This window comes from Hibiscus syriacus, unplaced genomic scaffold (assembly GCF_006381635.1).
Source record: "Hibiscus syriacus cultivar Baekdansim isolate YM2019G1 unplaced genomic scaffold, ASM638163v2 tig00110503_pilon, whole genome shotgun sequence".
Classification (NCBI taxonomy): Eukaryota; Viridiplantae; Streptophyta; class Magnoliopsida; order Malvales; family Malvaceae; genus Hibiscus; species Hibiscus syriacus.
Genome location: NW_024062764.1, coordinates 4,364,408 through 4,508,586, shown reverse-complemented (window position 1 = coordinate 4,508,586; position 144,179 = coordinate 4,364,408). Strand labels below are relative to the sequence as shown.

At 34.5% G+C, this 144,179-nt stretch overlaps 5 protein-coding genes, 1 long non-coding RNA gene and 3 pseudogenes across 9 annotated transcripts; 3 read left to right on the top strand and 6 right to left on the bottom strand.

The window, feature by feature from the left end:
- The first annotated feature begins 36,552 nt into the window (after positions 1-36,552).
- LOC120129740 (zinc finger protein GIS2-like) lies at positions 36,553-37,139 on the top strand. Its single transcript, XM_039147171.1, has one exon. It carries the CDS (start codon positions 36,568-36,570, stop codon positions 37,093-37,095), a length of 528 nt encoding a protein of 175 aa, XP_039003102.1. The 5' UTR covers positions 36,553-36,567; the 3' UTR covers positions 37,096-37,139.
- A 5,603-nt stretch (positions 37,140-42,742) lies between these two features.
- On the bottom strand, positions 42,743-49,350 carry LOC120129571 (annotated as a pseudogene).
- Positions 44,186-47,590, top strand: LOC120129572. Its single transcript, XR_005516756.1, has 3 exons — positions 44,186-44,324; positions 45,437-45,448; positions 47,579-47,590. It is a non-coding gene; the product is annotated as an uncharacterized LOC120129572 (long non-coding RNA).
- Positions 49,351-67,621: 18,271 nt separating the features above from the next.
- LOC120129591 (probable protein disulfide-isomerase A6) lies at positions 67,622-70,552 on the bottom strand. Its single transcript, XM_039147057.1, has 11 exons — positions 70,377-70,552; positions 70,080-70,164; positions 69,455-69,552; positions 69,280-69,335; positions 69,013-69,130; positions 68,856-68,883; positions 68,668-68,759; positions 68,417-68,573; positions 68,220-68,344; positions 68,032-68,131; positions 67,622-67,827 (listed from the first exon to the last, which is right to left on the bottom strand). The coding sequence occupies exons 1-11, from the start codon at positions 70,529-70,531 to the stop codon at positions 67,762-67,764; spliced, it is 1,080 nt and encodes a 359-aa protein (XP_039002988.1). The 5' UTR covers positions 70,532-70,552; the 3' UTR covers positions 67,622-67,761.
- Positions 70,553-88,594: 18,042 nt separating this feature from the next.
- Positions 88,595-90,625, bottom strand: LOC120129655 (annotated as a pseudogene).
- A 2,025-nt stretch (positions 90,626-92,650) lies between these two features.
- On the top strand, positions 92,651-96,271 carry LOC120129658 (DEAD-box ATP-dependent RNA helicase 24-like). Of its 2 annotated transcripts, XM_039147110.1 has the most exons (5): positions 92,651-93,351; positions 93,853-95,078; positions 95,339-95,378; positions 95,600-95,984; positions 96,084-96,271. In XM_039147110.1, exons 1-5 carry the CDS (start codon positions 92,739-92,741, stop codon positions 96,133-96,135), a joined length of 2,316 nt encoding a protein of 771 aa, XP_039003041.1. In that variant the 5' UTR covers positions 92,651-92,738; the 3' UTR covers positions 96,136-96,271. The 2 variants fall into 2 exon arrangements, with proteins under 2 accessions (XP_039003041.1, XP_039003042.1); XM_039147111.1 differs by lacking the exons at positions 95,339-95,378; positions 96,084-96,271 and having other exon boundaries at positions 95,600-95,881.
- Positions 96,272-96,936: 665 nt separating this feature from the next.
- Positions 96,937-110,872, bottom strand: LOC120129727 (annotated as a pseudogene).
- Positions 110,873-113,121: 2,249 nt separating this feature from the next.
- On the bottom strand, positions 113,122-115,252 carry LOC120129558 (ADP-ribosylation factor). Of its 2 annotated transcripts, none has more exons than XM_039147027.1 (7): positions 115,112-115,252; positions 114,533-114,692; positions 114,368-114,438; positions 113,869-113,988; positions 113,677-113,795; positions 113,466-113,547; positions 113,122-113,367 (listed from the first exon to the last, which is right to left on the bottom strand). In XM_039147027.1, the coding sequence occupies exons 2-7, from the start codon at positions 114,678-114,680 to the stop codon at positions 113,362-113,364; spliced, it is 546 nt and encodes a 181-aa protein (XP_039002958.1). In that variant the 5' UTR covers positions 114,681-114,692; positions 115,112-115,252; the 3' UTR covers positions 113,122-113,361. The 2 variants fall into 2 exon arrangements, with proteins under 2 accessions (XP_039002958.1, XP_039002959.1); XM_039147028.1 differs by lacking the exon at positions 115,112-115,252 and adding an exon at positions 114,935-114,987.
- A 4,865-nt stretch (positions 115,253-120,117) lies between these two features.
- LOC120129559 (protein BREAST CANCER SUSCEPTIBILITY 2 homolog B-like) lies at positions 120,118-123,203 on the bottom strand. Of its 2 annotated transcripts, none has more exons than XM_039147030.1 (4): positions 122,792-123,203; positions 120,628-120,947; positions 120,397-120,552; positions 120,118-120,326 (listed from the first exon to the last, which is right to left on the bottom strand). In XM_039147030.1, exons 2-4 carry the CDS (start codon positions 120,767-120,769, stop codon positions 120,286-120,288), a joined length of 339 nt encoding a protein of 112 aa, XP_039002961.1. In that variant the 5' UTR covers positions 120,770-120,947; positions 122,792-123,203; the 3' UTR covers positions 120,118-120,285. The 2 variants fall into 2 exon arrangements, with proteins under 2 accessions (XP_039002961.1, XP_039002960.1); XM_039147029.1 differs by having other exon boundaries at positions 120,118-120,313.
- Positions 123,204-144,179: the final 20,976 nt, after the last annotated feature.

Sequence of the window (144,179 nt, the reverse complement as noted above, 5' to 3'; positions counted from 1 at the left end):
CACTAAATTATTAAATTAGAAAATAAAATATTTAATCCCTATAATGTCAATTAATTAGTAATTAGATTTAGTTTTATTTTTATTATAATTTAGTTATTTATATGTTTTCATTTTACTGCTTAAAATATATTGTTTTATTGATATTTTTATTTTATTATATTGTTAAATATTTTTATATATTCATAAATATACATATAATAAATAGTAATTTTTTTAAATATTTATTTTTAATATCGAATAAAAGGACAGTCTTAATACAACTGGATGTCGTATTCTGATATTTTAAAATTAAAAAGTAAAACAATATTATTTAAATTAATATTTATCAATATCAAAGAAAAGAGCTGTCTTAAGGCACCTAGAAGTTCTTTTCGGATATTTTTAAATAAATATAATTTTGAAAATAATAGGATTATAAATTAAATATATTTTTGAATTTTTAAATTTTGATAATAGAGACAATTTATAATTAAAAAGTACCAATTTTGGGCGTTGTAGGGGTGCTAATCCTTCCCTAAACGTAACCGACCACGAATCCCTTTTTATTATTAAAAAGAACGAATTTTTGGTTATAAACGCAGATCAGTTTAATTTTTTTTTAATTGATGTTTTCTTAAAACTCTTTTAAAAGATATTTTTTAGGTATTCGACCTACCTGACCCAAAAGGCCGATGGCGACTCCCAAATTATTTTCAAAACCATTTATTCACATCACTTTTCCCGCCAAATTTAATATTTCGTGCCCGGACGAAAACCGGTTACGACAACCTCGATGAAATTTCGGCCTTTTTTCTTATGATAATGTTCATATAGTTATTCACAGTCTTGTTGGTAGGGATGTATTTTTTTTGTATAACCACCGGTATCTGATCTATTAATCGACTAATTCAGATTAGGTACTGTAGAGGCAAGGGTGACCCTCCCAATCTAGTTTACTCCATTCACAATTGTCGGGATTTGAACCGGTTGTGATGTATTTGGACCCATGTAGGATGCTTGTTGCCTCTTAGCTCTTGATTCCTCTTCTTTATTCAATAAAGAAAATGAATGGCAAAGGGAAGGGCGAAATGACGGTATTAGTTGGGTTAGGCAGTTGTTTAGGCCTTTTTAGCGAAGTAAAACATTTGCACACATGGGGGAAATGACAAAAATGTCTCACTATAAATATATAATATAGAGTCATGTTGGAGAGTACTAGGAAAAAGATGTCATATATTAACTATTAAATTGATATCATGATTAATAATACTAGTAAGAGGAAGAAAAGTAATTGACGATAGACATGTATATTAATAATATAAAATTTATGTAAAATAAAAAAAAAATATCATTACGGATATAATTGATAAAATTGATAATTAACAAAAAAAAATCGGATTTCAGTGTGAATATATCTGAGCCATGAATGGATGGAGGAGCATGTGCATGAGTACAGCAGTGGGTACTGGGTACGGATAGGCATGGGACTCGAATTCGTTCCAACTCCACACTAGTTACTTTATTAGGTCGGGTTTTTTTTTCCTGGAAAATAACTATGGTTTGGGTCGGATTTTGTAGAAGATATGTTTGGATCAGGTCGAGTTCGATTTTATGATGAAAAATATCTGATCCGACCTAAGAAATAATATAATTATATCTTATATATTTAAAGATAATTGCAATAATACTCCTTTTTATATGTTTGGGTCGAGTTCAGATTTTATCTAGATGGGTCGAGTTCGGGTTGAGTAGAGTCACCCTAAACTCGGGTCAAGTCGGGTTTCGAGTGGAGAGTATATATTTTTCGAGTCAAATCGAATTGCTTAGAAACCCAACCCGACCAGTGGCAGAGCCACAACTTGGTGAGGGTGGGCACATACCCATCTTGAAATTCGAGTCTTCTTCAATTAGTTACTTATTTTAGTGGTGTTGTCCACCCTTAAATTCTTTTTATATCTAACCCGTTCAAAAATTTTATAATATTAACATATGAGTACATCCTTAAAAATATTTATAGATCCGCCTCAGCCGAATCACGTCCATCCCTGCTAGTGGGAGGCAACTAGTGTTATGGAGGAGCGAACTGAGTTTAGAAACGTGTCCGAGTACGAGAATCATGGTACGCTTTGCCAAGTACAACGAATCATTTATTTCCTCTTCATATATAACTTCACTTTCTAACATCAAAACGTCATCTGTCATGTCCTTCACCAATCTCACACTAACACCTCTCCTTCCCCCACCTTTAAAAAAATCACGTGGATTCGATCAAATTAATCAAAACTCAAATTTTGATACATTTAAAATAATTGGATCATCTGAGGATGGTTTTTTAACGTGTTTGGTGTTATACAGTTTACTTACTATTTCAATATGTACTTGATACTGGTTTAACCGGTTTGTAGGCTTGTTTGTCTTTTTAATCTATTTCCATGTCACTTTTTCTTTCTAATGTGAAACATATTCACTTCTACAGTTGATATTTTAAATATCAAATTCAAACTAGTATCGGTCTATCCTTCTAAGATAGGAAGATAGTCAAAGAAAATACAATCCATCATTTAAGATTTATTTTCATTTATTTTGGTAATATGGCAATTACCTTCTCAAAACCCCCATATTTTCAAGTGTTTGTATGACACATGTTTTCACCTTTTCACAACTCGTGTGGTGTCTTATCCTTTTTTCTTTTAATGGTGACCTTATCTAAAAGATAATTAGTTGACATAACAACTTCTCTCTCCCTCACATGTTCTGTGATAACTCAAAACTTCTTAGGATTGCTTTCATTGTTTAATTGTTCCGCTTTGCTACTCCATTTATTTTATGAGAATATAGTGATGTCACTTCATGAGTAATATCATGTTTGTGTTCAATCACTTCTTACCATCTTAATCTTTTAAGTCATCCATAATTATTTTATCCATCTTATGGATACTATACACTTTATATTGTGTATCTGAAAATCCATTCAGGATATATTTTCAATAGAGGAAGTTAGAATACTCCCAACCTTTAACATCAATAAATGTGGTAACAACGTTTACCTCATCCTCTCTAATAATAGAAGGATCATCCGATATTTGGTCTAATTTACCAAATAAAATAACATCTTATGTTATCATATCTTAAAATTCTATTCACCTACATGATTGGCTTCATCATTATCAATAAAAACCTGAACTATCAAAACTCAATGTGTGCCCCACAAAGTGCACAACCACAAAGACCTTGCAAAGATTTTGAAACTTAATTATTTAAATTCCTACACACTAATTGGTGGAAACATGTCCCACAAAGAAAATTAACACAATATTTTAGAATTCATAATTCAAAATTGAAGGAAACTTATCGTTTGCGTAAATTCCTCTTAATTTTAGCTCAATATTTGTTCTGTCGAATTTTTGGCTCTTCCCTTGTATACAACAATGATTAAACTGAAAAAAAAAGCTATATCATCTCGGAAAAAATAAGAAGAAAATCTATCTTAAGATTGTTGGAAAAACTCGTTAATCCGAGAATGATATAGAAAAATAATATAATGAAAATAATTATAAAATATCATTATACATAATTAATGATAAAAAAAGAGATTACTTGTCTTAGGATTGTAAGAATTATAACAATCCAAGACTATAATCACACCTGAGAAGATAAAACGAACCATATTAAACTTCTTAATAAATAAATAAATAATAACTTGAAAGAAAAATACTCTTTTCTTGATTGATCTTTTGATCGGAAACAGTTGAGGTCTGTCACTACATAGTTTCCTTAAGACAAATTTTCGACCACTCCTTTGGTGCTTGAGATCATTGGTCGTCTGTCTCTCAAGATACAACAACTAGATGATCTTCGAACAGTAGTACAACTTTCGAGATCACGAACTACTTATTGACTTTGTCTATCATCGGAAAACTAAGGAGAGAAAAAGAATTTTTTCAATATTTATGAAGTTCTTGAATTTTTAGATGTGTAAAACCTGGAAGATTAGCTCTCTATTTATAGGTGATTTTCAGGAGAGATATACTCCAATTTAATATCTTTTAATATTCAAATTTAAACAGATAATATTATCTTTTAGTTTGAAATATCCAAAAGATTTAAACTCATTTTATTATTTAAATTTAACTAGATATTATTTTAATTTGAAATATTCAAAGTATATAATTATCTTTTAATATTCAAAGTTAAATAGATAATAAATACCTATTAATTTGACATATTTCAAAGAATAATTATCTTACTAATATTCAAATAAAAGAATATCTCTTAATTTGTAATATTTAAAAGGAATACGAATTTAATTTAAATATTAAATCCATCAATAAATTCATTCTTTTCCCAACAATTTCAGCCTTTTTTCCTAGGATAATGTTCATGTACTTATTCATAATCTTGTTGGTAGGGATGTATTTTTTTGGGTATAACCATTGGTATTTGATCTATTAATCGACTAATTCGGATCGGGTACTGTATAGGTAAGGGTGACCCTCCCACTCCAGTTTATTATATTCGCAATCGTCGGGATTTGAACCGGTAGGGATGTAATTGGACCCATGTAGGATGCTTGTTGCGTCTTAGCTCTTGATTCCTCTTTGTTATTCAATAAAGAAAAGGAATGGCAAAGGGAAGGGCGAAATGACAGTATTAGTTGGGTTAGGCTACTGTTTAGGCCTTTTTAGCGAAGTCTTCTTTAATTAGTTACTTATTTTAGTGGTGTTGTCCACCCTTAAATTCTTTTTATATCTAACCCGTTTAAAAATTTTATGTTATTAATTTATGTGTATATCCTTAAAAATATTTATGGATCCGCCACAGTCGAATCACGTCCATCCCTGCTTGTGGGAGGCAACTAGCGTGATGGAGCAGCGAACTGAGTTTAGAAACGTGTCCGAGTACGAGAATCATGGTACGCTTTGCCAAGTACAACGAATCATTTAGTTCCTATTCATATATAACCTCACTTGCCAACATCAAAACCTCATCTGTCATGTCCACCAATCTCACACTAACACCTCTCCTTCCCCCACCTTCAAAAAAAAATCACGAGGATTCGGTCAAATTAATCAAAACTCAAATTTTGATACATTGAAAATAATTGGATCATCTGAGGATGGTTTTTTGACGTGTTTGGTGTTATACAGTTTACTTACTATTTCAATATGTAATTGATACTGGTTTAACCGGTTTGTAGGCTTGTTTGTCTTTTTAATCTTGATATAAACATTTTCCGAGCGAAAAACAAGTCCCCGTGATAGCTACCGCCCGGCATCAACCCATGGTGTCGGCTATTAAATTGCCTTTTCCGATAGATATGTACTACGTGAACTGCATCATGAGCCTTGAGTCCCGTACTGAGAATGGCTTGAATTGCCATCTTACTATCTATTTTCAATACGTGATTATAAACGTGATGTTGGATCATTCGTGTCGAAACGATTTTTGTAATCGGGGCGGGACTTTTGAAAACCGCATCATTTTTAATTATTATCTTTTCAATTGGATTTTTAATTAAAAACAGTGCGATTTTAGAAAACCTCTCGTTTCGAAAAATTGAAAATTCCTTTACGATAAAAATATAAGGTTCGAGGAGTCGCCACCAATCTTTGATTAGGGTGTGATTGGGCACCCAAAAACATTGTCATTTTAAATAAAAATTAATTTTAATTAAAACGACAAATTTACGGTCTACGTTACCAAAATCCAAGTTCGGGAGTCGGTTACGCGTGGGGAAGGATTAGCACCCCCACAACGCCCTAAATCGGTACCTAGTTGATTAATTAATTTCTTTGCAACGAATTTTACAAGTTCAAATTTAATTTGATTAATGATCCCTTTAAACAACAAACATGCAAATTTGCAACATTCAAAGCAACAAAATAGATTTAATTTAAAATTACCAAGTCATTAGAAAGATAAAGAATATTCGATTATTTAAAAATATCGAGACCAGATCTTTAGTTCAGTTCTAACAACCTTTTCTCGAAAAGTTTAAATAGTCGAATATTTCCTTTTCTTTCGCTCCCAAATTTTACAATGATATATCCAAATTTAATTAGGCGTTACTGACGGGATACCATTTTAATTTAAAATCGTCAAAACAACTTTCATGTAAGTTAAGAAAAGCCATTCTGATAATTTTAGATTAAAAGGGCATTACCCTTAATTCCGATTATGTGATTAGATCGAGTTATGCACACGAGATTAACATGCTTTTTTTTTAAAAAAAAACAACTAAACAAAAGTGTACTAACAACATACTCGGAATACTATACATGCATACATTTAAAATAAATATAAATTAAACTTACGAACATGGATAAAATATTAAACAAAGGGGCTAAAATGTAAAGAACACAAAAGACAGGCTCTTTTCATAACATTTTCATTTCTGGGCAGTCCAAACATGATACAACCAAAATACTACATAGGATCAAAATGCAAGTTTCTAAAACTATGCATCCAATGTAAAAACAACACAAAAATGGCCCCAACATGAATTTGGACTATCATGAAAAACGCTGAAAATCATGCAACAAAATCAAAAGATAATAAAGTTCAGTATATGGACCAAATCGAAATGAAACAAGGTTGGGATGGCCACGCCAGACATTAACCCCTTTTCCTAAAACGCACAGTTTTCCCCTCAGCTATCAAAACGCTACCGTTTTGGACCTAAACGAAACGACGCTGTTCTGGCGTTCTGTTATATAGGTTATTAGGGTAAAATCTGAAACCCTAAATCACTTCAACCCCTCATCCTCCAAACATACCCGCCGCTCTTCTCTGATTTCCTCTCAATCTCTCCTTCTTCAACCTTCAAACCCCAGACGAAGTATAGTCAACGCCGTGGCCACCGCCGTCTAATGGCTCTGATGAGGAGCCAAGACGTCCACTAAACTCCCTCCGATGACAACCCCTTCAAATACCAACCTAAACCGGCGACCTAAACCCAAACTAAACTTGAAAACCCAACCGGCTTCACCCTCTAGTAATCTCACAACACTACGGCCACCGTGACCTCTTACCTCCCCGGAGGACTCCGATGAGCAAGCTTGACCAGAAACCTACCTAGAACCTAACCCAAGAACGATGGCCTAACCCCAATCTACCCCTTCAGCTTCCAACTCCAGACCCAAAACGCACATGCACACTTAAACCAACCAGAAACCAACGAAGGGTGAAGGGTTTACCTTCGATTCGACGAGACACTGCCTCCTAATGAGGGCGACGAGGGTCTTTACAGACGAGAAAGGTATGGGTCGTTCTAATTTTTGTGTTTTCTTCTTGGATGGTTGCTTGGTCTCTATTCCGGTTTTTTTCCCTTGTTGATGGTTGGTAGTTTGCTTTTTAGTTCGTTTCTTCTTCCTTTGCTGATGACTCCCCCTTTTGATGATAACTGTTGATAAAAAGACCCTCTTTTCTTGTGTTTTGTTTTGTTTTTATCTTTGTGCTCTGTCTCTTGTTTGGTGTACTTGCAGGTCACGGGTGCGAGCTGGTCACGGGCTTCAGGGAGGACTCTGTGAGTCTGCGCAGTCGGTGGAAGCTGACTAGTGGAGACGAACGGTCGACAGAGGCTCATTCTGGACGTGGAAGGCGGCGTTGGGCATAGGGAAAAAACCCTAATGGTCCTTTAATCTGGACCGTTGGATTAGGAGCAGATCCAATAGTCCAGGGTGAGCGGCGGCTGGAACCAGAAGCTGGAAACCCTAACGGGTTTTAGGGTTCTCTTATACTTGGGCCTGTTTGGTCTGGCCCGTTTTAGTTGTAACTCTGGTGTAGGCCCTGTAATAGTAAAAATAAATATACTTAGTCCATGTTATAAATTATTATTATTTTTTATTGCAATTTTATGTCATATATTTTCATGTTAATAACTAACAAATACCAAACTTATGCTAATAACCCTAATAACGATAATAGTAAAACCCAATTAAAATTAAATAACGCCCCGGACAAATCGAGCATCTACAGCTGCCCCTCTTTGTTCTTTGTCGTGCAACGAGAATAGAGCAAAGATCACTAGATGTTCAAATTTGTCCGACCATGAGAACTTTGATAGACTCATCCGTTCTACTCTTCCTCTAGGGTGAGTGAGAGTTGAAAAAATCTTCTGAAAACGGGTTCGCTCCCTCTTTCTCCAGGAGAATAGAACTCGAACATTTTCAAAAACCTCCATAGTCCTTCAGAGAGTATAAGACTTGAACAATCTTTAACAATCGCGTCTGCCCCCTATTTCTTCAGAGAGTATAAGACTCGAATAATCTTCAATGATCACGTCTGCCCCCATTTCTTCAGAGAGTATAAGACTCACAATCTTCATCAATCGCGTCTGCCCCCTATTTCGTCAGAGAGTATAAGACTCGAACAATCTTCAACGATCGCGTCTGCCCCCTATTTCTTCAGAGAGTATAAGACCCACAATCTTCATCAATCGCGTCTTCCCCCTATTTCTTCAGAGAGTATAAGACCCGAACAATCTTCAACAATCGTGTCCGCCCCCTATTTCTTCAGAGAGTATAAGACTCGAACAATCTTCAACGATCGCGTCTGCCCTCTATTTCTTCAGAGAGTATAAGACCCGAACAATCTTCAGCAATCGTGTCCACCCCCTATTTCCTCAGAGAGTATAAGACTCGAACAATCTTCAACTATCGCGTCTCCCCCCTATTTCTTCAGAGAGTATAAGACTTGAACAATCTTCAACGATCGCGTCCGCCCCCTATTTCTTCAGAGAGTATGAGACTTAAACAATCTTCAACGATCGTGTTCGCCCCCTATTTCCTCAGAGAGTATAAGACTCGAACAATCTTCAACTATCGCGTCTCCCCCTATTTCTTCAGAGAGTATAAGACTTGAACAATCTTCAACGATCGCGTCCGCCCCCTATTCCTTCAGAGAGTATGAGACTTGAACAATCTTCGACGATCGTGGGGAACCTGTAGATATTTTAAATCATCATGCAATGCTATGTTCCTATTCATGCCTACGATGTATGCAATTATGCAATTTAATGCACTTTCTTCAAAGGAACACCATCTCTCGACGGATCTTGGTTTTGTCTTGGGCACAAAACATTTGACCAGTTCACCCCATCTGATAATCTCAAAACCATAACTTTCGGCTTGACATGACTTTGACTCCTTTCTTTCTTGAAACCCACTAGTACACATGACCAACTTCTTGATAAATGACAATTTCTTTGGGTCATCTATTAATGGCTGAGATTGTCTATGAATTCCAAAGTTTTAGCTTTTCGCAACCATACAAGCTTATGGGTAAAACCATTGTTAGCTTCAGAATACCTGCATTTCCAAAACCTTTTGCATAATAATACAAAATGATCTCATGTACCACAAGTTAAGCTATGCGTTTTAACTTTTTCAAAATTAGATACTTGTAAAAGGGAAATTGAGAAGGGAAAATGTCTCTTTACTTATATAAATGCAGAGAATTTTTAGGCAACTACATGACAAACTTTTAATCGGAAAAGAACAAAATGATAGGTGTCTTCAAATATCAATAACACAAATGCTTTTGAACTGGCACGCCGTCAAAATGACTCGAGTGTAGCTTCTGTCAAAAGGATCTCCAAAATGGTGATGACACCTAAGAGTGCGAAACTCTTTCTGAACCCCAAAATCTCCCATTATTGGATGCCATAAACCAATATTGAATCTCACGTGCATTCAATTTCTCCTCTGGTTGTCCCCATCGAGACTCATTAATCTTTGGTCTCAACCCCAATAGCCATTGTCGTTACCCATGTCAGGAGCTCTTCCTACTCCCCAAAACAATTCAGATCCTCCACCATACACGAACTATGAATTTAAAACTCAAGTCGCCCTTTGCGGGTTTTCGACTCGACCTCCTTTGGTTTCAAGACGCCCTTTTCGAGTTTTCATCTTGAACCCTCATTTTTTTCATTTTTTTCATTCATTTTTTATTTTTTTATTATTTTATTTTTTTCACTTATTTTTCTTCTTCTTTTTCTTCAAGCAAAATACTTCTTAACTACGTCAGAATTCACTGGATAAGGTAATTCAGACCCATCCATCTCAGTTAAGACTAGAGCTCCCCCAGAGAAGGCTTTCTTGACAACATAGGGTCCTTCCCACTTGGGCATCCATTTCCCTCGGAAATCTTTTTGAATGGGCAATATCCTCCTGAGCACCAAATCTCCTTTGTGGATTTCTCGAGGGTGAACTTTCTTATCATGTGCTCGTATCATCCGCTTCTGGTATATCTGACCGTGACAAATAGCCTTCAATCTCTTTTCTTCAATCAGATTCAATTGGTCATATCTGGCCTGTACCCATTCTGCCTCATTTAGCTTCACCTCCGATAAAACCCGGAGCGAGGGAATTTCCACTTCAATAGGGAGGACAGCTTTCATCCCATAAACTAGAGAAAACAGAGTTGCCCCAGTTGACGTCTGTACAGAAGTCCGATAGGCAAACAAAGCAAATGGCAACTTCTCATGCCAATCTTTATAAGTTTCAGTCATCTTCTCTATAAGCCTCTTAATGTTCTTATTAGCCGCCTCCGCTGCCCCATTCATCTTTGGGTGATAAACCGTGGAATTATGATGCTTTATTTTGAATTGCTCACATACAGATTTCATCATCTTGTTGTTTAAGTTCAATGCATTGTCAGAGATAATTCTCTCTGGTAAGCCATATCTGCAGATGATTTCCTTCTTCAAGAACCTACATATCGTTGACTGGGTAACACTTGCATAGGAAGCTGCTTCTACCCACTTGGTGAAGTAATCTATTGCTACCAGAATGAAGCGATGACCATTTAACGCTTTTGGAAAAATTTGCCCAATAACATCCATGCCCCACATAGAAAACGGCCACGGAGCTGTCATCACATGCAACGGATGAGGAGGGGTGTGCATTCTATCCCCATAAATCTGACACTTGTGACACTTTCGGGCATAATTGATGCAATCAGTTTCCATAGTTGACCAATAATACCCAAATCTCATAATCTGTCTGGCCATTACATGCCCATTAGCATGGGTGCCACATATTCCTTCATGTACTTCTTCAAGAATCATTTTCGCTTCTTTAGTGTCCACACACCTTAATAAGACATGATCCATGCTTTTCTTATATAAGATCTCACCATTAAGCACATACCCTGCTGCCATTCTTCTAATGGTCCTTTTGTCATTCTCAGTTGCCTGTTCGGGGTAACTTTGATATCTTATATACTGGAAGATATCATAGTACCAAGGTCCTTCATCATCTTCTTCTTCAATGTTAAAGCAGTGGGTTGGATACTCATAAGCCTTCATCTCAATAGGCATCATATTTGAATGCTCGTTCATCTTAAAGGCCGCTGCCAAAGTAGCCAAGGCGTCCGCCATTTGATTTTCTTCTCTGGGGAGGTAATTGAAAGTCACTTCTTCAAATTCTTCAATAAGTCCCAGAACTAATTTACGATATTCCATAAGTTTGGGATCTTTAGTTTCCCATTCTCCTCTGAGCTGGTAAATTACCAAAGCTTAATCCCCAGATACCCTCAGCATTTTTGCTTTGAGTTCAATAGCTGCTCTAAGACCCATAACACAAGCCTCATATTCAGCCATATTGTTTGTACAATCAAAATTGAGCCGACTGGTAAAAGGATAATGCTCTTCACTTGGTGAGACCAAGATTGCCCCAATCCCATGCCCCAAGGCGTTTGAAGCACCATCAAAGTTCATCTTCCAGTATTTACCGGTGAGAGCAATTGTTTCTTCCTCCGAGATAGCCATTAAATCCTCATCCGGAAAATCGAAGTTCAACTGTTCATATTCTTCTGAAGCCCTACTCGCAATGAATTCTGCTATGGCGCTCCCTTTAACTGCCTTCTGGCTTACATACTGGATATCAAATTCGGACAACAGGATTTGCCAACGGGCTAACCTTCCAGACTATGCAGGTACCCCCATTAGATACTTTAAAGGGTCCAGCTTAGATATGAGCCAGGTAGTATGATACAACATATACTGTCTAAGTCTTCTGGTAGCCCACACTAAAGCGCAACACAATTTTTCAATTGGTGAGTATATGGCCTCACACTCAGCGAACTTCTTACTGAGATAATAGATAGCCCTCTCCCTCTTCTCAGTTTGATCATGTTGCCCCAACACACATCCCATTGAATTGTCATAAACGGACAAGTAAAGAATTAAAGGCTTTCCTGGGATAGGTGGCGCTAGGGTCGGAGTATTCGAAAGATATCTCTTTACTGCCTCAAAAGCCTCTTGACAATCCTCACTCCATTCTCCTGAATCATTCTTACGAAGAAGGCGGAATATGGGATCACATTTTTCGGTTAGCTGCGAGATAAACCGAGCGATGTAATTTAATCTCCCCAAAAATCCTCGAACCTCTTTCTGTGTTCTTGGGGCTGGCAAATCTTGAATGGCTTTTACTTTATCGGGATCTATTTCAATTCCCTTTCGGCTCACTACGAATCCCAACAGTTTTCCCGATATCACCCCAAAAGTACACTTATTTGGGTTAAGTTTTAGTTGGCACTTCTTTAATCTTTGAAAGAGCTTCCTCAAATTCTTGATATGTTCCTCCTCCGTCTTGGCTTTGACAATCATATCATCGGCATAGACTTCAATTTCTTTATGCATCATGTCATGAAACAACGTCACCATGGCCCTCTGATAGGTTGCCCCTGCATTCTTTAATCCAAACGGCATGACTTTATAACAGAACGTCCCCCACATAGTGACAAACGTTGTTTTCTCCATATCTTCAGGGTACATTTTAATTTGATTATAGCCGGAGAAACCATCCATAAATGAGAATAAGGAATTTCCAGCAGTATTGTCCACTAATGTGTCTATATGTGGCAAAGGAAAATTATCCTTTGGACTAGCTCTATTCAGATCTCTATAGTCGACACACATTCGTACCTTCCCATCCTTCTTTGGTACTGGGACAATATTTGCTACCCACTTAGGATATTTGGCCACTGTGAGAAACCCAGCATCAAATTGTTTCTTCACTTCTTCTTTAATCTTGAGCAGCATCTCGGGTCTCATTCTTCTCAGTTTCTGTTGTACGGGCTTACAATCAGGCTTTATCGGTAATTTATGGACAACCAATTCTGTATCCAGCCCTGGCATGTCCTCGTACGACCAAGCAAATACATCCTTGAATTCTTGAAGTAATTCTATCAAGCTTTGCCTTCCTTCAGTAGACAGGGTGGTACCAATCTTTACTTCCCTTCTATCCTCATCTGTACCCAGGTTCAAGATCTCTGTAAGCTCTTCGTGAGGCAGAATCTGCTCATCTTCCTGTTCCACCACCTTTAGTAATTCTGAGGGTGGTTCACATCCCTCATCATCATCACAACCTTCGATTTCCCCTTGACATATGTGCATCTCGAAATCAATCTCCGGGTCAGAGTCATTAGCATTCGTATTATTGATATCTGAGTTCCTGAAAGGATAACGAAAAAGAAGATATATATACATATATACATATGGGAGAATCTTTTCCCATATAAACAAATAGAAAGAAATAATATATGCGTATATTCAAACAAAAATGCATGAGGAAATGTTTGTCATTTGGGAATTAACAAAACACATCTTTTATTGAAAGCAAGTAAAAACACACAACTTAACCCTTTACATCAAATCACCTATTGTCCCAGGGTATGAACAATAGGGAAGAGTTCTAGTGTATTACTCTGCAAAAGATTTGTAAACTACAGGCAATTCCTCCGCGGTCTAGTTGTTCAACACAAAGCCCAGTGGCGCAGGGTAAATGCCCGTAGCTCTCATTTCTTTGAACTCCTCATCGGTTATGACATTAATGCCCAAGTCCTCCAAGGCATTCTCAACTATCACTTTACTGCTTTCCAAAGTCCCTTGAAACATATATCCTCCTGATACGAAAATGCTGCTCAATGGCGGGAATGTCATGGGCTCCCAGCTTGGGTCCTCACCAGTCAATCTTGCTTTTCTCAATTCCTGAATCTTCTTGATGATTCTCAGTTTTTCTTTTAAAGTCGGCTGATACCCTAAACCGAACCTGTCTCTTTTAGTTACAGGGTAGATTGGGCCCACCAGTCCTTGCAACCGACGTCCAAACCCTTTGCCAGTTTTTGCTCCTATTCCAAGAGTCAGCTTAAGCCCCATTTTGGTGCAGTTTGACAATCTAGGCTTCGGGATCTTCTTTCCTTCAGCCACAAACATGGCATTGACATATTCCAACGATCTGAAAGAACATTCAACAGCTTGCTCTTCCACTTCAACGTATGGAGCAGTAGTAGAAACCGAAACAATAATGTCTTCTTCAGCATGAATGCATATAAGCCTCCCATCAATTGCAAATTTTATCCTTTGGTGCAACGTTGACGGAACCGCGTCGGCCTGATGAATCCAGGGCCTTCCCAATAAACAATTGTATGTAGGCATGATGTCCATCACAAGAAACTCCACTTCGTATATCGCCGGGCCAATAGTCAAAGGGATATAAATCTTGCCTAGAACTTCTCTCTTCGTTCCATCAAAAGCTCGAACCACACTTTGACAGCTTCTCATCAGGGTGTTGTCCACTGGTAGTTTTTTTAGGGTCACCAAGGGCATCACATTTAACGTCGAACCGTTATCTATCAGTACTCTGGATAGAACATGCCCTTTGCACCTAACTGTGATGTGTAGAGCCTTATGATTGCCAATCATCCCAAAAGGGATCTCGTCCTCAGAAAAAGATAAAAATTTATCGGCCTGGATGTTGGCAACTAGTCGGTCCAGCTTTTCTGTGGGTATCTCCTTCGGGACAAAGGTTTGGTTTAAAACTTTTAACAGGGCGTTGCGATGAGCCTCTGAACTCAGAAGAAGTGATAGGACAGAAATACGGGCAGGCAGCTTGTGCAGTTGCTCAACAATACTGTATTCACTATGTTTCAAAAATTTTAAAAATTCCATCGCTTCATTCTCCGTTACTGGCTCATTGACGATGGGTTCATCTTCTCTTATCTGTACATCGATACTTTTTCCTTTCTCGACAGCAATCTTTTTCTCAGGTTCTTTGTGATAACATCTACCACTCCTGGTCATGTGTCCCACTTCATCTACCTCTTCATGTTGCTTTGTAACCTCTCCTATTTGACAAGTATATCTCCAGGGTACCTGTTTATTGTCTTTGTACGGGAACGGAGAGGGGGGTGTAATAATCACCTTTAGAGCTACCTTCTCAGCCACTCGATTCTTGGGAGTAATGACGAGGGGACAACTAGCACTATAGACCCCTTTGGATGATCCCTCAGAGGCGTAAACTTCCGCTTCTTCTTTCTCAGCCACTTCTTTGAAGAACTCGATTTCCTTACTATCCATCATCTCTTGTACCAGCCCTAAGAAATCCGAACACTGTTGTATACTATATCTTGTGCAGTTATGGTAGTGGCACATCTCTTTATTGTTGAACTGTTCACATGGAAGATTAGTCTTTAATAGTCCTACCTTGACCATTTGGCACCACACCCAAGACATGGGTGACATCACCTCACTAATATTTTTTACAGTTATTCTTCCTTTCTCTTCAGCGACTGCATTAATCCCGGCTCCTGCATGGTTTGGCAATGGATTCTGGGCTATGTTTGGCTGTTCACTGTCACCAAAATTGATGACGTTTCTTCTCCTCAGAGCTTGGACGACCTTTTTGAAAGCGGGACAATTTTCAATAGAATGTCCGGAAACCCCTGCATGGTATTCGCACTTAGCACTAGCATCATACCACTTGGGATACAGGGGTTGTATAGGGTCCACATGATAAGGTGAGACTATATGTCGATCATATAATTCGTGGAATAACTCCTTATAAGTCATAGGAATCGGATCAAATTGAGGCCTCTCTCTCTTTGGATCTCTTGCCCCTTGTCTATTGTCAATTTGGGGTGATGCTACCATTCCCTGTGGTCTGGACACTGTGATATTATGGGAATCATACTGCCTTACGTTGCTGACTTCGTTTTCCTTCTTCCTCATCGGCTGTTTCTTACTGGAATCTCCTCCCTCAAGCTTCCCGCTTTTAATTGCCATTTCAATCATTTCTCCCGCCATAACTATATCAGCAAAACTTCGAGAAGGATTACCAACAAAATGTGAGAAAAATGGAGGCTTCAAGGTATTAACAAAAAGTAGGTTCGTTTCCTCCTCTACCAACGGTGGGTGGACTTGTACTGCTACCTCTCTCCACCTCTGAGCATATTGTCTGAAACTTTCATTATGCTTTTTCTCCATTGCTTGCAGCACCATTCTGTTAGGCCTGACGTCCTTCACATGCTTATACTGGTCAAGAAAAAATTTGGCCAGGTCTTTCCATGTCCTGACATCAACTCTCCTTAGTTGATTATACCATCGCAATGCTGAGCCTACTAAGCTTTCCTGGAAACAGTGGATCAACAGCTGGTCGTACCCTACGTAACCAGTCATTTTCCTGTAGAACATTGTGATATGGGCAGAAGGGCATTGGGTACCGTCGTATTTCTCGAAGTCAGGAGTTTTGAACTTGGGAGGTAGGACCAGATCAGGAACTAAACTCAGTTCCTTAGCGTCGAGACCATACAAGCTGGTATCTTCTTTCATAGCTTGTACTTCATTTGCTAGCTGCTTATATTGCTCCTGCAACAACTTGTTTTCTCTCTTCTTTGCTTCTTCATCAAGGTCCGGGACCTGGTGATATGGGCTTTCTTCGGGATGCGAACAAGATCCCGGTTGCGGATTAACTGCAATGCTGTCAGGATTTATGTGTACTTTGGTATGGATAGATGTTCCTTGGATATTCGGAGACTGTACCGGGGTAAACCCTGGAGGGTAAAGTGGTTCTTCACTTGTTTGCTCATGGGCCTTTCCGTGCTCTGGATTTCTCCCTACCAGCATATTTGCCAACTTAGACAACATATCCTCTTGAGCCTTAAGCATATCTTCTTGCATTTTCCTTAGATCATCTTGCAATTGCAGTTGAGTTCTTTCAATTTGAGCAATCTTATCATCCATGGCCTTCCTTGTGTTATAGTGATGCTTGAAATTTCCCAGTATTTTGTAATGTATCCCTTATTGTTAATTTTAATGCTTTGAGGATGAATGCAAATTATGTAAAGTGTGATAACAAATGCAACACAAAACTTAAATTGCAAATAAAATGCAAATGCATGCAGAAAGGCATTGATTCATAAGACGCGATCAGTCTTAGAACAACTTTCATTTAGGACAAAAGCATCATCTTTACAAGAAAAGTCCATTACAGAAAAGGCCTAGCTCTCATGTTCAGCTCTACTATCTGATTGACAAGCCAATCGACCCTCTTTCCTACATCTGATGCTGGATTGGTGTAGCTCTGGATGACTTTTGCTTGGAGGTCCATCTCTCCCAACTGCCTCGCAACGCCGCTTAACTGATTCATGGTCTCTCGGATCACGTGATTCACGTTTGTCTTCCAGTCTCTAAAGTGATCGTTTGAGTTTTGTCATTGCAGTCTGGTGCCTTGGACGGTGCACTCGAGACCAGCAATTTGTGTCTGGCAGCTTCGTAAGGCAGCCTCTAAATCATGAATCTTCTTTTGCAAAGCAGCGTTCTTCTCGAGGCTAACCCTTTGATCCACTGGGCAACGCTGACTGTTTTCTGCATATAAGGAACTTTCAAGCTGCATAACGTAGGCACTGTACTCTTCATTCTTTGCCTTGGCTCGAGCTAACTCTTCCTCATGCCTTGATTCCATTTCATGCATCTCTTGATTGAGTACCTCTATCCGTTCGTTCTTTGCTCCGCACCTCTGTATCCAGAGGAATACTTCATCCTGTTTGCCTTGGAGCACACTCTCCTGATGTTGCCTTTCTAATTTTAGCTCTTCTTTGCTTTGCCTCTTCTCAGTTTCGAGCTCGTCGATTCTTTGCTTTCTAACCTCAAGTTCAAGTTGCATGTTATTTGCCTTCATTCTGAGTTCTTCAATATTAGCATGCAATTCTTCTTCTCGCTTCTTGCTCAAGGTGTACCTTTGTCTTAACTCTTTAGCCTCTGTCCTTTCGCTCTTCAGTGCCCTAACCCAGGACCTTCTCTCGGACTCAAGTTCTTGATTTCTTTTCTTCTTCTCTGTCTCTACTTCTCTGACTCGGTGCTCTCTCTCGGCTCTGACGTCTCTAACTCGACTATCCCTCTCAGCCCGGAGCTCTAACCGCCACTGCTCTGAAGTTCTCCCGAGGCCAGCAATTTCCCGTGCTCGACTCATCTTTTGGTAATCGCTCTGTAAACTAGTGAGATTGGCCTCCACTTCATCCTTTCTCTTGCGCATAAGCTCAAACTGTGTATTATAGAACCCCCTATCGATGTCCAACATGAAATTCTTTTGTCTAAGAGCCTCACACTCTGCTTCATTCCTGGCGATTTCCGCTTCGAATTCACTCTTCAGTATCTCTAACTTAGACGGTACGTATTTAAACTGTGATTCAAAAGGAATTGTTTGGTCACGATCCGCCAACGGAAGGATATCATTCTTTCACATCCCTCTCCATGCCAAGTAATCTGGTGTCAGCATGACCTCAGCTGCTATGAAATCAGTTCTAAAGGTTGACTTCCACGCCTCTGACATTGCACGAGCAGTCTTCTTGTAGTGATCTCCACAGTACACAAATTCAGATGCCTTCAGACCGGATGTAGCTGGTACGAATTGGCGTGCCCCAAATTGCCTCAGTACCATCAGTGGCGCATAGCCTACTCTACCCCATAACCCTAATAGGGTTACCCAATCGGAATCCCCGCATTTGTACAACACATCCACAAAAGCTAACCAGGGGACACGCCACACTATATTATGCTCCAGTAAATTTCTGAAGAGTGAAACCCAATCCTTCCTGGTGAGATGCTCTGGCCACTCTTTAGTGAGGAAATCTTTTAAGGGTGAATAGGCCGTAGAAAACCGTCGACTATACTCTCGGTCAATTTTCCAGAAGTGACTGCGTATCCAAACAGTAAGCAACTGGACACACCCGGTGAAGCGGCTACTCTCAACTCTTCTACAACTGCTAAGTGCTCTGAATGTTTCGGCCAAAACCGCAGGAACAGGGTTTACCTTCCTTTCCAAACGCTCGAATAAATCGACCACTGCGGCTTTCACGTGATAAAGAACTTTCGGGAAAATCATCAAACCATAAATTCCCAAGGCGAACATCTCCATGCTCTTCTCGATATCGCTATGCTTGACGATAAGCTCCTTGAGGCATGACCAAGGGAAGCAATCGGACTCTCCCTTCTTTTGGATTCGATCAGCAACCCACTTCTCCCCCATCCCAGTAATCCTTGCGAGCTTGCTCTTAAAGGATTGTGTCCTTGAGGCTTTTGAGTAGATTCGGTCCAAGTGTATCATCTCGAAATGAAACAAGGAGGTGTATTCTTCTAACGTGGGAGTCATGTCTTCCTTGTTGAAAGTGAAGCAGCTATATGCGGGATTCCAAAACTGGATGAGAGCTTTGATTAGGGGTTCGTTTACTTTCACGTACAACAGAAGGGCGATGTCACCATACTTTTGCCAGAAAGAGTATTTCACATCAGAATTCCAACTTTCCCAAATTTCGCGTAACTCTTGCAAATCGTTTTGCTTTAGACTGACCGGAGCAACCTCTGGTAGTACTGATATGTAATCTTCAGTCAAACTGTCGCCTTTCTTCCTCTGAGTTTCTTCGGACTATGACCTCACTTCCGCGTTATCCATTTCCTTGTTATGAAAGCTCTTGTCCATTTTATGATCGCCTTCTACTTTTATGACCACCTTGTGAATCAACACCTTTCTTCATGAATGATGATGCAATGCAGCAATAATAAATAAAACATAAAACACAAACAAAAATAAAAATAAAACTGTGTTAGTATATACAATGAATAGTCAAAGAATAAACAAACAACATGACGATAGAAAATATATACATCCTAAACCTTATTCACATGGTATCTACCCGACATGGCATCTACCGAATCATGCTTTAATAGATCCAACCCAACATGATATTTACCCACATGCTTTGTTACTCATAAAAAATCCTAACCGCATGGTATCTAATTCACATGCATGTTCGAAAAATAAACCTAACCACATGATCTCTAGTTCGCATACTTTTTGCAAAAAATAAATTCGAGGGAAAAGTTAGAATGAGTTTCCCCTTTGTGTCTGCGGACAGAGATTCAACATAAGATGGGCAGAGTTTCAGTATTTCTAAAAGGGTCCTCGAATTGTCCTTTGCTGGTGCCCCCTTGGGCTTGCCAGACCCTCGATCCTCGCCCATTATAGGCTTAAAACGGATCAAGTTCAATTTCGAGAGGATACATTTCCCTATGTCCATGCGAGGAAACTCAATGTTTCACTCGTAAACATAAGGCATGTACCCCAGAGGTTACTAGCTAAAGCCCATGCGGAGAAAAGTAATTTTTCTCACGTAAGCGTAGCTTTCACCCCTACCTAACGGGATAGAGCACAGTTAGAGTGCTCTAAATATTAAAGGTTTACAGCAACAGTGGGGAAACTCATAATCCTTTGCCTCGATCCAAGAGAAACAATAGACTAAAGTGAAAGTCAGAAAACTGAAAACATGTAGATCACACATTAGTACAACTATTTACTCATTAACCCAAATTACAAATTAAGATGCACACAAAACAATTCAAACAAATAAGGGATCAAGAACCAAATCAAAGCGAACTTATAACTTTCGTTTGCAAAGACAATTAATTAATCGACTATAGGCCTGACTCTCTAAAAAGTCCCCAGTGGAGTCGCCAAGCTGTCGAAACGATTTTTGTAACCGGGGCGGGACTTTTGAAAACCGCGTCATTTTTAATTATTATCTTTTCAATTGGATTTTTAATTAAAAACAGTGCGATTTTAGAAAACCTCTCGTTTCGAAAAATTGGAAATTCCTTTACGATAAAAATATAAGGTTCGAGGAGTCGCCACCAATCTTTGATTAGGGTGTGATTGGGCACACAAAAACATTGTCATTTTAAATAAAAATTAATTTTAATTAAAACGACAAATTTACGGTCTACGTTACCAAAATCCAAGTTCGGGAGTCGGTTACGCGTGGGGAAGGATTAGCACCCCCACAACACCCTAAATCGGTACCTAGTTGATTAATTAATTTCTTTGCAACGAATTTCACAAGTTCAAATTTAATTTGATTAATGATCCCTTTAAACAACAAAAATGCAAATTTGCAACATTCAAAGCAACAAAATAGATTTAATTTAAAATTACCAAGTCATTAGAAAGATAAAGAATATTCGATTATTTAAAAATATCGAGACCAGATCTTTAGTTCAGTTCTAACAACCTTTTCTCGAAAAGTTTAAATAGTCGAATATTTCCTTTTCTTTCGCTCCCAAATTTTACAATGATATATCCAAATTTAATTAGGCGTTACTGACGGGATACCATTTTAATTTAAAATCGTCAAAACAACTTTCCTGTAAGTTAAGAAAAGCCATTCTGATAATTTTAGATTAAAAGGGCATTACCCTTAATTCCGATTATGTGATTAGATCGAGTTATGCACACGAGATTAACATGCTTTTTTTTATAAAAAAAACAACTAAACAAAAGTGTACTAACAACATACTCGGAATACTATACATGCATACATTTAAAATAAATATAAATTAAACTTACGAACATGAATAAAATATTAAACAAAGGGGCTAAAATGTAAAGAACACAAAAGACAGGCTCTTTTCATAACATTTTCATTTCTGGGCAGTCCAAACATGATACAACCAAAATACTACATAGGATCAAAATGCAAGTTTCTAAAACTATGCATCCAATGTAAAAACAACACAAAAATGGCCCCAACATGAATTTGGACTATCATGAAAAACGCTGAAAATCATGCAACAAAATCAAAAGATAATAAAGTTCAGTATAGGGACCAAATCGAAATGAAACAAGGTTGGGATGGCCACGCCAGACATTAACCCCTTTTCCTAAAACGCACAGTTTTCCCCTCAGCTATCAAAACGCTACCATTTTGGACCTAAACGAAACGACGCCGTTCTGGCGTTCTGTTATATAGGTTATTAGGGTAAAATTTGAAACCCTAAATCACTTCAACCCCTCATCCTCCAAACATACCCGCCGCTCTTCTCTGATTTCCACTCAATCTCTCCTTCTTCAACCTTCAAACCCCAGACGAAGCATAGCCAACGCCGTGGCCACCGCCGTCTAATGGCTCTGATGAGGAGCCAAGACGTCCACTAAACTCCCTCCGACGACAACCCCTTCAAATACCAACCTAAACCGGCGACCTAAACCCAAACTAAACTTGAAAACCCAACCGGCTTCACCCTCTAGTAACCTCACAACACTACGGCCACCGTGACCTCTTACCTCCCCGGAGGACTCCGATGAGCAACCTTGACCAGAAACCTACCTAGAACCTAACCCAAGAACGATGGCCTAACCCCAATCTACCCCTTCAGCTTCCAACTCCAGACCCAAAACGCACATGCACACTTAAACCAACCAGAAACCAACGAAGGGTGAAGGGTGAAGGGTTTACCTTCGATTCGACGAGACACTGCCTCCTAATGAGGGCGACGAGGGTCTTTACAGATGAGAAAGGTACGGGTCGTTCTAATTTTTGTGTTTTCTTCTTGGATGGTTGCTTGGTCTCTATTCCGGTTTTTTTCCCTTGTTGATGGCTGGTAGTTTGCTTTTTAGTTCGTTTCTTCTTCCTTTGCTGATGACTCCCCCTTTTGATGATAACTGTTGATAAAAAGACCCTCTTTTCTTGCGTTTTGTTTTGTTTTTGTCTTTGTGCTCTGTCTCATGTTTGGTGTGCTTGCAGGTCACGGGTGCGAGCTGGTCACGGGCTTCAAGGAGGACTCTGTGAGTCTGCGCAGTCGGTGGAAGCTGACTGGTGGAGACGAACGGTCGACAGAGGCTCATTCTGGACGTGGAAGGCGGCGCTGGGCATAGGGAAAAAACCCTAATGGTCCTTTAATCTGGACCGTTGGATTAGGAGCAGATCCAACAGTCCAGGGTGAGCGGCGGCTGGAACCAGAAGCTGGAAACCCTAATGGGTTTTAGGGTTCTCTTATACTTGGGCCTGTTTGGTCTGGCCCGTTTTAGTTGTAACTCTGGTGTAGGCCCTGTAATAGTAAAAATAAATATACTTAGTCCATGTTATAAATTATTATTATTTTTTATTGCAATTTTATGTCATATATTTTCATGTTAATAACTAACAAATACCAAACTTATGCGAATAACCCTAATAACGATAATAGTAAAACCCAATTAAAATTAAATAACGCCCCGGACAAATCGAGCATCTACAATTCGTCGCTTCCGATTTTAATGGAAAATCAAGACAAATGTTTTAAATGAGTTAAAGAAGATGTATGGTGTGGTGAGAGATATCTAGAGAGAGAATCTAAGTTTAGACTAGGGATGGGCATAGGTCGGGTCGGGTCAAGTTTTCAATCAACTCGACCCGATCAAAAATATATATCATTCACCTGAAATTCAATCCGACCCAAGTTTAAGAGTGACTTCACCCAATCCAAACTGACCCAATGTTTGAAATAAAATCCGAACTTGACCCAACTTGAAATAAATATATTTATAAAAAAATATTATTTTTATTCAATAAAAATAAGAATCTATTTGAAAAAATAATAAATATGGTTATTATTGTAATTATACATAAATATATAAGTTAAATTTATATTTTTTGGGTCAGGTCGGGTTGAGTATTTTTAATCCTAAACCTGAATCTGATTCGACCCGACTCAAACATATCTTCTAAAAAACCCAACCTGACTCGAACCCAAATTTTTCTATAAAACTTCTGACCCAATCGGGTCTAATCAGATTAGAACTCGTTGAATTCGAGTCTCGTGCATATCCCTAGTTCAGACCCTCTTCACTAATCATACGTGTTAACTTTTTTACTAATCCTTAGCATCAAGGACGAAGCTATGTTGGGCCCAAAGAGACCGACACCTGTAAAACTTTTATATATTTGATAAATTTTGATTTAATATTATTTTGATTCATATAAAAATAAATATTTAAATTAAAAATATAAAATATAAAATATATTAAATATTTAATTAAGTAGTGGTCAAACTAAAGAGGGATAATCCAATGTTCTCAAGTTTTTAGTTTAATAACAATTTAGGTAATTGTAAGTTTAAATAATAAACAAATTAATAATTGTGTTCTAAATTTTGAGTTTAAATACCTAATAAACCATTCTATTTTTCTTTAAAAATCTAATATTTTGGTCCCTGCTAATATTTGGTCTTGGCTCTGTCCTTACCTAGTATTAGTATCAAACTTAGGGTTATGCTAGCTACTTGTAGACTGACAAGGCAAATGAATAAGACTATCTGATAGTAGATTCAGTTATGATAGATCATGAGAGTTTACCCAAAAAAAAATCAAAATGAGGTGCTGTAAATTTATAAATTAAAAAATTATTTTATTAAAATAAAAACAAAAGATCAGAAAGAGCTTGCACCGGAAAAGGGTGGTGGAGGGGAAGACGTAGTGCTTTGATGCTACGGGGCCTAACCTATGTTCAGCGAGCTACCTTTAACTTTATACATGTATGTGTATACATATAAATAAAAATTAAACTAAGATTATAAATAATCTAATTTAAAAAATTAGATAATAATCAATAAAATTATTAGAAATAGATAAAAGAATCAAAGTTTAAAGCATGCACGATAAAACTGGATAATAAAATGACGAATAACGAACTGAGTTGGAGGAATGGACTCATTAGTTGAATCATTATGAACCCTAAGAAGAAAGGTGCATGCACGAATTTGGCATATAAAAGAGGGACAGATGCACTTAATTAACATCTTTGTCTATTTTGTCTTAGAGGTATCGATAGGTTAGGTTCCAATAATTGTGCTTCACTGAAATTTTATAATTTTTATTGGGTAAAGTACACAAATGGTCCCTGAATATAGGGTATTATTTTATTAAATCTCTCGACTATCAAAAGTTAAAAAATAGTAACACAACTATTAATTATGTTCCAAACCCGTTCTTTTCCATTAAAAAAAATGGTGGCTGTCTTAGTTGGACATTAACATGATGACTGAGATGTGATAGTCGTTTGAGATTTCGATATAAGATTTTATCTTATCACGTCAGCAAGTTAACATTCAACTCAGAATATCGTTAATATTTTAACAAAAAATAATGAATTTGAAATATAATAAATAGTAGGCCGACCATTTTATAACTTTTGATAGTTGAGAAACTCAACAAAGCAACACTCTATAGTCGAAGGATAAATTTGTAAGTTTTAATTACTTGAGAGACTTAATAAAGTAGTTCGCTATAGTCAGAGGACCACTTGAGTACTTTGCCCTTTTTTATTATACTTTGCCCTTTTTTATTATATTCATTCGTAATATTTTACGTACATGACGAAGTTTAAAATTTTTAAGGGATTAAAGTTAAATTATAAATTTTTGAATGATTAAACTATAACTTTTATCATTGTATGGTCGCTGAACTACTGAACTTTTAGGATACTTTTATTATGATCATTAAATCGAAATATGTTTATTGTAGTCATTTATGTTAAGAAAAATTTTCATTTTGATCATTATCGTTAATTATTTAATGACTCAATGACCGAATTGAAAGTTCTCCTTAACAAAATAGTTCTAGTAATTTTTTTTTTTTTGATGAATGAGCCTATAAAAAGTAATAATTATTAGGGTGTGATCGCCATTTTTACAATCAGGTCTCAAACCGAAACCCAAGCAACCCCAACCAGAAAATAAAACCCAAGACCCAACTCATACCCAACCAACCCAAACAGAACCCGACCCGGACTCAAACCAAACATGACTCGAACCCAAATTGGAGCCTAACCTAACCCTACTATAGTCGCCCCAAGCCCCCACAGTTGTCGACGATCTCTGCACCAACCAAAGGAAGGCCACTCCAGCACTCCACGCTACCTGTAGAACCAACAAACAAGCAAACAAGATTTTATCGTTTCATTTATTCTTTGTAAAAAGGTATAAACCCCGATCAAATACATTGTACATTGGTCCCCAATTCTTTTTCCATTCGAAAAATCAATAAAAAACAGGAAAAAAACGAAAGTTTCAAAGGTAATTTTTTACTGGTGTTTTTTATTTTATTTTTTAGCTTTCGAAAATATAACAAAGAAAAAGAAAAAGAGTGTTACCTACGGCCAGGCACGTCGCCAGCGTTCGAAGGTTCGATTCGTGGATCCGAACGATGAGAGGGAGCAGTATGTCTCTGAGACCAACATACATTGGTTTGGGCCAGATCCAACGGTGGACGGCGGAGATCCAATCGGTGGAAGTTGACAGGTTCTCGAATTATTTCGTAGCATTGGAGGCCGTTTTTCACAAAAACGAGCTCGGATCGGTGATCACCGTGTCGAGAGGAGCAGTCCCGTGAAATTTGGTCGCCAACGGCCATCGACGACAGTGTGGCGACCGGGACGACGGCGTGGCAACCGGGATGACAACGTGGCGACCGGGACGACGGTTGGCGATGAGTCAGTTTCTAAAGATATGGGAGATCATCTCTCTCTAAATTTTTTTAAAAAGAAAAAAATGAAAAAATATATATAAAAGAACGAAAAAATTGGTATTTATAAATCAAATTTTGAGGAAAATTTTTATTTAGTCCCCCGAGTTTTCGTTTGTTTTTATAAAATGATCGCTAAAAGGGACTTGTTTCATAATTTACCCATTTTTGTTTGTACTTTATAACTTTTGGTATAATTACTGTTTAATCCCCACTTTATGCGTGTTTTTGCATGTTAGTCACCTGTAAGGAATTTTTTGTGATTTACCCTTTTATGCATGTTATATATTTTTAGGAAAAATTACCTTTAGGTCCCTGTAGTGTCAATGTGTTTTTGCATTTTAATCCCTAAAATATTTTTATTTTGTTTCGATTTTTCCATTAAATTTTGACTTGTTTTAATTTAGCCCTTGTTACATTTAATTTATTTCCTTTAATCCTTGTAGTTTTGTAATTATGCGATTTAATCTTCATTTTTTTTATTCTTTTGATGTGTGCTTGTTTATTTAATATATTTAATTGTGTTAATTATAGCTAGTGGTTTCTAGTTTTTTGGTTAATTAGTTTTTTTTAGATTTAGTCCTTAAATCAGGAGAATTCTTAATTTAGTCCTCGCTTTTGCTCGAGGTTCCAATTTAATTATTCGAATCTTAAAATTAATTTAAATTAATATTAGAGCCTCCATTTTGGGTTAGATTTAAAATTAGTCTTTTAATTTAGGGAATAATACGAGTTGGCCCTCGCCTAAATACTCGAGGGACCATCTCAGTTATTCGATTCAATAACTTATTTAAAAATCAAATAGGGTAAATATTAGAGCTATTATTAAGGTTTAATCCCCTAGGTTCCTTAATTTTTGTAATTTGACACTTTAAGCTATAAAAAAACCTTAATATACCCTTAGCTTAATTAGAATAAATAAAAATTTGTTTGATTGCATTTTGTTTTAAACATAAGGCAATGATCACTTATTAGAGAATTAATGGTATATCTCCCGCAATTATGCTCAGGGAATGACTACTAGTAATTCTCGAAATAGGTCGACATCCTTTTCAAAACCGCATCATGATTTCTGAAATTTAGGCAATATTTGGTTATTAGGCACAATAGTTTATCTCCAGCATTAATGCTAGGAGGCGAATACTATTGACCTTGATAAACGTATACCCTTTTCAAACTTTGCATCCGTAATGATTTTCAATTTAAATAAAGATCGAACTCAAAATTTTTGATTTTAAATATAGGGTAATCAACTAGGTACCAATTTTTGGGCGTTTGAGGGGGTGCTAATCCTTCCCTACGTGTAACTGACTCTCAAACCTTATTTCTGGATTTTTTGCAGACCTCAAAACTTGGTATTTTGATAAAAATAAAACATTTTATTAAAATCGTCTGGGTTTTATGGTGTCACAATCGCACCTTAAATGATTAGTGGCGACTCCTCACATTTAAAAATTCTTTTCAAGAGAAAAGCCCCCCCGAGTTGGTATCGATCTTTTCCCCACCAGGGCGAAAAACAGTGTCGACAACTTGGCGACTTCACTAGAGACGTTTTGTTTTTAAAACAACTTGAGAGTCGAGCCACGAGTTGGTTACCCTATATTTAGGATTTTGGAAATTATGAGTTCGGTCTTATTTAATTTACAGTTCGTTATATTATTTCAAATAAAAAAAAGATTTTCTCTCCGGTTAATGCTTACACTTCCGTGAAATTATTTGAGATTATTGCATATCATAGCTCTAAACCCGAGCTCTAACTTGGTTTACCTAAGTAGAGAGAAACATCACACCTCACGAGGAGCATTGGGCTTCCTTGTGTGGGTTTTATAAAGTATCTCTGGAAAGCATCTTAAGTTTCATATTCGAGTATCATATATGAGGTACGCTTTTAGTGTTGTGATCCCCTGAGTTAAATCCGATTTGCAAGTCTGTTATGGGCCAGAATCGGAGTCAACCTTAGCAGGTGGTAAAGATAGCTTGGGAACCTTTGCTAAAGCCCAGCCATATGTAGACAATTTAGTAGACTTGCCCGCTAGAGCCATGTGGATAGCCTAAGAGAACTAGAATGCATGCGATCAGGGTTCTAATTTTATTTATATGCTTTATGTTCATTGTTTTTTACCGATTGAATTTAATCTTTTCATATTTTTTAGCATACATTTCTTTTATTTGATCATTATTTCACTAACTTGACTTCCTGTTGTATTGTTGTGTGCTTTGTTTTATTTTTTGGATCTATTTCATTTGCATGCATTCATTTTGCATGACAGTTGTACTGCTTAATACATTTTCAAATCATGCATTAAAACATTAATTCATTAAAATAAAATAATAAGGTAAGGTTTCCGATCGAAGTGATCATGTTTCATACTAGTAGCAAGAACGCTTAGCATCTGCACGACACAAGAAAAATTCCTAAATAAATAGAGGATAAGCTAGCCAGAATTGAGAGAGAATAGAAAGAGATGCAAGAAGAAATGAGGAGCAAGAAATGAGGAGCAAGTTGGCACAAATTGAATCTAGTATCGCAAACTCTCAACTCGATCTGCTGAACAAGGTGGAAGAAATATTTAGGAGACATTCGACCATTGGAAATACTATAATGGAAGACCACACGCATCCTCCGATTTTTACACCTATTCACATTTCTGAGCACACCTCTGCGCATCAAGAAATTCGATCACCAGTCTACCTCACTGTTGAGAACCCACTATATCAGGCTGGAGCTTCATTCCCCTCTGGTTATCCTACTGCTTCTGGGTTGAAGCCAGGAGAACTCTGTACTGATAATGAGGTCCCTGACCTAAATGAATTAGCTGAAAAGGAAAAGCTTATCCAAAGATTGAAAAATATATAAGATGTGATAAAATCTATGGAGATGGTCGAGTCATTCTATGGGTCTGACGCCAAAGAGCTAAGTTTGGTTCCCGATCTGGTTTTCCCACCAAAGTTCATGATTCCAGATTTTGATAAGTACAATGGGACCACATGTCCTTCATCTTACATCACCATGTACTATAGTCGGATGGTTGGCTATGTGGAGAATGAGAAGTTGTTAATCCATTGTTTTCAAGACAGTTTATCTGGACCTGCTTCCAAATGGTATAACCAACTAAAATGTACTCAAATTCGTTCTTGGAAAGACTTATCTCAAGCCTTTTTGGATCTATACAAGCACATGACTGTTTTGGCCCTTGATCGAACAACATTGCAAAGCATGGAGATGAAGCGCAACGAAAGCTTCCAACAATATTCACAAAGATTGAGGGACGTTATCTCTCAAGTGTATCCACCAGTGATCGAAAGGGAGTTCGCTACTATGTTTATCAATACATTAAAATATCCCTATATTAATTACATGATAGGGGCTTCCACCAAGAATTTCTCAGACATTGTCATGTGTGGAGAAATGATCAAAGCAGCTATCAGGAATGACAAGATAAGAGGCTCTGATGGTACTGATATCAAGAAAAGAGCTGAGGTCAATACAATGAGATCTTATTCATCTAATCCAAACCCTATAGAATGACCCGAGAGAAGACTCTTATTGGTGAAATTTCAGTGACATATGAAGAACTACTCACATTACTAGTTGAGAAGAATATCGTGACTCCAGTTCAGTCTAAACCGAAAGAACCCCCATTTCCTGAAGGGCATGATGCTAATACAATATGTAGCTACCACATGGGAAGCTCGGGGCATACTACTAAGAATTGTGTGGTATTGAAGCGCAAGGTTCAGAATTTAATTGATTCGGGGGTATGGACATTCGATGAATGATGGGGCATTATGATGCAAACTGAGAAAAATCATTGCAGCCATTAGGAACTTTTGATGCACTCGCATATTGTCTAGTTTTAATTTCTTTTCTTTCTATTTCGTTAAAAGGTTTGTAAGTCACTTGACAACCGAACATATTAAATAAAATGCTATCTTCTGAGACTATGAGCAATGAGTATTTTTCAGACTCGAAATTCTTTAAGTATCCACTGGATTAAAAGCTCTTTCAAAAAAACAGAGTTATAGATCTTTGACAAAATAATAAGATTGAAAACTGATAAAACAAGGACCCTTGACCTTACCCCAGATAATACATTCGAACACCATACCATTCTCTTGCAGGGACCAATATAGTCTTCTCCTCTAATGAGGAAATAATCAAGATGTTTGGCACTCAGGTATGAATAGGAGCGGACAACATGGGGCATCTCTTGTGTATGACATTGTAAAACTGCCTAGACTACACTTCTGTTGAAGACGTTCAGTGATGATACTAATCTTCGAAAATGAAATGGTGGATTAGACGAATTTAGTTTAGGACAGTTGTATGGGAACAGAACTCTAAATTTGGGATTTCCTTACCACCAAAGACACCTTGACTATAACAAGTTCTTCTCGATAAGCTTAAGAAATCCTAAATCTGAATACTCAAAAAGTTAATAATTATTATTATTACAAATTATACAATAAAGCTGATCTATTCCACTAAATTAATTGGTTATAGAGGCAACTCAAAAGCTTTGACTTTATGAATAGATTGCATTCAAACCATGACATTGATCGGATACCTAGCACTTCAGTGTTTGTTCCACTACGATTGTCAAGCTGAATACTTTGTGATGAGAAGAATCCTTCAGCTATGCTTGAACAAAGGCAAATTAAATAAATTACAATAAATAAAGGCTATAATGCATATGCTTGATCCAATAATGAGTTTCGATGAAAATGGACTAAGGGATTTGAGGAACACCTGTTATAGTCGATTTCACACAAGCACTCAAGAAATTTATACTTTAGACTAATGTCTTTGCACTACCTCTTCTAAAGGAAGTCTATGAAGCTTGAACAAATGAAAAATTTCAGAGAACCAAAATAGAAGTGTTCTAGAAGTCTAGTAATTGATTGTTCTAGTTGTGTCATTTTGTCCACATCTGATTAAAATGCCAAGCTGAAAAGAGGGGCATGTTGTAAGGTTCACAAGGACCAATAAAAAAGAAATGACATGGTTGATGACTGAAACATTAAAAACTTTAAGGAGCTAACCTAAAAACCAATCCATCAATTTTGACACTTGTCAAAGAGTATAACTTTGAAAGATTAAAAGAGATGTTGATTCTTTTGATATTTAGTGAACTCACGATCTATAATTTGCTTCAATTGTGGGCCTAAAAGAATGACATTTTTCTTAAACAAACTTTCCATATTTTGGAAATAAAAAGAAAGAAAATATTTTCAAATAGGACAATCCCTCTAGAGAGTTCAAATTGGAAATTGACAGAGGTCCCTCAAATTTAGAAATTCATAATCATAAATCGGACCAAAGAATTTGAATGTTAGAGAGCAAGAAAAGCATTTTTTTGCAAAGAAATGCAATGGTACACCTTGGTGTGGGAGGAGATTGAAGGCAAACAGATCAAGAAGAGAATCAAGATTTCTTGAGCACCTCTTCGCTGCTATTAATAAAGGAAAAAAATTCATTACACATACATGAATTTGCATCTTTGCATCAAACATCCATCATCATGTACAATAAAAACTTTAATTTTCCCTCTCACAAGGGTACCATTAAAATTTATCTTGAAATCCTGTCCTTTTCAAGGACATTTTCTATTCTCATGGGGACATTCGGGATAGTTGCATTAAAATACAAGTTTTTTACATATCTTTCAGGGAAAAATAAGATTAAAAGATAACAAGACGTCTTCAATGAGAAGGAGCAATCATCTTTAGATTCAACATTTTCAAACAAAAATTGTCTCGCCTGAGACATTCTCATTTAATACAGAAATTTTATCTCACTTGAGATTGTTTTTCTTAAAACAAGATTTATCTCGCTTGAGATAGTTTTACTTGAAACAGAAATTTTATCTCACTTGAAATTGTTTTTCTTAAAACAATATTCATCTCGCTTGAGATAGTTTCACTCGAAACAGAAGATTTATCTCACTTGAGATTGTTTTTCTTAAAACAAGATTCATCTCGCTTGAGATAGTTCCACTCGAAACAGGAGATCTATCTCACTTGAGATTGTTTTTCTTAAAACAAGATTCATCTCGCTTGAGATTGTTTCACTTGAAACAATAATTTTACGTCACTTAAGATTGTTTTTCTTAAAACAAACCTTGTCTCACTTGAGGGACCAACATTTCCTTTGCTTGATTCATAACATTTTGAATCAGTGACGCCTGATTTAAGGGATTAACATTTCCTATTGCTCGATCCATGGTATTTCGAATCAATAAAAGTCCTTCGGGCCATCAGTAAGTCTTTTGAGCATGATGCTTAAATCCTTCGGGTCATCTATAAGTCTTTTGAGAAAGATGATAAGTCCTTCGGGCCATCCAGAAGACCTTCGGGCAGGATGTTTTCACATTTCCTTTGCTCGATTCATGACATTTCGAATTAGAGACGCCTCACTCAAGGGACCAACATTTCAAGTAGAGAATTCATAATGAAGAAGAACTTGTTCAACCTTTGCTCAATTCATGACATTTCGAATCAGAAACGCCTCACTCGAGGGACCAACATTTCCAGTAGAAAGAACATGATGAGAAGAACCCAAGACCTAACTGATACCCAACCAACCCAAATAGAACCGGACCCAAACCAAACCCAACTCGAACCCAAATTAAAGCCTAACCTAAACCTAAACCTAACCCTACTATAACCGCCCCAAGCCCCCATCAACTATCGCCGATCTCTACACCAACCAGAGGAATACCACTCCAACACTCCACGCTACCTACAGAAACAACAAGCAAGCAAACAAGATTTTATCATTTCATTTATTCTATGTAAATGGGTATAAAACCCTAGCAAATACACTATAAACTGGTCCCCAATTCCTTTTCTATTCAAAAAATCAATAAAAAGCAAGAAAAAAAAATGAAAGTTTCAAAGTTAATTTTTTGCTGGTATTTTTTTATATTATTTTGTAGCTTTCGAAAATATAAAAAAGAAAAAGAAAATGAGAGTTACCTTTGACTAGGCACGTCACCGGCGTTTGGAGGGTTGGTTCACGGATCCAAATGGTGAGAGGGTGTGGTGTGTCCCCGGGACCAACATACTTTGGTTTGGGCCCGATCCAACAACAGACAGTGGAGATCCGGGCGGTGGAAGTCGAAAGGTTCTCGATTTATTTTGTGGCGTTAGGGGTCGTGTTTCACAAAATCGAGCCTGAATCAGTGACCATCACATTGAGAGAAGCAGGCTCGTGAACTTTGGTGGCCAACAACCACCAGTAACGGTCACCGACGGTCGACGGGGACTAAGATGGTAGCCGACGACGGGTCGATTTCTAGATAGATGTGAGAGCCTCTCTCTCTAAATTTTTTTTAAAAAAAAGAAAAAATGAAAACTATATAAAAAAAAGAAAAAGTTGGTATTTATAACAAATTTCAGGGAAAAGTTTTGTTTAGTCCCCCAAGTTTTCGCGTGTTTTATAAAATGGTCAATGAAATGGACATGTTTCATAATTTACCCATTTTTGTTTGTGCTTTGTAACTTTTGGTATAATTACTATTTAGTCCCCCACTTTACGTGTGTTTTTTCATGTTAGTCACTTGTAGGGACTTTTTTGTGATTTACCCTTTTTTATGCATGTTATACATTTTTAGGAAAAATTGCCTTTAGGTCCTTGTAGTTTTCACCTTTTTTGCATTTTAATCCCTAAAATTTTTTTTTATATTTTTTTAGATTTAACCATTAAATTTTGATTTGTTTTAATTTAGCCCTTGTTACGTTTAATTTATTTCCTTTAATCCTTGTAGTTTTGTAATTATGTGATTTAATCCTCATTTTTTTTATTTTTCTATTCATTTGATGTGTGCTTGTTTATTTGATATAGTTAATTGTGTTAATTATAGCTAGCGTTTCTTAGTTTTTTAGTTAATTAGTTTTTTATATTTAGTCCTTAAATTAGGATAATTTTTAATTTGGTCCTCGTTTTTGCTCGAGGTTCCAATTTAATTATTCGAATCTTAAAATTAATTTAAATTAATATTAGAGCCTCCATTTTAGGTTATATTTCAAATTAGTTTTTTTAACTTAGGGAATAATACGAGTTGGCCCTTGCCTAAATACTCGAGGGACCATCTCTGTTATTCGATTCAATAACTTATTTAAAAATCAAATAGGGTAAATATTAGAGCCTACATTTAGGTTTAATCCCCTAGGTTCCTTAATTTTCGTAATTTGACACTTTAAGCTAGAAAAAACCTTAATTTACCCTTAGCTTAATTAGGATGAATAAAAATTTGTTTGATTGCATTTTGTTTTAAACCTAAGGCAATGATCACTTATTAGGGAATTAATGGTATATCTCCCGCAAGTATGCTCAGGGGGTTGTTTACTAGTAATTCTCGAAATAGGTCGACATCCTTTTCAAAACTGCATCATGATTTCTAAAATTAAGGCAATATCCGGTTATTATGCACAATAGTTGATCTCCAGCATTAATGCTAGGGGGCGAATGCTATCGACCTTAATAAACGTATACCTTTTTTCAAACTTTGCATCCGTAATGATTTTCAAATTAAATAAAGATCGAACTCAAAATTTCCGATTTTAAATATTGGGTAATCAACTAGGTACCAATTTTTGGGCGCTTGTGGGGGGTGCTAATCCTTCCCCACTCGTAACTGACTCCCGAACCTGATTTCTGGAGTTTTATAGACCTCAAAACTTGGTATTTTGATAAAAATAAAATGTTTTATTAAAATCACCCTGTTTTTATGGTGTCCCAAACGCACCTTAAATGATTGGTGGTGATTCCTCATATTTCAAAATTCTTTTCAAGAGAAAAAACCCCCGAGTCGGTATCGGTCTTTTTCCCGCCCGGGAGAAAAATGGTGTCGACATAGGGTAACGAACATAAATGGTCCTCAGACTATATGATATTATTTTGTTAAGTCCTTTGACTATTAAAAGTTGTAAAATGATCCCTCGACTATATAGTATTATTTTATTGAGTCCTTTGACTATTGAAAGTTACGAAATGATCACCCGAGTATTTATATGTTCCAAACTCATCCTTTTCCGTTAAAAAATTGACGATCGTCTGAGTTGGATATTTACCTGCTGATTAGGATATAAGAAAGTCATATTTTAATGATGTACACTAGCAATGTAATTGCTTTTAAACATTGGCTCGACGGTATAATATTTCAAGCATTGACTAAACGATATAATGTAAACGAAAAATTGATCCACAAAATACAATTGAAACGGTTCTAAGATCAAATTTTATCATATCCTAATTAACATGTTAATGTCTAGTTTAGATGACCACTAGTTTTTATTTGAAAAATGATGAGTTTTGAACATATGAATAGTCAAGTGGCTATTTTGTAACTTTTAATAGTCGAGGACTCAATGAAACATCGCTTTGTAATCGAGAGACTATTTTATAATTTTTAATAGTTGAGGGACTCAACAAAATAACAGCCTATTATCAAGGATCATTTGTGCACTTCACCCTAACCATTAGTTAACATATTGATCGAAGTAAGAATTTAATATCAAAATGACAAATGCAAATTTGTTATTTAAGTCTAGGGTAAACTACACATTTAGTACCTAAACTATAAATTTTGGCCCGTTTAAATACTCAAACTTTTAATTGTTTTCAAAATCATACCTACATTTTATTTGTTTTATTTTAGTACCCCACTATTAGAAACTTAACGCATTTAATACTTAAACTATCAGTTTTGGTCTGTTTTAGTACTTAAAATTTAAAAACAAATACAAATTATAACGTTAAATTTTGAATGTGGTACTAAAATGAAACAAAATATAAACTTTTGGTATGATTTGAAAAAATTGAAAGTTTAGGTGCTAAAACAGACCAGAATTAATAGTTTAGATACTAAACACATAATTTACCCTTTATGAACCCCTCAAATACAACTATAAATATACATGCATCTTCGTCAAATTAACATACAAATTATCACACCATTTCTCTTCGATTCTTTCAATGACTGAGACCTCAAACTCCAGCAACTTATCATCTTCATCCGACAAGCAATCGGACCCCAAACCCACTTCGTCGGTAAAGCTATTCGGCTTTTCACTGACTGAGAAAGCTGAATACTTGGGAGAAAGCAGGAGATTCGAGTGCCCGTTTTGCTGCCGGGTATTCGCAAATTCACAAGCACTTGGTGGGCATCAAAATGCTCACAAAAGAGAGCGTCTAAGAGCAAGGCGAACCCTGCTTCACACCCATCATCATCAAAAACAACAACAACAACAACAACGATTCTTGGCGGTTGCGCCGCCCGTTTTAAGCGTCGTCCATGCTGTACGGTCGGTGCCGCAAGGGTTGACAACCAACGCCGCCGGTAAATTCGTGTCGCAACGGCCACTGCTGGTTCGTTCGACACCTTGTGATCAGTGCCCCTCTCGGATTTACATGGCGCGGTCATTGCATTTCGCTGCATCAGCACCTCCGGAAGCGGACGTTAGCGTTGATCTTCATCTTAAACTATCTCCTTCAGGTTGTTAGATATGATTGTAACAAGGATTTTATATAACCCCTTTTTTCTGTTTAAATCGCGTCATCGTACTGTTTTATTAAATATTTGCTCCATTATAAAATATTATTTTATTCAGTTTCTCAATTGTTAAAGGATAAAAAATAATCATATGATTATTTATTATGTTTTAAATTTATCTTTTTTCATTAAAAATTTTACGGTTATCTAAGTTAACGTTAACATGATGATTGAGATATGATAATTGATTGAGATTTTGAGATCATATTTTATACATCACAGTCAGTAGTTTAATGTTTGGCTTAGAGTTGCGTCAATTTTTAACAGAAAATGACGAGTTTATAATATAATGAATAGTTAAAAGATTATTTTATAACTTTAAATAATTAAAGTATTCAAAAAAAATAACATTTTAGTCAAAAAAATCATTTTATAAATTTTAATAATGGGAGAACTTAATATAAAAAATATCCCGTAATCGGAAAATGCTCAAAGAATTTGGTACTTAAACAAGTTATGTTCTTCTAAATTTTCTATTCTTAGGTTAATAATCGAATTTTAATTTCATTTATTATTTTCCTATCTTATTGCGGTGTTAATCTTTAATTATATAATGATATAAAGTTGTACTATATGTCATCGTTTATTTTATACAAAATCTTTAAATCTATTAAAAAGTTATAAAAACAATAAGATATTAAAAAAATATTAAAAAGGGTAAACTACTGGAATAATTATTACCTTTTATATTTATATATTTTTATTTACTAAATTCAAAATAGTTGATTTTTGATCAATTATATTATTATCACTAAATTCAAAAGTTAAGTATATTTTTGTATTTATTAAAAAAATAACATATGAAACTAAAATTTAACCATTAATAACACATACACACCTTGCAGATATAGATACTCAAACTCAAAACATCAAACTCTTTTTCAACTACTAAAATCACATAATAAAGTTATGTAATTTTTTTTAATTTGATCAATAATAATATACAAATATAAAAGATAAATTATTGTTCTTATCTACTAATGATAAAAGATAAGTTACTGTTCTTATATACTAAAAGATAAGTTTAATGATATTTAAAAAAACAGATAATAAAAATAGAACCGCGAGAATAATATAGTAATTAAATATATAATTAACTCTTGTATTTTTAACAATTTGAGATAAACAAGATAAGGTACAAAACATTTCCAAGAACACTTTCAGAGGCAAGTTGAGAAAAACAAGATAAGGTTCAAAACATTTTAAGAGATAATTCGGTACAAATAATATATTTTAAAGGTAATTAAACCAATTATTAACAAAACAAAATTTACAAATACCACGGTTAAAAATACATAAAAAAAACTTATTTATAGAAAAATTATCAATAATTTGAAGTAAAATTCTTTATTTTTTGTATAATTTCTTTTAGAACTGCCTTCATTTTTCTTTTAGAACTGCCTTCATTTTTCTTTTAGAACTGCCTTCATTTTTTAAAAAATATTTAAAATAACAATTTAATCAATGAAATGTACCTTATCAAAAAAACTTTAATTGAAATCTTCAATTTTACAATTCATGTCACACCCCAATTTAGGGTCAAATTATAAGTTTTTGAAATTATAGGCAATTTTAGAAAGTTGTAGGAAATTCGGGGACTAAAATGCTTAATTTTGAAATATGATGGCTATTGTGCAAATTTGACGATAATTGAGGGACCCAACCCTAAATTAACCCATTTTTATTTGGTTAGTTAAAACCCAAATAACCCAAAATCCCCAAATTAGAAAACCCCCAATTTCATACCCCAACCCTAGTCGCCTCCTCTCTACCGTGATTCGCTTCGGTCCGACCTCCCTTGTCATGTTTCATCACCACCAGTCGAACTATCGTCCTCCAGCGATCAGTCCCCAACCGTCAATGACCCCAATCGAGCGTCGAGCGTCGTTAATTGAAAAAAAGGAAATCCATTTCATCGTCGTCGCTTCTCTCCCCGATTTCGGTCGTTCCACCTGCCGGTGAACCTCACGCTAGCCAGTGTTGTGTTCCCCGGTCAATCCCGATTAAAACCTAACCAAAATCGTGGTCGCTTGTTGCGTCGTCGTTGACCTTCATTGGGGTAAGCTCGGGTCTATAGTTGGTTAATTTTATTTAGGTTTTGGCATGGTTTTGGACTGATGTTTGGCTAAATATTGCTTGTAATTGGTTAATTGAAGTTGTATGAGTAATCCACCGATCACCCCGGGTCTGTTGTCGCTGCCACGCACCGCCGCGTGCGAGTGGGGCTCCTCCCCAGCCATTGTTTCTTCTAGAAACGGTCCAGGTGGACCGAACCGCCCTGAACCAATCTAAATCGATTATGTTTGACCCGATCGAGTCAACTCGTCTAATTCAACTCGTCCGCGTTTGACCGTTGACTTTGACCAATAAGTCATATTTTATGTTTTTCAACGTCCTGAGTCCGAATCCGAAGTTTGTTTTGCCAAATTCGCACTCGGTAAGTCGTTTTTCAGTGTTTTATCTACGAATTCAATTTGGTTTTTCGATTAAGTTATGTTTCTAATGTAAATTTGTTTGTTATGTATCCAATAAATTATTGGAAGTTGAATTCAAGTTTGAGAGTGATCGAATGGAGTTTAAATGTTTGATCGGTGGAGAACGAAAATCGAGGTAATATTTTACTACCTCTTTACATATTTTATGGTACATGTTGATAATGGATAAACACATGGATGTATACGATTGGTTTATTATGCATGTTTGGTTATAGATGGAATCGAACCGAATACAACTTAAGTGATAAATTGGTTAAGACTCTATTGAATTACATAAAGGAATTGGAACACTGATAAGAAATGATTTCAAGTACAATGATTAGTCTGAAGAGCAAATAATGTCAGAATTATTAAATTCTAATTATTTTCGTTAAAAGGTTTAATATCGGAATCACCTGATTATAAAATTAAGAAATTGTCCCTATGGGGTAAAAGTGACCTGGACTGACCTGAGAGCGAAAGTACCTTGAGAATTTGTATTTTTAATTCGATAAATCAATATTTCATCTGTTAAATTCATGATCTGCTTCGATAATCACTGATAATTGGATCTTAACATTCGAGAAGGTACAAGACCTATAATTGTTAATTATTAGCAAGCACTGAAAGACTAAAATATTGGAAGTATTATTATTGTTTGAATTATTCAGAAAAATGGAATTAAATAGAAAGATTGGATGGAAGGAAAGGACTAGAATAACCTTGAATTATAATTTTACCAAAATACCCTTGCACTAAAAAAAGACCATGATTACCCTTAAGAGCGAAAAATAATGCTGAAAAATATATCTGACCAAATTACCAGTAAAGGTACATATGTTTGGATTGATTTGAATTACCGAAATATCCTCGAGCTATGAAATAACTAAAATAACTTCTAATGTTCAAATGACCAAAATACCCTAAACTCTAAAGGAACTAGAATACTTTGAAGCCTAATTTATCGGAAGTAATGTCACTGATAAAATTGAATGGAATGACAGTAATAGTGTAAAAAGAACTATGGATGATTATGATAATGGAGACAACCTGAGAACTCATATGTTGATTCACTTGAACCTTGGAATCATCGATTAAATTATTGATCTATTTAAAAACCCCAAAAATAAACTTCTACATTTGGAAATTATTAATACGTCGATCTCCTTGTTTTTGAATGATCATTTGAAGAGTAGATTATTAGAAGTGCGACACGTCACTGAAGTATTTAAATGATGGATTATCCTCAAGTTTTGAAATACCTAATGTGTATAGACCCCAAATGACTAAAATAACCTCAAATGTCGAGATGACCTAAATACCTTTATGACTTGGATTAAGTGAATGCCTTTGGATAGACTATAGGAACATTGACGAACCTAAATGATGTACTGCCTCTAAAGGTTATGGAGCATGACCCCAGCCGTCGGACATTTTGGATACTACTACAACGTGGAAATGAAATAAATACCAACGGAATACCTATTCGTCTCCTCAAGAACTGATCAATAATGATTATGATATTGATCAGACCAACTGGTGTTGTCAATAATAAGAAGTGAATAATAGTGAATTATCACGGCCCTAATGATTGCCAAATATTTCAGTATTAAGAACTGTAGTTTAATTGAACTCGAAATCCTGATAATTCAATATATAATCTTGAATACCACAAATCATCGCTCCATCATTTCACTGTCACTCTTACGAGATTTTACAGGATCATGATCTTAATATTACAGTTTACTGATAAATCTGATTTCTACTGGATAATGTATGGGTAAGATTCTGGAGTATAGAGGTTCAGCTCTGATAAAGCTGGTAAATCCTTACGGACCTAAGGAGATCATTGGGTAGGCCCATAGGCCTTAAGGTACTCCCTTAGGGTGGCTCCTTTGTTGTTTGCTTAAGGTAAGTCCTTATGGATGCAGTTCTGAGGAACTACAGACAGTGTTCGGTTGGCGGGTATTATTGTGTTTTTAATATATATTTTAAACTACAAATGTTTATAAAGGATTTATATACGTTACTCTATTTTGTTAGAACACACTAGACATACTATTTCGATCTCTTAAACTTGGTTCTCTGAATGTTTCCTCTGAACTGAAATCTTCATGTCTTTACTCGAAGAAATATCAGTGAAACCTCAGCTCATTCTGAAAACATGTAGACGTCTGAATCAACAAGGAAATTTTATTGCTTTCCATTTATATGCATATCCTTCAGCATCACTTGATAATTTTGTATTACTGAGCTTTCCAAAGCTCACTCTTTTACTCTTCATTTCAAGTTAAAAAAATCGTTTCAGCATAGTTATCAACTTCAGTATGGGAAATTCCATTGGCTTGGGTTGAAGAGTACAATACAAGAGAAAAATTAGGACATGTAGGTCACATTTGACTTATTTATTTATATCGAATCTGGAACTTGTATTTATTTATAAATTGTTTTATGATTGTACATGTTTTAATAAAAATTTAACTTTTTTTAAATTTTTATTGCGGGTTACTCTGATAACCCTAATGTGACACCTCGAATCAGATCTAGTCACCCGCATCAATCTGAGAGTGTTACAATTTAGATTTTTTTTAAAAATAAAGATACTAAAAATATTTAAATTTTGATTGATGCTTCCTCATCAACAAACTTTTACTGTAAACGGAATTGTCATTTTTACAATCAGAATTTTCCAAAAAGATGGTAGAATTCCTAAAATATAATCCTAATTACAAAAAAAAATAAAGATTATTTTGAAAAAAAAATACGACACAAACAAATTGAGTAAAAAAATAGATATATTCATATCCGACACTTACATTAGACACAATCTAATATTAGATTGGTTATAATTTCCAAACATATATGAAAAGAAAAACCTTGAACATAGTTTCGAAGACTCGCTTTCGTCAGAAATTATGGCCCAATATGTGTTTCCTCACTCGTAATCCCACGAGTTCCATCCAACAAAAAAAAACCTTGAACATTAGAAACGAAATCAATCAAGAATGTTGGCAACTTTCAAACGTAAAGCTACAAATTTCAAGAACAAGCTCTTGAAAACTTGGCCTCATATCACAGGTTATATCCCTACATCACGGGGCTGGGGTATATAAGAACATCACATCAAGTAAGAGAACTCAGACCTTAGTTCTATTGCAGTAAGGACTCGCAAGGACCTCTTTGCGTATATCTATACCATAAGACGTCGAATCTATCATTTTGTCCTACATTCAATGATCTTGGTATCAGTTAAAACGAAGCAAAATACGTCTAAGTTGTAATTTATTTGTGCTATCTGATGCTAGACCATGTCAACTTCTGTATGTATAGGAAAATGCCGTCACTAGTACCGATTGGATCACTAGACGAAATAATGTAACTAAGTAGAAGTCAAGAAACATGAGCAAACAATAGCCAAAAATGCAGCTGACCAAACCAGCCATGGATGCTGGCGTAGAATCGAGTCCCTAGAGCAGACACTATCAAGGTCAAATCATGCCCTCTAAACCAAGCACGTTACTAAGCCTACCTATGGGAAGTTTCGACAGATAAAACTTTCAGAGGGACGTTTACCTTGTAAAACCGATGCGGATGTATTGACATTAAACTGTAAATCAACTTCCATTTTGATGCCTTGTAAGATATGCTTCCAATTTCCCTCTTGCAGATAATATAAGACCTAAAATCGCACAGGCATCAATGTTATTATCGTTTCACATGCCAAATTCATGAGAAAACATGGAAACTTTATGACCAAGTATGTGGACTTTATTATATTCATCCATATTCATAACAGTATAGCACAGAGAAGCTCCATCTGGAAGGACGAAACGAATTTACATGGTTCAATCGAAATCCAGACAAATGACAGTTATTCTGTTTCTCTGTCAAATGCAATGAATATTCAACTGTCCCATATGAGACCATGACATTTTGCATGGATACAAGTCGATGGCCATTTTCACATAATTTTCATTTTATAGAGGAATCAATGACAAATTATGCACTCAAACATGCACAAAGCCTGTTGGGGGAGAAAAAAACCATGCACATGAGCTCTGGATTTGCATGTGAACAATATGTACCTAAAAATAGAGCCGAAGGCTTCCCTGGACGTGATTTAAATTCGGGATGAAACTGCACACCAACATAAAATGGATGACCTGGGAGCTCCAGAACCTGCAAAACACAAAAAAGAAGAAATGAACTTGTTCGTTTCTTGGCTATAAGGAAAAATTTGAAATCGCATTGAACTCAACAGATGGATACACACAACAAAATAAGTTCAACAAGAGGGAAAAATGCACATGTAAACCCACCTCCATTCTTTTCCCAGTTTCATCCTTCCCGACAAATTTTAGCCCAGCTTCTTCAAGAATACCGATGACATCTGGGTTTACCTGCAGCGGTGTCATATAAAAGGGCAAGAGATCATATTGTAAAAGATGAACTTATGCCAGTAAATCCAAGTTTTCTCTTCTTTCCAGTTGAATCAACTTGACTAACCTCATATCTATGTCGGTGTCGTTCATCTACATAATGTGGATTGCAGTACCTAGCCGGTATAAAAGATAATTTATCATGCATGGCAATCAAAACAGACGATTAGAAGCAGGAGCAACACTGGACAATAAAAAACTGGCTTTCGTTTTGGTGCATAAAAAGGGTTTATTTTACCGACCAACATCTTGATAAATAATTCAGAAGTAACAATTTCAGTCGCAGCGTTTGAAGAACTTTATAAATTAAACAAATCAACAGAATAACATACAATTTGGAAGTCACACAATCAGGGTTCTGAAATAGTGTTCTTCGAGATCCCAGTCTCATTGTGCTTCCCATATGCGTCCTGGAGCCCTGGCACAAAAAATAGAAACTAATCTCACGCTATATGCACTCGTGGAAGATGTATGAAAAAGTACAATGAGCAAGATGATATACTTCGGGCATAAAAATGACGACAGGATCAGGTGTATCCTCATCAAACTCATGACTGTTTGCCTTTTCTAGACCAAGAACCTGGATCAAATAATTCGAAAAGCTTTAATGTGTGATTTGGAAAGTAGAAAGCATGTATTTGAAAGAAAAAGTCACTTACAGATCTGGCATACTCAATGACAGATATCTGCATGCCCAAGCAAATACCAAGATAAGGAACATTATTCTCTCTAGCATATTTTGCTGCCAATATCATTCCACACACCACGATCCCCAAATCCACCAGGAACTAGGACACATTCAGCATTCTGCAAATAACGGTTTGAAAAAATAAATCATTTTCCGCAACACCAGCTCATCTCCAATTCTCTTTAGAGTACGCTGTGCTGCCTCAAAACAGCCCAGTGACCTAAATAGAAAGGGATAAATATTGAACCGGTAATGCATGAACCAATTTAACACAGAAACTTAAGTCTTAAGGACTACGTAAATAATCTATTTTTAACCTAACTTGCAAGAAACTAGACCAAAAAAGTGCTAAACCAAGATAGGTTGTTAAGTAATGAATCTGGCAGTGCAGGAAGTTGAGCATTTAAAACAATGGGTGCAAGTACAACTATAAAAAGGCTTACTCTTAAACTCTTCCATGCAGCAGCATGAGCTTCTGGTGCCTGGATGAGATAGAAAAATGTTTAGACCATCATTTTCGAAGAAATAAAAGAATGTAATAGCAAAAGTGCTACTGGATCAGTACCGATCGGGCAGTATCATCTTCAAGATCTGAAGCAGAGATCCAGTCAATAGATGGCTTCAAAGAGCATGCAATAGAAGCATGTAAAAGTGCCTATGTGCAAAGGAAAACCTTTATAGTGAGGGGTAGTATAAAATAACGGTGATTACCACCGGACATAAACCAGGAAGCCACAAAACTTCTGTATCCAGAAAACACGCAACTAATTAGAAGGCATATGACGATACACAAGGCAAAATTTGGCTTTTAACAAAATGATCTTAGCTTATAAAATATGAAGATGTAGATATGGTGTAAAACAAAGTTATGAAGTGATCCAGATGCTAGCCTCTCCAGCAAATGAAAATTTTGGATAATTGTTTATGAAAACCTTACCGGTTACCACGCCCCATAGTCTAAAAGCATGAAAAGATGGATAATTTAATAGCAATAATAGTATACCAGAAGGCCTTTTCGTTTAACATAATGTGTCCATTGAAGAACAGGATTTTTCTAAAAAGATGTAGTAATGGTAAAAGGATGTCTAAAAGGGCATAAAATTAAGCTAGTATTACACCTTGACGACAGATAGATATGAGTCTGTCAGACCAACATACTTCCCCACCATTGCAATCCTCACCTGCACACAATGATACATTTTTCTATCACAAACGACAGAATTTTTCTATTTCAAACTGGACACAATTAGAGCTAAATTAAGAGTACTAACTGAATCAGTGAGATTATCAAAAGTTTCTGCCCTCCTGTTCCAAGCTTTTAAATCTGGAGGCGCAGCAATGCTGAAACACTTTAAAACTACTTAGTATAACTGGTAAAAATTTCCAACAACTAGTCTGACATGCCAACCAGTAACAAATATAACCTTTTTCCTAGAGCTAAAATCACTGAGATAGAAATTGAAAAAAAAAATCAACTAGTGATGTTCCATACAAAATATTGATTGCCTAGGCCACCCTCATTGCGCAGCAGAGAGTTTAAGTCATAACCAATGAACTTAGTTGTACAACGATAAAAATTAAATTAAATTAAATTGAAAGGCTGGAGATGATGGAAATTTTCAACAAAAACTAACCTGAGCAAATTCAGCTGTTTCAGAATTGAATGATGGGCTTTTTGGTTCTGAAGCGATAGCCAATATGAAACATCATTAAAAAATGTGAATGAGAGACTAGGAATCCTTAAGTTCCATAGAAATGGAAGCTGTGACGGAACATACTCTAAGCAAGAGAGGAATATGCCAAATTTTGGGAACATCATGAATATTTAGAATGTTGGCAGCCTGTGGAGAACAACAAGGAAAAAAAACACAATTGATAGTTAAGATGACAAATCTAAATCAAAAGAATAAAAACCGAATTTGGCAAACAAATTTACCTCCACGTGACAAAATTGTGAAAGTTTCACCTTTGTATTATCCAATAAAGGCTGTAAGTCACCAACCAAAAGGGTATAATTACCATCAGTTTGGGACAAGGACAAATCAAGAAAAGTAGAAAACAAAGCAATCAAAAGGATATCCAGCAAGATAAGAACAGAGAACAAAAGTAAAACCAAGAGCGAAAGCAGAAAAAATGCAATTTAAAAAAAAATATTCATGTGATATGAATGCCAAGTTATATATGACAAGTTCAACAATATATTCTAAGCAAACTTGCATCAAACTGCTACAATGATTGCTAGTTTCATGCCAACCCATTTAAAAACTAATAAAAATGCCTAAAACTGCTACAATATTGAGCCAAGGCAGTAATACTGCAGAAAGAAAAAAAATGCAATGATGCAATTCTTTAAAAAGATTCTAATCACAAAATCCCCTACAGCATGAAAGTACATGCAAGGTATAGTACCTGAGCTGAGCGACATGCAAGCAGATGAGGAGTCAAACCTAATGCCCTAAGTTCTCGAACACTATGTTGTGTAGGCTTAGTTTTCTGCATCATAGAGAGAGGGAGGGAGAATTATTTTCACCACAATTAGTTGCAATGTCTAATAAGGAACTTAACTGACGTCAGTTAAAAAATAAAATCCAAACAATGACCTAAAAGATTCATGTATTATGTATAAGGAAAATTATGGTGTATTACTTGCTCTCCAACTACACCCAGCACAGGTATTAGGCTGACATGAATGAGGCAGAAATTATCCGGGCCTGAGGAAGAAAACGAAATGTATTACAACACATGAAGATTCATATCCAAAGATACTAAATAGACTGATATAAAGTCTCTTTGTGCCACACAATAGATGCATAATCAAATGTTTTAGATTGAGAGTTTAACGGGATGGGAATGGCTACCAATTGTTCAGAAACCTGAACAGTCAATACTTCTCATTTATCAACTTGTATCTGTTTGTACTTGACCACACTGCGAATACATGTCCAAAGTATTTAACCAACTGATCAGCATAGTGTTGTACACTCAAATAATGCATAAGTTGCACCGTTGGCAGCACTGCTTACTTAAGTTGTATTACCAAAGAAAAAAAAAGAATCTAGGCCGATACATTCCTTATTAATCCAGGTTCTCCTATAGGCACAACTTTCTGGCCTGTGACTGACTACATGTTGATCCGAAAGGTCATCACATCTGTGTTGACCAAAATAAGCACTGGGCACCACATGAAAACGCAAATGACCAAGTTGGAAGAAAACGTTTCACAGACAAATCGACGGACAAACAAAACTACAGGGTATTATAAACCTTTCTGGATAAACAGAAAACACTAGCTTACCAACTGAAAAGGACAACTGCCGCAAAGCCTCAATGAATGGCATTGATTCGATGTCACCTAAAGAAACACCCCCACCCCCAATAAAAAGGATCAACCATTTCTCAACCCTCCAAAAAAAGCAAGAAAAAGAAAGGAATAGAGTGAATTCTTGACACGTCTAATGTCTTTAAACAATGGTTCATACCAACAGTGCCTCCCAACTCTATCACACAGACATCTGCAGGACCCTCTTTCCCATCTACAAGAATGAGAGCAACCACCTCGATCCAATCCTTAATAGCATCTGTGATGTGTGGAACAACCTGGGATCATCAGAAAAGTGAAAAGAACATGACTTTATCCTTATCCATAGTCCTTACTGTCTTTAAGCATACAAAAGTAGCAACGTTTTTGGTAATAAGAAAAGTCACCTGAACAGTCTTTCCAAGATAATCACCTTTCCGTTCCTTATCGAGGACGGACTGGTACAAAAATACGATTAGTAATTTTCATCCACTAATTTAACTCAAGTGAACACTGAACAAACACATTAGCATCAACCCTGTAAAAACTAGAATACCTGATAGATCTTGCCAGTAGTAATGTTGTTGTCTTTAGTAAGAGTAACATCTAGGAAACGCTCATAATTACCCAAATCCAAATCAACCTTCAGAAGACCAAACATAAACAAAAAACCAAATTAATTCAATACTATACTGCAAAAGCATCCATTTTTTCGTTCTTTTTTTGGAAAATGCTGTAAGAACAAAATACTAAACGCTAGAGACAAAAGAAAGGGGATATAATAAAACCTCTCCACCATCATCAAGAACAAAAACTTCCCCATGTTCAAAAGGCGACATGGTTCCAGCATCCGTGTTCAGATAAGGATCTGCAATTATGAAAATGAAAATCTAAAATAAACCCAGAAAAGTTAAGAAGCAAAGGAACCAAAGAGCAACCAATAACAACAATAAACACTGAAAAGGGAGAACAGATTGTACAAATCTTCCCCCAAACAAATGCACCCAAAATGCATCATTGTTGGTCGAAAAGAACGAAACCCAGAGGCCTGAACTCAAACCCAAAATAAAACAGGAAAAGATTAAAGAAGAAGAAGAAGAAAGAAACCAATTTTAATGGAGGTGACACGAAGGCCACAAGCTTGAAGGACTACGCCTATGCTGCTGGCTGTGACGCCTTTCCCAAGTCCACTAACGACTCCTCCAGTAATCAAAACGTACTTCATTTATGATATCTTTGAAGAAGAGAAAAAAAAAGAAACAGTGGATTAAAGTTATGGTGATGCTGCTGCAGGCAAGGTGTTCGATTATTTGAAGAAGAAGATGAAGAAGAAAAAACGAAAATGAGGTTTACTGGAAGTCGCTTTCCAGGTTTATCAGCCCTTTTATAGTTTTATATAAACAAATCGGTCTTTGAAAGCATAATAACCGAAACCTTTTTAGGGTACAAAGTCAAGTTTGTAAAAATCCTATCTTTTTTCATTTTTTTCCGGGAAAACAAACACCAGAATTTGCACACACGTGTAATCTTTTTCTTCTTTTAGTTAATTTTTTAAGAGAAAATAACCTCAATCACCAAAAATACCTTATAATATACGATTTAATCAATTTTTTTTAGATTTGTCAAAATGACCAACTAAATCGCAATGCGATCGATAATTCGCAATGCGATCTCCGGTATCGCAAATCAGTTTCCAGATTCGCAACGCGATTCTGACTATCGCATTGCGATTTTCCAAATTCGTGTTGCGATTTTCCTAATTCGCAATGCGAATACGTAAATCGCAACGCGAATTTAGAAAATCGATACGTAAATCGCAATGCGAATACGTAAATCGCAATGCGAACATATAAATCGTTACGCGAATCTGACTATCGCAATGCGATTTACATAACGCCATTCGTATCCAACGCGTATTTTTTTTTCAAATTCCAAACACGAATATATTAATATATCAGAACACTGAACCGTCCATAGTATATCCCGTAATCGCAACTCATAACCTAAAACCCTAAATCACAACTCAGTCTCATCTCCATCTCTCACTCTCTAAGGCGACATCCGTCCCCATCTCCGACGAAATCAGTCCCCATCTCCGACGATATCAATCTCCATCTCCGGCGAAATCATTCACGGTCAGAAATGGAAAATCAACCAAATCAACCACCGAGGGTTAGTTTTTTTAATTATTTTTATTTTGAAATTTTTGCATTATTATTAGGTTTTTCATATTGAAATTGATGATAAGTTTACTGGTATTTTCAATAATAGATTAATCATTTTACTTAGATTGCTTATTATATTCATTCGATTGCTGCCAATACTGTTAAACTGTTTAGTCTTTAATCATGTGAAGTTAGTATTTGTCTTTGTTTTGTCTTTTGGTTGAAGTAATGCAATCCATTCAAGTTTCTTTCAATTTTAGTATTTGAAACCGAGAATGACTATCGCAATGCGATTCTGTCGTTGCGATTTTCATTTCGCGTTGCGATAGTCAAATTCGCGTTGCGATAGTCATTTTCGTGTTGCGATTTTCATTTTCGTGTTGCGATTTTAAGTTTCAGAAACTATTCTTCTTCTGCAAATTGAAACTTGAATGAATTGCATTACTTCAACCAAAAAACAAAGACAAATACTAAATTCACAGTGTTACAAATTTAAGTTTGAATAATAAACTACTACTCTTTATGTTTATTGTTCTTGTTATATCTTCACAGTGTAGTTTTGGTATATCTAACTTGATATGTTTATTGTTTTTCCAGAAACTTTATTCGGCTCAATTGACCTTAAGAAATAAATTAAGCCTGGCCAAAACAATTGCGTCGAAGCTTTCATCTGCACAAAGAAAAATATTTGAGGATACTTGCTTCGGGCCATGGCTAAAAGTACAACATCCGAGTGGAGATGTTATGTTGACCCATCTGTTTCTTCAAACCATGACTAGCGATCTACCAGAGACTATACAACATCGTGATGAAGAGATATGGTTTGATTTTCCACCGGCATATACGTGTTTTGGGCGGGAGGAGTTTTGCTTAATCACCGGTCTACGCTTCGGACACGATGATGTAGATCGGTACACTAGACATATTACCCGTCTATCATGGTTTTCCCGGGGTTTTCCTGAGCTGGCGAATTTACACGTGGAAGATTTGACGAGATTATTGAATAAGAAAGATGATTTTACTTGGATGGATGACGTCGATGTTGTCCGAGTATGCCTTCTAATACTTTTGCAAGCTGGCTTTTTAGGCAGAGAGGCCCGACAACCTATTCCTAATGATCTAATTAAATTGGTAGAGGACCTAAATGCATGGAACACGTGGGGTTCGTATCTATGGAGAGCTACATGGAATAAGTTGTCGTCTGCCTTTGATGATTGGAAAAGTTTGCGTGGCGATGGTTCCAAATACACTTTGTCAGGCTTTATTTGGGCCTTTAAGGTAATAATTTTTATATAATGTTTCCAAAATTATAATTAATTCTTTAACAATTACTAATGTTTGTTATTATATTGTTTGTAGATTTGGATATTTGAGGTCTTTCCCGCCATGCACACATATGCATTAAAAACTTCTAATGATATTCCTAGGGCTATTTCCTGGAAGAGGAAACGGTCCTTGCAGCAATGGGAAGATTTACTACCGTATACTACAATAAATAATGTAAGTTAACACAAATACTACCATATGTTTATAAACAAGTTATTACTAGTATACGTTTAACTTTTTTTGAGCTTTTATATTGTTAGGAGGCCAACACTCCATTATAGAGGCTGACACCCACGGAAGCTGAGCTTGCCACTGATTGGTGGAAAGCTAGTAAGCTTTTTTTTGATGGCACGGATGATGAGCAGCCACTACTTCGAGAGCCATCACCTCACCTAGAGCCATCACCTGATCGACCCGAATATACACCTCCACAACGAGAGTCATCACCTATTCTGTCACATCATCGAGCCTCTTTTCCACCATCACCTCATGATAGGAGACCGGCAAAGATGCCACGACGTTTATCTCCCTGTTCTCCACCTCCATCTCCACCTCCACGGGATGAGTTAGGGGAGTTACGTAATGAGGTCAATGCCTTGCGTGAGGAGGTCGGTACTTTACGCGATGACAATGGTGCATGGCGTGTTGAGGTGTCTACTTTACGTGGTGAGGTAGCAGCTCTACGTGAGATTGTAGCATCGTTGCAGAACGAGGTTCATACTCTACGCAACGAGGTAAGTTTAATATTTTTTATATTTAACTTGATGATAAATTTACTCGTAATTTCACTTAGATTGCTTAGTAAATTCATTCGGTTGCTGCCAATACTATTTAACTGTTTATTCTTTAACCCTATGAAGTTAGTATTTGTTTTTTGTTGTCTTTTGGTTGAAGTAATGCAATCCATTCAAGTTTCAATTTGCAGAAGAAGAATAGTTTACTATCGCAATACGAAAATGACTATCGCAACGCGAAAATGACTATCGCAACGAGAGAATCGCAATGCGAAATGAAAATCGCAACAACAAAATCGCAACGCGAAAATGACTATCGCAATGCGAAAATGACTATCGCAGTGCGAATTTGACTATCGCAACGAAAGAATCGCAATGCGAAATGAAAATCGCATTGCGATTCTCTCGTTGGGATAGTCAAATTCGCATTGCGATAGTCATTTTCACGTTGCGATAGTCATTTTCGCGTTGCGATTTTAAGTTTCAGATTCTATTCTTCTTCTGCAAATTGAAACTTGAATGAATTGCATTACTTCAACCAAAAGACAAATACTAACTTCACAGTGTTGAAAATTTAAGTTTCAAGAATAAACTACTACTCTTTATGTTGTCATTGAACCTGCACTAAACCTATATGTTGTCCTTTTAAATGTTTATATAAGTGCTTACTTCTGGAATGTTATCTGATGCATTTTGTGAACAATGATATAATAATGACTTGGGTGAATACCGTGCAAGTTTGAAATATATTTGTCTTTGCTTTCACTGTTTAATATCATGTCTGTTTATTTACTGATTTATGTATTAATTTATTTTTAGCGGCCCGCTAAGGTGGATGCTCTACGTCGGGTTTTTCTTGCAAGACGGAGTTCACGCATCAGACGGCGTGCACGTGCCATTACGTCTCCGTTCACCCCAATAGTGCGAAGAATCCGTAAGAAAAAGCCCGACTCACCTGTCATCGTTCAAGAGGCCTCCCCTATCGTTCAAGAGGCCCCTATCATCCCTCAAGAGTCCCCTCCCACCGTTCAAGAGGCCACTGTCATCGTTGAAGAGGTCCCTCCCAACATTCTAGAGCCTGATTCACACAGTGTAATATATCGAATTATTGAGAAGCCCCCTTACGTGCCAGACATGATGGATGACTGTTGGCTTTCGTATAAGTTACCGGCCAGTACCATTCCGGCAGATGAAGTGGAGAGGAAACAACTACCAGAAACAATTCTGGATAATACCCTTTGGGCTAAGACCGCAGTTGATTTTTATCTACATGAGCGGAGCCAAGGGTGTTACGCTGACATATACAAACTCAACGATGATATGCATTTGTTGATTGAACGGTCTTGGTGGGGTGTATTATTAGGGGTTGAAGACAACGGCTATTTCGATGGGGGGTAAGTCTTATATTTCTTCTTATATTTCAGTTTGATTAATTTTTTTTTAATTTATGTAATTCACTAATATATGTCTTTTTTAAACAGCATATTGATGCATGGGTGACACGTCTTCTAATTGTAAGGAAATTGAAGAAAAATATAAAAAAACGCGATATACAATTATGCCGACGTCTTTTTACGTAGTTCACTTGAAGAATCAACGACATGAATCATATGTGTTGGCTAATGGACAGGCTAAACTTTATCCTGCATGGTGGGAGGTCGATAAGGTTAGTATATTTGTTTAAATAATTTAAAGGTGTTCATAAATAAGTGCGCAATTTGAATTATTACATTTCGATGCAGGTGTTTATCCCTGTTTTAGAACGTACTCATTAGCTTCTCGTTGAGCTTCAGCTCCCATCCCTAAAGAAAATAGTATATGACAGCATGATAAATTACATATCATTGTCTGATTTGAGAGATATTATTAAGGGATGGAGCTCTCATTTGGCTAAATTCTTGGATGCAATTAATTATTGGACTAATTCTGGAAACAAGAAGCCAAAGAAGTTTAATGTTACAGATATCAGAGACGAGACTGCGCCACAACAAACGAAGAAAGCCAGAGGGGATTGTGGTCCTCTCGTATGCATGTGCTTGGAGCGTTTGACGACAGGAAGTACACAGTTTCTACCTCCCACCGATAGAGATAGAGGTGCAGTAGGCTTGTGGTTTCGGCATTTTATGGCTAGAGTGATATATGCGAGACGCTGCCTACCTGCATCCGCGTTATGAAAGTGTCCATAAACAATTTGTAAATCAAATGCAAGTGTTGTTAAACATATATACTCTTTTTGGTTTAAAAATGTTTGTTTAAGTAGCTAGAATTCAATAATTTGTTGTTTGTAGGTTTTAGATGTGTAGAAAGTGTTGTTGTTCAATGTTTGGTTTTTGCAGGTTAATCCTGAAGTGAGCTGCGTGAAATGGATGTATGGGTGCAAAAGTTGATTCAATAATAATTTATGAGGAAATAATTCTTATTATTATTTTTTGATTGTTTAATTGATTTGTAAAAGATGATTTGTAAATGTTGATTTGTTTAATTGATGTGTACATAATTATTATTTGTGCTTGTTTAATTGATTGAAATGTAATTGTTGATTTGTTGATTTCAATATGCATTATGTTGAATGCAAAACAAACTATCGCAACGCGGAAATGACTATCGCAACGAGAGAATCACAATGCGAAATGAAAATCGCAACGAGAGAATCGCAATGCGAAAATGAAAATCGCAACGCGAAACTAAATTCGCGTTGCGATTTTCATTTTCGCATTGCGATTCACTCGTTGCGATTTTCATTTCGCATTGCGATTCTCTCGTCGCGATAGTCATTTCCGCGTTGCGATAGTCAATTCCGCGTTGCGATAGTCATTTCCGTGTTGCGATAGTCATATTCGCGTTGCGATTTCCGCGTTGCGATAGTCAAATGAATGTTACATATCATAGCAATGTTCAAACTCAAGTTACTAATACATGCCTAACTGAAAATGTTAAAAGTTCACACATAATATACATATAATACAACGTTTTCATTTAAAAATAACCTAAGTTAACAGTCCTAAAAGGTGAAGCCGGTTGTGATTGGGATTTTGATGAGGATCCATATTTTGATAGAGGAAAAGATGATTGTGATGGCATTGGTGATCCACATGTCAACCTTATATGACCACTTTCCTTGCACCGATTACATGTCGATCTCTTCTTCTCTTCACCCTTAGATGGTATACGATCGTGATTTTTTGATCGGCCAGGTAGCCTTCTGTCCATGGCTGGTGGCAAAACTATTTGTAAGTCATCTGGTATGTCCCACTCAGAAGTATGTGGAATAGGGTAGACAATCTCAACATAAGTCTGTCGATATACTTCTGTAGTGTAGCAATCCATAGCGTATGCGCTTGAATCATCTTGGTTTAGATGAAGAGAAACTTTTATAACATGGCCACACGGATAACCAGATGTTTGTCATTTCATACAACTACACGTCTTTGCATTTAGATCGACAAGCCCATTTAAGTTATTATCCAGTACTTCAAACAAAGTGTTTGAACATGGTTCAACTCTCCATGACGTTGACTTCACAACACGTTTCGTTATCTTTTTTTCAGTCCATGGTGTAACACGATGTTCCAATGTTCCTGTAAATTTAAATAAATAATACTCAGTAAAATATATGATAAGTTACAAATTTAAAGAAATAATACCTGCATGGTTTCTTTTCTTGTAGTACCACTGTTGAATAGAGGCTCGAAAAAACTCCATTAACATAGTAATGGGTAATTTTCGGGAATGACGACTTAAAGCGTTGATTGATTCTGCACTATTAGACATCATGAAACCATATCTTTCTCCAAGTTGATGTACACTTGACCATCTTTCAAACCCGACATCTTATAGTGTTTGAGCACACTGAGGCAAAACATGTCTTAAACAGTTTATATGCTTATTAAAATCCACTTCCCGATAAGCTTTTACAACCTTCCAGTATGTCCATTTGTGATTTTTTATACCAGCAGACCTTGATTTTAGATTTCTATACAAATGAACACCACAAAGTCCATGAAAAGCATCTGGGAAACACCTTCTAACAGCGTTGTCAATTGAGTTTTCCCTATCGGATATGATTGTCAAATTGCTAATAGGACCTATGCAATCCCTAAGATGCCCCATAAACCATGTCCATGAATCAGAGGTTTCAGATTTGCCCCCGTAAGCTATTGGCAGTATCCCATTGTTAGCATCCATGGCTACTGCTAATAAGTTTAATCCAAGGTATCGACCTTTTAAATGTACTTCGTCAACTATAATAACTGGGCGCATGCAAGTAATAAACGAACGAATCTACAAAATCATATACACAAGAAATATAATCATTTAAATGTGAAATACATTTAACTAACAAAAATGAGTCAACAAAATTATATTGATTTACTAACCGCAGCACCAATGGCGATAAACAGCAACTCAAAGCGTCCATCTCTATCTGTTTTGATATGAGTTACCGACCCAGGATTTTTCAGCTTTAAATTATGACAATAAGCCGGCAGTTGGGCAAACGATGCTTCTGGCGACCCCCTCAACAATTCCAAGGCATAACATATGGCTCTCCAAGCTTGAGAATATGAGATACTAATCTTGAACCGAGCATTCATGTCAGTCATAATTTCATGTCCCCGATATACCCTGCCATTCAAAAACATTAACTCAGCCAGAAAACCACCCAACACCTTTTTGTTTGTCTGTCTATGGTGAGGAAAAACTTGGGTTCTTGAACATGTATGTTTATCAATAAAAGTCCTAACTTGAAACATTTCGCAATCTTTTATCCTCTTTGCAATCATACGCCACGTACAGTTTTTGTCAATCATACACCTTGTTTTGAAACGATCTTTGCTTGATTTGTTAACTTTTAGTTGATAGCCATCTTCCACACATTTCGTATACAAAGCTATCTTCAAGTCTTCCTTTGTATCAAAACAATCATATTTCTTGATACGAATAATTTTTGTGTAACAATCAACTGCTATCTTTACCAACTCTTCTTCCGGTATCTGAAGTAATTCTGGCATATTCCAGTTATACTCCCGTGGCATTTTCTTCGGGGACTTTTCTTTGGGGATTTCTTCTTCTTTTTCTTCTTCAGTGTTATATGAATTACAGAATGGATGTTCAACATGTTCATTCACAGTCGTAAATTCCTCCTCATTATCATCAACAACATCTTCCTCGGCAGCGGCTGTTTCATCATCAAAATTCGAGTATTGACCAATATTAAAATCATTACACTCAGGGTCTGTTTCTTCTTCTGAAATATCATCAAAATATGAGTATTGACCAAGATCAAAGTCTGGGTATTGACCAAGATCAAATTTCGAATACCGACTAGTACTCTTAATTTTTTCTGTTGGCTCATCATCGTCTAACTGGTTAATACGAAAACCGGAATTTGGTGCTGAAAGTTGATTGAGATTTGGATTAGGGAAAGGTTGTGGGTTTTGAGATTGTGTTTGGTATTGGAAATGTGGTGAAACAAAATTTTCTTGGTGATAAAATTGTGGTGGAACCATTAAATTTTGAGCACCATAAACTGGGGTTGAAAAACTTAGTTGATTACTACCCGCTACTGACCCAACTTCACTACTTCTAGGTTCAACAACATACAATGTAACATCATCTTGCGAAACACTAATGTAAGCAATGAATGGTTCAACATCTTCATTGTCGGTTAACAAATAAACTTTACCTTTTCTCTGATAAGATAGTCTAAATCCACTTAAGGGCTCTAAATTCAATTCATTTGCAACACGTAACATTAGAGTTTCATAAGTTAACTTTTTTAATGACAGTTTTAGTTGAAGATTCATGGGTAAAGGCATATATTGTAAAACACCATGAACATTCTCCCATGACCCTCCAAAACACAAATCTATCCAAACATTATCAACATTAGATGATTTCATTATTGTAAATTAATTTACTAAACAAACGAGCTGTGAAACTAAAACTTGTTGCCGGATGGGGAAGGATGTCGTTGGATATAGGAACGGATGTCGCCGGAGAGAGTGATAGATGGAGATGAAATGAGTTGCGATTTAGGGATTTAGGTTATGAGTTGCTGCTGCTGCGTAGTTATATACCCAAAACATTTGTGTTGCGAAACTAAAACCTGTTGCGAATTTAGAAATCGAGTTGCGAATTTGAAATTCAGTATTGCGATAGTCAGAATCTCGTTGCGATAGTCAGAATCTCGTTGCGATAGTCAGAATCTCGTTGTGATAGTCAGATTCGAGTTTCGATTTACAGATTCGCGTTGCGATTTACGTATTCGCATTGTGATTTACGTAATCGCATTGCGATTTTCCAAATTCGCATTGCGATTTACATATTTGAATTGCGAATTAGGAAAATCGCAACGCGAATTTGGAAAATCGCAATGCGATAGTCAGAATCGCGTTACGAATCTGGAAACTGATTTACGATACCGGAGATCGCGTTGCGAATTATCGATCTCATTGCGATTTAGTTGGTCATTTTGGCAAATCCAAAAAGAGTTGGTTAAAATCGTATATTATAAGACATTTTTTGTCACTGAGGTTATTTTCTCATTTTTTAAAGCCAAATACAAAGGGTTAGTGAGTTCTAATCTTAAATGATAAATTTTAAGTTAAAGTGTACTAGTAGTCATTGAATTTTTAAGAAGATGTCATTTTAGTCATCAAGATTGAAAAACTTTCAGCAGAGTCGTCATTATTAAGAAAAACTTTCGTTTCGGTTAATACATCATTAAAATATTAACAATTGTTAATATATCATATCATCACAATTAATTGTCATATTAATGATTAATAAAGGTTAAATGGTAAAATTGATGTAATTAAATGAGTTAAAGGATAAAATTGATGCATTTAAAAAGTAAATGTAGAATTACCCCTCAATCCTAAAACTTTGAGTTAGTTATATTATAAGTCATTTAATTTATTAGTAAGTTATAAATGGTTCATCCAACTTTAAAAATTTATAAATGAGTCACTCAATTAATTGATTATCATTAATAAGTCATTGAACGTTAAATGTTAAAAGGCTTTCTGATTATATTATTTTATTCATTAAAAAATTAAATTTTAAAAAGTTACAATCAAGTAACTCAATTAATTTATGTTAGCAATTAAGTCGATTAATTAATTGATTGGTGTAATTAGTTTACATAACATCGCGTCAACCATCGTTGACTATCAATGCGATGGTTGATGAACCCATTATCGAGACGGTATTTCGCCCGGCGAAAACAAGTGTCGTTGCTTTTTAAATCTCGTCTCAAAAAAGTGAGTGTTTTTCTTCTGGTATAAGATAAAACACAATTTGTAGAGTCGCCACCAATCATTTTATTAAGGTGTGATTGGTCACCAAAAATATTATGTTATTTTAATAAAATTTATAAAAATAATATTAAAATAACACAAAAGGGTCTGCTTACCAGAAAATGAGTTCGGGAGTCGGTTACGTGTGGGGAAGGATTAACACCCCCACAACGCCCAAAATTGGTACATTGTTTATTTATTAATGTCTTTGCAATAAATTAACAAATTTGTATTTAATTTCAATTTATGATCCCATAAAAATATTAAGGATATTATTTTCTACCAACAAATTATTTAAAATAAATTCCTAATAAGTTAAGAAAATATTTTATAATTTATTATATAAAATAAAATAACCCAAACACACATAATAAATTTAATGATTAAAAATAATAAAATTTTAGGTTACTATTAATAAATACTTAATATGCAAAGTACTATAATAGTAAATAATCCTAAAATATTATTTAAAATTAAAATATTAAACCTTAGTCTAAAAATGTAGTGCGAAAATATCGGTCTAAAAATAAAATTTCTGAGTGTTCGTGTGAGGTTGACTATAACAGGTGTTCCTTAATCCCCTTAGTCCATCTTTATTTAGTAACTTTTTGCCATTTTGGCTAGCTTAATTCAGCTTTATTGTATATAATAATATAATCACCTTTATCAGGCTAGTTGAAACTTATCCACAAAGCCGGGCCGATTAACCAATTTCTCTAGAGGAATAGTTTTATTGCATATAATAGTATAATAGGTTAGCTTAATATTATCCATAAAGCCGGGGCGATTAACCAATTGCTTTAGAGGGACAACTCGAGCATAACAAACTAACTGAATATTATCCATAAAGCCAGGGCTATTAACCAATTGCTTTAGGGGGATAACTCAAGTTTTATTGTATATAATAATATAACAAGAGTATATGGCTCCAATTTCTTAAGTTTGTTAAAAAGAACCTGTTATAGTCTAGGTGTTTTGGTGGAAATCAGAAAAAATCTCTTCGTTAAAGTTCAATTCCCAAGCAACTGACTTAAACTAGATTTACCTATTTGTAAAAACAACATGTTCATCATCAAATGCCATCAATAGAAAAATCCTCTAGTCGGTTTTACAATACACCAACGATGCCTCATGTTGTACGCTTCTATATATAAATACCAAGCCTTTTTGTAATTTCTTTCAATATGAGAAGGCTATCTCATATTTGTAATAGGATAGTGTTTGGGTATATTTTATCTAAAATAAGGTCAAGGGTCATTGTTTTTCCAGTTTTCAATCCTGATATTTTGTCAAAGTTTATAACTCTAATCATTTAAAGAGTTTTTTAATTCGGTTGATATTCAAAGAACTGTAAGATTGCAAAATTGACTCAATGCTTATAACCTTACAAGCAACACAAATTTATTTATTGCACAAAAGGCGTAGAAAGGAATAAAAAACAAGTTCAAACAAGATGCTGAAAATAGAAAGGTACTATAGTGGTAGATAACAATTTCCACTTATTTATTTAGCCTACCCCCTCATTCCAGTAATGTTGGGTATGTAATCGGCCCAAAATTTTTGTCCTCATTTGCCCCAATTTCTTGATCATCTTTTGTGTCAACTTCTTTGGATAAACCTTTAGATACACAAATCTCTTCTTTTTCCTGAGCAGTTTCTTGGTAGAATCTCATCATCATCTTTTTCTTCCCTGACTAGAATTTGGGCTCAATTTTAGATCCAGAACAAATTTATTTGGTGATGATAGTTTTGTCTTGGTTTTGAATCCTTATTGCATCTACGATTGGAGTAGTACTCACCAGATTCCTTAAATTGCCCCCTACCTCACTTGTTTTCAGAAAATCTGATATAGGTGTCTAAGGTGTCTTCTGGGTTGCATCTGCCCTATTCCTTTTTAAACCTATGGGCCATTCTCGGATTACTTCTCCTTTTACTTCTTTATCATTTATAATCAGAGAGGTATTGAGAGTTGAATGTTTTATCCTTGGCTTAAGTATTTCGTTTTCCTCGTCCTCTGCGGCATGTACTTCACTTGTTTTGATACTACCAACTCTATTTTAGGGTTTGATTCCCAATTGCTTGACCAAAATAGACTAATCATTAACATCCACTTCTATGATTCCCTGAACCAAAAGGTCTTGAACCCATCGTTTGAAGTTACCACAATTCTCAATGGAGTTCCCTCGGGCTCCAGCATGATAATCACAAGAGAGTTTCTTATTATACCAACTCGGGTATGGAAGCAACAAAGGCTTAGCTCGACATGGAGCAACTTGTAATATAACTTGTTGCATGAAACTGAAGGAAAACGGGGTAGATTCGCCCTTGACATCACTGTCTCTTTACAATTGTTTACTTTGCTTTCTTGAAAACCATGTGAATGATGACCAAAATGTTTGCTTTGAATGTTTGACTCTTGAACATCATGAGACAGACAGTAATTCAAAAATTTCTCTTTCTCGACCAGTTTTGAATTTTTGAGGAGCTTAGGTTTCCCGTCTTCAAAACATAGCAACCCTTATGTGATGAGGTTTTGGACCTTTAAATTCATAACCCTACAATTCTTCGTAGAGTGGCTAAACTCTCCAGAATGATAATTGCATGAATTCTTGACACCCTACCAATCTGGACGCAAATAAGTATTAGGCGTTGGAGGAATTGGTGTTATGAGGTCATTTTCAAAAAGAAATGGTAATAAATCTGAATATGAGATTGGAATTGGAAGGAGAGGTATTATTTTCTTTTTGCTTTTCCTAGCTTTCTTCAATAGCCTTTTAACCTCTTCTATACTTCGCTTCAACTTGATCTTTGTCGCCTTTTCTGGGATTATACCCGATTTTTGGAGACTTATTGGATTTCCACATTTCTTGACAAGTTCTTGGTCATTTGTTTCCAATGCATTGACTATACCAATAACATTCATAAACCCATTCAAATTTGTTACAACGGGATCCTCTAAGGGTTTCTCTCCATGGATCACAATATTCACCATATCCATTAGTTTTGTCATTTGCTCTTTTGAATCATCTTGGAATTTTTTTTCTTGATCCATTTGTTCATTTGAATCACCCTGGAACTTTTTTACTTGATCAATCATCTCTTGTTGAGTCTTGATAAGTTGCTCTTGCAGTTTCTCGATTCTACCGATCCTTGATAAAATCTCATTCATGGATATTATCCTTCTTTAGGAAGACCAAGTTAGCTCCAATTTGATTTCAAAATTCTGTCATGGAATTCTCCATGAATTATTCCTATATTTTCATGATTAAATGCATGTAAAATAGTTTGAAACAAAATGCAAATGCATGATGTAAGATTGAAACTATAAATATAACTATGCAAAGATGCAAATGTAAAAAATGAAAATGTAAATACAAACGTAAAGATGCAAATGCAAATGCAAAGATGTGAATGTAAAATGAAAATGTAAAAAATGCATAAATGCAAAAATAAGAATGCGAATTGTGCAATGCAAATGCATGCATGCAAAAAGGTGTTGATACTGAACTGATTCCTTAGAACAACTTTTATACTAAAACGAAGTTTTAAACGTATTACAGATACATCTGCATTATTTTCTACTTCATATAGGACTCTTCGTTCTATATTTCTAGCCTTCTATATGAACATCAATCATGAATCAACACCATGGTATGAAAAATGTAATGCATAATGAAAATGATTAAAAATAATAAAATTTTAGGTTACTATTAATAAATACTTAATATGCAAAGTACTATAATAGTAAATAATTCTAAAAATAATATTTAAATTTATTATTTTAAAACTAAAGGATTAAAATTGTAAAATATCAAAATTAAAAATCCTAATTCTAAATATCATTAAATCTAGGTATTATTAGTGTAAATAATCCTAAAATATTATTTAAAATTAAAATATTAAACCTCAGTGATTAAATTGTAAAAATATATAAATTAATGGTCTTAATTCAAAATATTATAAAATATAATTACTAATAGTGTAATTTAACCCTAAATGACTATTCGGGATTAAAATATAAATAATTAAAACATCAGAGACTAAATATGTTATTTACCCTAAATATATGTAAATATGTGATTAATGATTAAAATAAAATAAAATCTAAAAACCAAATTATAGTGCACAAAAATCAATTCCAGTGGCTAAATTGTAATGCATACAAAGTCTAGGGACCACAGACATGATTTGCGCATTTAAGAAATTACGCAGAAATCATTCCCCAAAACGACGTAGTTTTAAGGAGAATATAAATAGACCTTAAATGGTATAAAATCCTCATTTTCTCTCATTTCTTCATTTTATTTCTCTTTAAAGAGAGAGAAACTCTCCCTTCTCTCTAAACTCCCTCACCGGAGGGAGAGCCGGTCACCGGCCGGCCACCCACCTTCTGACCACCGTCGGGCACTATTTCGGTCACTATTTCGGTCACTGATCACTATTCACGGTGGCTGAAAAAAATAAAAATACCTCAAAACGTAGATTGACTTTCCCTCGACCCGAATCTAAGCTTCTTTTTCGCTAAAAGCTAGTCAATCGAACTAGATCTGAGATTTTACCTTCGGTGAAATCACTTTTTCGATGATGTTTGAGCTTCAACGGTGGTAAGATCTCTTCTCCTTTCTTTTGCTTCCTCTGTTCGTTTCTCTCAGTCGTCTGTTGCTTCTCTTCGCGTTCTTGTTGTTGTTGTTTTTTTGTAGGTTTTCAAGGTTTTTTATAGGCTTCAAAAAACTTCAAACAACCGTTCATTTTAGTGAGTCACCGGATCTACAATGGTGACTCACCATAGGGAGTGAGGTGTGCGGTTCTCCATGCTTCTTCTGGAGTCTTCTACTGAGGCGGCGACATGGGGAGTGGAACACTTGGACGGTTGGAGGAAAAGTGTGGGAAACCCTTGCTACTAGGTTCTGGATCGGGTCAAATGGGTTCCGGTTTGTAAATATCTATTGTAATAAAAATTATTATTTATTAATAATAATTATAATAATAATAATAATATAAAAAGGACGGGACAAAAATGACTGTCGACACCCATAAATTTATTATAAAATTCATCTCAATCTCCTGAAATCATCGAATTAAATTCTCAAAAATTTCTCTCTAAAGTTATGAAATCACTCGAAACTTATGAACTTGAACCTATATCTACGTTGTCCATCGTCTAATGAACTTTGTCTTGGGATATTTTTTCCTCTTATCAATAGTAGTCCCTTCATCTATGATCGTCGAATGGAATCCAAATCTTTGAGAATCTCAAAATCTAAAATGATTTTTCTTTTTTATTAATTGAGCGACCTTTTAAAATTGAGTAACATATTCGCAAACTTACTAAAAATTGGATGACATGTGGTGTAACTTATCCAATAAGAAAATTAATAGAAGGGTTTTCTAACAGCTCCTTCTAATGTTCATTCCATTTTTAATGGTCCAATGACGACATATTTGTCGTTTATAATTTTTGTTAAGAATTTGATGACCTATTTGTAATCTTATTAATAATGGAGGGACTTGTAATATAATTTTATTAGAAATATTTTTAAAGAATTCAACATAAATACAATATATCTAAATATAAAATATTAAAAACTATTAAAAACCTTAAAAAGTGTTTGTCTTAGTTTCCACTAATATTGACACAAGGAATGTGAAGCAAGGAGTGTGAAGAATAAAGGTAGAATACGACAAGAAACATAATCAATATAAAAACCATACAAAGTTATTCTTCTCATAAAGTCTTATAATCTCCACCATAGATATATAATTCATCCTGGCTTTCCCCAAAATTAAGAGAATTTTTTAACCGACTATATCTGATTTATTAATCAACTATTTTAGATAAAATTTTATAGATAATTATTACATGAGGCATTTTTAATCCAGTTTACTTCATTTGAAACACAAAAATTTAAACTCTTGACCTTATCTAAAAAATCTAATATCTCGTCTCACTAAACAGATAAATTATTAATAAAAAATGGCAAAAATGCATCAGAGGTCCATGTACATAAAAAAACAATGTGACCCTCATATTATATTTTCTCTCAATGTGATCATTCAACTTAGGAAATAAACCCAATATAACTCTTTGGCCAATACTTTTCGTCATTTACCATTATTGTATTGATGTGACAGTTTATTGTATTAATGTGACAGTCTACGATGTTGACATGAAAGTCCACGGTGGTTGATAACGTGAGGAATGGCATGTTAGATGGGCTAAATTGGTAACTCAAACATGACAGATGGACTATCACGCTAGCATTGTATATCGTCATGTCAGTACCATGAACTACCACACTAGCATCGTAACGGTTAACGACTGAACAACGTAGGTCAAAGGGTCACATTGAGTTTGTTTTCTAAGTTAAAGGGTTACATTGAGAGAAAAAATAATAAAAGAGTCATATTAGTTATTTTTCAAAAGTACAAGGACCTCTATTCTAAAAAAAATTAAAAGAAAGAAGAGATAATGGGTCTCGTCTTTTCTTGAAAATGAAAACATATTAAAGTTGTTTTATATTTCTTTAATTATTTTAAAAAATAATTTTCTATATTCTTTTATTCATCACCTTGTTTAAATGGTCCATGAGAGCTTTGCTCACAGCCACCTAACAAAATGTCCTCTTTTTTTTGTGGGGCTCATTGATTATTCGAACAAACATTATGTGCATGACCTCGTAGATTTTTTAATTATCCCTTGTATCTGATCAATTAACCGACTAATCCAGATCGAGTATTGCAGAGGCGAGGGCGACCCTTCCAACTCAATTTACTCCATTCGCAAATGCCAAGATTCGAATCTCTAACCTTGTTTAAGGGACTTAGTGTCTCATCCCACTAGACCAACTGGTTGTTGGTAGTATTATTTTTTAATTGTTTGATAGATATAATTGACTATTTGATATTAGTTCGATAAAATTTAATGACTATTTTACAACCATTTAATAAGTCTACTAATATTTTTATAATTTTTGAAATTTTAATGATTAAAATAAATTATTTCAACGTATCGTGATCATTTATGTACTTTTTCCGTATTAAAACTATACATGAACTACATTTTAACAAAAAATATAATGTAATGTCACATATTAACTTTGACTTTATGCAATTCTATACATATTTTTCATAAATCACTAAACATATTAACTTTGACTTTATGCAATTCTATACATAAAATTTTGATTTGATTCATTTTTCATAAATCACTAATATCATTATCAACATAACATTTAAAGTTTATGTATTGTATGCACAAACTATTATATTTTATCAAATATACATATATGTTTTAAATTGTGGTCAACCTGAATCAAAATTATAATTTTATATACATAATTACACCACATCAAAACTTATGTATCACATTATATAGTAGACCAAAGTTTATGTGCAATTTTGATATTTGTTCCTTAAATTTTTATTATACTTTATAAATTTAATTTTATTTAGTATATATATTTCTACAGACATAGATTGTTTTTTTAATTAACCATCAAAGTAAATATTCGAAAATTTTGGAGGATTTTTGTTATGTTTAAGGAACATTTTTAAAAAAATAACATTATAAAAATCAAAAGAAAAATATGATTTTTTTTAAAACGTCTCTAAAAAAATATTATACTTTCTGTCGTTGGTTCAATTTGAAAAAACAAATAGAATTTTAAAGGCAAAAAAAGATGAAAAGGTTTTCAGGATTGAAATGACCATTTTTAAAAGTTTGAGGGTCAAAAATGAAATTAGTCCTATAAAATTTGACAACGTATAACAATTTGTTAAATGTGTTATGCTTGTGCTATGCTTATATCGATCTTAAATTATCGAAATTGTGAATCAAAGAAGAGGAAGAAGCTGGTCTACTAGCATGGCCTTGACGTAGTTCTGTCTAGAACGAATGGTTTATTTAATGTTTCCAATTGGCTTCATCGTTCAAGACTCGAGCTAAAAACAAAAAATTATCTGATATAAAATCTTACGTCTGTCCGAACTAAGGAAAAAGAAACTCAAAAAGGGAAACTCCGAAGAAATGCCGAATCAAATCACTGTTCTGACTAGTTATAGTTCTCACATGAAAGTTCTTTACAATAACTGCACGCATGTAATCAAAGGCCTATACAATTTGCTGCCGGTAAAAACCGAGGCAATCGTTGGAAAACCGATCCTCGAAAACGCAGTCGAGAACTCATCGAATCAGTTCATGCAAATGTTGATAGGATGTTCTTCTTGAGAGTGAATTCATCAGCTTTTGCTGGGCTTATTGACTGCCACCAAAGAACGAAAAATACACGGTTAGATCGAATATGTGCGCAGGCCACGGGTTTCCGACATGGATGCTTCGAGAAAAATGAAGATTCGGAACAACGTTACGTAAAACATAGTAGCAATGGAAAAGTATGATGTCAAGTTGTGACAGCCAAATCACCAAAAAAACTAAAATTTATTAGGATTTCAAGCATAGCCCTTACCTTGTTAAGCATGCGTTGCAGGCGTTCAATCTCCTTCTTTGGATAATCAGCCCCTTTCTCCATGCAGTTTTTAGCAGCTTTCAAGTGTATCTTTCCATACCTGACAATTAGCAAAATAGATTACTAAGAATTGGCAACAAGTTTTCTGTTTTCTTATGGAGCTGAATATTGAGAAACCAATCGAATACCTCGACGCGGAGCCCTTAAGCTTCTCGACTTCCCCTTCGATCTTCAAAAAGGCTGTTTTCTTCTCATCGTGGCTAGCAGCCACAAACTCCTTAACCAATGGATCCAAACTTGACAAAATACCGGCCTGTGCAAAGATCATACAGAAGAATGGGTGATGACAAACATGATGTAACAACGAATACTACGAGCTACTAACCTTCGAAGTTAGCTGCCCGTTGGCGTCACGATTGGTGCCACACTTTTCATTGATGAAGGCAACGAAAGCATCCAAATCTCTGTCACCAGTGTAATCTTCACCAGCTTTGTTGCTCTTTGGAAAGAATTTCAATGTTGGAAATCCGCTTACACCATACCTGCACTCGTAATGCACAGGCCTTAACATGCATCAACAGAATCCCACACCCTTTATAAAGGAAACCCGAACTTATCGGCTAAAGTTACACTTACTTTTCGGATAAATCGCCATATTTATCAGCATCTATATTAGCTATTATTACATCTTCTTCCAATTTAAATGCCGTTGCTGCCTTTTCGTAGGTCTACGTAGACAAAAGAAAGCAGAGGGTTAGAATGGAGATTGATACTTGTACCGGAGTAATCACGCCTACTTATTGAGAAAAGATATAGATGCTTACAGGAGCAAGCTTTTTACAATGGCCACACCTAGCAGAAAATGCCAAAACACATTTAAGTAGAAAGAATCGAAGCAAGAGAACATCAACAGCAAAAATTGTTGCATACATGAGGTTCTTAGACATGTAAGATGCAGCTATCAATAAACCAAATGCTTACCAAGGAGCATAAAACTCAACCAACACGTGTTTGGCCTCATCAAGGGCAATCTCATCAAAATTATCAGCATTTAGCATTACAACATTGGATGGAGCGGCGGTTATTTTCACATTGGTCCCTGTAAAACGATACACGAGCTTAGCATAATCCTACTGGGTTTTTGCCTTTGTGCATTAATGTACATACAGCTAATCACCTCAGAAACAGAAGAAAGAAATCAAGACAGAATTCCATAGAGTAAGCAACCACATAAGAATTTTGTTGTACCTCCTTCGGTATTCACAAACTCAGTAAGGGCCTCAGCAGTGCGTTCTCCTTCATACCTAGAGAAAATAATTTTACTAAGAGCAATGTTTTAAACAAAATGTTGACAACAATTACAGAACACAAAACAAGATCAAAACTTCCCAATTTATGTTTCCATGAGTTAAACTTGACTGACTTTTTAGGTTTCAAAGAGCCTTTGGGAAACCATTGAATAGTTGGGTAGCCTTGAACACCAAATTTGCTGCAAATACTTTTATGCTCGTCACAGTCCACCTATACCACATCAAACAACAAGGGAAAAAATTCAATAAGGCCAATATAAATACCAAGGCAATCTTTCAAAACAGTGTAATTTTCACAGTTCATATTCAAAACGAAATACACTGATCAATACAAATTCATATGCAAACAAGAAAACCTGTTTAATTATTAATTGACAATTGCTAACCTTTCCAATCAATAAAAATAGCAACAAAAACTTCATCATAGTAAAATTCTCAGAATTCGTAGAGAATCGGTATACAAATAACAACCAAATTCGTATAATCATACATCAATAAGACCAATAGAAATATCAAGACAATTTTTCAAAACAGTGTAATTTTCACAATTCATATTCGAAACGAAATACACTGAACAATAATATGCAAACAAAGAAAACCTGTTTAGTTATTGATCGGCAATTGCTTACCTTTAGAATCAATAAAAGTAGCAATAAAAACCTCATCATATATGAATTCTCAGAATTCATACACTAATAAGTAATAACAACCAAAGTCGAATAATTATAGATCGTTAACCTTTCCGATCAAGACGGATTTAGCCTTCGAGAAACTCTCCGCAAGCTTCTCATACTCGGGAGATAGCTTCTGACAGTGTCCACACCTGTGATTTAAGAAAAAATCGATTATATCGTTCAAAATCCATATAGCCTGAAGTGAGATCACATACATTTAACGTCTTTCTAAAAACTGACTTACGGAAGATTCAAATTCAGAAAATCAAACACATTTTCATTTCAATTACTGGAAATAAGATCTAACGATCGATTAATGAGGGATCTAGCGGGAAAAACAACGAGATGGAGAAATCAATACCAAGGAGCATAGAACTCGACCAGAGCTCCTCTGTCTTGACCAACTTGCTCGTTGAAGTTTTCTTCTGTTAGTACGATGACACCGGCCGCCGTTGTTGACGCCGATAACAGGAATAACAAGGCTCCTAAGGCTAACGATATCAGAGATTCCTTCATTTTTCCTCCTCTCTTTTTGTATCTATGATGCTTCCTCTTCGATATTTATTCCTAGTCCATGTCTTGCCAAACGAGAATTACTATTTATAACCCGTGGACTTTTGAAGGTATTTCTTATATTTAAATAAAGGTTTTATTTACTATTTAACCACTAAACATCACATTCTTTTATTTTGATATCTAACTAGTTTTTGGCTAAACTATGCGTTTAGCATCCCAACTATCATTTTTATTTCATTTTGATCACTCAATTATTTTTTTCAAAATTATATTCCTAATGTTGCATTTTCGGTCGTGTTGAGTTTATTGCGATTGCGAATATAACAAACGTTATTGTGGTCATTACGAGTATCGCGATCGTGAATTTTTCTATATGAGTAGATTTTAAAAAAAGTTGTTTTTAAAAAAAATTAAAATAATAGAACAATATCATAATAATGGTATGCGATTGGAACTAATGGAACTAATGGCTAACATTTCTCTTGATTTTGATCTTAGTAGCTTAAGCTTTATCTAATTAAAATCAATTGGGAAAAACTTGTTTTCTAAAGTTTTTAAAGTCTTCTTTTTGATTTAACAAAAATGATGAGAAGTTAAAGTGTTTTAAAGGGGATAAATGTTAGAGTAAGGGGGAGTAATTTTCCAAATTTAATTTCAAAAATGATTTTCAAATTAGAAAATCTTAAAATTACTAAAATGTTTTGTTATATCAAAAAGGGAGAGATTGTTGAAAACATTTTGATGTTTCAATATAACAAATTAAGTGTTAATTAATTTTAAGATTTTATTGAATTATATATTCGATTAAATTATTCAAATTTGAAAATTATTACTTCAAGCTTTCAAAAGTCTATTTCAATCCTTACTCAAGTGTAAAATAAAGTTTCAATCTTAAAATATTTTTGAAACAATTTTTACAAACTATTTCGAGCCATATTCGAGCCAAAAATAAAAATTATTTAGTATGGTATCGATACCCCCTATAGGGTACCGATACCCCTGTGAACACTTTGGTTCCGAGAAATAACAGAATGCTCGAAAGGTACCGATACCCCACATAGGTATCGATACCCCCATGCAATGGTATCCATGTAATGGTATCGATACCCCTCAGATGGTACCGATACCCTAAGGCATATAACGGTCGAAATATTTGAATTTTACACCATAGGTACCGATACCCTATGAAGGGGTACCGATACCCCTCATGCTCCAAGTTGTTTTATTAATTGTTTTCACATTTAAACGGCTCCATTGACTCCACTAATCATTCCCAACGTTCAGAATCAATTGAGGGAGTATTTAAACAAGTTTTGAAGCCTTTGATCAACAAGAAATCATAGAGAAACAAGAGAGAAAGCATCAAACACCAAGTTTGTGCAATTAAAGCTAATTTTCCTTTCAATATTCATTTTGCTTTCAAGAACACCATTTGTGCTCATTTGTAATTATTTTTTAGTGTTCTTTTCTTGTTCTAGAATTGTGCAAACATCTTACCTTGTGAGGATTTCCTTGTAAGTTTGCAAATTTGTGTATTTCTCTTTGAAAAAGAGTGTGCTCAAGAATTGGGGTATAATTCTTGAGGGAATTGTAAGGTTACTCTTTGTCCTAAAAATAAAGAAAAAATTAGTGAATTTGTTGGAAAATCCTTAGTGTGGATAGCTAAGGTAGTGGACGTAGACTTTGGTTGAGAAAGTCGAATCACTCTAAATCAATGTGCAATTACTTTCAATTTTCTGTAAAAGCCTCCACCAAAATTTTTTGCCAATTCACTCCCTCTTGGCCGATTCCATCAATCGATTAACTCAACAATTGGTATCAGAGCCTTACTCATTTGAAGGTTTAATCGCCTCTTGAGTCGATTCGGGAAGAGTTACATCAATTTTCAAAGTCATCAATGGTCGATACTTCAAACTCCGACTTCGGTCTCGATTCATTGCCCGTTAACAAACCTCCTTTCTTCAATGGTGCTAATTATGCTTATTGGAAGAATAGGATGATGTATTTCATTCAAGCAAGCGACATGGGAGCATGGAATATCATAGAATATGGATACATCAAACCCTCCACTCACCCGAGGTTATGGAGTGAAAGAGAGACAAGAATGTTCCAGCTCAACTCCAAAGCTATCCATATTATCTTTTGTGCTCTTGGACCAGATGAATATGGGAGAGTTTCATCTTGCACAACCGCCAAGAAGATATGGGACAAACTACAAGTCACCCATGAAGGTACAAACGAGGTAAAATAATCTAAAATTAGTCTTCTAACTCATAGCTATGAAAATTTCAGGATGAAACCGGATGAAGATGTCAAAGCTATGACGAATAGATTCTCCACGATTGTCAATAGCCTCAAATCATATGGAGAAATCATTCCAAATGACAAGCTTGTAAGGAAGTTAGTTTACTCTCTTTCAAAAGCTTGGCAATCAAAGAAGACGGCGATCATCGAGGCTAAGAACTTGAAATTGTTGACCCTCGATGAACTTATTGGCTCTCTCCTCACGCATAAAATGATGCTTAAAGAAGAGGAAAACCTTGAGAAAAGAGAAGAGCCAAAGAAGGAGACGGAGAAGAAGAATAACATAGGAATTGCTCTCAAATCAACAAAAGATTAGAGTGATTCGGATGAAGATGATGATGACAAGGAAATGACATTGTTTGCCAAACGGTTCAGAAAAATGATGAGGCCTAACCGAGGAAGAAAATTCAAACGAAATGAAGGCTTCAAAAATGAACCAAAAGAGAAGGACTCGATCATTTGCTATGAATGCAAAAAATCGGGGCATGTCAAATATGATTGCCCACAATTTAAGAAGAAGGGTCAATCAAAGAGTAAGCACAAGGCTCACGTGGCTACATAGAGCGATGAAAAAGGTTCCGATGAAGAGGAACAAGAAGTAGCAAACTTGTGCTTGATGGCATTCGGGGAAGATTCTAAGGTAACCTTTAACTTATCTGTTTTAGATGATTTATCTTATGATAAGTTATTAGAGGAATATAATGGGTTGGCTTCGGATTATGAGAAATTATTTTTAAAATATAAAAATGATATTTCAAAATTGAAAAATGAAAATAAACTCATATCCAAAACCAACAACGATCTTGAAAGTAAAATCAAAGATTTGCAAATCAAACTAGAAGAGTTTGAAAAGAAAAATTCGGATTTGTAAAATTTACTTTCAAAGGTCAATGATGATCATCAAAAGAAAATTGATGATCATAAAGCTTTTTTTGATAAAGTTGGAACAAAACATTTTGCAAATGGAGAAAATTCAAAATCCAACTTTGTTAGAAAAAGTTTTAAAAACTGCAATCATAGAGGTCCCCCGAAGAACCTCAAATAGAAAAGTCATTAGAAGTATATGGGTTCCTAAAGAACTCATTACTACTAAAGATAAGGATATCCTACACAAATGGATACCTAAGGGGACTAGGATTTTGGAAACTAATGAATATGACCCAAAAGAATTTGGGTACCAAAAATTAGAAATTAATCTATGTTTGTAGGAAAAAGAGCATTGCTACAAGGCACGGAAAACAAATTCAAACTCATAGTACCTTGATAGTGGATGCTCAAGACACATGACCGGGGACAAAAGCCGGTTCATAGAGCTTAACGCCAAAAATAGAGGAGAGGTGACTTTTGGTGATAATTCAAAAGGTCACATTGAAGGTATAGGTACAATAGGTAATACCTCTTCCATACAAATTTAAAATGTTTTATATGTGAATGGATTAAAGTATAATCTTTTGAGTATTAGTCAATTTTGTGATAAGGGATTCAATGTCATGTTTGAAACTAATGGTTGTAAAGTTATTGACATTGCATCTAATCGGATTATGCTTGTTGGTCATAGCATAGGAAAGATTTACATGGTGCATTTAGATTCTATAGATATGACTAATTTATGCCTAGTTGCTAAGGATGAGCATGATAGTTGGTTATGGCTTAGGAGACTTGAACATGCTAGTATGAGTGTTTCGCAACGGCTAATTCAAGGTGATTTAGTTCGAGGGTTGCCTAAACTAAAGTTTGATAATGATAAAATCTGTGATGCTTGTGCTAAAGGAAAACAAAAGTGAATTTCTTTTAAATCCATTAATGACGTGTCCAATAGTAGAGTATTACAATTGATCCATTTAGATCTTTTTGGTCCATCTAAAACTATTAGCTTGGGTGGAAAACAATATGCATTTGTTTTGGTAGATGACTATTCTAGATATACTTGGGTTCTATTCCTAAGTACTAAAGATGAAGCATCAAAAAAATTCATCACGTTTTCAAAAGTAATCCAAAATGAAAAAGGTTACTCTATAACTAGTGTTAGGAGTGATCATGGAACTGAATTTGAAAACCTTGGATTTACTGATTTTTGTAATTCTAATGGTATTAGCCATAATTTTTCAGCACCTAGAACCCCTCAACAAAATGGAGTTGTTGAGAGGAAAAATCGAACTTTAGAAGAAATGGCTAGAACCATGCTTTGTGAAAACAATTTGCCAAAATATTTTTGGGCAAAAGCCACAAATACCACTTGTTATGTTATAAATCGAGTAATGATTAGGCCTATTTTGAAGAAAACTCCATATGAATTTTTTAAAAATAAAAAGCCTAACATTAGTTATTTTCATCCTTTTGGATGTAAATGTTTTGTTTTAAACAACGGTAAAGACAATCTTGGCAAATTTGATGCTAAAAGTAATGAAGGAATTTTTCTGGGTTATTCCTTGAATTCTAAAGCTTATCGAGTATTTAATAAAAGAACTTTAGTTGTAGAAGAGTCTATACATGTTGTTTTCTATGATAATATTCTTCCTAGGAAGGATTCTTGTGTGAATGATGATGTAGGCATTATAAATACAAATGACGTTAGACATGACGTTGGAGAACCATTATCATAGGAAGAAACGAAAGATGAGAAAACTCATGATTCTCTCGAGAATCCAACCATTGAAGAAATGGAAGTATCTTACCCAAGAGGGTACAACTATGTCAATGATGGTGAAATTATAGGTGATCCATCCAAAGGGGTAACAACTCGATCTTCTCTTAGAAATATTTGTAATTATGTTGCATTTATCTCATGCATAGAGCCTAAGAATATTAAAGAAGCATTAAAAGATGAACATTGGATTATGGCTATGCAAGAAGAGTTAAATCAATTTGAGAGAAGTAAAGTATAAACATTAGTTGAAAGGCCTAGTAATAAATCTATTGTAGGTACTAGATGGGTATTTAGGAATAAGCTTGATAAAAGTGGTAATATAGTGAGAAACAAGGCTAGACTTGTTGCTCAAGGGTATACTCAAGAAGAGGGCATAGACTATGATGACACATACGCTCCCGTAGCTAGGATGGAAGCAATTAGAATGTTATTAGCATTTGCATGTTTTCATGAATTTAAATTATACCAAATGGATGTTAAAAGTGCATTTTTTAAATGGTTTTATAAAGGAAGAAGTGTATGTGGAACAACCTCTAGGTTTTGAATCCAAATCATGTTCTTAAATTGACAAAAGCGCTTTATGGTTTAAAACAAGCTCCTAGAGCTTGGTATGAAATATTGTCAAACTTTTTAATTGAAAAAGGTTTTTCAAAAGGGAAGGTTGACACTACATTGTTTTTAAAGCATAAAGGTAAAGATTTATTAGTAGTTCAAATTTATGTTGATGATATAATATTTGGTTCTACTAATGATGTTCTTTGCCAAGAATTTTCTACGCTAATGCAAAGTGAATTCGAGATGAGCATGATGGGGGAGCTCTCATTTTTCTTGGGACTCCAAATCAAGCAAAGAAAAGATGACATCTTCATCAATCAAGCTAAGAACGTCAAAGACATGCTTAAGAAGTTTGGACTGGAAAATGGGAAACCGCATGACACTCCAATGAGCTCATCAACAAAGCTTGACATAGATGAAAGAGGTAAATGTGTGGATGTTAAATTATATGCGTCAATGATTGGTTCTTTGCTTTATTTTACTGCAAGTAGACCGGACATTATGTTTAGTGTTTGCTTATGTGCTAGATTTCAATCATGCCCTAAGGAATCACATTTACTAGCTATTAAGAGAATATTTAGATACCGTAAAGACACTCCTAGTTTAGGACTTTGGTATCCTAGAGACTCTAGCTTTAGCTTGCATGCCTTCTCTGATGCAGATTATGGAGGATGTAATTAGATAGGAAAAGCACCTCCAGTACTTTCCAATTCCTTGGAAATATGTTGATTTCTTGGTTTTCAAAGAAACAAAATTGTGTTGCATTATCTACCACTGAAGTAGAATACATTTCAGCCGGTAGTTGTTGTGCACAAGTTTTATGGATGAAACAACAACTTTTTTATTATGAAATTGAAGTAGGTACTATTCCTATCAAGTGTGACAATACTAGTGCTATTTGTCTCACTAAAAATCCCATCCAACACTCTAGAACTAAGCATATTGAAATTAGACATCACTTCATTAGAGACCATGTCGCTAAGGAAGATGTAGTTCTAGAATTTGTTGATACTTTGCACCAATTAGCAGATATCTTTACAAAACCTTTAGACAAAGAAATATTTTGGACACTTAGGAGAGAATTAGGTTTAACTGACCTATCATCACTTAGTGTTTAAAATAATTTTAGCACTTCTAAGAATAAATGAAAAATGCTTATTGATTGCATTCTTTGCTATTAGTTAGGGGGAGTTTATGTTCTTTGGTGAAAATTAACTTTATGTTCAAATGTAGCTTAAGGATTAATTGATTGAACATGATTAATTTTCAATATATGAGTTGCTAATACCACTAGAGCTAATTAATTTAGCATTTTGAGTGTTTTAAAACAGATTTTTGATCTTTTTGTGCATAAGGTATCGATACCCCTGAGAATGGTATCGATACCCCATTTGAATAGGTATTGATACCCCTACAATAGGTATCGATACCCCCTTGAATGGGTATCGATACCACCTATTGGTACCGATACCCTCTTCGGGTTTTGTTTTTAAACAACCCTAAAATCCTCATTCTCTCAAACCCTCTCTTCTCTAAGCTTTACCGTCGTTTCCTCTCTCTTTCTCCCTAAATCACTACATTGCTTCAAAACATCCAATTTTAGTTGAAATTCGGTTGCATATCATCTCTCAATCCTGCTTCAATCATTGATTTGTGCAAACAACATCAAATTCCACTCAATCCGAAATTTTTAAGGTATTTTTCAAAAAAACTTTTATATTATCAAATTTTGAATTTGAATTAGTTCTAGGTTGAAATAATTATCGGGCATTGATCATATATTGCTTCTAAACTAGATTCTACAACTAATTTCATCAAAAACACAATATTTTTAAAATCTTTCAAAATTTCGAAATATAAAACTTTCTTATTATTTTCTAAAAACATGAGTTTAATTTATGTTTTTGATTCAATTATGTTGTTTTTATGAAAAGCATACATATTATGTTTCTCAAACGTTATTTTCAAAATAGTTTTCAAAACTTTGCCCATTAGGATTGTTTTAGAGAACCTTGAAATATTGAGGACTCATATTGAGTTTTGGGATTGATATATATTTACATACATATGTTTTCAAAATTGCAGGTTACCTATTCTATTTCGATTTCATAAGCCATGTCTCACAAACGACCTAGGTCTTCCTCTAGTCGATCAAACTGACCTCAAAACCCACCTCCAAATCCAAACCCTCCAATTCCTCCTCAAATTCATGATTCCCTTATGACTATAGGTAATTCGTGCTTTAATGAACCTGGACATAAGCAAGATCTCTACTATAGGTATTCTCATTACTTCGAGTCATATAAAATTCGCTAAGAACGCATCCCGTCCCTTTAAGCTATGGTAGATATGAACTTTAGATATCTACCTACCCTATTAGATTGGAAATTTGATAAACTCTGTCAACTCGAACCAATTGTTTACCAATAACTCATTCGAATTTTCTATTCCAATGCCGTTTGCGTTCAAAATCGAGAACAAACCGCAACCATAGGGATCCAGTCCTATCTTCTAGGTCAATGCATTCACATTGATTCTCAGTTTATAGCACATGCTTTTGGCTTAGATGATAATAGATTATGTGATGAAAAACAAATCGTAGGTTCCCGTTACAAGGTTAAATCGAGTGCGAGTATCTTAGATCATCACGATCGATTTCCTCATCTTATGATCTCTTGGTGGTTTATACCATCCGGAGGAAAATACTCCACTCTTAGAGCTTTAGATTTGTGGTGGATACATTGTATCCATAATAATATGAAAATTAACCTTCCTCATATCATATTCTCTATTCTCGTTGACACCGTGAATCTCGTTCCTAATAAGAAAACTTGTCCAAGTCTAGTTTATGGTTGTCTTCTAAGTAACTTGTTTAAGAAAGCTGAGCTTAGGGTACAACTTGATGTAGCCATCCCTCTCAAAAACCAAATTAATCTTCTTTCCTTAACGAGATCGGGATGGATAAAGGATAAGGAGACCGGTGAATGTATTCGATCTTCTGAAGAAACTCCGGGAGCTAGTTCTTCACGCGCTCCACCGGGAGCGGACGACGATCTAGAGCTTCAACAATTAATGCAAGATATTGACAAAGTCAACGATGAGCCGGAGCAGCCCGAAGAACCAACACCACAAGACGATCAAGTGCCTCGATATTTTCGTTTGTTTTTGGAGACATTTGATCTACGGTTTGCTTCCATCGATTCCCATTTAACTGCAAACAACGAAGCGGTGAATCGTCGCTTAGACACTTTGGAAGCTCAACAGATGGAGTTTCAAATGAAAATACTTACACGTATGGATGCTCTTACTCTTGAGATGCAAGCACGTTTTCCTCCTCCTCCTGATCCTTCTATGGACGAGTAGACCTTGCTTTGCTTTAGTTGCATAGGATTGAATTTCAAACTTATTGCTTTTAACATTTTGATGTTTTTGTGGATGTTTAAATTTGCTTTGAATGGTTTGAATTTGTTTTGGATACTTTGGATGTTTTGGATAGTAATTATTGGTTTGAATATGTTTATTTGAATATTGAACTTAAAAGTCTGTTTATTTTGCATCATTTAGAATATATGACCAATTTACATTGCACATTTATTAATGAATATTGATTATGGAACTAATGGCTAACCTTTCTCTTGATTTTGATCTTAGTAGCTTAAGCTTTATCTAATTAAAATCAATTGGGAAAAACTTGTTTTCTAAAGTTTTTAAAGTCTTCTTTTTGATTTAACAAAAATGAGGAGAAGTTAAAGTGTTTTAAAGGGGATAAATGTTAGAGTAAGGGGGAGTAATTTTTCAAATTTAATTTCAAAAATGATTTTCAAATTAGAAAATCTTAAAATTACTAAAATGTTTTGTTATATCAAAAAGGGGGAGATTGTTGAAAACATTTTGATGTTTCAATATAACAAATTAAGTGTTAATTAATTTTAAGATTTTATTGAATTATATATTCGATTAAATTATTCAAATATGAAAATTATTACTTCAAGCTTTCAAAAGTCTATTTCAATCCTTAATCAAGTGTAAAATTAAGTTTCAATCTTAAAATATTTTTGAAACATTTTTTACAAACTATTTCGAGCCATATTCGAGCCAAAAATAAAAATTATTTAGTATGGTATCGATACCCCCTATAGGGTACCGATACTACTGTGAACACTTTGGTTCCGAGAAATAACAGAATGCTCGAAAGGTACCGATACCCCCCATAGGTATTAATACCCCTATGCAATGGTATCCATGCAATGGTATCGATGCCCCTCAGATGGTACCGATACCCTAAGGCATATAACGGTCGAAATATTTGAATTTTACACCATAGGTACCGATACCCTATGAAGGGGTACCGATACCCCTCATGCTCCAAGCTGTTTTATTAATTGTTTTCACACTTAAACGGCTCCATTGACTCCACTAATCATTCCCAACATTCAGAATCAATTGAGGGAGTATTTAAACAAGTTCTGAAGCCTTTGATCAACAAGAAATCATAGAGAAATAAGAGAGAAAGCATCAAACACCAAGTTTGTGCAATTCAAGCCAATTTTCCTTTCAATATTCATTTTGCTTTCAAGAACACCATTTGTGCTCATTTGTAATTATTTTTTAGTGTTCTTTTCTTGTTCTAGAATTGTGCAAACATCTTACCTTGTGAGGATTTCCTTGTAAGTTTGCAAATTTGTGTATTTCTCTTTGAAAAAGAGTGTGCTCAAGAATTGAGGTATAATTCTTGAGGGAATTGTAAGGTTACTCTTTGTCCTAAAAAGAAAGAACAAATTAGTGAATTTGTTGGAAAATCCTTAGTGTGGATAGCTAAGGTAGTGGACGTAGACTTTGGTTGAGAAAGTCGAACCACTCTAAATCACTGTGCAATTACTTTCAATTTTCTGCAAAAGCTTCCACCAAATATTTTTGCCAATTCACCCCCTCTTGGCCGATTCCATCAATCGATTAACTCAACATAGTGATTCATTACAATATAAAAATGTCAAAATTATATTTAAGCAAACAAATACTTATAAAAAATATTGCCTTTGAGCATTTCTTGATGCAAACTCATTGATGATACTGTTAACATCAATGCTTTTCAACGTATTTTTTCAATACATAACATTTGGAAAAAAAAATTATCTAGAATTTGGAAATATATAAAAATAATCTTTATTATGATTCAAGCATCACAATCGATGATAATTTACTGTGTTTGTGATAAATAAAAAAAGTGAAAGTAATAATTTTAAGAGGAATTGTAAAATATGAAAGAGAGAATAAGCAAACTAATTATACTTAAATTTTCTCCTCTTATTGAGTTTTGAAGAAAAAAATAATATTAATAATTTTTTTATTGATATGGAAAATAAGGAAGAAATTTGGTGAGTTGATGATGAGAATTTAGAAATACCATTAATAAATTATAAGAAAAAATATTAAATTAGATTTTTATGGGAAGTGGACCAATTTCTTAATGTTAATATAAAAATTCAGTAATGACAATTGACACATTAATAAATAATATTTTTTAATTTTTAAAATTTATTATAAAAAAAGAAAAAATATATTATACTTTTTTTAATTTGTGGGTCATGGGAGTAGGGGTGTGCAAAACTACCAGACTCGATTGACCTGATCCGTCGACCTGGACTTAAAAAATGGGTAATTTTCTAAAAAAAAATTACCTGATCGGCTCAGGTACCCGGCCCGACATTTCCCAAGTCGGGCCCGGGTCACAAAATCTAGTTTTTCCGAGTACCCGGTTGGTTTTTATTATATATATATATATAATGTATTATTTATATTATGAATTATTAGATTTTGTATTTCGAACTTTTAAATTTTATGTTCGGATATTGGAGTATGTAATTCAAAGTTTCGAACATTTAAATTTATATATATATTTTTAAATTAATAATTTGAAAATGAAAAAAATGGGTATCCGATTACCGGGTACCCGATTATCGGGTATCCGTAACATCCAGGTCGAGACACGGACCGAGAAATCACTGACCCGGATGTTACCGGGTACCTGGATTTGCACACCCCTACCTGGGAGGATGCCCTTGTTATCCTGGCCGAGGGCCGACTCTGTTCTACGTTACACGTTTAAGTGTTTAATGTTAAAAATTCGTTAAGCGACACATGTCACATTTATATATGTATTTTCTAAATAAAATATTATTTAAAAATATGAACGCGACACATGTCTCTTAATAATTTTTTTAATGATAGACACTTAAAAGTGTAAAATAAAATACATTCGGCACATATTTTTAACAAAAATTCTTTAACCACCAAAAATCAATTTTAAATATAATTTAAACACTTAATTTTATATTAAGCCTATTGAAAACAAAATCCACCACGTGTCTGTTTATTCATGTATATAGTATTTAGAGAAAATAACCTCAGTGACCAAAAATCCCATATAATATACGATTTTAACCAACTTTTTCCGGATTTGTCAAAATGACCAACAAAATCGCAATGTGATCGCTAATTCGCAACGCGATCTCCATTATCGCAAATCAGTTTCCAGATTCGCAACGTGATTATGACTATCGCAATGCGATTTTACAATTTCGCGTTGCGATTTTCCCAATTCGCAATGCGAATAAGTAAATCGCAATGCGAATTTGGAAAATCGCAATGCGATACTGACTATCGCAACGCGATAATACAAAATCGCAATGCGATACTGATTTTCGCAACGCGATACTGACTTTCGCAACGCGATTCTGACTTTCGCAACGCGATTCTGACTTTCGCAACGAGATTCTGAAAATCGCAATCATCTTCAAAATCCCAATCACAACCGGCTTCACCTTTTGGGACTGTTAACTTAGGTGATTTTTAAATGCAAACGTTGTATTATGTGTATTTTATGTGTGCACTTTTAACATTTTCAGTTAGGCATGTATTAGTAACTTGAGTTTGAACATTGCTATGATCTGTTCAGTTGTTATCACTTATTAGACATTCATTTGACTATCGCAACGGGGAAATCGCAACGCGAAAATGGCTATCGCAACGATAAAATCACAATGCGAAATGAAAATCACATTGCGATTTTCTCGTTGCGATTTTTATTTCGCATTGCGATTTTTATTTCGCATTGCGATTTTAATTTCGCATTGCGATTCTCTCGTTGCGATAGTCAGTTTCGTGTTGCGATAGTCTGTTTTGCCTTCAACATAATGCATATTGAAAATCAACTATTACATTTCAATCAATTAAACAAGCACAAATAAGAATTATGTACACATCAATTAAACAAATCAACATTTACAAATCATTTTTTACAAATAAATTAAACAATCAAAAAATAATAATAATTCTTATTTCCTCATCAATTATTGAATCAATGAATCAACTTTTGCACCCGTACATCCATTTCATGCAGCTCACTTAAGGATTAACCTGCAGAAACCAAACATTTGCTCAAACAAGACTTCCTACACATCTAAAACCTACAAACAGCAAATTATTGAATTCTAGGTACTTAACCAAACATTTTCAAACCAAAAGGAGTATATATGTTAACAAAACTTGCATTTGACTTACCAATTAATAATGGATACTTTCATAACGCGGATGCAGGTAGGCAGCGTCTCAAATTTATCGCTCTAGCCATATAATGCCGAAACCATAAGCCTACTGCAGCTCTATCTCTATCGGTGGGAGGTAGAAACTCTGTGCTTCCCGTCGTCAAACGCGCCAAGCACATGCATACGAGAAGACCACAATCCCCTCTGGCTCCTGGTGATTGTTGTGGCGCGGTCTCGTCTCTGACAACTGTGACATTGAACTTCTTTGGCTTCTTGTGTCCAGAATGAGTCCAATAACTAATCCCATCCAAGAATTTAGCCAAATGAGAGCTCCATCCCTTGATAATATCTCTCAAATCAGACAGTGATATGTAATTTATCATGCTGTCATATACTATTATCTTCAGGAATGGGAGCTAAAGTTGGACGAGAAGCCAATGACGACGTTCCAAAACAGGGATAAACACCTGCAATCATAAGTAATAATTCATTTATTTGCGCACTTATTTATGAACACCTTTAAAAAATTTAAAAAATAAACACTAACTTTATCGACCTCCCACCATGCAGGATAAAGTTTAGCTTGTCCATTGCCCAACGAAAATGATTCGTCTCGTTGATTCTTCAAGTGAACTGCGTGAAAAACCGCCGGCATTATTGTATATCACGAATTTTTTTTATTTTTCCTAAGCTTCCTTATTATTAGAAGACGTGACACCCACGAATCGATATGTTGTTTTACAAAAAAAGACATATATTAGTGAATTACATTAATATTTAAAAAATTAATCAAAATCATATATAAGACAAATATAAGACTTACCTCCCCATCGAAATAGTCACTGTCTTCAACCCCTAATAACACACCCCACCAAGACCGATTAAGCAACAAATACATCTCATCGTTGAGTTTGCTTATGTCAGTGTAACACCCTTGGCTCCGCTCATGTAGATAAAAATCAACTGCGGTCTTAGCCCAAAGGGTATTATCCAGAATTGTTTCCGGTAGTTGTCTCCTCTCCACTTCAGATACCGGAAGGGTACTAGCCGATAACTCATACGAGAGCCAACTCTCATCCATCATGTCCGGCAACGGTGGGGGTTTCTCAATAATTCGATATATTACCCCATGTGAATCGGGCTCTGGAATGGTGGGAGGGACCTCTTCAACGATGACAGTGGCCTCTTGAACGGTGGGGGGGACTCTTGAGGGATGATAGGGGCCTTTTGAACGATTGAAAGGGACTCTTGAAGGATGACAGCTGAGTCGGGCTTCTTCTTGCGGAGTCTTCGCACCATTGGGGTGAACGGAGACGAAATAGCACGTGCACGCCGTCTGATGCGTGAACTCCGTCGTGCAAGGAAAACCCGACGTAAAGCATCCACCTTATCGGGCCGCTAAAAAAAATTAATACATAAATTAGTAAATAAACAGACATGATATTAAACAAAGACAAATATGTTTCAAACTTGCATTGTATTCACCCAAGTCATTATTCTATCATAGTTCACAAAATACATCAGATAACATTCCAAAAGTAAGCACTTATATAAACATTTAAAAGGACAACATATATAAACATTCCAGAAGAAGAATAGTTTACTTTCGCAACACGAAACTTACTTTCGCAATGCGAAAATGACTATCGCAATGCGGAAATGGCTATCGCAACGCGGAAATGGCTATCGCAACGCGGAAATGGCTATCGCAATGCGAAATGAAAATCGCAACGACAAAATCGCAACGCGAAACACAAATCGCATTGCGATTTTGTCGTTGCGATTTTCATTTCGCATTGCGATTTTTTCGTTGCGATTTTCATTTCGCATTGCGATAGCCATTTCCGCATTACGATAGTCATTTTCGTGTTGCGAAAGTAAACTATTCTTCTTCTGCAAATTGAAACTTGAATGGATTGCATTACTTCAACCAAAAGACAAAAACAAAACCAAAAACAAATACTAACAAAAATAGTTTAGCAGTATTGGCAGCAACCGAATGAATTTATTAAGCAATCTAAGTGAAATGGTTAATCTAAGTGAAATTACGAGTAAATTTATCATCAAGTTAAATATGAAAAATATTAAACTTACCTCATTGCGTAGAGTATGAACCTCATTCTGCAACGATGCTACCATCTCACGTAGAGCGGCTACCTCACCGCGTAAAGTAGACACCTCAACACGCCATGCACCATCGTCTTTGCGTAAAGTACCGACCTCCTCACGCAAGGCATTGACCTCAACACGTAACTCCCCTAACTCATCCCGTGGAGGTGGAGGTGGAGAACAGGGAGATAAACGTCGTGGCAACTTTGCCGGTCGCCTATCTTGCGGTGATGGTGGAGAAGAGGCTTGATGATGTGACAGAATAGGTGATGGCTATCGTTGTAGAGGTGTATAGTCGGGTCGATCATGTGATGGCTCTGGGTGAGGTGATAGCTCTGGGTGAGGTGATGGCTCACGAAGTGGAGGCTGCTCATCATCCGTGCCATCAAAAAAACGCTTACTAGCTTGCCACCAATCAGTGGCAAGCTCAGCTTTCGTGGGTGTCAGCCTCTGTAATGGAGTGTTGGCCTCCTAACAATATAAAAGCTCAAACAAAGTTAAACGTGTACTAGTAATAACTTGTTTATAAACATATGGTAGTATTTATGTTAACTTACATTATTTATTGTCGTATACCGTAGTAAATCTTCCCATTGCAAGGTCCGTTTCCTCTTCCAGGAAATAGCCCTGGGAATATCATTTGAAGTTTTTATTGCATATGTCTTCATGGCGGGAAAGGCCTCAAATATCCAAATCTACAAACAATATAATAACAAACATTAGTAATTGTTAAATAATTACTTATAATTTTGAAAACATTATATAAAAATTCTTACCTTAAAGGCCCAAATAAAGCCTGTCAAAGTGTATTTGGAACCATCGCCATGCAAACTTTTTCGATCATCCAAGGCAGACGATAACTTATTCCATGTAGCATTCCATAAATAAGAGCCCCACGGAAATAGGTTCCATGCATTTAGGTCTTCTACCAATTTGATTAGATCATTCGGAATAGGTTGTCTGGCCTCTATGCCTAAAAAGCCGGAATGCAAAAGTATTAGAAGGCATACTCGGACAACATCGACGTCATCCTTCTGTGTAAAATCATCTTTCTTATTCAATAATCTCGTCAAGTCTTCCACGTGTAGATTCGGCCTCTCTAGCTCAGGAAAAACCCGGGATAACCATGATGGGCGGGTAATGTGTCTAGTGTACCGACCTACATCATCGTGTCCGAAGCGTAGACCGGTGATTAAGCAAAACTCCTCCCGCCCAAAACAGGTATACACCGGTGGAAAATCAAACCATATCTCTTCATCACGACGTTGTATAGTATCTTGTAGATCGCTAGTCATGGTTTGAAGAAACAGGTGTGTCAACATCGCATCTCCACCGGGATGTTGTACTTTCAGCCATGGCCCGAAGCAAGTATCCTCAAACATTTTTCTTTGTGCAGGTGAAAGCTTCGACGCAATTGTTTTGGCCAGGCTGACTTTATTTCTTAAGGTCAATTGAGCCGAATAAAAGTTCTACAAAAACAATAAACATACTAAGTTAGATATACCAAAAACTACACTGTGAAGATATACCAAAAACAATAATAAACATAAAGAGTAGTAGTTTATTCTTCAAACTTAAATTTGCAACACTGTGAATTTCTTATTTGTCTTTGTTTTTTGGTTGAAGTAATGCAATTCATTCAAGTTTCAATTTGCAGAAGAAGAATAGTTTCTGAAAATGAAAATCGCAACACGAAAATGACAATCGCAACGCGAATTTGACTATCGCAACGAGAGAATAAAATCGCGTTGCGATTTTGTCGTTGCGATTTTCATTTCGCGTTGCGATTCTCGGTTGATTTAATAAGCAATCTAAGTGAAATGGTTAATCTATTATTAAAATTACCAGTAAACTTATCATCAATTTCAATATGAAAAATCTAATAATAATGCAAAAATTTCAAAAAGAAAATAATTAAAAAAACTAACCCTCGGTGGTTGATTTGGTTGATTTTCCATTTCTGATTGTGAGGGTGGCTCTGAGAGATGGAGATAGACGGATTTCGCCGGAGATGGGACGGATTTCGTAGGAGATGGGTGAGAGAGTGAGAGATGGAGATGGGACTGAGTTGTGATTTTAGGTTTTAGGTTATGAGTTGCGATTACGGGATATACTGTGGACGGTTCAGTGTTCCAATATATTAATATTCGTGTTTGGAATTTGAAAATAAAATACGCTTTGCGATACTAATGGCGCTTTGAAAATAACATTGCGATTATGTATTATCTCGTTGCGAAAGTCAGTATCTCGTTGCGAAAGTAAATATCGCGTTGCGAAAGTCAGTATCGCGTTGCGATTTTGTATTATCGCATTGCGATTTTGTATTATCGCGTTGCGATAGTCAGTATCGCGTTGCTATTTTCCAAATTCGCATTGCGATTTTCCAAATTCGCATTGCGATTTACTTATTCGCATTGCGAATTGGGAAAATCGCAACGCGAAATTGGAAAATCGCATTGTGATAGTCATAATCGCGTTGCGAATCTGGAACTGATTTGCGATAATGGAGATCGCGTTGCGAATTAACGATCGCATTACGATTTTATTGATCATTTTGACAAATCCGGAAAAAATTGGTTAAAATCGTATATTATATGGGATTTTTGGTCACTGAGGTTATTTTCTCTAGCATTTATCATGTGTAAATATTATTTGGACATTTAATAAATTTATTCATGTGTATAGTATTTATCACATGTCACATTATCTGTGGATACTATTTCGACATTAAATAAAAGTAAATATATTCGTATATAGATTGGATCGGACCGGGTTCAGGTGAGACTTAAAGATTATATATGTATGCTAATGCATATTATTCTGATTTATTGTTGAACTCATTGAACTCGAGCTCGACTAGTTTCATTTACACTCCTAAAGCAATATCATAGATTTGCACCAAGTAGAATTTACACATCCAAAACCAAAATACATCAAACCTAAAACACCAAAGGACTGGTTCGAAAAGTTCAATGAATACATATTTTTGCCCTTTCCTTAAGTCGGGCACGACGCGGTGCAATCGGCGTTTGGGAGTTTGTAACATCAAACTAACGCGTTTCTCCGATCTGTTACCTTACTTAATATACTGAGACATCCATTTGATGCCATCACCATACCCCATTTTGCGAACGAGGCTGCACATGAATACATCTAGTGGACGGACATTCGAGTCCTCTAGGTTTACTTTTCCCTTTCCGGTGGTAAAGTTTGTGAGCCCGAGATGGTAACGTAACTCATCCTCCGAGGCAGCGTAAGGTATATCAATCTTGTTTCCTAGGATAAGAAACGGGACATTGGCGAGGGATTCGTCTGAAAGAAGTGCATCGAGTTCCTTCTTTGATTCTGCAAACCTCTCTTTATCATAGGCATCTACCAGGTACACCACAGCATCCACCTGGAACCCAGAAAATACACAATTCAAAGTATTCACTCAAGACCAGACACCCCATTGCATTATCGAATATAACAAGCAGCAATAACGACAAACATGCACATCAGAAAACAAATCAAAGCGAGATAGAGGCAACATCCGCAGCGTGTAGAAAGAACGCCATGTGAACTCAGTTGTATACGGAAAATGTTGCTTGAAAGCATCGACTTTATGATAAAACCTTAGCATTGCAACCGGAAATTATAGACCACATCATTCAAAAACCAGGCAGGCCTTCCCTAAAGTAGGATTGGGAAAAAGGAAAGAAAACCACCCGTGCCTCACCGAGAATCTATCATTTCTGTGCTTTTCAAATTATCTGCTTCGGAAAAATCTTCACGAAATCAACCGACAGCAAGCTACAAAGTTGAAGAATGCTACAGCGGCACAAAGAACACTCGGCCATCTTTCTAAAATGAAATACACTTGAAGATTAACTTTATAAAGGAAAACAAAAGAGCAACCATGAAGAGCAGACTGGTACAATAGTTTAGACTTTTGGTAAGTATTCAATAAGATGATCAACAAGACCAACACCACTGAAAATTCACGAGCATAAAAACATAAGCAAAACATATGAACACAAAGAAATTCACATATCAGCAATGATTGTTCGAGAAAACAAAATCCGAAACATAACCGATCCGTTGCAACTTATCTGATCATCGAATACCAAGTAAGATTGCAGCACCGTACAAAATGAATTACAACATATAACTAAAACTAATGAACATGAAAGCTGAAAATGAGAAACAAATAAGATCAATGAAACCCTAAACCAAGCAAATGCTAAGGGGGGAAACATGGCATTTTGGTTACCTTGGCAAGGAATCCTTCCAAACTCTGCGAGCAATCTGATGACCTCCCAAGTCGAAAGCTTTGAACTTAATTTTCCCAATACTAAGCTCCCCCGATGTAGGATACTGAGTTGGCTGGTGCTGAACCAATCTCTGTAAACAGTTCACTACTTAATCAACATCTCTAAATTACCCATCTTTGTCAAATTTCCTCATTTTCCATTACAAATTCAAAGAAAACCAAAGCATTCAAAAGGGTTTAACTTCAATTTCCAGAATCGAAAAAGAAAACAAAATCAAACCCAATTTTTTCTCAAGCTAAAATAATCATGAACACCTGAGATTTTAGACAATAAACAGAATGACAGAATCCGAAGTCATAACTTTGGAATAAACAGAATTTGACGACGGAACATAAATGGGAAAATGTTTAAAAGGAGAAAGGAAACGAACCTCGTCTTTCAACATGTGAAGCAAGATGGTTTTACCGGCATTATCGAGGCCGAGAAACATGATCTTAGCCTCTTTCTGTCAGAGGCCGAGGGAGGCCAGGACGCCGTAGAACCAGTCGATGATAAACATAGTTTTAGCGTTTGGGTTTTTGGATTTCGTGAAGAAATTTGTGATGGTCTGAGAGTGGAAGAGGCTTCGATTTGCTAGTGATCAAGGCCTCGGCTTCGTCGTCATCATATAATGTAAAAGAAAAAGAAAATCACCCTAACAGTTAAATATTACTGATCTAACATATTCTCTAATAAAACGTGGAAAGCGCGACTTCGCAGTATTTTATTCGAGTTGGTGTTACGGTGAAAAAGTTCGGATCATAATCTGTGGCCGGTGCATTTGTGGAGTTCTATTCGAGTAGGTGCTACGGTAGTAAAATATTGATCATGAAACGCGCATTTACTGAAAATAAAACACGTGGCATAAAACGGAACTGGAGTTCATGTAACAAACAAAGAACCCGCCGACGGAAGGTAAATATTACACCGACGAGGAGCTGGTTTTATAGTAATTTTATTTGAATTGAATTTTATTAAAAATTTCAAATAAAATTTAAACAATGAAATATGATTTATTGATTTGATTAATTTAAAAAAAATTAATTCGGTTAAATATTCACACTGACTACTATTCTTAGTTTTTCTTTTATTTTAAACCTATTTTCATTTTTCTAATAGTTGTTAGTTTTATTACAAATTAAAAATATTCAAAATTACAATGAGAGTCTATATTTATCATCATAAAATAAATACAAGATTTAGATATTTTTTTATAAAACTGAAACTAGTTACTTTAGATCATATGAGGACCATACATGAAAAATGTTAAACTCTAACCAAAAAACCAGAACAAAAAAATAGATACGAACGTACCTGACTGCAATAACAAACGAATCACAAAATGAGATTAATCTATTGAAAGACTACCAAGAATCGTAAATCAGAACCGGGCGTAAAGAGAAGTTATATATGAACGTAAAATCGTGTATCTAAATTTAATCTGAGAGTCTATATCAAGAAAGATCGAAAGGATTACAAATAAAATGTCATCTTGATCATTTGTAGCATCGTCAAATATAACATTGAGAGAGAAAAAAAAGAATTATTAGACAATAGAGACAAAAAGCGAAAAATGTACCACAAAAACAAAGAAAAATATATCACAAAAATAAACTTATTCTTATTAAAAATAAAAATAAAAACAAAGAAAAAAACATACCACGTGTCAGATTTTCCAAAGACGTGCTTCATGATCCGCTCCTTTACTACGTGAAGCCAGCTCGGACAGAAGCCCACAAAAGCGCTCTTTATGATCCGTGTTTTTCTATCGTGACGTCAGCTCGAATAAAATCCTGCGAAAACACGCATCATAATCTGTGATTTTTCGAAAAGAGTATTAGATCGATAATATTTGATGAAAGGATGTTTAAGAGATAATATTTCATTGTTAGGGTTATTTAGGTAAAATTACCAATTAGAGGATGTAGCTCAAATGGTAGAGCCGTCTTTGCATGCGAGAGGCACGGGGTTTGATCCCCGTATCTCCATTCCAAAATGGTTGAAAATTAAATGTTTTTTTCCATTTCGTACTCTAATTCTCCTTTTTTTAACAAAAAATACCCATAAACCATTACAGATTCAAAAATAAAAGATTATAATTATCATTTAATGCAAATTAATTTCAAATTAGATGTTATTTTTTTAAAAATATAAAAGAAACTTAAAAGTAATCTATAACTATTTCTAATTATATGTTTTTAGAAAAACATATTTTTATTAAATAAAATAATCTCAAATTATTCTAATAATGAAGTAGTTTATTTTAAAGTAATTTACGCTAATTATTAAATTATTAATAAATTTACAATTAACTTTATGTATTTTAAAAATTATAATATAATTAATTGATTACGATATTTAAATAATTGTACCGTCGATTGATATGAATAACTTGACTATTATCTTATAAACTCGACTCCGTTAGATTTTTTTTAATATAAAATTTAAGTTATTAAACGAGACTCATCAATTCAAATGACTTGAACTTTTTTACTTGATTCAATCAAATACTCACCTCTAAATTAAGTAGATCAATTGTGACCTTTTGAGAAAGTGTGCAATTGTAAAGCTATTGATAATAGAATGGCATGTGATGTAATTTACTCAAAAACTTCCTAGAATTATCCCAATGGCTATACGAATTATACAAAATTTGTAGTAGTGGTCTTCCATTGCGTCCCAAACCCTAAAAGAGAAAATTCCCAAAACCCTTTTGAAATTAGGGTTTTTTTTGTTAAGGAAAGAGAGGATTAACCATGTCGAAGCGCAAATTCGGATTCCAAGGGTTCGGGATAGACCGTCAAGCTACCTACAACTTCGAGCGATCCCAGGCTTCTCAACGCCTCTACGTTCCTCCTTCCTCTCGTCATGCCCACGACAACTACGAAGATAACGACCTTGACGAAATCGATTACGCCGATAACAACGATACATCCACCGACGCCGGCAAAAACGAGCCCGCCGACGATGGAAACAGTGGGGAAGGTGACGAAATCGACCCTCTCGATGCGTTTATGCAGGGCATAGAGGAGGATTTGAAAGCGAAACCGGCTCCCGAGCCCAAGGAGAAGCCGGAGAGGTATAGAGACGACGAAGATGAGGATGATCTGGTGGAGAGTTTTTTGAGGTCGAAGAAGGATGTTGGGCTGACATTGGCGGCGGATGCTTTGCGTGCTGGGTATAATTCCGATGAGGAGGTTTACGCGGCTGCCAAGGCAGTTGACGCGGGTTTGTTGGAGTATGATTCGGATGATAATCCGGTGGTTGTCGATAAGAAGAAGATAGAGCCAATTCCAGCCCTTGATCACAGTTCCATTGAGTATGAGCCGTTTAATAAAGATTTTTATGAGGAGAAGGCTTTAGTTTCAGGTAACTGAAATTGCAAATTATATGGTATTATGAGTGTAAGATGTTTAGGAACAGAATCAATTCTTGTAGGAAAAACATGTATATTGGATAGTTTTATATCTGAAATGTGCTCTTCTTTGGTTTTTAATGATAATTATATGGTTATATGATTAGTTGGATAATTACAATTTCTTAGAGTTGGAATATGGTTTAATTTCTTGACTATCGTTTATGTGGTACTGGCATAGTTTCTAAAGATAGAATAAAGTATAAAATTTGCATATGATTTATAACTTAAGACGCATTATTGATTATTTGATTTACAGTTTTTCTTTTAGGTTAGCTAAGTATCCTAGGAGATTTTTGGCATTGTATTGAAATCATATGCATCATTGCCATATACACATTATTGCTTATAAATTTATAACTTGCCACTTTTTTCTTAATATAAGGGATTATATTCTTGATTGGGGTCGCTCTTTGTCTAAACTCTTTTTGCTTCAAATTTTTTCTCATTTCTAGGAATGAGTGAGCAAGAAGTTGCTGAATACCGGAAGAGTTTAGCTATTCGTGTTTCTGGTTTTGACGTCCCAAGACCTGTTAAGACATTTGAAGACTGTGGTTTTGCACCAGAACTAATGCGTGCTATTGCAAAACAAGGGTATGAAAAGCCAACCACCATTCAGTGCCAGGCCTTACCTATTGTCCTATCGGGGAGGGATGTTATTGGTATAGCAAAAACGGGTTCTGGTAAAACTGCTTCTTTTGTGCTTCCTATGATTGTCCACACTATGGATCAGCCCGAACTTCAGGAGGAGGGTCCAATTGGAGTGATATGTGCACCTACCCGAGAACTAGCACACCAAATATTCTTGGAAGCAAAGAAATTTGCAAAAGCCTATGGTATACGCACCGCTGCTGTGTATGGTGGAATGTCCAAACTTGACCAGTTCAAGGAACTCAAGTCGGGATGTGAGATTGTTGTTGCTACACCTGGTCGATTGATAGACATGCTAAAAATGAAGGCACTCACAATGACAAGAGCAACTTATTTGGTGCTTGATGAGGCTGATCGAATGTTTGACCTTGGGTTTGAACCACAAATAAGATCCATTGTTGGCCAAATCAGACCTGACCGCCAGACCTTACTATTTTCAGCAACAATGCCACACAAAGTAGAGAAGTTAGCCAGGGAAATTCTCAGTGATCCAATCAGAGTTACAGTTGGAGAGGTGGGAACAGCTAATGAGGATATTACTCAGCATGTTCATGTAATTCCTTCCGACTCTGAGAAGTTACCCTGGCTTCTTGAGAAGCTACCTGGAATGATTGATGAGGGTGATGTTTTAGTGTTTGCTTCCAAGAAAGCTACTGTTGATGAGATCGAGTCTCAGCTTTCTAGTAAGGGTTTTAAGGTTGGCGCCCTTCATGGTGACAAAGATCAGGCTTCTCGAATGGAAATTCTACAAAAGTTTAAATCTGGCATCTACCATGTTCTCGTCGCTACTGATGTTGCTGCTCGTGGTCTTGACATCAAGTCAATTAAGTCGGTTGTGAACTATGATATTGCAAAGGATATGGACATGCATGTGCACCGTATTGGTAGAACAGGTCGTGCTGGTGACAAAGATGGCATTGCTTATACTCTTATAACTCAGAAGGAGGCTCGGTTTGCTGGTGAATTGGTAAATAGTTTAGTTGCTGCTGGGCAGAATGTCTCAACGGAACTGATGGATCTTGCTATGAAGGTAACCTAATCACTTGAACTAATGTTTATTTTGTAGCTAATGGCCTTCACTAAAGTTAATAGAAAGTGATAGGCAACACCCTTTTTTTGCTTCAATTTTGGTGGTCTTCTATGTTGCATTCCAGTTTCAAGCAACGATGCTATAACTGATGGAACTATCTTAAACACTTACCTGGTTCTCCATTCTTGAAATCTGTAGATTTCAGATTTGATCTATGCATATGATAATTTTGTATTGATACTTGCCTTGTCTATAAATAGGATGGGAGATTTAGGTCCAAGCGTGATGCAAGAAAAGGAGGTATGATTCTCTTTGACATACAATGTAGTTATTATGTATGTGATTGCATGTAACTTTGTATGTAACTAGAACTTTGTTTAAGCTTTTGTGAAGTAAAAAAATCTAAGGTAGATGACAAAAAGTTAACCATTTCTTTATATGTTTTTCCAAGATAATTCTTGTTTATTGCATTTATGAAAGCCCTTTAAACTCTGAAGTGATGTGTGCTATATAACATGCAGGAGGGAAGAAGGGTAGAGGAAGGGGTGGTGGTGGGGGTGGCAGAGGTGTGCGTGGAGTTGATTACGGTCTGGGTATTGGATATAATCCGCAATCCAGTAATGCTTCTTCCCAGGCTGTTAAAAGTCGGAAAGCTGCTGTAAATTCTCTGAAAACTGGCATGATGGCACAAATGAAGAGTAACTTTGTTGCTGCTTCATCAAACCCTCATAGTCAAGGTTTCAATAGCAGTTCAAGTATCAGAAGACCAACTTTGTCTGGATTTGTATCCGGTGGCTCCATTGGTGGAGATACTCAGACGACCAGTTCATTCGGCACTGCTCCTACATCAGGATCGAACACTTCACAAAGTGCTGGACAAAACACTAACCAAAGGAACTCAGAGAGGTATTTTCTCAACTGAAAATTTTATGACACCATTTTGTGATGCTTTATTGTTTTCTACTACTATGCTGATTACGCTCATACTCTGCTCTTTTCTTTCAGTTCTAGTGAGAGACAGAGAGAAAGACGAAGGCCCTCCGGATGGGACCGTTAATCTTCACCTGATGGATGATGCTATTTTCTTAATCGGGAAATTTTGTCTGTTCAAATGTTAAATTAACCTTGTCTGTATCATTATCGTGCTTAGTAAGTCCTCTTAGCTTTTTGCTCAAATATGTTCAGTTTTCATATTTATATTTCTCCAACTCTCTCCATCTGTTCTTATTTGAGGAGTACCTTTAGTTTATAGACGTGACAATAATTTCTTATAATTGCAGTGGAATCTTTTGGACGAATCGATCTTAAAAATGTAGCAATACCAATAACATTGATTGATGGATCTAACATATGCTTGATTGTATGATCAGCTGAAACCTAATCGTCATTGTTTTTGAAAAAAAAAAAGCAACGTAAGTTTGATTGATTTCAGATTTATGTCATTTCAGGTTTGGGATGCAAGTCATTTGGATTTTTAAGTTGGATTTTTGGGTCAGGTCATGTTGAGTCGATGTCATTTAGGTTGTTTCAATCAATTTGCATTCGGGTCATTTCAAGTTCAAAATGAGCAATTCACATTCGGGTCATTTCAGGTTCAGAATGAGCAGATATCAAAACAGATTTAGAAACAGATGTCAAAAGAAGTGAAATTACAGTGTATGATAGTGAAAAAGGATAACCAAAAGTGGAACCAGACTAATTCCGGGGAGCTTGATCGATGGGCCGTGTGTAATGCCAACCACAGTAAGATACTAAGTTTGAAAAAGAATGCACTCTGATTCTTCTGAGCAAATTTTACCGATGGAATCTTTGGTTCGAATGACAAGATGAAGTGCAGAAAACTTCTTTGTGTTTGGTTTTAGACGCTTTGTTTCAGGGTCACACGGTAGATGGCTATTGAAGATTTAGGCCAATAATTCTCATCCGTATCCACTTCTTCGATTTCCTGCATAAAATTGATATAATTTAAGTGCAACTTTTTTGGTAGGATCATGGGAAAACATGTTGAATTGAATGTGCCCAACCACTAGTACCGATTAACTATGCAATTGGTAACCAAAGGAGAAAATAAGGTCATCACAAACACTTGAAAGGAAAGAAATTGAAGCTTGCTTTACCTGAACAGTATCCTCTCCATTAACGACCTTTCCAAAGACGGTAAGTTTCTCATTTGGATCTGGGATCGGTGCAGTCGTGATGAAAATCTCGAATGCTCCATTATCATGCTTAATCTTGGAAGTTCCAAGCATGAATGCTTCATGCTTCAAACTGGTTGAACATTCGAGTCAATTTAAGTTACAACAATAGCAAAAGCATGCATTGCTTGCCTATTGAGAGGATGGTAAATCGATGGAGGAGGATAAGGAAGGGAGCAAAATTAGTTTAAACACCAATGTACTAACCTCATATCGAGTCAGTTATAATGTTTTCCTTTCAAAGTTCAGTCCTCTGCAACTCCGAGCTTGTCACTATCTCTGGCTTGAATGACATAGTGCTTTATAACATGGCGAAAAAGCATTCCATTGAAGAGCCCTCTCTAACTGCAGATCAGTTAAATGGCTTTCGAATTCCTTTACACAGGTTAAAACCTTCGGTTGCACACTGTGTTATCATCTTGCAATCTCGTATTTCAGATTAATGATTCAGCTCATCGATTCCTTTAAATGAATTTGCAGCTTAAACCAAACATTCAGCATGCGGCTTTCGAATTAAAATGATCATAACCATTTTTAGGTAAAACAATTAAATATTATTTAAAAAAAATAGATTATGACTTTAATTTGGCGAATTTGGGGGATTTGGATTAATATGGAATTAAAATGGATGGAGTTGCCATCGACCTTTGGGTTAGGTAGGTCGAATACCTAAAAACGTCTTTTAAAAAAATAATTTTAAGAAAAATCATTTTTATAAGACAAAAATTGATCTGCGTAACCAAAGATTCGATTTGAATGGATTCGGGAGTCGTTTACGTGTGGGGAAGGGTTAGCACCCCACAACGCCCAAAATTGGTACTGTGTCGCTTACACGTTGTCATACATTGTGAAAATCGTGAGTCGAACGTAAAGTTAAGATGTGATCTATTTACTGAAATTTAATTAATTTGCTTCAAATAAATTAATTACAGAAAATTCTTTAACTCGAAAAGAAATATCGAAATTAGTAATCCTCCATTGGGAAAGTTAACTCGACTATTTCTTGTCAATAAAAGAATATTCCTTCATTGATAAATATGCAAACCGAATATAAATAAAATTAACGTTTGCATTCAAATAAAAGGAAATAAATAGTGAATTAAAAATAACACATATTGCATCATTTGAATAAATTAATAAGTAAAATATACTTGACTTGTTGCAAATTCCTATGTCATTAAAATGCCGTATAAGATCGTACCACTTTGATCAAGTGATACTTTCCCTGCCCGTTGTACAAATACATGTTCTTGAAAATGTTCGAATTAGTTATAAAATATTTAACCAAATATTATAAATACATAAAGTGCTGAAACAAAATAAATTAATATGAGGCTCCACACGAAATACACTTAACATAATACTTGTATACATAAAAAATGGCAGATCAAAGTATGAAAAATTAAAACTAAATGCAAGGAATAAAATAAACACATCACAAATTAATAAGCGACATCAGCCATTTAACCAAAAACAATTAACAGTGTAAAAATGACTAACATACAAAAATGATGAAATTTAAAGTTCAAAGTAAAATAGCCAACATTTCAATTAAGGACTGAAATATAAGAAAATAAAATACCATGATATTAACAGAAACTTAACCAAAGATAAAATAACAGAAAAATAAGGAACTAAAATGAACTAACATAAACAGATAGTGCTTGAACATAAATAAAATACAATACAATGGCATGGGCTTAGATATATACACAAATGCATTTACAGGCGAAAAAAGACTAAATTGCAACATAAATAGAATAGGAGCTCAAAATAAAAGTAAATAAAAATTTCATTAACTGGTGAAAACGGAAATCTTATAAAATAAGGGACCAAATGTGGTATTAATCCCAAATGCCTAGAACACGCGAGGTGAGATTATACAGCTATGGGGACATATTCTACTATTAACCCTAAATGAAAAACACGCTAAACTCCTCCATATGTTAAATGACGTCGTTTCAGTCATCTAATATAAGCCCAAAATGGGCTTTCAATTTCCCATTCTCCTCATTTTCCCCATCTTCCCCTCTCTCTTAAAAATAGAGAACAGAAGAAGCTCTCAATGTTCTCTCCTTCTCCGCATTTGTCTCCGTCGTGGAGAGAAAGCAGAGGAACCACGGCCGCCGCAGCCAGCGACGATGGCTTGAGAAATCAACCCCTGACTAACCCTTCTCTCTTCCTTTGAACACTAACCCTTCTCCTACCCCAAATAAAATTGAAAACCCCTATTCAAAAACTCTATATCCAAAATAGGGGGAAGTTTACCATCGATTCGACCTTCTCTGTTCTGGCTAAGCTACAACGATGAGGTTTTCTACAAGGGTAAGATCTCCCTCACTTTGTTTGGTTTTTAGCACTCTCTCTATTTTTTTCCTGGTTATCACCGAATCCCCTATTTTCTCTTCTTTGGTCTTTTATGTTTGCTTGCATGTGGATTTCTGGTGAGATGATGATGATATCTAGGTAGATAGGGTAATAATTCTGATTGTTTTTGGAGAAATCCCAAAATTTTGGGATTTAGGGAATTTTAAATTTTAAATTTGGGATTTTGATTTGTTTACTATTTCCTTTGATTTGGTTTGATTTGGAACTGATGGGGTTACTGTGGTTGATGCAGAGGAGGACGGCGGCGGCAACAATGGCAAGCGACGGCTGAGCTGATGATATCCCTAGGGTTAGGGTTTTAGAAACCCTAGGGAACCAGGTCGGGTTGCTAATCGGGTATGGAATTGGGCCTGTTTGGGTCAGGCATGATCACTTGTAAACGGGTTGGGCTTTTGGTTTGGACCTCGGGATTGGCCTGTAAAATGTAACTTATAATTAGTAATAATAATAATAATAATAATAATATAAATAAAATGAAAAAAAGACCCAGACAAAAACGAGTTTCTACAGCTGCCCCTCTTTGTACATTCTTGTGTTAACAAGAATAGGGCAAAGACGACAAGACAACACGTTTTTGTCTGGTTCTCTCCCTTTTCAGCTTAGAAATTGGATAATGTGGTTATTGGGTACGACACTGCTCATACGTGATGAAGAGGTGTGGTCGTCTAAGGGTGGATGACACAGCTCATACGTGATGAAGAGTTCTGGTCATCTTTAGGAAATGTGATAACACGATTCCTACGTGATGAGGATGTCTTGTTATCTAGGGGTGACACAGCTCCTACGCGATGAAGAGATCTGGTCAGTGGATGACACGGCTCATACGTGATGAAGAGTTCAGGCCATCTTTAGGAAGGGTGATAATTCGGTTCCTACGTAATGAGGACGACTGGTTATCTAGGGGTGACACAGCTCCTACGCGATAAGGAGATCTGGTCGGGGGATGATACGACTCATACGTGATGAATAGTTCTGGTCATCTTTAGGAAGGGCGATAACACGATTTCTACGTGATGAGGACGTCTGGTTATCTAGGGGTGACACGGCTCCTATGCGATGAAGAGATCTGGTCATGGGATGACACGGCTCATACGTGATGAAGATTTCTGGCCATCTTTAGGGATAATGATTTCAAACGAAACCGACTCAAAGATGATGCTTCAAAAGAAACAGACTCAAAGATAATTTTGTTAAGAGAGACTGTCTCAAGAGAGACAAAATTTTGTTTCAAAGGAAATGACTCAAAGATTGTTTTGTTTTAATAGAAACAGACTCAAAGACTTTTGTTTCAATAGAAACAAACTCAAAGATATTGTCTCAAGAGAGACAAAATTTTGTTTCCAAAGAAATAGACTCAAAGATTTTTCTCAAAAGAAACTGTATCAAAAGATAAAACCTTGTTTCCAGAGAAACAAACTCAAAGATGATATTGTTTTAAGAGAAAATGTTTCAAGAGACAAAATTCGTTTCAAGGGAAACGACTCAAAGATGGTTTTATTTTAAGAGAAACAAACTTAAAGATTTTGTATTTCTAGAAAAACTGCCTTAAGGGAGACAAAATTTGTTTTAGTAGAAATGCTCTCAAAGGTGGGTATTTTCAAAAGAAATTGTCTCGAAAGAAAAAATTTTGTTTCAAAGGAAACAAACTCAAAGATTTTTTCAAAAGAAATTGTCTTTAAGAGATAAAATTTTGTTTAAAAAGAAACATACTCAAAGATGAATTACATCTTAAGTGAGACCAAATTTGTTTCAAAGGAAACAACCTCAAAGGTTGGTTTTTTATTAGAAACCGTCTCAAGAGAGACAAAATTTGTTTTAATAGAAATAGACTCAAAGATGATTTTGTTAAAAGAAACAAACTTAAAGATTTTTTTATGAAAAACTGTCTCAAGAGAGACAAAACGTTGTTTCAAAAGAAAAATAATCAAAGATTGTTTTTTCCAAGGGAAATATGCTCACAGATGGTAAATGTAGTTTCCAAAGAAACAGACTCGAAGATTTTTCAAAAGAAACTTTCTCAAAAGAGACAAAAACAAAGAAACATACTCAAAGATTTTTCATTTTGTTTCAAGTGAAACAAACTCAAAGATTTCTCAAGAAAATCTGTCTCAAGAGAAACAAAGTTTTGTTTCAAAAGAAATAGACTCAAAAAATCTTTGTTTCAAAAGAAACAACTCAAAGATGATGGTTTGTTTCCAGTGAAACAAATTCATAATTTGGAAAATTGTCTCCAGTGAGACAACATTTGTAACATTTGTTTTTAGAGAAATTGTCTCAAGAGAGACAAAATTCATTTCAAGAGAAAAAGATTCAAAGATTGTCGATTTTGTTTCTAGGGAAACAATTTTAAAGGTGTTTGTGTTTAAAGGGGGAATTGTCTCTCACGAGATGAATCAATTTTGAAAATCTCAAGTGAGATTAATTTTATTTCAAATACAACAAATTTAAATTTTTATTTCATAGAAAAAATGTCTCAAGCGAGACGAAGTTTGTTTTTTAGAAAGCGGTCTCAAATGAGATCAACTTTGTTTAATGTGAAACAAATTTGAAATTTGTATCTCAAAGAAAAAATGTCTCAAGTGAGACGAAATTTGTTTTGAGAGAAATGGTCTCAAGCGAGACAAAAAATTGTTTTAAAATTCTCAAAATTTGTGGAAAAATGTCTCAAGTGAGAGAAAATTTTGTTTCAAGAAAGACACCCTCTAAGTCGATAGAAAGTCTGCCTTTTCCTGCATGTTGAGGAAATGTATTGATTATTGACTTCAGGAAGTAAAATCATTGTTTCTTTAAGTTAGAGACGTTTGGTCATTTCTGAGGTTTGATTTCCTGAGAGATCAAAATGATGCATTTTTTACTGACTATCTTGGATGTTATGATGTATGTCAAGACAAAATTTATTTGATTTTTTTGTTGAATTTGTCCTCAAGAGAGGAAAAAATGTCTTTAATGCACATGATGACAAATGTTTGATGCAAACTCATGTAATATGTATGTATGTGTTGATGTATATATGCATTGATGTATGTTTTCTCGATCTGGAAAGAAAATTGTTGCGAGAGCAGTCTTCACTCTATCTTTGATTTATTTTGTCTGCATTTCCACTATGGTGTACTCTTGCAAACCTCAACCTGAGACAATTTGTTTTCCTTGCCCCATCAAAATTTGCCTTCTCTTGCCCCAACTTTAATCTTGAGCTTCAGAGGGATCTTCGTTGAATTCCAAGATATGCCTCCAGAGAGATTATCTTGTTTAAAAACGTTTTTCTTCTTCTTGTATTTTCAAAAGTATGAAAATATCAATTAAAAGAGTTTTGAAAAATATTTAATCAAAAGTTTTGAAAATATTGCTTCTTTCAAGGTTTCACAATTGACAAATCATAAAACAAGAGTTCATTAGATATCAAAGAATTAATTACTCTATTAATCCTTCAATAAATTATAGTTATTTGACAAGTGTCAAGATCAATGCATCTTTGGGATATGGTTAAATAAGGAAATGATAAAAATATCTCAGGTTATTATTTTTGGTCAAAGGTATGGGGTTCTCATTTATTTACTGTTCACTGATCTGATGAAGTAGCTTACGTACTCACTTATTGGAAGTGTACTCCGATTCCCAGTTCTCATGATCTCAATTGGGTTGTGCGATGCCTTATTAAGGGATTTGTGCGATCGCCTCCTATGAAATAGTCTTCATATTCAAGCCGCCTTTTTAGGTTTTCAACTCGAATCCTCCTTTGGTTTCAAGACGTTACTCAGAATTTACGTCTTGAACCCTCTTTTTTATTTTTCTCTATTATGCATTAAAGATTTTAAAAAACCCTTTTTTAAAATAAAATATTAATCCTGATAGGCGGGATGAAATCTGAAGATAATCTCTTCTGTTTAAAAATCCATGTATGATTAGAATGGACTTGTCATGGTTCACGGTTATGAAAGAAATGGAAAAATAGGCTCAAACAAGTGTTTAAGGGTAGTTAAACCAAGGATCAATTTGTTCTGATGCCTTCAATCTTGTCTTGCTCAATTTGAATCTGCTCGTATGAGTTCTTTATTTTCTCTTGATGTTCAATGATCTTTGAGTGAAGTGATTCTGGAGTGATTGTGCTTGATCAATCTCACAGTTTGAAGCTCGATGAGTCATTTGAGTCGAGGGACTCATTGTCTGTGCTCTTTGTCATCTTTTTGTTCTTTGCTCTTTTCTTTGTTTTTGCTTTTTTTTTTCTTTTTTTTTCTTTGCTCTTTGTTTTTTTCTTTACTTCTTTTCTCTTTGTTTTTCTGTTCTCTTCGGTTTGATATGATATTTTCACTCTGTATTTGGTTCACCTTTTAGTATCTCATCTGAATCAATGTCTTTACTCATGCGTGCAGATTCCCTCCAACTTGCCCCCCAGTGTGGAGGGTGATCCTTGGTTTGGGTTGAATCAGAAGAAAACATGATTTAGGCTCAAAGGGGACACAAGAGTACACCTTCTCCATTTGTGAAGGGATAATGAAAGAATGTCGTTCATCATTTCATACACAGAAGACTTTACAGAAAGATGTCCCCAGGGGTATAGATTTTCAGGATTAATTTTATTTACATGAAAAAATGTAATTAATGCATGATATAATTATTTTGAAATAATTTCTTTTTTCTCCTTCTTGCTTCCAACATGCCTCAATTGTCCAAACTCATCTTCAGGAAGCTGAGTCGAGATAGCCTTCATTGTCTTCTCGAGATACCCCATATTGTTTACTCTGGTAGGAAGGTTCATGTTCAAGTGAACATCTTGTACTCAGTGCTTGTAGGTTTTATTGGTAGAAAAAAATGTCGGGTTTACGTCTAAGAAGACAATGATGACTTTATTGGCTCAAAACAAAGTTATGGGTATGACTTTTTGTCTCAAAAAGATAAAGTCAATGTTTCAAGGTCGAAAATAATGTTTCAAGGTCTTAAAGAAAAGGAATGTCAACATTTGGTTATTTGGTAGTGACCATAATTATTTCATGTAAATAATCAAGAGATTTTATTTTGGTTTTAGACGGGATAAGAAAAGTCTAGTCTTGCCATATGTCAAAAATCTATAATTCTTGAAGAACTAAAATAATCTGTAATTCATTCGGTATTCAAAGAACTAAAGATTAAAATTTGTTCAATTATTCCACCTTATAAGGTAGCATAAATTCAATAATTAAGATTAAAATATTTAAGCACATATTAAAGACATAACAAAAATGATTTCAAACAAAACAATCTCTTAGTGCAAATGGTAGATGCAATGCCCCATTATTCTTCGATTGCCCATGCCCCTGAGTAAATCAGGTTATGGATCTTACGCTTCAGTGCCTTACATTTTCAGCGAAATGTCTGAAGCTTCCTATGTGATATCAACATCATGGACCTCAAGGAACGAGGACTCTTTTCTCAGATTATTCTAGCAGGCTCAGTTGTACAACCAGCTGAACAAGCTCCCACTGTACTGATTCCATCTTCTTCTTTTAATTGTCAATGTGGTTAGGAACACTTCTTCGAATCTTCCATAAATTGGTTCCATGCTTTTATGAATGCTTAAAAATGAAATGTAGATGCAAAATGCAAATATGTAAATGCAGATGCAAAAATGTTGATCCCAACGTTGAATATCAGAGCCCAATTTTCACCAGAAATAAAAGCCTTCACATTACAAGACAATCCACTTTATAGACATGCATTTGCTTAGATGTTGAGTCCGGAATATATCACTGTTTCACCTTGGATCTTCATCCTTGACAATGATGCCCTCAAGTGCATCTGTAATCTGACTCCGTTAATGCCCCGGCGGTGCTGGAGTCAGTGCGTCGCTCTTTGATGATTAGTCATGGAATGATCATAGATGAGAATCTACCGCTGGATTACTCATTAGATTAATGGATCATCATTTCAATCTCGAATATTGCACGATCTTCGAGCTGACTGCTTTGTCTCGGATCTTTGTATTTTGGAACTGATGCCCCTCAATGCTCCATAAACTAACTCCATTAATGCCTCAGCGGTACTGAAGCCATTGCGTTGGTTCTTGATGACTACCGATGACATGATTGTAGATAAGACTCCACTGCTGAATTACTCATCGAATCAGTGGATCATCATTTTAGTCTCGAATGATGCACGATCCTCGAGCAAGTCTCCTTCTTGTACTATGAACTTCTTTCAGCCCTCGATGCATGTCTGTGTATGTGACTGCTTGATTGAAATTTTTTATCTCTCATTGTGAAAATTTTCTCTTAAATATCCCCTTGCGGGTCAACATTTTCACATTATGTTATGTTGATGCAATGCAATGAAGAATGAAAAATGACACAAACAAAATAAACGAAATAAGTTAGTGTACACAAACAAAACAAAAGAAAATAGTTAGTACAGGTAAGACAATCGATACAGGTAAAAATGTTATTCAAAAATGAATATAACACCTACCCCGTCATGATATATATCCGAACATGCTTTAATTAGATAACAGTTCTACCCGAACATGCTATCTACCCAAAATGATATATTTTCAAGAAAATGATCCTAACCGCATGATATCTAGTTCGCATAATGTTATTTAACAGAAAATATATTTTACGAACTTAAAACAAAATATAAGAGTCTAGAAACGCTCCTCCTTTGTGTACACTTAATTTGGGTACCTATTGAAGGACAAAGGTTCGATATATCTATACCTAGGGTGACCACTCTACGGTTCACTATATGCATGGCTTTGGCTCTAACAAGGAAAGGGAACTCGAATTGTCCTTGATGTCGGTGCCCCTTGGGCTGCCAGACCCTCGATCCTCACCCATTACAGGTTTCAAACGAAACAAGTTCAATTCGAGGGGATTCATTGCCTTATACCCATACGAGGAATAAATCCCTACGAAAGTATAAGGTATGTATCCCATAGGTTAATTGCTAAAGCTCATACGAAGAATAAATTCTTACGAGAGTAAAGCAATCACCCTAATTAATTTGGATCGAAGTTCGTGTCTAGAGCTTATGTTATGCAAATGTATGTGATGAGGAGCATACCTACCTTCGAGTTAAAAGGAAAACGAAACAAGGAAAAAAAACTTGATAAAACTTTGACGAATATGAAAATAGAGATTAAATTATTAGTATGACAGATAAAAATGAAGCAATTAAAAACTTCAATAAACGAATCAGAAATTAACTAAAGACTCGAACTCATAATTGTGGCCACAACGACAATGTGTAAGCGACCTACAACTTGACTCTCTAAAAAATTTCCCAACGGAGTTGCCAAGTTGTCATAACCATTTTTAGGTAAAACGATTAAATATTATTTAAAAAAAATAGATTATGACTTTAATTTGGGGGATTTGGATTAATATGGAATTAAAATGGATGGAGTCATCATCGACCTTTAGGTTAGGTACGTCGAATACCTAAAAACGTCTTTAAAAAAACAATTTTAAGAAAAATCATTTTTATAAGACAAAAATTGATCTGCGTAACCAAAGATTCGATTTGAATGGATTCGGGAGTCGTTTACGTGTGGGGAAGGGTTAGCATCCCACAACGCCCAAAATTGGTACTGTGTCGCTTATACGTTGTCATACATTGTGAAAATCATGAGTCAAACGTAAAGTTAAGATGTGATCTATTTATTGAAATTTAATTAATTTGCTTCAAATAAATTAATTACAGAAAATTCTTTAACTCGAAAAGAAATATCGAAATTAGTAATCCTCCATCGGGAAAGCTAACTTGACTATTTCTTGTCAATAAAAGAATATTCCCTCATTGATAAATTTGCGAATCAAATATAAATAAAATTGACGTTTGCATTCGAATAAAAGGAAATAAATAGTTAATTAAAAATAACACACATTGCATCATTTGAATAAATTAATTAGTAAAATATACTCGACTTGATGCAAATTCCTATGTCATTAAAATGCCGTATCGGATCGTACCACTTCGATCAAGTGATACTTTCCTTGCCCGTTCTACAAATACAAGTTCTTGAAAATGTTCGAATTAGTTATAAAATATTTAACCAAATATGATAAATACATAAAGTGGTGACACAAAATAAATTAATATGAACATAAATCATTGAGGAAAAGCAAATATGTATATATATATATACGGCACAAAGGTGGGCTCCACACGAAATACACATAAATACACTTAACATAATACTTATATACTTATACCACACGAATATATATATATATATATATGGAAAACATAAATAATAAAAAGGAAGTTTAATTGACACGAACATGATCCATGCACCAATATAACTATATTTACACCAAGCAAGCATACACATTATAATTTAATATTATGGCCTAAGTGAACAAACATCAAAAATGGCAGATCAAAGTATGAAAAATTAAAACTAAATGCAAGGAATAAAATAAACACATCACAAATTAATAAGCGATATCAGCCATTTAACCAAAAACAATTAACAGTGTAGAAATGACTAACATACAAAAATGATGAAATTTAAAGTTCAAAGTAAAATAGCCAACATTTCAATTAAGGACTGAAATATAATAAAATAAAATACCATGATACTAACAGAAACTTAACCAAAGATAAAATAACAGAAAAATAAGGAACTAAAATGAACTAACATAAACAGATACTGCTTGAACATAAATAAAATACAATACAACGGCATGGGCTTAGATATATACACAAATGCATTTACAGGCGAAAAAGGACTAAATTGCAACATAAATAGAATAGGATCTCAAAATAAAAGGAAATAAAAATTTCATTAACTGGTGAAAACGGAAATCTTACAAAATAAGGGACCAAATGTGGTATTAACCCCAAACGCCCAGAACACGCGAGGTGAGATTATAAAGCTATGGGGACCTATTCTACTATTAACCCTAAATGGAAAACACGCCGAACTCCTCCTTGTGTTAAACGACGTCGTTTCAGTCATCTAATTTAAGCCTAAAATGGGCTTTCAATTTCCCATTCCCCTCATTTTCCCCCATCTTCCCCTCTCTCTTAAAAATAGAGAACAGAAGAAGCTCTCAATGTTCTCTCCTTCTCCGCCTTTGTCTCCGTCGTGGAGAGAAAGCAGAGGAACCACGGCCGCCGCAGCCAGCGGCGATGGCTTGAGAAATCAACCCATGACCAACCCTTCTCTCTTCCTTTGAACACTAACCCTTCTCCTACCCCAAGCAAAAACCGAAACCCCCTATTCGAAAACCCAAGATCCAAAATAAGGGAAAGCTTACCTTCAATGTGGCCTTCTCTGTTCTGGCTAGGCTACAACGACGAGGTTTTCTACAAGGGTAAGATCTCCCTCACTTTGTTTTTTTTAGCACTCTCTCTATTTTTTTCCTGGTTTTCACTTAATCCCCTATTTTCTCTTCTCTGGTCTTTTATGTTTGCTTGCATGTGGATTTCTGGTGAGATGATGATGATATCTAGGTATATAGGGTAATAATTCTGATTTTTTGGAGAAATCCCGAAATTTTGGGATTTAGGGAATTTTAAATTCGGGGTTTTGATTTGTTTACTGTTTCCTTTGATTTGGTTTGATTTGGAACTGATGGGGTTAATATGGTTGATGCAGAGGAGGGCGGCGGCGGCAGCAGCAATGACAAGCGACGGTTGAGTTGATGATACCCCTAGGGTTAGGGCTTCAGAAACCCTAGAGAACCGGGTCGGGTTGCTAATCGGGTCTGGAATTGGGCCTGTTTTGTCAGGCCTGATCACTTGTAAACGGGTTGGGCTTTTGGTTTGGGCCTCGGGATTGGCCTGTAAAATGTAACTTATAATTAGTAGTAGTAATAATAATAATAATAATAATAAAATGAAAAAAAGACCCGGACAAAAACGAGTTTCTATATATATATATATATATACTACTGTGTTTTCATGTCGCCTTACAACACAGAATGCTCAACCAAAGAAACCAAATTATGAAGTGAAAACAGACGGAAATTCTGGAAAAGGAAATGTGATTTACAGAATACGATTCAATGTATTCTTGAGTCTCCCACAGCAGGATCTGATCATCTCTATCTATATCTTTATTTCAGTTCTATATGAAGAAAATCCATTGTTTCAAGTCAAATGAACGTCGTGTCCAACACTTACCATAAATCGAGGAATTGATCAACAACTTCAGGAGAACTATCCTTGAAAAGTTCCACAGTTAAAGAACCCTTTGCAGTTTCTAAAACCTAGTCATAAGAAGGGGAAAAAAGAGTCGAGTCCAAGGATAAAACTCATTTCAATTAGGAATAAATTGTACAATCCTAAAAGCTTAGACTGAGTAATCACTGAACAACTCGGTCAAACTCAATTTAGTAAGAAAGGCTAACATGTTAAAGATTGTAAGATACAATAGATAAACCATAAAGCCTAAACAAAGTTGGTTTTCTCCTTTTCCTAAACACTTTTTTTTTCGAAGCAGGTGTGTGCAAGTTAAAGAAAGAATTAATTGAAGAAAGCTAGTTGCATCGATACATTTGCACTGGAAAAGAATATCAAACCATAAGGAGATCATATATGGTCCATTAGCAAAGTTCTACGATATCGTTTTTCAAAACTAAGCACAGCACATTCCAGGCTAGTACAATAAAGAGTAGACTTATTCAATCGAACTGAAAGTACTAATCAGAGGAGAGCTTGGCAAGTAAAGGAACCTACAGCATATCCAGGGAGATCGGACTTCTTCGAATCCAAGAAAGAGTTATCAGCCTACCAGACAAAAGCAGCCACAGTCAATATAGAAGATGTGAAGTTGAGAAACAAAAAGGAGAACTTCCTCTATATGTAAAACATCAGAGACTACGGTTACTGCAAACAAGAATGGAGAAAAGGTTGCCGTAAATCATCTTAAAATGATGATATATTTATACCCGATAACCTAGTTAAGAGTTTCTGCTAGTGTTTAAAAAACAAAGATTATCAAGAAACACATTAGAGAACGAAAAAACCAGATTCTTGAAGAGTGCACCTTAAAAACCGATTGCCTGTCCTCGATTTGAATACTCGACCTAAAGACAAGAAAACCGGGTCAAATTTCATCAATTAGGGAAAAATTAACCGCAATTCATTCTCTAAAAGAAGTTTCATCTCCAAGTTTCCTGCTCTGAAAATTAGAACTAAATCCCTTTCCTTAATCCATGAAACTACCCTGGAATTAACCCTATAAAGCAGCAGGGATTTAAATTGCGGTTGCCACCATATTTTCTGTTTCATTGCGTTTATCCCGATAGCAAACATAGTAGATGCTATTGAGGGCATCCTGGTCGTGCAACAACGGTTTTGGATAACGTTAAATCCCTGCTATATAGAGTACAAACATTGCAGCACTAAACCCCATTCCTGAAATTAATTTAACTTAATCTCCAATGTCCAATGTTAAACTAAAGAGTATAATTGTTGAAACACTAATTCAGGTTGGACCCTTCTTCTTTTTGCTTTGTTGTAGCAGAGCTTGCGGTTTGATCCTCGCCATGAACTCCAAACTTCAGTGCCAACAATCAAACCTGAGCATTTTCAAGTTAACAGAACTCGTGTCCAATGCTAGAGTCAGTACATTGATTAGCATATGATGAGAATTTTAAGTTCAAAAATGGAAGGCGGAAATTAAATACTAAAGTTATTGCTTTATTCAGCAGATTTGGAACTACATATATATAAGGACCAAAACTAGAAGAAAATTTCAAAGCTGAAGTTGAACATACCAAGATCTAAGAAAGTGAAAAGAACCAAACCAAAAGGAAAGACGATGATTTCTGACTTGGGTTTTTCATCCGGTTGAAAGAAGAACAGATAATTTTCTCGAGAAGACAGGAGGAAAAAAATCATGAAGCATCAAAATTTCAAATCGGTTAACATCGAGAGGAAATACATGTACTTTCTTTTGGCGTGAATTTTCTGGGGAAAAAGAGAACGTTTTGGGGTTTTTTCCCCTTGTAATTTGAATTTTACTCGCTTCAGTTTTCATTCTTTTGAATTTTTTTCATGATTAACGAGAAAACCAGGAAAAGAAATTGATGTGTAAACTACAACCCAATGTCACTGTTTCATTTTCTTCTGATTTTGTCTGCTCGATTTTCCATTGTTATGATTTGGCCACTCATGCTATATCAATTAATAACAGGTCTTTAATTTTGGTCATAATGATGTTTTTAGTATCCTTTTTAGTCCCTAAATTATACTAAAAAATCTAGTTTAACCTCTTTTTACTATTCCTTTTCATTACCAACCAACCACAATGTCACTTCTGATTTCTACTATTTTCATCTTGATTTCAAACTCTCACTTTACAAAATTAAGTGTTCAAACAGTTTAATAAAATATTTAATTTTAATTGATATAACTATAATTTATACTTTAATAATAAACTTCAGGATTCAACAGCAGAATGTGACGTGATTTGCTATAGTATAATGTAAATATAAAAAAAGTAAAATTATATAAGAGAATTCTTTTAGTCCTTAAATTCTACTTTGATAAAAATAAATAAAAACTAACACTTTAATCTTATGTCTATATAAACTAACATTTATGTCTATAACACTTCAATATTATGTATATATAAACTAACACCACGAGCCTTTTCAATTTATGGACTCAAATTATAATTTTATTTTTTAAAAGGCTTTAGAAAGATGCAGTTGATTAAGTACATTTTTCATTATCATTTATTGATTGTGCTATCACGTAAGGCTAAGGCGTCTTAGTTATATTAACGATTTTGCTTCAAGAAAAATGGAAGGCAATACATTCTTTAGTGCATTAACAAAAAATATTACTATTATTAACTTACTATAAATAAAATAAATAAATTGTTTGTCCCTTCTAACAATTTTAGTTCTAAGGCTCGGAGTTTGTATCCGTCTCTTCCAATAATATTATTTCCGAGGTTTGAACCTAGTCCCTTGGAGAGTCCAACTTTTTTTAAGATACTATTTTGTTGAATCTCCTAATTATTAGAAATTAAAAATTATAAAATATTCCCTGACTATAGGATGTTATTTTGTTAAGTCACTATACTTTTACAAAATGATCACTCTCTTAACCTATTGATTGAAATATAATAAAATATTATCTCATAACTATTTTCGTTGTATACTCGTTTGAGATTATAAGATCAAATTATCATATCTCAATCAATATATCAACATCCAACTTAGACCGTCATTAATTTTTAACAGAAAATGATGAATTTGAAACATATGAATAAGTCAGATGACCATTTTACAACTTTTAACAGTCCGGGACTCAACAAAGCAACTCCCTATAGTCGAGGGCCTATTTTGTATCTTCCAATAATTAGAGGACTTGACAAAGCAATGCCCTATAATCAAAGGACCATTTGTGTACTTTACCCTTTTTTTATAATACATGCTATATAATCCCTATTCAACTTATAGTATAATTTTTCTCACTAACACTATAAATTATGCATAAATGAGGGTGGCTTCGGCATAAACACATTAAAAACATGGTTCGGATGAAAGTTTATCTCAACCATAAAACAAATGCAATCCAAAACGAACAAATGTACCTTTTCCAACTATCAAGATGATGAACACAAGAAAACCAAAAAAATTATCAATTATTCTTAAACTACGTTCGCAAGAAAGAAGGAACACAAAAAAAAAAACAGAACATTTTAACGGAGGTAGAAACATCGATGATTCCCAAAGGGACAGGCATTAGTGAGATAGACAAGTCATCTATGCCTGCAATTTGCAAATAAATATCAGCACAGGTGAATAGAAATTACGACGAGCAGAAGAAGCTCAAAAGGCTACAATCAGAGTCATCTGCATGATCTTACCTTGTTTGCAATGTTGTTTGAGAGCCAGTCCAGTCCTTCGTACAGTCCTTCACCAGATGTGGCACAAGTACTCTGGATATACCTGCAAAATATATCATGCAAGGAACGTAAAGATCCACGAAAGAAGGGGTCAGATAGATGAACACAAGAAACCCGTATACACATACACAGAGAGAGAGAGAGAGAGAGTGGAGAGAATTGTTCATCTCACCAGTGGCGCTGGCGGAGAGAATGAAGTCCAAGTTTGTCGGTGATCTCAGCAGCATTCATAGCATTTGGAAGATCTTGCTTGTTAGCAAATACTAACAGCACAGCATCCCTCAACTCATCCTGCCAAATAATAAGTTGGATTCACGATCATTGGAATCATAACGCCAGAAACAAGAATTTTAAACTCAAGTACCTCATTCAACATCCTGTGCAACTCATCTCTAGCTTCAACCACACGGTCACGATCGTTGCTATCCACCACAAAGATGAGGCCTTGCGTATTTTGGAAATAATGTCTCCACAAAGGTCGGATCTATGTAGGAAATTAAAACAAATAGATGAGTTAAATAATGAAGACAAACAAAAAGCACATGAAATTTTTCACTATTCTAACAGTTCTAACAAGATTAAAGTTTCACTAAAAACATAAGGTTCAATTATGACTTCTAATTATCCGTATTTCATAAACCAATAGACATCGAGCATGTATTCTCTTCTTTCACAGAACTGCACTCACATTCATGTTATCAAGATACTTTATTGGTTATTGAATATACGATACAATCACAATCCCACACATACTCATTCCCTACCATAAACAAATCGTATCCAGAGACACGATAAATCCTTTTCTTTGATGCAAACTTAGCAGTTAATATCAACATGTTTGAATAAAAACAAAACCTTGTTACCTTGTCCTGGCCACCAACATCCCAAACGGTGAAGCTGATGTTCTTGTATTCAACGGTCTCAACATTGAAACCTACACAATCATAAAATATAATAGTTAGTCGTATCCTTTTACGAAACAACATTCGCTATATTAAAAATAAAATTAAGGCTAGAAAACGACCTACCGATGGTGGGAATGGTAGTGACAATTTCTCCCAACTTCAGCTTGTAAAGAATGGTGGTTTTACCAGCAGCATCAAGACCAACCATCAGTATACGCATTTCCTTTTTGGCAAAAAGCCGGCTGAATAGCTTTGTGAAAGACAGCCCCATATTTTTCAACGTCTGCCACAAAAACACCAAAATCCACATATCAATTTCCAAAGATCGGTACTAGCATTCAAGATCAGAGCAGATCCGACGGCCAAAATTGAGGACCAACATAAGATCGTTCAGGGAACAATTGCAAATCAAACATGCCTGAATTGAACGAATTCAACACGTAACAAGTTTAAATCTGATCTATCGCGACATGAAATCAAATCGAAAGAAAAAAAAGGCAGATCGAAGAAATTTAATGAACTTACGACGCTTCCTATACTCAGATCAGACGGAACCACGCAACGGATTTCAAGATTCAAATGATTTGAACACACTTTCGAATCAGAATTGAAGTAAAAAATTCAAAGAAAAAAACTGATTAAACGAAAATTAGAGCAAAATTGATTGAGAAAATTAAATCTTTTTTAGCTGAGAAAACTTGCCTGAGAAAATCCGCAGCGGTTAATACGCGTGGTTGAACTTGAACAAAGATCTGATCAAAGGACATATACGATTTGGAGCTTGGGGTATTTATATATCCAAACAGGATCTTAGCTTAACGGAACGTCGTCAATTTATTCTTTGGTTTTTTGCTATGTTTTTAAAATCGGATCGGACATTGAATCGGTGAAGGTTCTGATTTATTAGTTCACTGGTTTAACTGGGTTCAATCGCGGTTGAATCGGATTTTATATAAAATAATATTTTTTTAATTTTACATAATATTCAAAGCAATATTAATATATATGTAACACTTTTTTTAAGTTTACAATATTAAAATGTATAAAAATATTACAAGTCATAACATATATAAATTAAAATCCATAAAATCAAGTGAAACAAAATGATTCAAATCAACTACAACATAATATATAAGGTAAAACATATTAAATAATAAATATAATTATATAACTATAATTAAAAAAATAAAATTGGGGCTTAAAAAATCATAACAAATGATGTCATTTGGTTTAATTTTTTTTTTAAAAAAAACAATCCCACATTGCTAAGAAACATAAAAGAGCATTCCAAAAGTTTAAAGAGTAAAAATATGAGAACAAAACAATCCCACATGGCTAAGAAACATAGAAGAACATCTTAACTTACTTCTATAAATAATAGAGGTAATTTGACATTCAAAATCATGGAGCATTTTGGTAAGTTCAGGGCGAACTATTCTTTCGCTTCAATTGAGCTCAAATTTTAGGCTTCAATTGAACTTCTAATTTTTTTTGAGTTCGAGCCTTTTCGAGTTCAAGTTTTAATATTATATTTCGAGTTCGAGTTGAACTTGATAATTTTTAGCTCATGAGTTTTTGAGTTGAGTTGAGCTTACTTTTAAAGTTTCGAGTTTGAGTCGAGCTCAACAATACTCGAATTTGACTTGGCTCGTTGAACAAACGACGTCGTTTGGTTTAATTTTTTTAAAAGAAAAAAGTAAACCGGCGGTTCAAACTGGTTTTTAGTCGATTCACCCCGATTTTACCGGTTTTTAGTCGATTCTACAGATTTTCAGCCGGTTCATTGCCAAACCGGTTTTGTGAGGTAACCAGACCGGACAGGCTACCGATTCACTGTTCAACCGGTTGAACCGACCGGTCCAGTTTTGATAACCATGATTTTTTGGGAGAATTTTGCCGCTTTTGCTGATAGTTACTTAGTTAGCTTGCTCCCATCTTGACGCAGTTATGACGGTGCTTGATATGCATGAGTTGTACTTAAATGGTAGGAATTTTAATTTAATCCGAAATTGTTGACGAGCTGATTTGATAGAATCAGATTTTTTTTAAAAAAAATAAGTACGAGTTGGTTGAATCAGGTTGGGTTGAATTTTTTTAAGTGAGTCAAGTCGGATCGGGTCGATTTGGGTGATTGGTGAAAAATTCCAATCCGACCTGATATGGGGATAATAATATAATTTCTTAAAAAATATTATTCTTTTAATTAAATTCTTATTTTACATCACATCGGGTCGGGTTGTATATATACGCTAAAAATTCTAATCGGCTGAAAGATATATATTTTTAGGATTATGTTAGATTTAGGTGGAGGATACATATTTTTAAGTTGGATCGGGTTGACAAAAAACTCGCGACCCCTAAATATAAGTATGGATAAATTAAATAATTTAATTTATATAATCACCATTATTTAAAACAATGATATAAATACGAATTGAATGATCTCGATCGTAAAGAAATTATTGTTATTTCTTGAGATCTCGAGTTCGAGCATCATAAATATCGAGGTTATAGGCGTTTAATTCCAAATGTTTGAAAATTAATTTTGAATATATACTACCTTATAGTTACGTAAAATTAATAAAAAAAATTAATATAAGATTTCTTTTAAAATTTAGTGTATTGTTAATAGATTAAGAAATAAAATCAATTATCATTAATCAAATTTAATAAAATAAACAACTAATTTACGCATCAATGCAAATACCATACACTCTCTATCTTCTATATTGTCCCAAAACAAATATCTTTATTTTTCATGAATGGGTGTAGGATTTTTTGTTACAATAACAAATTTCTAAAATTTTAGAAAGTAATAAATTAATAAAATTTTAAAAGATGAAAATATATTTTAACATAAAATAAATAAAATATATTTAAAATATATAATAATTTTAAATTTTTAAAAAGGACCACCCTTCAATCCACCCTTGCTTATTCTCCCCAAGTGTTTGTTGATTTTCCTACATAGATATTTCTTTTGAAAGATTCTTACATAAATACTATTTCTTTTTGAAAGAACTTACAAAGATTTTTTTTGGAAGTAACTTACATTCATAATTGTTAAATCTTGAAAGGGCATATATTTTGTGGAATACCTTTAAAATCTAATCCATACTTTAGACAAGTATATTTCTCAATTTTATTTCGGTTTAATTTAGAATTTTATGTTAAAAATATGAATTTTTAAATTTAAAAAAATAAATTTATAACATTTTAGAAACAAATATATATTATCAATAAAAATATTAAAAACGTATAAAATTTTAAAATTTTTAAATATTTTTCAGTCACTTTCAACCCCTGTTTTTCAACAAAACTTTGTTATATTTGCATAACATACTACTACGGGTTACAATGGGTCGAGTTAGGGTTAAATTTTTGGTCAATTCGATCCGAAAATTTGTATCCTATATATGAACCTGACTCAACCCGAAAGTTATATATCTTCCATCCAACCTGGTCTGATCCGGTATAAAATAAAGACTTAATTAAAAATAATATTTTTTTAAAAAAAATACATTATTATTTCTGAGTTAGGTAGGGTTGGAGTTTTTTTCACCCTCCACCCGAACGTGACCCTACCTTACCTCACTCTTTAAAAAATTCGACCGAACTCGACTCAAACCCATTTTTTTAAGAATAAAATCTGACCCAATCGGATCAAATTTGGTCGAAACCCATCTATTTAAGGTTAAATTGCCATCCCAACATACCACAACAAAACATGTTTTTAGCCCTATAGCAATTTTTAAGCGTCGTTAAAAACCATTCCAGTGCTAGTAAGAGCGTCACAACAGCGTCGTCAAATCTAACCCTACAACAATTCACAACATTTGTGAACATAAAACGCCCAAATGTCAAATTTTATAGCGGTGTTTGTTTATGAAACGTCGCTAAATGTCGAGCTTTATAGTAGCGTTTGTTTCTAAAGCGCCGCTAATTGCTTTGTCTTTAGTGGCGTTTGTTTCCCAAAGGTTGATTTGATATGACATATAGTGGTGTTTCTCACGAAAAACACTGCTATTGGATATGTATATAGTGGTGTTTTACCTTAAAAACATCGCAACTATATACGCCATTAATTGCGATTTTTTTCCAAAAACTTCGCAAAAGAGCGTGATTTCTATTGTCATTTATTTTACAAACGCCGCTAATATTAATTGATTTAACATGCATCATTTTCTGCTATGTATTACCCAAATCTAATATCATGTAGCATTATCCAATAACAATAAACTTGAAATTTAATTACGATACAAATTAAGTAGAAATACTAAATAATAAAAATAAATCAAAGTTTATAAACATTAAAGTGAAATGTGAGTTCAACATTGTTCACTAGAATAAACAAAATATGAACCTAAGAAATCACTTAAGATGCTCCCATGAAACGACAAAATGATGACTCGACCATGCTTTTGAGATGCGAGTGCTTCATCCCAACTCTTATATAAGATTGTCAACCATGATAGACATGGTTAGGCCGTTGAGAAGTAATTTTCCATCTTTTTGTCCCCTACATTTGTTTCTGCAATCCTTTCCCCAATGAAAAATGCAGGCTGTTTTGACAACGGCAATTGCATTTCTCCATTTAGGACTGAAATAACATCTAACATCGTTAGTTGATCAAGTGGACTATCCTCCACGCGTAGCAGGCCCACTAATTCTAATGCTACACCATGTTTCCATAATTCCCATGCCTGCAAACAACAATCATTTACATTTTAAATCAACCTATGTTAAAATATGGTGTTTGTTCTCCTGTAATATTATTATTGTTTTTATTCAATAATAATATTTTAATAAGAATGAATATCATATGTTTCTATAGTTATGCTCAATAGCAACAATTATTTTGTTAAACTACATTAATGCTGAAAAAGACGAAAATCTTACACGCAAATTCATTCGAAAATCAAGGAGGAAATATAGAAACAAACCCTAATTCCAAAACTATAAAAAGTTTGTAAAATAGATGAGCTCGAATTAAAGAATTCCATGGATAACCAATTACATAAACAAAGTTTGAATAATTAGAAAAAAAAATCAAAACAAAATTAGCACTACAACAAAATAGAGTTTTAGCAGCGGTTTTTTAGACCTATAGCGGCATTTTTAAGCGCCACTAAAAACACTTACGGCGATAGAAAAACACCGCAAGAAGTGCCGGCCATACTAGCGCCGCTAAAGTTAGCGGCGTTTGAGAACAAAAATTGCCACAATAAGTCATGATATATAGCGGTGTTTTTAGAACAAACACAACAAAAAATCGATATTTATAGCGTTGTTTTTAGAACAAACGCCACAAAAAATCGAGATCTATAACAGCAATTTCAAAATAAACGCCACAAAAGATCATATATAAACCGATGTTTTTGAAACAAACGCCGCAAAAGAACATATCTATAGCGTCGTTTGTGGATACAAACGCCGCTAATTACCTTTCTTTAGCTAAGATTAATTGATTTTGCATATTTCATTTATGCTCTACATCACCTAAATTTAATATCATATAGCTTTATCCAATTAACAGCCATACATTTTAATTAAGACACCAGATATGCATAAAAATACTTAACATAATAAATTAAAATTTATAAACATTAAAATTAAATGTAATGTAATTTGACATTGTTCTCTACAATTTAGTCTAGGTTCTCACTTTCAATTAAAAACACTATTGTTTACTAGAATTTAGTCTTCATTGCTCCTTCATGGGGAAAGGAAGTAAAAAAACAGCTTTCCTTGTTTGATGAAGCATCGTTAAGTTTTTCCTCCATCTAAACTGTATATGGAGAAGCTCTTAATCCATTTCACCAAATAAACCCCCTACCTCCGATTCACCTACAAAACTCCTTGCGCGCTTCAGTGCTTCACTTGAAACAAATAACAACCTTCCACCTACAGTATGAAACTTGATTGGAGGTGGATTGGGAACTGAATCAAACATTAAAAAAATTAAAATAAAAGAGAGAAGCGTTTACTTGGAGTAACAGTAGAGGCAGCGTCGTCTTCATCGAGGATAGATAATGCTTTTGCAATTGGAGATTCTTTCAAAGCCACAGATTTCCCCAATTCGGTTCTAAACATTGGGTATTTATCCACTCCTCTATAATCGTTCTTAATAAGCTTCGAACATCCTGCATGCGTACGATTTATGAAATTTGAGAGTACATAATAAAAATATAACGGCGGAAAGATTCAGAGATTATTACCTTGAAGTAGATCGGCCATGGAAGGATATGGAGCAATAGGAGTTCCTTTCGGGTCATCATCGAGTTTCGACGGCAAGATCGGATCGAAAGCCTCCCAACGATAATTTGATCTGTCATCAGAGCAAATACGCCACGTGGACATTCCGACGATAATTTCTCTTACTCTATCTTTTTGTAAACTAGTTCGAGTGTCCTCAATCTATTACATGAGAACTAGTACACGTGACTTCCTAAGGAGCAGATGAGAGTCTCTCCTTGGCTGGAGTTAAGATGGCAGAAGAGAGCCACTGAGCTAGATAACATAAAAAACAGCCGGAAAGCTGCAGAAAAAATAATTCCACATAAGAGGGCAGATTTGATATACAACTACTTAATCCTGTTAAAAATTTCAAAACTAGTAGAAACATTAGAGTAACAAACTTTACAATCCTTTTAACTATTATCGTCCCAATTCCCATGCCCTGTAAAGAAGGAGCAACATGCAATGCACTAAACCACAATTATAAGAATATGAACTGTAGTCAAGTATCAAATTATAAATAGAGGTGTCTGAAGAAATCACACTGATATGGTTATATAATTCAAAAGCCTTATTACAATCAATAAGTAGCCCTTTACCTTAAAAAGTATACAAAAGAGTTGAAAACTTGATATTGATATCCACAAGTAAGGTTTCCTGATATTGAATATTCAAGCAATGCTCCAAATATATGTTTATATAAATGTGATTTTTTTAAAGGGTGTGTACGTGGGAGAGAGCAAAGCTAGAGAGGAAGGGTATAAGGAAAAATAAAGAGGAAGCATTCACTAAAGTCAGGGCCAACAAATACATTAATCCTAACTAAAATGTGAGTGCATATCCGGCCATTGATTAAAGCAGTAGTCAGTAGCATTCACTTGGAATCCAGATCCTGTTTCTGCACAATGAGGGAGAAACCTAGTTAAGCTTTGGGGTCTGTGAAAACCCTTTTCTTTTCTTACACTAAATTTCAAAATTTTATCCTTTTTTTCCTAATGGTTTTTAGTCTCTCTAATGATTCTAAGAATGCTTTGATTGTTCTTATTAATATCATGCAATTACTTATATATTTTTGATATAATTTTATATTTGATACAATATCAGTATCCAAATCTCACGAGCTATCTATGAATCGTAGTCCACGACTGCCAATAAAAAAAGGCACACGACAAACTTGCAAACTAACACCCTAGAACAAAACACAGAAAACCTCCAAAAAAACGCAGCCAATATCCAAACTAAGCAACAAATAAAACGAAACCAACAGCATCAAAGACCAACATCATTACACCGAAATACCTAGAGCGAAAATAACAACAGTAGGGTGCCTGCAACAATCTGAAATAGATAAGCACAAATGAGGTCACTTACTTTTCACCCACATACCGACAAAACCATGAATCACCTACCTTCTACAACGACTGACAATCCGACAGACTCAACTAAGAGAGATTCAAGACCCACAAAACCAGAAACAAAACTTTCAACGAATCCACACAACGGCAGATCTTGCAAGGCTGAATTTCGATAACAACTTTCCATCATGACATACCAGTAGGCTAAGTAGACTCAACTAGCTCTTCACTGCTAACCGAGAAAACGAATTGCTACAGTTTCTTTAACTCAAATAGATTACATATCCCTTCTCCAACACCCGCACAGCACAACAAATGCAACTCCACAAGCTCTATTATGGACAATTAGAATAACTACACTATCTGAAACTCCACCCAGAAAAGCTCCAACCTTACCTATTCTTCCAGAGAAAGAAATAAGTGTTTAACAATATTCCAAGTTAGAGGCCACAAAAAATTATGTGGGAAATAAATTATGTTGACCCATATGCATGTGATTAATGTTATACAACTATCGTGCTTTCAAGTTTCAACCCATGAATGTGAAAATCAAAACTGGTTTATTTGGGTAAACAAGCGGCAATGGAGAGAGCAGAAAGGGTTGAAGAAGATGGAATTTTGCCATTAACTTTGCTATTAACAATTAAAAACCCTCAAAATAATATAATAAAATCGACTAAATTCAACAAAAAACTAGTTTCACAAAACCCCCAACATTCACAATTAAAAAAACCCCAAGCAAAACAACATGGCCGATTGAAAGTAGGGTGCGATGGACAAGAAAACATACCTGCAGGTGGTTGACAGTTAACGACCGGAAGAGTACGACGACGGCGAGATGCTACGCTGATGGTGGTGGCTGGGCTATGGTGGCTGTGCGGGGCTAGGGTTTGGAGATTTGGGTGAAATAATTGAGAGCTGAATGAACGAGAGAGGCTTGCGTTTTGGGTAAAGCAGGAGGTGAAACAGTGAAGCAACGAAGCAGATGGGCAAAGCAGCGAAGCAACAGATTTAAAGAAAGGAATTTGCGAGATCGAAGAAGCAACCAAAAAAGGACTGAGATCGGCAGAAATTAATTTGTGGGTTTGGGGTAAACGGCAGAAAGGAAGTAAAGGAAAACAGAAAGAAAATAAGATGAAAAAGGGAAAATGGAACTTACAGCATATTCTAGAAAAGAACAATGCCTTCGGACTACCATCTTATTTCGGATGCAATACGATTTAACTTGAAACGAGAGAAAAAAATTATGATGTGACGGAGGGCTATTTCGGGAATATAGAAAAGAAGCAGCTCAGAGAGAAAAGACGTTGAATGGCGTGATAATAAAGTTATAATCAAGGGGTAGATTTTAATTCGGACGTTATCCCAAGGGAAAAAGAGATTTGTGAGGGAAAAAGACCGTGGGACAAAACTTATTTGAGGATGCAATCAAGAAAGGGATTTAATTTGGTGTTTCAGTGTATAAATTGGAATAAAAGATTGAACTATTTGCGGCATTTGTTCTTAAAAATACTACTAAAGTACAACACAATTGCTGCGTTTGACATACAAAGGCCACTAAAATATGCGTCTGTAGCGACGTTTTTCCGAAAACCGTCACTATATATTGATTTATCGTGGCATTTGTCTAAAAACGCCGCTATAAACTTGTTTTTGCCGTTCAAACGGTGAAAGCGTCACTCAAAAATATATTGACATTTAAAAAGACATCGCTTAATGTCTAAATAGGGTAAAAGAAAAAAAACACACATTAGCATCTGATTGTCTGAATTATGAAGCCAAAGAACAAATCTTTCATTCATTTGTCTTAATAGCAACGTAAAATCAATCAAGATAATCTTTGTCAACGAAATCGAATACTCTAATTCACCAACAACAAAATAACAGATGATGAATTCAACAACAATAAGTTTCTATTAAGTAATTAACAATATTGAAGCCGATAGTAACTAAAGGGTGAGCCTAAGATCTAACCCATCATCATCTTCTTCTTCTTGTTGTTTTTCATCTTGGGTGAAATCAGCCGATTCAAAAGATGGAACCCAACTTGACAGCTTCCTTAACTTGATTTCTCTCAGCTCATCTTTTCTTCTGTTAAGGGCTTCATGGAAATTCCTTATTAGGGCAAAGAACTGCTCCATCTTCTCCTCTTCTCCTTCTTCTTCCTTATATTCACCGCCATTAATGCACTCATGAACTCTCTTCTTGCTGGTTGCCATATCTGCAACTGAAAACCAAAAAAGATTGAAAGAAAGGGGTTGTTTAGGTTGGACGCAACAGCGTGTACAAGTGATTCTCGTGTGTTCCTTGTGGGTTTATTTATATACAAGGGAAGAAAACCTAGGGAACGGCGGTTTCCATAAACGCGTGGACTGCATCGCAAACGTAACGCTTTGAAAGAATGTTGACGTAACTGGGATGACGATTACTTTAATTTGGAACCTTAAACGAAGGGTTGGGGCTTCACTTTGGTACATACCCCACAACTTGATGACTGAGTCGCAATTTGCAATGATTTTGATCACTAAACTCATATATATATATATATATATATAATCAAATTATACTGTGCAAAATTCTTTTAGTTTTACATTTTTATGACCATTAGATCAGAGAAATTAAATTTTGAAAATTATCAGTAGAAAATTGAAAAAATATTCACTAGAAAAAGAAAACAAAGAATTAATTTCAACCTTTGATTTCCCTCAATCCAATAGTCTTAAAAAGTTACAAAATTAAAAAAAAAAGTTTTACACAATATAAATGAATTCTAACGCCCCCACATATATATATATATATATATATATATATATATATATATATATATATATATATATATAACTAGGATCCAATTATTATACATCTTTTTAGGATTGTTGAATGAGAAAAATCAAAGTGTAAGATTAATAGTAGGAAATGAGAAGATATCAATTGAAAATAATAAGGAGATAATATCAAATTTTGATTTCCCCTCGTCCAACAATTTAAAAAGATGTAAAACTAAAAAAAAACGGACTAGGTGTAAATGTATCCTAATCTTATAATATATATATTATGCTCCATATATATATATGCCTTTGGTCCCCATAACATTTATACCCCTTGACTTAATTGTGCGGCTGCTAAGGGAATAAAACGTGCTGCCCATTTACGAGGTTATTACTTATTATCAATTTTAGATATTTAATAGTTAACCTTCGTCCCCAAGAAACCATAAACATAGCTCTATTTTTTGTATTCACAAGTATTTGATTGATTACTCTATCAATCTTAATTAGGTATTATAAAATTTTAATAGGCGGACGATTCTCTCAATATGGTTTTATATGTTCACAACTTTAGGGTGTAAACTCTTAATTTTATTTAGACAATCTAACGCCTCATCTTGTTACATCAATTTATAATTGATAAATAAAACTCTATTTGGTGGGTTAGGATTACAATATATTATATTAATTGAAAAAGATAATGATGTTTAAAATAAAAACGATTAACATTAAGAACATTTAAAAAAAAGGTGTAAAATATAAAAACTACATCGAGGAGAGAAATTCACTTTCATGTCAAAACTACATCGAGGCTTAATGAATAACCCTAATCGCTATTACCTATTCATTATATAAAGTTAATTATTGATGAGAAAAACATAGTATAAAGAGTTCATAGTACGACCCGCTTAATGAGTCTTAATTTTTTTTTAAAAAGTTTCTAGTACGACCGTTTAATGAAAAACTAAGACTAAAATAAAACAATGAGATTTGGGATGGATCGAAGGGATCAGGATGGATCGAAGGGATCTATTACAATTAAATTTTTTAATTTTTTTTATATAATTTAAGTATATTTTTTATTTAAAATCCAACTTCACACCTTTCTAACCTAAATTCATGTATAGTATTTACACATGATGAATGAAACCCCGAAAAGTAATTAATTTTCTATCTAGTAAATAAAATCGATTGGAAATAAGTCGAAGGTAACTAAAGGTATCAAAATAGTCCTTCGATTATAGGATATTGTGTTGAGTCTTCAACTATTGAAAGCTATCAAATAATCTATCGACTATTCATATATTCAAACTCGTCTTTTTTCGTTAGAAAATTTGATGGTAACCTGAGCTAGAAGTTAACTTGTTGATTGAGATATGATAAAAATTGTAACACCCCAATTTATGGGCTAAATTTAAGAAATTATAAAGTGGTGAATTTAATTGGAATTTTGGAAGGAAATTGAGGATTAAATTGAAAAATTTCAAAGTTGGCAGACCGTTTTATAAAGTGCAAGAAATCCAATGACTAAACTCATAATTTGACCATTTTTCTTTTTGGATGAATTACAACACCCATTTCCCGTGTATTCTACAAATTAATTTCTCAGTTTCCCTCCCCTTCAACCCTCCTTTCAACTTCGATCTACTCGCCGTCTGACCTCCGATCGACGAACCGAAACCACCATCGTGTTCGTTGTCGACCGAGGAACAAAACCCCTCAAACCTTTCGTCGTGAATCGTCGTCGTTTGTCGTTAATTTCAGTCGGAAGTATCGTCGGTAATAACTCGATTTCAATTTGTTTTTCGTCGATTCACGACGATCCGATCATCCGTTTACGACACCTCCCGCACCATCGTATTCCTTGCATCGTTCCGAGTCCACCGGTGTTCTCCGTTTCTCCGTCGTCGCTGGCGCGTGGAGGGGTGAGACCGTCAAAGTTTCTGACGTTTCGAAATCGAGCTCTCCGCCGTTCAAAATTGTGAACCGAGCTTTGTAAGTGCCTCAAAATCCCTTAAAATAAATTTTAGGAATTTTTTCGAGAATTTTCCGACATCGTAGCACTGTTCACGCGCCTCACGCGCCACCCTCGAGAGTGGGCATCTTCTGGTTGTAATTAATTTCTGTTTGAGTGCTATTTGTGTAAAATTCGGGTGTTAGTTTTGTAAATATTTGCAGAAGGTGGCTAATTTTGTAATTAATTTATGTTAGGGTGATATTTGTATAAAATGGTCGAATGTTGAACTGCGTTGACCATTGACCGGCGTTGACCGGGCATTAAACGACCTTTGATTTTGACCGAGTATACCTATCCTGACATTTTTCGATGTTCCGAATCCGATTCTGCAGTCCATTTTTCGAAATTCGGACCTGAAGGCCTCGAACTTGCCAGTCAAACCCGTTGACTTTGACTTTGACCGAAAATTCAAAATTTTCGAAAGATCATATTTTATGTTTTCGATGTCTTGAATCCGAATCTGAAGTCTGTTTCGCCAAATTCGAACCCGGTAAGCTGTTTTTCACTGATTTATCATCCGATTCGATCCGTTTTTCAGAATTAAGCTCCGTTTTTTTTTATGTAATTTCTGTTGATATGGATCCGAGGAAATATTGAAAGTTGAATTAAAGATCAAAGGCATTCGAATGGAATTTATATGGTCGATCAGTATCGCACAAAAATCGAGGTAATACTTTACTATCTCTTTATGCTTTATGGAACATGTTGATATTGGTAAATGCATGAATAAGATAACGTTGATCACTTTTGTGGACTTGAATAATTTATACACTCGATATGAATGTGGTGGAAATTCTGTAACTGAATACGGATCGAATGACTAATATAAGAGATTGATGAATTGTTAGAATTAAATTACAAGTTTGTGATTGGTGATAAAGAAATCAGCCCTGGATTTGTAACTTATATTTTATATCATCAAAGGTGAAATGTTAAAGGTACTTGGATGGACAATTATGAGAATACTCTGGTATGGTAAAATTACGAAAATACCCTTATGTTGTAGGATGACAAGAATTGTCCCTGGAAGTTGGTTAATAACTCTGAAAAGACATATTGATCCGATCTAATTACAGATGTGCATAAGAAATGCTAGTTTTGCTTGGAAAATTTGGATAACTGTTTTTTAATGCCAAAAAGGGTTTGTACAAGATGCTAGAAGTTTGTTAAGGAATAATTTCAAGATCAGAGAATGTTCGGAAAAACAATGACCATAGGATCTTTAAATTATAATCATTTTCGTTAAGAGCTAATATCGAAATTATCTGGTTAGGAAATTACGAAAATGCCCAGGTAAAATAGTCCGAGTTGACCCTAAATAAGAAAGTACTTTGAGGATTTGTACTTAACTCGATTAAGTACGAATTTGATTATTAAGATCCTGACTTAGTGCAGAAAATTCTTGATATTCCATTGGTAAAAATCTGAGAAGGCACTTGACCCGAAAATATCCGAGTTACGAGTAAATACCTGAAGAACAATTTATTGGGGTGCTCTTTTATCAGAATTGTTCGAAGGGACTGAAATAGATGATAAATTGGAATTAAATAATAAGACAGAATGAAAGAAAATGATTGAAATACATTGGATCTGTAGAATGACCAGAATACCCCTATAATGGAAATGACCCAAAAATATCACCAAGCTCAGGAATGATTGGATATCCTCGAGCTCTGAAATGAATGGAATAAAACTGAACACCAAAATTACCAAAATAACCTTATGGCCTAAATTAAGTAAATATCTTGGATTAATTAAGGAATCCAAATAAGCATAGGTGTTGGACTACCTTTAAAAATTATGGAACACAACTTAAGTGAGTCGATCAACCTTAATGATATGTTAGTACTTAAATGACATAAATATTACTTGAATGCGTGTTCGTCTTCTCAAGTTTGGCTAGTTGATAAATTTTGGAAGTATTCAGCTCAACTCAACTCTAGATCGCATTCAGTACTAAGAATTGGACGTTTGTTCGACAAATCAACCACGAAGACCAAATTGAATGGAAAAGAAGTACAACATGTATCTAAAATTCAGGAACGTTTGAATTACTCTGGAAAATCCCGAAGTAACTGGAATGGACATGATTGCTAAATGAACTAGGTAACCTCAATGACTGAGGATTTAGTAAGTGATTTGGATAAGTCTGGAAACTCTGATGAGTTTACATAGTGTACAATTACTATGGGTTATGAACAAAATAATCAAATACGCCAGCATTACATGATATTGTGGAAGCGTGGAAATGAAATAAAGACATTGGAAGATCTATTCAGCGATGATTTCAAAAAAATGATATTTGGACAAGAATTTGTGGTATTAAAGAGTAAATACCCTGGAAGAACAATGAATTGACCAATCGACAAGCATTAGTTATGGGAACTATTCATCTAAGAGTTGTCCGATAATCCGATCAATCGACATAGAATGTAAATGTCCTGAACCTTCATTTCTTCCTTATCAGCTCAAGTCACATTCTGAATAACTGATGATTCTGTCAGTTATTGAACTCTTCCAATAGTGATTCTGAATTTCGATATTCTATTGATATACTGAAGATCCGTGTTCCTCTACTTATTAAGATTATCCAATATCTTTGAATACTATCTGTAAATTCTGGTGTGTTCCCTACTCACATGAATATTTTACCTGATTTTCGATTTGATTTCTGATCTAATACTTGACATGGATTCTGATCTGATATCTGACGTGGATTCTGATATGATACTTGACTTGGATTCTGATCTGAATCTTGACCAGAATTTTGATATGATACTTGATGTGAATTATGATTTGATTTTTGATATATCCGTTTACGGACGGAACATGTTTTATTTGGGGGGTAATGTTGGAGGAAGAATACCTGGAGACTCCTCGGCTGTGTGCTCAGGGCCTTACTTACCGGCTCCTCAGCTGTGTGCTCACGGTCTTACTGGACTTGACGGTGGGTGTATGGTTCTGGGGAACCTACACATTTTGGACTTGACGGATGGGTGTGTATATATATATATATATATGTTTTAAAAAGATCTGAAAAGTTACATGATTTTTGGGAACACACTAGATAACCTATTCTGATCTCCTGAACCTTGATATCTGAAATATTTCCATATGAACTGAATACTATCTGTTATTACCTGAAATATCAATGGGACCTTAGCTCAACCTAAAAATCTATAGATATCTGAACCAATAAGGAAATATATGTCTATCTGTATCTGCATGTTCTTCAGCATCATCTAGTAGTTATGTATTACTGAGCTTTCCAAAGCTCACTCTGTTACTCATCTTGTCAGGTTAAAAGAATCGTACCAGTATATCTATCGACATCAGTAAGGGAGTTCTTCCGGCATTGCTTGCAAAATATGATACATGTAATTAGGGGGCATGTAATTGTATTTGGTTTTATATACGAGTATGAAAATCTGTTTTATTTTTAAATAGTGACAAATGATTTTATAAGTTTACACGTTTTAATAAAAGTTTTAAAATTTCCGCTATTTTTACAGTGGGTCGCTCCGGTGGCCCTAATGTGACTTCCCGGATTGGACCGGGTTACTCTTATCGGTCTGAGGGGTTACAAAAATCATATTTTTATAATGTCTATTGGCACCGTCATTGCTTTCAAGCACTGGTTCGACGATATAATGTTTCAAGCATTGGCTCAATGACATAATGTAAACGAAGAGTCGATCCACAAAATATAACTTAAACATATTTTGATATCGTGTTTTATCATATCCCACTCAATAAATTAACGTCCAACTCACACTATCACCACTTTTTTTTATTGAAAATAACGAGTTTTGAATATATAAATAGTTAGATGATCATTCTATAATTTTTAATAATCGAAGTACTCAAAAAAATAACATCCTATAATTGGAGATCATTTTACAACTCATAATTTTCACTAATTTTTAATAATTGTACCTCTCAATCATTCCATCAGATTGTTTCTTAATTTTGAACATTCACGTACATCCAATGACTTTCAATATGGAGGTAATTTTCACTAACGACCAATCGTTGTTATTCATTAGAGCATTATACTTTATGAACACTGCATAAGACCATCATTTTGACTTTAAATTCATATAAACATTAATTTGTTTACTTTTTGGAACATCGCATGTATAAATCTCTGGTTTAGACATTTCAGCTTTACCTTGAGTTATCATTGAATTAACAATTTCAAGAAAATGAGAATGTTGAGCATTATGCTGTACATATTCCAACATTCTCAACACCCAATATCCAGAAAATAATATAAACCACCCGGTTCCGTCCATCTACGAGTGTGGCATGTTGTATGTCACGTAACCCCAAAATTTAAGAGTTTCACATTTTAAATAGTATCACGATTTTACTTCTAAGAGCAGTTGGTGATATTTTTTTAAATAAAATGTCATGATTATAGAATTATTTTGTGACATTGTCTTAATTTTGTATTTTTATATATATTTTTATAAGAATCGCGTTGGATTAAAATCCATATTTGTGGGCACATATGTATAATGTACAATGTTATCATAAAATATGACACAAAATTAAGTGACTGACTATGTTATATGTGTCATGGGTACTAAAGTGTAAATACTATAAGTTGTATTTATAATTTGATGAGGGACAAAATTATAAATACTTAATAGATTGACCTAATATTCAATCTATATAAATAGGTAGTGGTCCACAAGAAATAGTTAATTTGTATGATTTGATCATAACCAACGAAAGATTTAAGGATTTCAACCCATTAACTAGATAAGGTACGCTTTCGCATCTAGTATTTATTTTATTCTTGATGATTTGACATGATTTGATCCTGGTTAATTATCATACTTATTATGATTTAGTTCTAACAAGTGGTATCATCGCCAAATCATGTTGAATCATTTATTACTTATCAAAAATTTTTTCCCGGATTTATTCATTGTTATGATTTTATGATTTATATATTTTGATTTTTTTTCGATTACGGGTTTACGAAGAATCTAAGATTGATGCTAAAATTATAGGTTTTGATTATACATGAATTAGAATTTATGATAATAAAACCTGAATTGATATCAATTGAGTGTAATATTAAGATCGCACGATTCTATTTTTCCATAAAGTTTTACTATGGATTTACCGCATATTAACATATTAATATATTTTGTATAATTGTTGTTTTCGGGTATATCAAATTTGGCACTGATTTTAGATTCAGTTAGCGTTCATGTTCATAATTTCAACTCGTTATAGTGTTTTATTATTATTAATAATAAATGTGCAGTTGAAATTTGCTTCAGTTCGTGAGCTTATTGACTCAATTATTTCGGTTTTAAGGTTTGGCGTGAATCACTGCTGAGTTTTCTTGATATTTTGGTCGGTCATCAATTATTGATGAATTTATGCATCTAGTAGAGCAATGATTCTGTTATTTATTGATTTCTATTCAACATGATAGATATATGGTGTTTTCCTTTGTTTTCGTACATGAACTGTGGTTGGCTGACTCAAGTAGAATGCATATGATATGGGTTCATCATATTATATCGATCCAATAAACATTTGATTTAGAATATATATTTCAATTATGAAATATCTATCTCTCTGGATTATAGAATTATTTAATACAACGATATTAAAGATTTGGGTGTTTCGTCATCTAATCGATTCAGTTTGATTAAAAAAATTTAATCATTAGAAAAGTTTTAATTCACTAGTATGTACTTTGACTTTTGGTTAAATGTTGGTTGTTTTGAATTCAGATTGTCTTTGGTAATTTATGAAGTTATAAATTGATTGCATGTTTAAGGAATTCTTCTAAAACAATTAAAGACTTGAGTTTTCAATTTTTAATAGCACCATTTAAGTAACCTTATTTTGAATTATTTCGGATACTATAGCGCAATCAGAAATTTCAATTTTGACCTTTGATTTTTGTGGAAACATTAAATTTGAATACTAATATTTATTTTGAGATGACTTAATTAAAGTAATAAGTCGTTAAAGTGGCATTCGTTATGTAAAATATTTTATACATGTTATAGACATGTAACTTAAGATATGCTAGTATTGATTGACCCAAAGAATGATTAATAGTTGACATAATTGCATGTACAATTTTGGTAATAAGCATGTGATAATTATTCGGTTTGATGTGTGAGTAATAAATTGATCCAAATGAAGATTTTTGCTTAATATGTTCTTATTATCAGTGTTTGGTTACCGCATCAGATATCACTTAAGGTGTATATTTTGTCTAAAGATGAAATATTAATGAAGTATTTGATATCTTGAGATAAAGTTTAATTGTATTCAAATTTGTTATTATTTTGGTTATCTTTTAGATAAATTAAAAGAAATTGATTGGTTGACAATATTTCTATGATTTTATTTATATTGTTAATGCAATATATGTATATATTCAATTCAATTTTTTTTTTCAGTTTTGATTGTTGGTTAATATAATATATATATATTTTGAAACAAATTGATTCATATTATGCCTATGTCTGATATTTTGATAGATTGGTTGAAACAAAATGTCACCAAAGTGACATCTTTTGTGTAGACTGATTTGTTTGAAATATCAAGATGATTATGTGTTTCTTGTGATTCATGCATTTATTAATTGGCCCAAAGGAAAGTTAATATTTTGTTGGATTTCAAGCGACACCAGTGGTAATAACATTCGACAATTATAAGGTATTTATTTTATGTGAGCATTACAATAGTCCAAAGATTAGTCTTTTGTTCGACATAGCATAATGTCAATGTTTGGTTACTACAACAAGAGTATCGTTTATTGTTAATATTACTATCCAAAGACTTGCTATTGATGTAGTGTTTGGTATCTTGTGATGAGAATTAACTATAATTTTGAATTTATTTGTTTACTTAAGATGTGAGATCAGTTTTATTTATATTTTGTTATATATTCAATTTATTTATTTATTTATTACTACCACAAATATCTGCTCTATGGAAAAATGCACTTACATAAGGTTTTGGTTGTATGAACATAGACTATTCATTAAGGAAAGATTAATTTCCACCTCTCATGGGGATAACATCCTTAATTGGATTTTGAGAGGTGAAATTTGTTCAAATTGCACAAGTCTATGGTCATGAAACACAACATTTTAGAAGCCTTTAGGGGCGCATAATCTAAAAAGATTACTAAGGCTAATGGTTTCCTTGACGAAATTGAAAAATATTTTTCCAAAAACAATAAGGTTTAAATGACATCACTTTTGACTTCTTTGATGTCTACAAAGTATAAGGGTCGAGAAAATGTGAGGGAGCACATTATGGATATGTTTCATATTGCTTCAAGACTTAAGACACTTAAGATCGAGTTTTTTCTGAAGAATTACTTGTTCTTGTAATTTCAGTATTGCTTCCTATAAAGTATAATCAACTCAAAGGGAGAAATGAACTCTAAATGACTCATTTTTCATTGTATGCAAGAGGAAGAAAGATTTGAAGTATAATAAGTCTAAAAGTACTCACTTGAAAAATGCATATAAAGATAAAGACAAAAAATCAGAATGTAGTTGTTAAGGGTCCAACTTAAAAGAGACAACAATATGTTACAAAGGGTTGTTCTCTTTTAAGCTAAGTTCAGACATATTAAGAGAAATTAAATTCTAAAAAAGTAATAAACTACTTTGGTTATTTTGAGCGGTCTAGGGGTTATAAGTTTTATGATCTCATAATTAAAAATATTTTTAAGGTGAGATCTATAACATTATCTTTTAGGATGTTTAGTTTGGAGGGAGAAATAAGGTTTAAGGAATTGGATTATAACTCAATTCCTAATATCAATTTTGATGATATCCATGTGTTCATACATGTCGTTAATCAAGAAGTGAGTCTAGAATCTCAATAAGATTATTTTGAACAATTTTCCAATTAAGAAAAAATTGTTACGGAAGACCAAACTCAACACTCCCAAAGAATAAGTGTCAATAGTAAGATTTGGGGTATGAGAGAAATATTATTTTAGATTATTATGTTTTTAAAATAAATAAGGATGACATTATAATGATGAAATATGATCTAATCAATTTTCGTCATGTCATAAAAGTTATGTCTCTCAAAAGTAGATTAATGCCAAGAAAGAAGAGTATAAGTTTTATACAAGATAATAAAGTTTGAGGATTTATCTCATTACCTGAAGGTGCAAAGTTAATTGGTTATAAATGAGTATTTATAATCAAGATGGATGCAAATGGTGATGTTGATAAATATAAGACATATCTTGTATATAAAGGATATACTTATAAAGAAGACATTAATTTTGTAAAGACTTTCTCTTTGGTTTCATTGAAAGACTTTTTTAGGATAATTATGATATTTGTTGCTCATATTTGATTTTGAGTTACATAAGTTGGATTTCAAAATTATGCTTCTCAATTGTAACATTGATGAAATATCTTACACGGTGCAATTAGAAAATTGTATCTAATTGTACAAAATTAATAATATGCAAATTAAGGAAATCCATATATAAGTTCAAGTATTACTCATGTTAATCGTATAACAAACTTCACCATGTGATTATCTCGTTTGGTTTTGAGATGAATTTGGTTGATAATTGTATATATTATAAGTTCAGTGGGAGTAAACCAAATAATACTCTATATTGCTAAAGGAACTAAGTTTAGTCTTGATCAATGTCCTAAGGATAATTTTAAAACTAAGGAAATGTAAAAGGTTCCTTATGCTTCAAATTAAATAAATAATTTAATGTATACTCAGGTTTATACACATTCAAACATATCGTATGATTTTAGGATATTAATCAGATATTTAAGCAATTTGTGTATGGATCGTTGAATATCAACCAAATTGATTCATACAATATATGTAAGAACAAAAATGTAACATACTCACATATCAAAGATCTAGTAAGTAAGAGATCATCATGTTTATGGACTCTGACTTATTGGAATATGAATACAAAAATTTTATCACATAAACTGCTAATTATGGATTGATAAGAAAGACCACTTGAGTTATTTTGTGACAACTAAGTTGCAGTGCTTTATTCCATATATAACAGAAACACCTTAAGCCTAACCACATAAACATTATGTTTCTATTTGTTAAAGAAAATTCAGAGTGATTATGTGTTTATAAAGCATGTTGATACAAACTCATAATTACATGCTTACTAAAGAGCTGTCGCCCAAGGTCTTTCATGAGCACACTACTCATATGGGTGTAATATCGTTTAAGGATATTCAGTTTTAGTGGGAGTTCGTAATTTTAATGCTCGTTTATTATAAACTCAATTTTAGTTTTTTTAGTTTAAGGATATTTATTTTAAGGTTGTTTTATGCAGAAATAAAGTTTATTTTGGTTTATCCACACTCTGGCTTTGGTAAAATTTGATCTCACTAATGTTTAAAAAAGGACCAATTGGAAATAGACATGTTTGGTTCACATTGCATGTAATTTTCATGTTACACTCCATGATTGATCTATGTCATTTGATTGTGTTTGTATACGTGATCATTGATGGGTCTAGTCACAATTGATATGACGAAGATCGCTTTGATCCTATATGGATATAATTGATGAACAAGATTGTTATATAATACTTATTATATGATAGCAAATTTTGAGCTCTTAAGGTTGTACATTTGTTAGGAAACATATGTTGCCCTAGTGGGAGATTGTTGGATTAAAATCCATATTTGTTGGCACATATGTATAATGTACAATGTTATCATAAAGTATGACACCAAATTATGTGACCAATTATGTTATATGTGTCATAATTACTAAAGTGTCATAGAATTAAAGTCTAGATACCATAAGTTGTATTTATAATTTGTTGAGGGGCAGAATTATAAATACTTAATAGATTGACCTAATATTCAATTTATATAAATAGATAGTTGTCCCCAAGAAATATGTTAATTTGTATTACTATTATCCTTATCAGAGAGTTTTTACGGTAAGAGTAAACCTATCTTCTCGGAGGATCACAACCAAAGAAATATTTACGGATTTCAACCTATCAATTAATTCAGGTACGCTTCCGCATCTAGTATTTATTTTATTCTTGATGATTTGACATGATTTGATCTTTGTTAATTATCATATTTATTATGATTTAGTTCTAACAAAACAATCTTAATATGATAAATTTTAATATTTTAATTCATTATAAAATATTTTAAAGGCTTCATTATAAAAAGTAACACAGAACCTCTATATCTTTTGGAACCGAATTGAAACCACCTTTTTTTTCTACCCCGTAAGCTAGACTTCACCGATGTACTCATCCTTAAAGGAAAAAAAAATAATTTTGTGATAAAACTTAACGATAAAGAAATATTCTTGGGAATTTTACAAACACTCAAGCAATAAGTTTTAATTGTTTTATTTGAGTTTTTGTATAAATGCAAAACAAAAACACTCTTAAAATAATATTTATTATTTTTATAAATGAAGTTATTTTAATCCGCTTTCAACTGAGTTGGTGTCAAGTTATATTGTGACACCACGTCAGTTAAGGATTTAAGACCAATTCTTCATTGCTGTATGGATTGATTATATTTTGTTGTCTTTATTTACAATTTTTCTTAGTTTATGATAAAGTATACACACCTTATGTTATAACCATTTTTATAAATAAATTAAATTAAAATAATTATGATTTTTTGTCGACAGATTTTTAACAATATAAAAATAGTACAACTTTGGAGAAATGATGGAGTTTTTTTAAAATCGATTTGATTTGGAAAAGATTTAGAGGTATCATCGACCTTTAGGTTAGGTAGGCCGAATACCTAAAAATGTCTTTTAAAGTAATTTTAAGAAAAATCGTTTAAAAAGACAAAATGGATCTGCATGTTACCAAAAATTTATTTTTAAGGGTTCAGGAGTCAGTTACGCATGGAGAAAGGTAAGCACCCCACAGTGCCCAAACTTGGTACCTAGTCGCTTATACGTTGTCCTAGTGCTGGAATTTATAAAATCGAGTCAAAATTTAAAATGTGATCCTTTTATTAAGCATTGATTTATTTATTATTATTATTATTATCAAAAGCATACTCGATTATTTTCAAGTTCGCTTTCATTCGAATGGCATATTGAATTGTGCTACCTCGATAGGTTATACTTTTCACGTCCATTCTACAAAAAGCGTTATTGAAAATCCATACGAATATAAAACATTAAACATATTAGCACATAAAATAAGAATTTTATAATAATTAAAAAACATTAATTTAAAAGAAAGTAAAATAAAATAAACTATATACGCATAAATACATAAGGTTCAAAACATATTAAACAAATATATAAAAGGACTAAAACTAGAACAACAAGAAGTATAGGGACTAATTTCAAGCATAAGAATTCAATCTAAATTGAGTAATTTAAGAGTAAGACTGAAATTAAACAAGTCAAGAAAACCATAGGCTAAAAAATAAATTAAATAAGTAAGGAATATAAGAAAACATAAGATAACAAATAAAGAAATGAAGTGATATATAAATGCATATAATAAGAAATTAATTAAGAGAAGGAAATAAAGTTATGGGCATAAGAGAAACGAATTAAGGAAAGAAAAAGTTAAAGGATATGCATTAAATTGGTTCCAAAGGCAATTAATAAGCATCACGACTAAGAAATAAAATAAAAGGAAGCTATAGCATGGGTTAAACTACAATTAGTGCAGAACATTTGGTATGAACATGAAACGTTAAATAGGCAAATTAACGATAAATATTAAAATTAAAAGGAAGGTTGGTTTAAAGAAAAAGAAAAGAAAAACAAACCAAAGAACAGACATATTGTACATATATAACGAATATAAAAGTGGAAATATTACAAATTAAAACTAAAATTCAGCACATTAAAAAGCAAACACCTAAGATGAAGTAATAAAGGAACTAATCTACTAGAACCTATAAACTCTTAAAAAATAAACAACAAACGAATGTAAATTAAAGCAAACATAGGATGAAATTGAAATGAAAGGAAGAGAACGTACTAAATATAGGATGAAATCAATGATGGGTTAAGCTCAATTCCACCAAAAATTCTAAATTAGATTATGGAACAAATACTAAATGGTAAAAATACACAATCAAGACATAAAGTAAAAAAAAAAGATCAGGGACTACAATGCAAAATAAGGAAAATTTTGAGGTTATTAACGAGAGTAACCCAAAAATTAAAACTAAACATAAAAATGGGAAAAAAATCACGATGAGGACATTAATTTGAAAATGATAAAATAAAAATAAAGAATTAGTGACTTAAGTGTAAATAAAAGATAAAACTAGAGTGACCTATGTCAGATTTTCCCTTAAATTGTTTGAATTTATTTTATACCACATTTTCTTATTTTCCTGAATCCTAACCTCCATTTTTAATTTTTCTATCATGTCCTTTAGAGCCATCCAGGAGGCTTGCTGGATGATTCCTTGGCTTTCAAGATTTGCTGTTTCAGTTTTTCAACCTCACCTTCCAACTCTACATTTGAGGTTCTACGAACAGTTTCTTCCTTCTTTTTCACATTGACCTTCTTCTTGGGATCTAACTGTGCATTTTCTTGGAAGCCACCCAGTTTCCTGAATTTATGATTGCGATGGTGTAGTAGCTCTTCAGTGGTCATTGCAGTGAGCTCCTGCAAAATAAGATTTTGTTAATATATTATAATACAATTCTCGATAGAGAACTACTGCTAGTGGAACTTACATCCATCGACTCGTTAATTGCGGCTTTTATTTGTTGTGAAGTCCAAGCTCGATTTGCATGGGCACCACCCAGTGGCTCCTATCAAACGTAAAAGTGTCAGATGTCATGGTAATTAACATGAACTTCCAAAGGAAACAACAATCGGGAGAAACAATCAACCATTAAAGCTGTTGAAATGCATATACTTTGAAAACCTTCTCTTTGCCGACAACTTTCATGGCAACGCTCTTCCCCGTCGGAAGATGCCGGGCATGGTAGACTTTCGCGAAGGTTCCTTGACCGAGCATTCGACCAAGCTCGTATTTTCCATGGAGAAAAGCCGGTTGATTGGTTTTAGCTTTCTCCGCCATTTTTTATAAGGTAAATCTATAGAAATTACTTGAAAGATGTAATTTAAAATAAACAGACGATTATAAAAAGAGAATGAGAGTAAAGTCTTTCTTCTTCCTTTTATGCGTATGAGAAACGAATGGATCACCCGTCTTCAACATGTTTCCGGTGATAATTCCGGCCACCGATGGACCGTTTTGAAAGACCACAAAACTCAAACGTTCTCAAGTCTCAACGAATGGTTAAGAGTTTTAAATACGTATTATCTTATATACATTTTAAATTTATCGAAAAAGAAATTATATGTAGTTCCTTCATGTGCATAACTTAATCCCTATCACATAATCAAGTTTAGTGTTTAGGGCTTAGGGAATAGGGATTAGGGTTTAGAGTTTAGAGTTCATTACAAATACATTAATTAATCGAATTGGTAATGATTTATGAGATAAATATAATATATTATTTTGATATTAAATGCTCAAACCCTTGATATTTATGATATTTGAACCCGAAACCTCAAAATATAACAACAATTTAAAAAATTAGTTATTAAAAATATATCATTAGAAATATATTAAATATTTGTCATTAGATAATATTTTTTTATTAATTTAAAATAAATATAAGAATATTTATTCAAAAATAAATTTTAATCATTTTCAATTTTTCTATTGTTTGATTGTTTTTTCTTATTTTTTATTTTATTTTTCTATGTTGTCAAGTACTTGTACAGTAAAAAGTTAAAAAAAGGAAGAAAAAAATAAACCAAACACGTGTTTAATTAAATGGGCTTTTATTTTTCTTTTAATAATATATAATGTAACAATTGGACTTGGGTTAGTTAATTAAAAAAATTAAAATTTGAGGGTAGTTGTACTATAGATTTTTTTATATATTTTTAAAATTTAATAATTATCAATAATGTATTTTAAATATATTTTTAATAATGTAATTTTAAAAAATCTAAAATTATAATATAACATTTTTTCGAGTAGCTCACAAGCTTTTTGAGTCGAATATCGAGTAGCTCGTTTCGGCTCGTTAAGAACTCGAGTCGAGTCCATTCGATTCGAGTATTTATCGAGCTTTGATCGAGTTGATCTCGAATAGCTCGCGATCTGTCTCGTCTCATTTACAGCCCTACTCTCAAATGCTCTCGATAAAAATCCAACAGAACACCAAAAACCACACTGCCGGCCACCACCATCTAAACACTCCGATCTACCACCTAGAACTCCGATCCGAGACTAAAAAAAACTTAAACCTCCTTAAATCTAAACGCGACTCTTGGGTTATTTCGATTCCGACGACGCTCTCTCTATTCTAGTGAAGAAGACTCCATCGATAGGTAAAGAACTAAACCTTTTTTTATTTTTTTGCTTAAAAACTCCCCTTCCCCCCTATTTGCTTCGAAAACCAGTAAAAAAAGAAATACTACTGAAAATAAGAGAAATCCTTTGTATCCATTGCTTGTCTTTCAATTCAGGGAGAGAAGTCCCTTTACAATGTTTTTTATTTTGGGTTTATAGAACTTGAATTACAAAAAAAATCAAAACCAAAATTACATTTCTTTTTGTTTTTTTTTCTTTCGTTGTTTTGCATGCATGTTAAAAAAGCCTCTAAATGATTCTTGGGTTCATTTAACTCGGAAGACTCTTTCTATTGATGTTGTGTAAAATGTTATAGCAATAACACAAGTGTACGTGTCACAAATCAAGTAATAAAAGTGGTAACGGTTAATTTGCGAGTATCGATCCCAAGATAACAGATAGTTTTCAATAGAGTTTAAAATAAAGAAATGTCGATTGATTGCTTTATGACGAGAAAATAAAATCAAAATGTAAAACTCCAGTTCATGCTATAGTATTACAGAGAGCACGATAAGTCACCTATCGAATGAAAATTGGAAGTATTAAGTGATTCATGTTTCAAACAAACAATGAATATGATTTCTATGCTATTAGCAATGATTAAAACTTGTTGAATTACTTTAATCACTTTCATAAATCAAAGATCCAACATTTTAACAAGACTAATATTAGACTGCCTACTTTTCAGTATGCACAATGCTACTTAGCATTAACTAGGTTATCAAAAGTAGATGGCAAGTTAAATGAATATATTTTTGCATGTTAAAAAAAATTTATAGAACCCGAATTACAAAAAAAAATGAAAACCAAAATTACATTTCTTTTTGTTTTTTTTTTCTTTCATTGTTTTGTATGCATGTTAAAAAAGTCTCTAAATTTTTTGCCTTTTCTATTTTCAGCTTTAGTGTTCTGGTCGAGGAGGCTAATTTGGCTTGAAAAACCATGAACCGGGCAATTGATGTGGGTGAAAGGACGGGTAAATATTTTTACCATGAGACTTTTCTTGTCGTTTTGCGGTGATTGGTGAAATAATCTTGTGGCAGTGACATCATCGAATTACATGAAGAACTGGCAAGACTATATCGAGGATCGTTAGATCAAATTGGATCCAACGGTTGTGGCATGAATAGCGCGAGTGGCTTTATTTGGGTTAAAGGTGAAACCCCCCTAATTGGGATTTAATCTGGACCATTGGATAAGGTCCAAATTCAACGATTGTGGGTGTACGACGGTTGGAGGGCTAATCATGAAACCCTAACCCGATTGGTTCATTTAATATGGGCTTTGATTGGTTTTATTAGTTTGTATTGGGCTTCTATTTTTGGGCTTTGTAATATATTCATTTATTTATTTTAATAATAATATTAATAATAATAATACAGATCAGAAAATGGTGATTACAACTGCCCTTCTTTGCTCATTAAGGTGGAACTATAATAGAGGAAATATATAAAGCACCATTTTTCAGTGGCCAGACTGCAAGTAAATCCCGAGCTCCAAATTCTTCTCATTATGAACTCTTCATTCCTATATAATGATGATTGCTGAGGTTGAACAAGCTTTCCCATATGAACTTATTATCTCTCATCTGGATGAGTTCTTCTCATTATGAACTGATGTGTGTTGTGAGTTCTATAAATTGAACACAAAATGTGTGCAATTATACACAGTCGATCAAGTAATATATTAGTGAGTGAGTATCGTCTCTACAGGGATTGTATAGATTTTAAAAGATGTTATAGCAAAAAAGGGTGTCACTAAGTCTCTGTATGTGTATATATATATGATGGTATAGACAAATTAATAAAGTTTGGATATGGCAAAAGTGGTATGAACATGTGTACCAAAAAAAAGTGCTTTAAACATATGCAAAAATATAGATGTGGTGAAAGTTTTTGGGAAGTGATGAGGTGGACAGTAAAATATTGTTGTGGCATAAAATTAAGTGAAGTGTTCAAGTAACGGAAAAATAATGATGTAGGAAGAATTTAAAATTAAACTTTGAAGAAGTGAATTAAGACTTGACTACCTCACACAATCAAGCTTCTATAGGGGTAATTGGTTGAGTTTGCTATGGTGAAAGTTATTCTATGTCTATAATGGTTTGAGTATCCTATGTCTATGGTACCGACATGATTTACTAACAGTGCTCCTAGGCTATCTCTTATAAGGAACCTGATAAAACTAATGCTATGGTAATACCTCTCAGTCTGAACTGCAACACTAGCTTATTGAATATGTTATATCCCTTTTAATCGAATGAAAATCTTTCCTTATCTCAAAGGCAGATTAAAACCTAACCATCCCGATTTAGTTCCCTTGCTCACGTAGATCTAGCCTAACTCTCTTGATATTAGGCATCTATACTTAGAAAATGATAATCTCTCAAAATCTCTTACAAAAATAAGCATTTAAAATATAAATAATGAGCAAAACAACATTTATACATAAAAATACCTCAAATATTCATTAACACAAAATAAAATTCATCCAAATCAAACTCAAGCCAAATAAATTAGTTCATGGTGGGGCTAAGTTCATCCATCATCATCTTTAAGTACAAACCCAATTTAAAATGAAGAAATAAAAGCACAAATAAAAGAAAACTCCCAAATGAGTTGTTTCCATGAAACATATGATCACCACCTTGAACCTCTTTAACGAGCTAGCCTCTCTCAAGGTCTTAACTACTAACCCCTTGAACCTTAGCTATGGAGGACACCATGAAAAATGAGGGAAAAGAAAAAAGATAAAGAAATGGTGAGTTGTCGCCTCCTTGCTTAAGTTACTCCCCAAAAGTCCTTCCAAATATAAGGTATCCTTAAGTATTTATAGTGGGGAATTTTCTAGGATTATGGGCCCAAAAATTACATTTATACCCTAAGAATCACACCCTATATATAAATATAAGGCATGCTGGCAGGTGGGCCAAAAAATATCAATAGGGCAGTGCATTCACGTGAGCTTTGGACAACT

Bases quoted from the DNA above. Each gene is read 5' to 3' on its own strand.
- LOC120129740 (XM_039147171.1), top strand. From the start codon at position 36,568: ATGACTGAGACCTCAAACTCCAGCAACTTATCATCTTCATCCGACAAG.
- LOC120129591 (XM_039147057.1), bottom strand. From the start codon at position 70,531: ATGAAGGAATCTCTGATATCGTTAGCCTTAGGAGCCTTGTTATTCCTG. The intron at 69,131-69,279 runs GTACAACAAAAT...ATCGTTTTACAG, and splicing joins GTTTGTGAATACCGAAGGAG to GGACCAATGTGAAAATAACC. The intron at 68,345-68,416 runs GTTAGTAGCTCG...ATCTTTGCACAG, and splicing joins ACGGGCAGCTAACTTCGAAG to GCCGGTATTTTGTCAAGTTT.
- LOC120129658 (XM_039147110.1), top strand. From the start codon at position 92,739: ATGTCGAAGCGCAAATTCGGATTCCAAGGGTTCGGGATAGACCGTCAA. The intron at 95,079-95,338 runs GTAACCTAATCA...GTCTATAAATAG, and splicing joins TGATGGATCTTGCTATGAAG to GATGGGAGATTTAGGTCCAA. The intron at 95,985-96,083 runs GTATTTTCTCAA...CTTTTCTTTCAG, and splicing joins AACCAAAGGAACTCAGAGAG to TTCTAGTGAGAGACAGAGAG.
- LOC120129558 (XM_039147027.1), bottom strand. From the start codon at position 114,680: ATGGGGCTGTCTTTCACAAAGCTATTCAGCCGGCTTTTTGCCAAAAAG. The intron at 114,439-114,532 runs GTAGGTCGTTTT...ATGATTGTGTAG, and splicing joins CACTACCATTCCCACCATCG to GTTTCAATGTTGAGACCGTT. The intron at 113,548-113,676 runs GTGAGATGAACA...TATATTTTGCAG, and splicing joins TCTCTCCGCCAGCGCCACTG to GTATATCCAGAGTACTTGTG.
- LOC120129559 (XM_039147029.1), bottom strand. From the start codon at position 120,769: ATGTCCACGTGGCGTATTTGCTCTGATGACAGATCAAATTATCGTTGG. The intron at 120,553-120,627 runs GTAATAATCTCT...GTACGCATGCAG, and splicing joins CATGGCCGATCTACTTCAAG to GATGTTCGAAGCTTATTAAG. The intron at 120,314-120,396 runs GTAAACGCTTCT...TTCATACTGTAG, and splicing joins TGCCTCTACTGTTACTCCAA to GTGGAAGGTTGTTATTTGTT.